Source organism: Cibotium barometz, chromosome 43, assembly GCF_041138505.1.
Source record: "Cibotium barometz isolate CiBa-2024 chromosome 43, ASM4113850v1, whole genome shotgun sequence".
Classification (NCBI taxonomy): Eukaryota; Viridiplantae; Streptophyta; class Polypodiopsida; order Cyatheales; family Cibotiaceae; genus Cibotium; species Cibotium barometz.
This window is the reverse complement of record NC_141088.1, coordinates 10,963,493-11,107,671: the sequence shown is the minus strand read 5'-3', so window position 1 is coordinate 11,107,671 and position 144,179 is coordinate 10,963,493. Positions and strand designations below refer to the sequence as shown.

Genomic DNA, 144,179 nt, shown 5'->3' with positions numbered 1-144,179 from the left:
AAAAACCATTGCAACCTTGCAAAAGATACTAGGATAGGAGATCACATTCCCCTAAAATTATATCATAACACTCTTCAAATGCCAACATATGGGGGTTTCACTTCAAGATCAGCTCTTAGCCACTTTTAAATGATTGTGTAAAAGTGGACTTTGTACAAATTCAGTCGATGAAGTGTCCATTTAAAATGCCTTCTAGGTGTGCAAATACGTTGTGAAAAATAGTATTGGTGTTGTAACCTTAGATGATTGTGAAAAGTAGTAAGGGTGTATGAAACCTCAAAAGTAAAGATTTTAGTTGTTTGAGTGGTAGATGAGTGTGAGATAACTTAGAAACATTGGAAGGATTCCAGGACTTAAATCTAGGGATGCCTTTGTGAAAGCTAAACAATTGCAACCCTTTGTGAAGAAAATTGAGCAATCAATTTTGGCAATCTTTCAACTTGTTTCACTGTAGTTTTTTGTGAACTTTTTCCTTAGTGGCTTCTACCTTGGTATTACAGCTTAGTTTTAGGCTTATGTACTTACCTTCTTCTTTGTAGGTAAGGACATTGATCAAGGTGTTGATTGTAGAAGCATTGGTTCTCCTAATCTTCAAAACTTATTGAAAGAACCTTGGTTATACTAAGAATAAGCAAATTTCCACATCTTAGTCCAAAATTCTTTTCCGAGTCTTAAGAGAGCTTGGACAATGGGATATAGTAATTCAAGGCATTTGAATATTGGCCACCAAAGAAGGGCTTTGTCTTGTCAAAAGATGTAAAACCTTGCAGTAATCTGTTCTGCATATTGGAAATGATATTTGAAGAGTGTAACTATCTCATAACTTAACAACCAATGATTCGTTGCATAGTTGGGTGCATTCTTCACACTTTTACTGTTAGCCACACCCCTATAATTCATGAGGCTATTTCCTTGCAGTTGTGTGTGTGTGTGTGAGTGTGAGTGTGTGTGTGTGTGTGTGTGTTGCTCTTTTACAAAGTGTTTTCTTTCTTGCATTTCTGAAGATGTCACGAATGTATATTCGGTGGTCACATGTTCCAAAGCCATCCGTAAGAACTCGTTTTTTATCCCTCCCACTGTGTTTTGGAAACTTAATCCATGTTACATACAAAATGCTCCCTTTTTCAAATACCTGAACTCCAACGAATTGATGTTTTGAAACCCTTTCATAGAGTTTTACACACATCATCAAGGCTCTTAAAAGACCTCCCTTCAACTAAACTTGTTGACTCCTACCTACTTAGTGCATGACCTTTAAAAGATATCATGTACACCCCTTGCAGGTGTACAGAACTTCCCATCAGTGGGCTCGAAACTTTAAGCATCCCCCTTGAAGATCAAAACTTTCAAAACTCATTTGAAACCCACACTCTCCCTGCATGTTGGGAGTTTCATACAATACTAGTTTGCCGTGTAAGTTGGCCAATTTATGCTAGAAGTTGGGCAGCCAGTTAAAGTTCAAGAATAGCTGCTTCTCCACCCCCCCCCCCCCCCCCCCCCGAAAAAAGGCACCTTGGCATAATTCTGTTTTTACATTCTAGGTCGATTGGGCAGTGTTTAAGCATCACATGGCACAAAAACACATAGAGCCTTCAGTATATACTTGTTTCATGATGCAGGAAAAACTTTGCTCTACTCTTTCCAACAGGTTGACAACACCCTGCAGTCTAAATACATACATAAGTCACAAAAGAACAAATAATATTTGCTTACCTCTTTAGTTTTAGAAAAGGGGTTGTGCATACAAGCTTGCACAAGCCGATGCTTTCCATGTGACAATGGCATCTATTCTACACATGACTTTACAGTAACCACCCATTCGCGGAAGGATCGGTAAAGCATAGATTTGATTCTTATTGATAACAAAGTGCTGATCTTCAGGAGCCGGGAACCAGCTTTGATAGTCACCATAGCCAAATGTGAGTTCATAGTCATCAATATTCTTGAACAATGCTAATGTATGAACAAGGAATCCTCTATCCTTGCCACTGTAGACACATTTCTTGGCTTTATCACCATAAGACCATCTCTCACTAAAGAGAGAAAAGAGCAAATAAAGCCAAGTCCTCTTCTTGAAGATGTGAAGCTTTATCATGAGAGACATGTACTCAAAGGCACCATCATAGAGCTTATAGAAGGGGGTGCTGCAGATGTCCATGATCAATATGGCCAAACTCATCCACACCGACTGTGTCGCGAGGCCTTTCGCCTGTGCAAACAGGGGGAAAGTTGCAATGAATCCTGCAAGCTTTGTATTCAGACTGATGCCATGTTCATGGCTGTAGATGCAAGTTGTCTTGATTTCAGTAGTTTTGAATGTGCCAGCTATTTTCAAAATAGCCTCCCTTGTGCTCACTTTCTTTGCAATAGAGAGATTGTCAGTGATATCAACTTTATTGATGACAAAGTCATGGTTGAAATCCGTGAGCCAGATTTTGGCAAGATGATTCTGGTGGACTATGATATACTCTTTGTCATAAAACCTGGCCTTCACCCAATAACCCTCCCGGGCAATAATTTTGATGCCATTCTTCTCATCACCCACCCGGAAGGAACTCACATCATGGTCTTGCCTCAAATCCTCATAGATTTCGTTCAAAAGAAAAACCTTCTTCTTTCTCCACCTGTAAAAGACAAGCCAAATGGGCAGCTTGAAAAGGAGGCAGATAAAGGAGTTATCCCGAATGAACTGCCAGATGACATAAGCCCATTGGAGATACAAAAACCATGGCGAGGTTGCTAGAATCATGATTGGATTTACAAATACTTGTGGTCTTGTTGCTACACAAAAGGGCTCAAAATAACCTCCAGGCACAGCAACCCTCTTGGGTTCACAAAAAGACATAACTAAGATAATGATCCACTAAAGGGTTGCGTTTTCCAAACTATTTTGAGCATAAGGCTGACCATTTCGGCTTCCTAATGAATGAAACCCATAGATCTATGGAAGTATACACACGGAGAACCATTCTTGAATCCCAGATGGGCAGAATGATGCGTCATTCTACAGCTAATTACGCAAAGCACACATCCGAACAAACCACTAACATGAGTTTTTTGACAATGAGTGGAAAGCATAAGGCTAACCATGTAAGTGACATTCAATTGACAAGCAACTGGTTAAACACAACTGCCGGTGCTTTGCATCTGTAAGGGATGCATAGTAGATTTATGGATGAGAGTTAAGACATCCAGACTAAGCTTATACAAAGTAGATACATGGGTGTGGGTTAGACATCCAGACTAAACGTATGATATCATTCTAATGGTTATGATGTGAATGGCCAAGAAACGATTTGCATTAGAAATGATTTTTACATGCCAAGCAACCAAACTGGTGAGTGCACAGAAAAGGGGGATACTCGGTAAAGTTGCCAGTAGACGTTCTTGATAGGGGTTAAAAAGAAAATCTATGACTGGCAAACAGTAACACGAAAAGAAAAGCATGCTGATCTGTAGGTTCTACTGAATCCTCATTAACAACTCTCTAATCTGTCCCAATTAAGGCTTGTGAATCTGACCCATTTGTCCTAATTAGGGTATGTGAAGGATGACCCATTGATTCTAATTAGGGCTTGTGATGATGACCCGCTTGTACTGATTTGGGTTTGTAAAAATGCCCCTGTTGAGCAAATTAGGGTTTGAACAGGCCTCATTAATACTTAATTAGGGTTTAGGGTTTACGAAGACGGCCTATTAGCACTCAATCGGGTTTTAGCTTGTGGGCAAGCCAACTCCTACACGCATTTCTGCGTTAAGGAAACGCAGATGGGTTGGGCCTGACTGCTCTCCAAAAAGTAGAAAAGCTTGCAAAAGAAAGGCTGCTGCTGAAGGAAACACAACAGATCAAGGGGGGGTGGGTCACCCACCTGTGGAGAAGAAGCCCACGGGCTGTTGTTGCCAAAAGAAGACGCAATCTTGTCCGCTGCATCCATGCTCATACACAGTGGCCTCCTTCCAAGTTTGTTGAGTTCTGGTAGGTACAAGGTATTCATTGTTTCCACTTCCAAAGCTGCAAGATGCTTTTAAGTCCTTTTCCTCCTCCTCATGTTCACTAAAAGCCCTTCATACATGTACATTTGTTTCCACGCAAGATGCTTTTCAGTTCTTTTTCTCCTCATGTTGTCATACATGGATATACAAACTCGCGATTTTTATCTCCAAACTCGTGATTTTAAGGGCCCTCTACTCATCCTTTGCTCACTATGCATATGCCTCAATCTCTGCGCTCTAGCTCATTCACATGCACCCCTCCTCGCTTATCCTTTTGCTGAGGGGAGGGACAAAGATCTATTGAAAGGAAGGTGCGAGACGGAGGGGGGAGGGGGTGTGTTTGGAGCTTTCAAGGCTTAGATTTCATTGCATTGAATCAAGAAATAGCTTAGCAATTGGGATTAGGAGTGGAATCCACTCCAAACACATAAGCATTGAACTCCATTAGGTGTGTATTATAATGGGATAATAAATTTTGTTCATTCATTTCATATTTCATGCATTTTTTGAATTGGTAGCTTGGAAGCATGCAAAATTAACAAAAAAAAAATTATAAAACACTTAATCACTTCTATAACTACCATTAATTAGAATTTGTAAGGATATACCTACTCATGTCCTTTAAGGATTTTCATGTCATACAATCTGTATCATCTACAATTTTCAAAAAAAATTCTTGTCCTTTTTACAATTATTGGTCCCCAATAATTGCACGCCAACCATGTCATATTTCATGAAAGTTCGTGCCCAAGCCCAAGGCAGGCCTAGTTCATAAAAATAACGTCCATGAGCCTAGTTCATACAAAAAAAGTGTAAGTCTACAGACATGAATTTACAGGCATGAGCCTATATACGTGAGCCCAACCAACCCTATTATAGGCCTAGTTTATAAAATTTCATGCCCAAGGTTAGTATATTTCATAAAAGTAATATCCATGACCTAAGTTCATACACAAAAAAAGCGTGAGCTTACTGACAGGAGTCAACAGGTGTGAGCCTAGAGACATGAGGAACCTAGAGATGTGAGTTTATAGGCATGAGCCCACTAAACATGACGTGAGTTTAGCTCACCAGATTTGTAGGAGCCTCACAAAAAACGTGTGAGCCTACACATATGGATCTAGATGCGTGATCCTGTATACGTGAACTTAGAGATGCAGGTCGATAGGTATGAACCTACAGATGTGAGCCTGGTAAAGAAAAAACAAAACAAAAACCCTCGCTTGCTGCCACTTATGCTAGCTGTGTCGCGTGCCCTGTGGGTGTGTCCATCAGGTTTGTCTCCAGAAATTTTTTGAAGGCCTTTGTGGTAGTTATCTCCTGATCCAGCCTTTGCTTCTTGGTTGGGGAGGGAGCTATGGGGGCTTACTGTAGAAGAGGCTGGCTGAACCTTGGTGATTGTATAGTTACGGAGGTCTTTCCACCCTATAGCATGATAAAGGACCTTGGTAAGGACCATGGCTGCATCGAACTTGCTGACCATGTTTGCGCTGATGTTGTGGAGTTCATGATGGAAATGATTGACCCAGGTCATTAGCGAACTGTGTTTGAGACAGACTAAGAGGGAGAGTTACACCTATTGTACCTACCTGTCCATTGAGCATGGTGAGGACTTGGGCTGGGGTAAGCAAGTCAGGTCAAGAAATGTCCTCCCATGTGATTCCGTCCTTGTTGACTGGGCCTCTAATGATTTCCTTGACCATGCCTTTTTCTCCACTAAGTTTTTGGCTTTGTAGCATGGGGTAGGTGCAAGGCTTCACAGACAAATCCATTGTGAGAGAGCCAAGGTCAAAAGGTCAAGTCAGCTCACCACCTGTAGAATCGTGGATGATGCTAGTACTGAGGTGGGTGTCATAAGAGAAAATGAATCTAAAGGAGGTGCTGAGGTCTAGTCCCCAAGGCTAAAGAGTGGCTCTTACCTACCAAGTCTAAGTCTATCGAGGTGTCCTATGACTTCTAGTCTTTTGGCAATCTGGTAGCACTATTGTGTGTGATAGGTGAGCTTTTGCTCATAAAATCCTGTATAAAAGGAATAAGATGGCCTTATCCTAGACTTTCATATACTAAAACCTGTCTCTATATTCCTGAGACCACATCAAGGAATAACTCTTTTCGAGTACATCATTAGAAATGAATTTTGAATTATTGGCGCCTTTCTAATGATAACTACCCAATAAATACAATAAAGTTGGGGTAGAAAAATAACTCACCTAGATACATAAACAACTAGGTATCCGAGTTGGAATATGTACAAGAATACAAGCAATATACTCCAAAATTATGTGCAAAAAACGAAGGCAAATGCTACCTTCAAAGCACATAAAATTATCCAAAAGATCAAAAGATCCTTATAAAACCATGGATAAAAGCATAGAAGCTTCTCGAATCCATGAAAACCATAGTTGATCATAACAATCAATGCATACCATCTAATGGACATTAATCATGCCAAAAGAAGCAATAAAATTGGTGGCTAACTCATCAATCCAGAGTATATGAACGTGGTGTCGTTCAAACTAAACTCCAAACTAAGGAAGTGAAACACATACGTGTAGCACTCGTTAAAAACCCCTAGACACAAGTGATCATGAGTCCATATAAAACTTGGAAAACATCCAATAAAATCCACCAAAACAAACCGATCAACTGACCCATGATAGAATTTGTCTTAGGCTTAAGAAATTAAGCATAGACCACACTTAAATAAGTGTAAAATAAATTATCATGGAAAAGTGACAAAGATGAAACACACTCTGAACGCAATTTATAGCCATCAAAAGAAATTAAGAAACATATCCAAAAAGAATGGCTAAACAATGGTAAAAAATCATGAAGACATCGTTTAGATTTAATCCAAACAAAAATATCTACTAATACAAGGTACAATCGTATTAATAATATGCGAATAACCCGCATCTATCTAATGTCAGCACGAGAAAACGTACTTCAACATTAAATAACCCTCGAAAATATTAGATTCTTGAGAAAAAAAATCATCATGATTATTTCCTAATTTTTCCTAATTTTATAGGGCCTCAAAATATGATAATTTTGAATTCCACCAAACCTATCTTATGGCATTCCAAACCTATATTTTTTCAAAAAAAAATTAGCAATTAAATTTGCCAAAATACCATTGATATTTTAAAAATACCAATTTTTAAGATTTTTAAAAATAATTTTTAGAATATTTCTAATTTTTCCTGAGAATCCCATCGTTCACGAAATTTCTAATTCCGCTTAACAATTCTCAAATCCAATGAAAATTTACAATTTTAATGGATTTTTAAAATTTTTGGGTCAAAAAATATATTTTTAAAAGAAATTTGAATGGTCACGGGCGCTTGAATGGACACACCACATGCCAAACACCAACCCCACATTTTTCCAAAATTTAAAATAACCTTTGTCTAATTTTTCACTAATTTTTAGGAATTTTTTAAAAATTTTAATTTACCCCAAACGCATTTAGAATACGAACGGTCAAAAAATTTCAGAATCTGAATGGTTTTTCTGTAATACGGAAAGCCAAAATTTTTGGGAAAATGAAAAGACAAAAAAAAACAGAATGTGAAAGGTCAAAAGTTTCCGAAATATGGAAAAGTTTTTTTGGAATTCAGAAAGCCAAAAGGTTTCGAGAAAGTGGAAATCCAATAGGTATCTCGGAAGATGAAAAGCCAAAAGGCACCAAGAAAAAAAAATTAGAAATTTTCAGAGAATATTTTTTCTTAGATTTCAAAATTTCTCTAATTTTTAGGCTTTTTCCAAGCTTTTTTTGAAACAATTTCAAAAGTTTTTTTTGGTAAATAACAAAACTCATTTAAAAATTTAAAAAAAACAACATTAACAAGCTTTGATTCAAAGCGTGTGGAATTGATTTTTTAGGGGGGGGGATGTTTTTTCCGCCGGGGGGCTGCAGTGTAGCTCCCCCCCCTCCCCACGCGCTTGTGCGTAGAATTGAGAGAGAGGAATCTCTCTCTTCCCTCTCCACTCTCCTCTCTCCTTCACACCATTTCAATGGCTCCTCTCCACCCCCTCCTTCTCTGTAATCAGAGGGGTTGATTAACATTTGATTAATTTTTAATTAACCTTTTAATCATAATTAAATTATAATTATGATTAATATTAATAAAAATATGTTTTTTTAAGAGAGGTTTATACACGCGAGAGGAAAATTCGGAATTGAGAGACGAAGAGGATCCCACACACACAGGAGAGCATTCCATGCATCAACATGCTGCCCCCTACTACTGAATTTCAGCAGAAAATCGGCAAAAATTTGATCGCATACCGCGGAAAAACCCGCAAAAATGTATAAAAAATACATTTTTAACCATAAAAATGCTCAAAAAAATTCTAAAAAATTAGGAAAAAATTCCTGAAAATTCTAGAAATTTAGGGAATGCATTCTACCAAAAATATCCACAATAAAATATGTGGTATTTTTTGTAAAAGTTTCCATTAATGCTTATTTTAAACCACAAAAAACAGGGAAAAATAGCATTAAACTCACGGAATTCCCCCGCAACGTCGATTCGTGAATAGTAGTAGCACGTGTTCTAATCGCCATATCGACAATCCACGTGTAAATCATCAACACAAATCAACAAAATAACATTTTTATTAGTAAATATTAAAATTTACCTCAAAAAAATACCAAAATTTGCAATAAAAAAGAAGAATCAACAATTAACTAGAGATTGCTCTGATACCACTGTTAAAACCCTAAGATCTCTCTAGATAATTGTTATGCATAAACATGTATAAATCAAGCATAAACATGTATAAATCAGGCATAAACTCATCCACCCAACCACCCCCGAGCCCAAGGGATGCACACATGAATTATAAATAAAATACATCATACCTCTACCTTGATGTCCCATACCATCAAGAGGTATAACTCCAATCCAATAGCATGTAGCTATAGTGTGAAATGGTAGGTGAGTAGATATGATCCTCTATATAAGAGAGCATAACATAGCCTTGGCCTCACAAGCCCAAGCCTCCAAGCCTCCCTTGAGTGTGCCCCATGCCCCCTCACTTTGAGGGCCCTCCTATTATATAGGAGGCCCCTCAAGTGACTCTTGACTCCATTTCCCATGTGTGACCCTTGGATGCCTGACCCTAACCTTAACCTTTAAGATTAGTCCTAACCCATGCTCCACTAGAGCTTGTTCCCATGCTCCCATGCTCACAAGCCTAATGTGGGTTAGCCTTCTAGTATATGCACACATAATATGTATATAACACTTAGGTCCACCACGACCTCATTCACAAGATGGTCAAAATGTTTCCCTAGCATTCTTGACATAAAACAATCATTTAAAAACAAGTCATAAATACAGTTCCTAACGAACTCTCATCTTTCCTCATTGTTCCACATCATTTCTCGTTATTCCACATTCTTCTACATCAATTCACATTGCTTATTTCACATCCAGTCATATGTATTCCACATCCAGTCATATGTATTCCCATCGTCCTTCATCCATTCTCATCCAATCACATCATATTACATCTCATCACATCTATCCTCATCACATCACGTCACAACATATTCACATCACATCTCATCCATTCATATCACATCACATCACGTTCACATCTATTTACATCACTTCACATCCATTCACATCTACCCAAGTCCACATCATATCACATCTCATCTATCCACATCATATCTCATCCATTCAAATCTAATCGGATCCACATCACATCACATCCATTCAAATCTAATCGGATCCACATCACATCACATCTCATCTATCCACATCATATCTCATCCATTCAAATCTAATCGGATCCACATCACATCACATCCATTCACATCACATTCACATCTCACCACATCCACTCACATCTCATCACATCCATCACACCCATTCACATCCTACATTCATTCACATCTCATCACATCCATCCTCATCTTATCACATCTCATTCACATCCATCCACATCACATCACATTCATTCCATCCACATTACATCACATTCATTCCATCCACATTACATCACATCCACATCTATCCCTATATCACATCTCATTCATTCCATCCACATTCCATCACATCCACATCTATCTATATCACACCACATCCATTCACAGCTCATTACATTCATCCACATCCATTCATTCATTCACAACTCATTACATTCATCCACATCCATTCATTCATCCACATCCGTTCATTCATTCACATTCACATCTATCCACATCCATCTCATTCACATCCACATCCACATCCATTTACATCACATCTCATCTCATCACATTCACATCCACATCCACATCCATTTACATCACATCACATCTCATCACATTCATATCCACGTCCATTTACATCACATCTCATTCATTCCATCTACATTACATCACATCCACATCTATCCATATCTCATCACATCCATTCACATCTCATCACATTCATCCACATCCATCCATTCATTCACATTCACATCTATCCACATCCATCCATTCATTCACATGCACATCTATCACTTCACATCTCATTCTTATCCATTTACGTCACATCACCCATTCACATATCATCACATCTCATCACATTCACATACACATCCATTTACATCACATCACATCTCATCACATTCACATCCACATCCATTTATATCACATCACATTCACATCCACATCTCATCACATTCACATCCACATCCATTTATATCACATCACATTCACATCCACATCCATTTACATCACATCACATCTCATCCACATCTCATCACATCCACTCACATCTTATCACATCATATTCACATCTTATCACACCGCATTCACATCTTATCACATCACATTTACATCTTATCACATCATGTTTACATCTCCTCTTATCACATTCACATCTCATCTAATCACATTGCATCCATTTACATCCCTTCACATTCATTTACATTCGTTCGGCTCTACATCACATCTTATCACATCCACTTTTATTTAGTATTGTTTTCTACTTTCGATACCGATGGAACTTTTCTAAGTTTCTGCCAATTGCTTGGCCTAGTTAAAGGTACTTTTTCTCGATGGATATTTTCATATTCTTTCTCAAATTTCTCAAGTGAAATATATTCAATATTCTTTTGAGTAAAAGATTCATCGGATTTACACAAAAATCAATTCTACCCATATTTTCTAATAAAATTAATAATTCTCAAAATTTCACTTTTGATAAATACTTATAATTTGAATTATGTTAAAAATTTCTCTTTTACCATTTAATTACTTGGATCTCAAATATTATGGGAATTCCTCTTTTTGCATAAAAATAAATTTACCAAAATTTACACTTTTTCTCATAATCAATTAATTATGCATAATTACAAATAAATTATTTCTCATGAATATGATGAAAATCATTCTTTTGCATAGGATGTCCAATCCTAGAATATGGTAGGAAGTCCCCTTTTAGCATTATGCATAAAAATAAGATATGTTGCCATATATATAGGCAGTGATGTGTGTGAACACACTTAGGACCGCCGGGGCACTTTTTTCCTCTTTAGGAGGTTTTTTCCCCCGGCTTGTATATACGCCCATCATTCTAGGGCTAACTTATCTTTTGTACATTGACACAATCTAATACATCGTGTGTTGTGTGCATTCTTGCTTCTTCTTCTCCAAGCTTTGTGTGCTTTCTTGCAACCCTAATTCCAACAATTGGTATCAAAGCATGCATCGGCTCCCAGGGCTACGCCGCAAGCACCCTCCGACTCACGTTCTCTGATTGAGGTGAGCTTTCACGAGCGCTTGCAGGTCCCTATACTCTGCAGATAGGTCTGTAGGGCTTTGCGTTCTCGAAAATTTCATTTGAGGTCGTTTCGGGCTCCGTTTTTGCATTACAAGTTCTGTACAGGTGTTTTCGTCACTTTGTGCAGAAATTTTGACAGTGCAGTTTTCTGCAAAACAGGCATACGTATTCTATTGTGGACCGTGCTACATAGCACGAGTTGTTTTCTGTTCAGTCTTTGCTTCATTACAGGTAGCTTTTGCATCAATTTCAGTCAATGGCCATGGCTGATAATAGCAATGATGTATTTTGCATGTTGTCTACTGATGACAAATTGGATGGAGACAACAACTACCCACTTTGGGCATACATGATGCAGCATGTTTTGGTTGCAAAAGGAGTGTAGAACATTATGCAGGATATGGATGTACGTCCACGTTCTGTGGATGTAGGTTCTGTTGAGGATGTTGCAGGTTCTAGCAGCTCTACTGTTGCTGCTGTTTTACCTACTGCTGAACAAGCTCGTTGGGATGGTAAAGATGCGCACGCTCATGCCTTGATTGCACTTTCTATCAAACGTAACATCACTCCACATATTCGTTCAGCTAAAACAGCAAAACAGGCTTGGGATATTCTAGCTGGTTTGTATGCAGGTCGTAAGGCAAAAATCTCTTACCTGCGTAAAGAGCTAGAATCGAAGATTATGCAAGAAGATGATGACATGAATGTTTTTCTTGCTGAGATTAAAGATCTCAAGGAACAGTTGATTTCTACAGGTGAGATTATTCCTGATCATTCTCTTGTGCAGACTGTTCTTGATGCTTTACCTTAGTCATATCAGACTTTTGCTTCCACGTGGAGACTTGTTTACTGAGGACAGACCTGATGTTGTCAAGTATGATACTTTAGTCAACAAGCTCTTGCAAGAAGCGCAATCCAGGCAAAACAGGGCTAGGCAGTGTGTAGTTGATCAGGCATTTGTTGCTGCCCAGCAGAGAAGAAGTGGTAAGGCAGCCCCTTCCACTGTTTCTTTCCCTATTACTAGGTCTGCAACTTCTTCTTCTTCCACAGGCAACAATAGGTCTGAGAAGGCTCTTGATAAAGGCAAGAAAAAGATCATGTGCAACTATTGTAAAGCAACTGATCATGTCATTAAGAATTGCCCTAAGCTAAAGGCTAAAGAGGCAAAGAAGAAAGAGTCAAATGCAGCCACAATAGCGGATGCTTCTACAAATGCAGATTCTGCAAATGTTGCGCATGATACTACAGAATGGGCGTTTAGCGTGTATTGCCAGTTTGACCCATCTGTACACATGATGCTACAGAATGGGCGTGTATTGCCAGTTTGACCCATCTGTACATATGATGCATGTTTGGTAGTTTTTGTTAACTCTGATGTATGGTATTTTGACAGTGGTGCTACAAAGCACATTACCTCGCATCGTGATATGTTCACTTGTCTTGAGACTATCCCTAATGGGAATACTGTCACATGTGCCAATAATGCTTCTTACCCAGTGAAGGGCATTGGTAAAATTATGCTCACTGTTGCAAATGGCAGCGCTTTCACACTTTTAGATGCTTTGTATGTGCCAGGGATAAAGAAGAATCTATTGTCCGTCTCTGCGCTTGCTAGACTTGGACGTCTAGTCAAATTTGTGGATGACAAATGTACTGTTCTCATGATTTGACTTCTGGTGATACGATTATTACATCTGGCACCTTGTTTTGTGGGCTGTATAGGCTCAATTCTTATGACAAGTGTGTGGAAGATTCAGCAAATGCAGTTTCTGATGAAAAGACAGTTTCAGATGCAAAACTATGGCATGCTCGTTTTGGTCATCTAAACTTTGCTAGTTTGCTGCGTTTATAGAAATTTGATATGGTTGCTTCATTACCCCCTCTTGAGGCACCATTGAAACATTTTTATGAGGCTGTATTTTGGGCAAAATGCAGCGTTCTGCGTTTCCAAAGGATGGTTCTGTGCGGGCCACTCGCAAATTGCAACTTGTACATAGTGATGTATGTGGGCCTATGCAAATCCGTCATTTGGTAAACACTTGTACTTTGTGACTTTCATTGATGATTACTCAAGGCATTCATGGGTATATCCACTGAAGGCAAAGTCCAAAGTGTTTTTGTGCTTCAAACAGTTTTTGCTTATGGTTGAAAATGTATCCAATTGTACTGTGGGCACCCTCCATTCTGATCGAGGGGGAGACTAGTACATGTCTATAGAGTTTGATGCATTTCTGGCTAGTCGTGGGATAAAACACCAATGTACAGTGCTGTATACCCCTCAGCAAAATGGTGTTGCTGAGAGGAAAAACAGGTCACTTATGGAGATGGCATGATGTATGGTCAAGAGCCAAGCTTTGCCACATGCATTTTGGCTTGAGGCTGTCATGTGTGCTGCATATGTACTCAACAGGTGTTCCACTAAGGCCTTGCAGTCTGTTACTCCATACGAAGCTTAGCATGGTAGGAAACCTTCTATTGGTCACTTGCGTGTCTTTGGTTGCTTGGCCTATGCTTTAGTGCCTGTGTAGCAACGTAGAAAATGGATGATAAGGCTGTCAAATGCATTTTTGTTGGTTACAGTGCTGAGAGCAAGGGTTACAGATTGTATTATCCACAGTCAAAGCGTATCTTGATTAGTCGAGATGTTTTTGTGGAAGATGCTGTGCAGCCTTTGTTATCATGTACCAAAGAGACAGGTGTGAGCTCACGGGATGTATTTGATACGTTGTTGCCTCTGTTTACAGGTGGGAATTCAAATGTAAGTCCTAATGAGGCAAATATTCAGCCTATGCAGATTTCAAATGACATCATAGATCAGCCTATTTCTGATGCAGATTTACAGGATGTAATTTATGAGGATAGGGCTGAAAATGAGCAGGCTAGAGGTATGCCTAAATGGCTGGTGCAAACCTTGCGTGATAGTAAAATTGATGCACCTATGTCTAGTCGTACTCGTTCAGGTTTTCAACATGCCTCTTATGCATCAGATTGTTATGCTTTGGCTGTGTCTAGCATGTGTGAAGAGGAAGAACCTCTTTCATTTGATGAGGCACAAAAATCAAAAAATTGGTTGGCTACAATGCAAAGTGAATATGATGCTATAATGAAGAATGGTACAGTCTTTATGTGATTTGCCTATTGGTAAAAAGGTCATTGGATGTAAGTGGGGTTTTAAGTTGAAACGAAAGCCAGATGGCAGTGTTGATCGCTATAAGGCATGCCACACTCTATCAGACAGCTGTTGGTTGCCTCATTTATGTATGCATTACGAGGCCGGACATTTAGTTTGCAGTCTCACAGGTAAGTAGGTTTATGCATAGCCCAGGGTCTCAGCATTGGAAGGCAGTTAAACGCATCTTTTGCTACTTGAGTGGCACCATACATCTTGGGTTGTTTTATCCCAAGGGGGGATCATTGCCGCCAGATTTACATGCTTTTTCGGACTCAGATTGGGCTGGTTGCTATGACACAAGAGTGTCCACAAGTGGTTTTTGTTTCATGCTCGGTAGCTCATGCATATCTTGGTTGAGCAAGAAGCAACCTACTATGGCCACTTCTAGTTGTGAAGCTGGGTACAGGGCAGCTTTCATAGCTACGGTTGAGTGTGTGTGGCTCAGACGGCTTATGGCTGACTTGGGTGTTGGACTGCCACCTCTATCTACACTGACAGTCAAAGCACATTGGCAGTTGCGAGAAACCCAGTTTTTCATGCTCGCACAAAGCACATTGAGGTGCATTATCACTATGTCAGGGAGAGACTCTCAGCAGGAGAGATCAGCTTGGCCTATGTGCCAACACAGGACAACCTCGCCAATCTTTTCACAAAGGCGCTTCCTCGTGAGAAGTTCGAAGCTTTTCGCAAAGCTTTGGGCTTGCTCCCCTTTGTGGACTGATCTACTTCGGGCATGGCACTTCCCTATACATAAGTGCCAACTCTTGTTCACACCATCACTCCCAGGGGAGATTTGTTGCCATATATATAGGCAGTGGTGTGTGAACACACTTAGGACCGTTGGGGTACTTTTTTCCTCTTTAGGAGGTTTTTTCCCCGGCTTGTATATACGCCTATCATTCTAGGGCTAACTTATCTTTTGTACATTGACACAATCTAATACATCGTGTGTTGTGTGCATTCTTGCTACTCCTTCTCCAAGCTTTGTGTGCTTTCCTGCAACCCTAATTCCAACAAGATATGTATTATTTTTTAAAAATTTTACCATAGCTTCGTGCTATTACTGATAATTCTTAATTTTTTCTAAAGAATAAAAGCTTGTAATGAAAATATGATAGTAGTTCCTCTTTTATGCTTAAAATCAAACTATGAGTTTAAATCATAATTTTAACAATAATTATAATCATAACTATGATTATCTCACTAGATTAAGCTAATTTTAACATTCCTCTTTTTCCAAATTATTAGGATAATTAATTTCTCATTTAGAATGAATTAGAACAGTTATTAACTACTCATAAATAATCTAAAAGAATTTACCATTATTTTAATAGCACAAAATCATGAAAATATCATTTTCTTAATCTCTAGCTTATCAAGCCCAGAGTTTAGCTTTGAATTAAGAGACTATCATTGAGAAGCATCCTTTTCCAATGGGATTTAACCATAAAGATGGCTATTCTTTTAGAGAGAGAGATTTACTTAAAGAAAGCATTACAATTAAGCATAATAATGTTGCTCAATGAATTTCATGTTGTTTTCAGCTGCTAGAAATACACTGACATGAAGGGAATTCCTATAGAAGTGGCAAAACACACTATCCCTCTCCGTCCAAACAGAGAGCCTACCACATGAACCCTAAGTATGAAAAATGGTTAAAGAAGAGCTAGACAAGCTCATTGATGCGTGACTTATGTATGAAATTGAGCACACCGAGTGATACTAACCGTTTCCAAAAAACGGTAAGCTTAGGGTACATGTAGCTTAGGATGTGTGTTAATCTCAAAAAGGTTAATTTTGCCATAATTCGTGATCATCACCCCTTACGCCGACCACATGCTAAAAAGTTGCCAAAGGCAAAGCTTATAGCTTCTTGTATTGCTTCTCAGGCTCCAACCAAGTGATAATTGATCCAGACCATCAATAAGATAACATTTGATGAAATGATTTTTCGTGTCACTTATCATGTCATGCCATTTGGCTTGACCAATTCCCCGGCCTTGATGTGTATAGCCTTCAAGGATCTATTCTTGAGAGGTGAAGACTTTAATGCATCTCATTAAACCCACTCAAATGTCAATTTTGGGTTAAACATTGTGTTATCCTTGGACACATTGTCTCCAAGAATGGCATCTCAAAAGATGAGAACAAGCTCCATGTGATCTTGGAATTTCCACCACCCATCAACTACAAGGGGGATAGAGATTTCATGGGGCACATAGGGCATTGTAGAAGATTCATCTTCTTGTATGCCATATACGCCAGGCCCTTGTATAAGTTGTTGATTGTATTTGAATGGATAGAAAAATGCCAATGGACATACAAAAAACTAAAGAAGGCATTAGCAACAAGAACACCCATCTTGAGATCCCTCGAACTTTCCAGAATTCCAAATGGAGGAACCCCTCTAGGAGTGAAAGAGTATCTTCCTGGTCTCCATTATTCCACATTGACCACTGTTCACCGGTTCGAAACACTTGAGCCTTACAATATAGAGAGAAGGAGAGGAGAATGCAAGGGTATTATTAGTTTTACACCTCAAGCCACTCGTGTGGCAGTAACCCTCTCTTGTGGAGAGCAAGGGTCCTCAACCTTGCTTTGTAAATGGGTGGGAAGAAGAGAGAGAGAGAGAGAGAGAGAGAGAGAGAGAGAGAGAGAGAGAGAGAGCTATGTAAAGCTCAACCTCTTCTTTGTTGCTCTACTTTGATGCCAGGATGAGTGAGGGCATGAGATAGTAGACAAGAGAAGGAGAGAGAGAGAAGATAACACCATCACTCACCCACACAACATGTAGCAAGAAGAAGAGAAAGCATACAAGCTACTTCAATCACAAGAGCAAGAAGACTCAAACTCAATTATGAGAATGGGATTATGTGTTTTCTCATTAGTCAAAATGTCTTATATACAAGACTTACTTATATAATGCTCAACCACCCAGATGATGTTCAAGGGCCCAATAAGTTAGTCTAGGCTAATTTTCTAGTTTATATGTACATTATTGGTATTACACAAGTCATAAGCTTGATGCTTGAGTATCTTCTGGCATTACATGCCATAAGCTCAGAGATTTCTCATAATCATTTTACATAAAGCATATTACATGGTACAAAAAATATGACTTAAGGAAGTTGATGTACGTTTTGGAGTAATGTTAGCTAATGTGGTTAACATAGTCCCTCCCTAATCAAGATTCCATTCTTGGAATTAGCAATGAAGCTCTATGGGAGGCTAGCGAGGTAGAACCCGTTGAAGTTTTAGTAGAACTTAAAGCAGGACTTTGTGTACTGGGTGGTTCAATGGAAGGCTTTGTCACAGGGTAAAAAATAAGATGCTTCCATGAATATATAAGTGTAGAGGGTTGGCGATTATTCCTCCTATACAAATCTAAAATTATAGAAAATGGGGTGAATGTTTCCAAAAAATGCCCTAAAATGTCCAAAATTGGGTGAATATTTTTTTAAATCCTTCAAAATGGCCAAAATTTGGGCGAATGTTTTAAGATGGGCAAATTTTTTTTGTAAAAATCCAAAAAATAGCAAATTGGCAGATTAGCCCTTATTTTTTTCCCTTGCTTTGTAGGATGTCTAGAATGCGACGCATGTCTGGAGAACTGTTTGGAGCCCGCTTTGTGGAGCTCCGTGGTGTATCCAACACCCCCTTTCAGGAGCATGTGTGGTATCTGATTGTGTCATCCTCCGCGTGTGTGTCCCCACTTTGCTTTTGCTGGTATCCGGTTTGCTAATGTTTTCTGCGTTTTCTTTCTTTTTGAGAGAGAGAGAGAGAGAGAGAGAGAGAGAGAGAGAGAGAGAGAGAGAGAGAGAGAGAGAGAGAGAGAGACTGAAAGAGAAATTTGTTGCACATCATAACAATAATTATATTATGATAATACTTCCACCGTGTACAATGCTTTATATAGGCACCAAGGCTCTATTTTATGTTCTCTTAATAAGAGGGTGTTCACACTTAAAGTGTTCACACACCACACCCCCCTTTGGAGTGAAGATGTGTCATCTAAGAAGAGATAGACCTTCAGTATGATGATTTGGGCTCTTAGACTATAATCATATGATATAAAAGAACACAATGATGCCAACACTTGAAACTCTCATGTCAGGCATGATACAAGAGCTTGACCATACATAATGCCTATTTTAGTCTATCCATAGATAACCCCCCTAGCTCTAACCAGGGAAAGTAAGATAAAAAGGAGCCGAGCCTTTTATAGAAAGAAGGCTTACAAAAAAGACATCCAAAATACTCAGATTTTGGGGTACTTCCCGAGCAAAGAACCCATGACTAGTCAATATCCAAAATTTGGGGGAGATTTTGAAGGACATCATGGGTAGAGAACCCTTGACTAAGATTTTAGGGAAACATCCCAGGTAGAGAACCCATGGCTTATACATAACTAGAAGATGATTTTAGAAGTTTGAAAAACTCCCAACATTGATGCAATGTCAATGATGATCTTCTTTTGATGCCGTTGCTAAGGGATTGACACTTGGGCCATCGTTTTAGGCTCAAAAGTGAAGGCAGAGTACCCCGTTAATGCATGATTTGGAATCTATAATGAAGAATCCCCAAATTTGTGTTGATGTAGCATGATTAATTTGATGCAAAAGGCTTTCTTGTGAAAAAGCCCCAAAAGATTGTCGGTGCAAGGTCTTCAATTTGATTATTTTCTCAACATTTGAGAAAAGGCCCAAATGCTTGATGGGGTAGAAGCTGTAATTAAGCCAACTTTGTCCTAATTTAAAAAAAACCGCAATTCCTTATGGCTCTGAGAGCATCAATTTATTGATTTTCCCATATTTGAAAAAAAGCCCCAAATTTTGACCAAGGCAATACCTATGATTTGATAATTTAATCAACATTTATGTGTAATCCCCGAATTCCATTTCTTGAAAAAGAAGGTCTGCAAACTTGATGAAATGAGAGCTTTGATTTTACTATGTGTGTGGTAAACTCTGAATCTAATGAAGCTCATGTGCATCTACAAGTCTATTGATGGTGAGGATGATGAAGAGCATGTTAGGGTGGCGTTTGTATGCCAGATGTTGGCCCTCTGATGTAGCATCTACTAGATACCTTTGTGATGTGTGTTTATGCTTTTACAGGCTAGTTAGATGTGCATTTTGCTTCATAGTCACTATGGATTGCACATAGGCATCACCATAGCCAGCTGAGGGCTACCTCATGAAGAGAGATAGCTACACTGATGGGAAATGCACAACTCAAGAGAAAAACAAAGATGATGGCAGTAAAAAAACATAGAGAGGATATGTGAAGCATGGAAGCACAGCTCAGAGAAAAACATAACAAAGATGATGGTGACGGCAGCAAGAAAAACACACTTCAGGAAAAAAAATACAGAGCAAGTAGAGGTTATGGCAACATAGGTGGTGACCAACAATGGATGGTAGGCTGCATTATCTCACTATGAGGGTTTGTTGAAAGGGATGAACCAACCACCCTTAGGAGCTGCTTCTTATCTCAAGAGCAGGCCCAATTCAGGTGAAAGCCAAAAGAATCTTCCATCAAGCAATGCAAAGAGCCACAAGTGCTTGGCACCATTGGGTTTAGGGTTTAACTAGTCACCCCTCAAAAGCCGCTTCTTGTTTCAGGAAAGGATCCAAATCGAACATTGTTCATTTGCATGAAATCTCCTTCCATCAAGCAAGGTAGTGTGCCACTAAAGCTTGGTAGGAGCAACCTATCGCTCCTCACGATCTGCTTCTTATCTTAGGAGAGGAATCAAATAAAACATTGCTTGATTTGGGTGAAAGCCAAAAGCACCTTCTTGTTTAAGGAGAGGACCCAAAAAAACATTGTTTCATTTGGAAGAAAGCCATAAGCACCTTTCATCAAGCAAGGGCCAATAGAGCTTGCCCCCCACCATTGGGTGTGATGAACCAACCACTCTCCAGAGCTTCTCTTCTTGTCTCAATAAAGGATCCAAATCAAGCATTGTTTGATTTGGGCATTCCATCAAGCAAGGTAGAGGGCCACAATGCTTTCCACTACTAGTAGGTTTAGCGTGAAAACCATGAGCACCTTCCATCATAGGACACACCAGTGCTTGCCACCATTGGGTTTAAGGTAAAATCCAAAAGCACCTTTCCATCAAGCAAGGCAAAGGGCAGTGTGGCATATAAGAACACACGTCATCGCTACCATGTGTGCAACCATATCATATTATCGAGCACATCGGCAATATGACATGGCATACGACTCACACACATCATCAAGGTGTGTGTGTGTGTGTGTGTGTGTGTGTGTGTGTGTGTGTGTGTGTGTGTGAGAGAGAGAGAGAGAGAGAGAGAGAGAGAGAGAGAGACAGAGGTGAGGTGTGTGTGTGTGTGTGTGTGTGTATGCGCGCACATGCATGTGTGTGTGTGTGTGTGTGTTTGAGAGATTGATAGAGAGAGAGGGAGGTAAGTGTGTGTGTCTGTGTGTTTGATGCGCATATTTAGCAGGTGACATGGGAGTTAATTGCCACATCATATTGTCGAGCGTCGACAATATGATATGGCAGTTGACTCCCATGTAAGCATGATGGTTGTCATGAGTCAGTGAGATAGGAGTGGAGCATGATCATCACCATACTCTCCACGTTGGTGGAGGCCCATGCTATCACGTATGTGCTTGTCAAGTACCAAACCATCAAGATGGGGGTTGTTTGCGATGGCTCATGGCCCATGTTGGTGGCAAGTACCCGCGCTCATTGTCAAGGTATCGATGCCCATTGATGATCTCTACTAGGACCATGCCATAGCTTATATCTTTACACATCACTCTTGATTGAACTTATCATCCCATTCACATCGCAATGCACGATGCACTGCGCACACTAGTGGTATAGATACTCATAGCACTGGCAATATCCAGTGCTATCTAGCACCTCATCTGCCAATCAAGCATGATTTTTTTGGCCACCCCTTCAGCCTCATCTAATCTAGCTACCAAAAACAAGCATCTATCCAAGGATTGCCTCACCCACCATGAACTTATAGACGAGCAAGCATGAAGCCCCCTCCATGCAGAATCCTTTGAGAGCAACCAAGTTCACATGTGACACTATCGATAGGTGGCCACCTCTGCTCTAAATTAATTAGAGCTGTACTCGCGAGACCTACGTGATCTAGTCTCACAGCCACATCCACTCTAGTGGAGCTAAGGATACCTTGAGACACTGTCACAAATGCACCAGCATCGTGTTTGGTTGAGAAATATCTAGTGGCAAGTTGAAGATCCATGTATGAGAATCTAGGAGGCAATCTGGGAAACTCCTACTATGGGAAGAGTTCATCCTGGTCAGAACTACTGTAGTGCCATCTACGTTTGGCTAGGAAGAGAACTAGCACCACAGGACATGTAAGAGAAGCACTAAGAGTATGCCAATAACAATTCCTGTAAGGGTGCCTTTGGATAACCTCATGATAGTAGCTGGCATGAATTTTGAGAAACATAACTTGGTTGTTGTCCTCACCTTGCCTTATGGTGTAGAGCACTGGGAATAGAGAACAAGAAGTAGTATTTGCATCATAGAGTGTTGTATTGCAAAAGTAATGTTGTGTTCACACAAGTGCATTAATCATCCTAGGACGTAACTGGAATTGTTGAAAGTTGGGGATGAAATATAGCGCTAATTGGAATTATATTATACTTGGGATTCACTGCTGGCCTACACAATGGCATGAATACCCTATCAGCCGGCTCCATCTCAAACCCTACTGTGCACAGCTACATGTCGGGCTCTTCGAAGAATTACAGAGACTAAACTCACCACTGAGGTGTTTCTTATTGAACCTTACCCCAGCCATGCACATGTCCCCTCCATTATCTATCCAATTAAAAAAATTTAATTGAAAGACTCCGCGGTAGGATTCCATCACCACATTAGAATCTAGGGTAAAAGTTTTATCCAGGATTAACTTGTGCTTTGCAGGGGCTAGAGGGGGTGCTTGAAACGGTATAAGAACAAGGGTCAAGATGACCCAGCTAGACATGGTGGGTATTAGATATGCTACCTTAAAACTTTGAAGCAAGTAGATATGCTAGAGATGGGCTATGTATGTAAGGACCATGATGGCAGGTAAGATTCCAGGCATTGCGGCACAAAAATCCGCCAATGCCAATACGGCTCTTTATTGGTCATGCCTTAGTGGTCCAAGGGGTTAGAATTTTATAATATGTTATTTGCAAAAATTATCTCAATTAGCCTCTTGATATATTATAGGATTGGATATTATTTATGATAAGAGTTAAAAGTGTCTTTTCTAAAGAGACGTTATGATATTTATCTTTGACCATATTTAATCATGCAAGTGTAGCAATTGTGTGAATGAATGATAAAAGTGAATTGCAAATGAATAATTTGTAGCTTATTTTGATTTTTAAAGTGATAAGTTTAATGATGTGTATATTTTTAAAAGGAAAATTGGCCAAGACCATAACATCTCCTTACTTTGACTTGTTGGGAAAACTATTTTGACAAAAATACCTCCACCAAGCAATCTTGGTGGAAGGAGAAACAAGGAAAAAGAAATTCCAATAGATATAGCCTTAATACTTATTTTCAAAATTATAAAAATATTTAAATTTGATAGAATATGTAAAGTAGGTGAGGAAACCAAAGCAAGGCTAAAAGAATGGAAATATTACTTTGAATTTTAGGAGTTTCGTGAGATGGAGGGTAAATGTAGCAAATACTATTACAAATTGAATGGGTAATTAAAATGGTTTTCCTTTTAAAAATTCCTTAAAAGTACCCTAAAAAAGGAATAATTTTAAATTTCAAATTCAAAACTAAAAATTAAAAAAATTCATACTATTATATATATATCAAGTAAGACTTTACAAGTGAAGATTTTTTTTGGAGTGGGAATCACAATGCAAATCCTTATGTGTTTCAAAATAGCATGTCGCGAGTGTGCACGTAATAATGTTGATTATTAGGGTTTTTGTTCGGCACCCCACCAAGCATTCGAACTCCAACATATATGAGAGTGAATGGCAATGAGCTACAGACTATAGGTTTACATACTTCACTGACCTTTTGAGTGAGACACTCTACCTAAAAGAGAAGCGTGCCACTCATATTAAGAGGATAGATAACCATCCTGTATGGGGTGCAGTCGAGCAAGACCCATTGTTACTTTAAGATTAAGAATGAACACTAATAGCTTTTTGTTGTTAATGATTCAATACAATCATGGACATTAATCTTAAGTTCTTCTTCATTTTGGTAGGTGGCTCCTTGTTTGGTACTTTCACAATGGAGGAGGAACTAGTCCTTGATTACTTTACAGGGACTAGTGTCATGACTAAGGCATGCAAGGAGTTTTGTTGGCATTGTATAAGCATAGAAAATAATTAGTTGTGCTATAATCAGGAGCCAGCTCATTTGGAAGAACTACTCGTAGACCTTGTTCCAATTTATTTGAAGGAAAAGAATCTAAAAAGATTATTCAAGCAAGCACACTGCCTTCTTCTTCATTGGAGGCACCTTGGCATGGTGGACAACACCAATGGTTGCTAGGGCATGGTTCATATGTACCACTTGGTGGTACTTCTATAGCTTGGTAAACTTTCTTATTATCCACTACCACCTAGAGCTACCAATATAGCCCGATAACTTTCTTATCATCCATTATACCACCTAGAGTATAAATGGAAGGTAATGGAAGGTAATGATGCCATACCCTTATTTTATGGCATAACCTAACATGGCCAACCCATTTTAGCATCTGAATGGGGGGGGAACACTAACCAGCAAGATCATACAACTTCAAGTAGTGTTGGCGCCCCACATGGAACATGAGTCATGGAGATGGCCATGTCATTGGTTGCCAAAAGACTTATTGAGATTTTCCATGGATTTTGTATTCAATATCTCATGTATGAAAGTGACTTTTATCAATATCTCATGTGTGATTGCAATGTGTTGGTGTGTGCATGTGTCAATAACCACACACACACACACACACACAAAGTAATGCTAGAGCGAGAGAGAGAGAGATGTGTCAGTAACCACAGAAAGAGAGAGAGAGAGAGAGAGAGAGAGAGAGAGAGAGAGAGAGAGATGTTAGAGCAAGAGAGAGTTTAAGAGAGTAATGCTAGAGCAAGAGAGAGTTTAAGAGAGTAATGTTAGAGCTATCTATGTGGTATGATTTCAACCGCTTTGCCAATTCCACAAAACCGCTCACACGAAATTGCTCGCCAAAAAAATGTGTCCGAGAGCTACATACACACTCCCTTGGCACCGCTAATCGTCCCCCCAGGCTAAAGGGGATCACCGCAGTCCCACAACAAACTACATGCCAAATCAACTTGCTAGCTAGAAAGCCAAAGTTCAGAGACAAGCCTGAGTGAAGCCAATGATAGTGGCATCCAAGCTTTTATGGATGGGTAAGCAGTTTTCCACCTTCGCTCATTATTGAGCTCAAATGCTAAGCCATAAACCTTTAACCCCAATTGCACATAAGTAATATAATACTGCCAATAGTTGTACATATGCAACATAATGCCCTGACTTGTACATATGTAATATAATAGCCCCACTCAAGTGTATAGCTACATCTACTAGGTATGATTAGAAGCTAAGAAATCTAAAAATGGTAGTAAACTAAATCACGTGCATGTGTACCTCCTACACACATGTGCACCCAACACATACACACACTTTTTTTTTGTGAAACCAACACACACACACACACACACACACATGATAGCATATGTAACCACACTTACACTCAGACACACGAAAAACACAATCCCTTGCATGTGCACCCCCGATCCGTGTGCTCACTTTCCTCATCCGACTATATCAAATAATCTACACTTACCTTGAGCAAGCCCTCACCACCAGAGATGCCACCATTCACACCATGCATGTAGCTTTCCTGTAATACATTTGCATAAGCTAAACAAGGCATAGGAGGCCTATGCCTTTGTCCAAAGCAACAAGCTTACGAAAGAGGTTAACCTTGAAGATTCCTGTAGAAGAGGTTGACCTTGAAGATTCCTCAAAAGGAAAACAAGGCAGGAGAGCCAACCTTCTTGAGAAAAAGATCTACAAGCCAAGGATGCACATTCTTCTAGCAATTTAGGCGACAAAATCAAATATCCAGGAGTTAAACCCAACCCTAGCCATGAGTGATCCTGAAGCCACCCACCACTGCTCCACTCAGCCCAATTCTACACCCCCACTCATAATGCTGTTATCAATCCACTGCATCATCCTCCATGGGATTATTTCCTTCATCCAAAGTTCAAGCCCCAATCTTAGAGCTTGTCCCCTAACTCAACCATCTCATTAACCGTATACCCATGAGCTCCCATCATCGAATCATTCCATGAGGGGCCAGATCTCAATGATGCTAGTGAGGATGCTAGGAAAGAAGGACCTAAGGATGTTCTTGCATGTCCATAAACAACAACTCACATAACCTACCCAATGTGCGGGATCTTAAATTCCAATGCAACTTTTATAATAGCCTTGATACACCCTTTGACATTACCAAAATATGTATGGTGAACCAATATATGGATCACCTACTATTTGCTTAAGTGGAAAATTGACCACCCAAAACACACTAAAAGAGGCTAGCACTTTATTGATCCCAAGGACTAGCCAATTGCCCAATGGAAAATCGACCACTCATCACAACACACAAGAGGAGGCTGGCACTTTATTGATCCCAGGAACTACCCAATTGCCCAGTGGAAAATCGACCACTCATCACGGCACACCAAAGGAGGTTGGCACTTTATTGATCCTAGAGACTACCTAATTACAGGTCATATAGGAGTCCAACCGAGTGGCACACACCCTGTCTCCTCAATGACCAACAAGTGTAGCAAGAATACGTGGCCTCGAGAAGAAGTCAACATCAACCCTAAGGTTGGTACTTTATTGATTCTAGGGACTATCTGAATGATTCCTACTTAAGTATCTCTAAAATTTTTATGGTGGGGCAAAATAGCAGTGTGTGAAAACAAGAGATTGTATATAGGACTTCTATGAAGTGTTTTTTGAATGATTCCTAATTGAGTATCTTGGAGATTTTAATGAGATTATTAGTATGTGGAACCATGCAAGTATAAGAAGCTATAATGAAGACCTATAAAAAAGAGTGGATTTATGGCTATGACAAAACAACCTAGATATTGAAGCAATCTGTCTTGAATTGCATAACCTCTTTATCATAAAAAATTAGGTAGATAAATAACTTGAGTGCCCTCATCTTATATCTCAATATTAATCTTTGAACCTTTGATATGTTTGTGATCTTCGATATCAAATTTGGCAAACTTGTAGACTTCCTGCACTACAATGGCTATAGCATATTCCAGCTATAATATCTTATAACAAAGCTATAATATCTTGAGAAAAAGTATTAACAATATATGGCGTAAATGAAGAATGAAAAAGAGTAAACCACCTCAAATGCAACCCTAAGCACTATTAATTAACTAAGAATGGGTGACTTAATGAGGCTTACATTTTAACCACAATTCAGAAAAGACTCAGCGAAATGGTAATACTACCCCAATACTAAGATTAACAAGGGTTACCAAAGCTTAGCTTCCTAGAGGAGAGCCTCAAGATGTACCACAAAATTGTCACACAGCAAAGATGTGGAACTTGTGGTTGAAGGTTTAGAAGAATTTTGGACTATGTCAAAGGATACATGTAAATGATTTACCTTTTCTCATAACATTGGACCAATTATTGTAAGATAGTAATAGATTTATAATATGAACATTTGGATACAATTTAACATGGCTATTGTGGTCCTACAAAATGTAAGGCCAAGGGAAAAGACATATAGCAATAACAAATATGATGATATGAAAACATATGACTAGATGGACTAAGTATAATAAAGGAGTTATATCAAATCTGAGGTAGGAATTTTGCTATAAAGTATTAATGTAAAGATATTGAGCTCAACTAGTGCAGACATGCTAAGAGGATGATAGCATCTTGTTGGAAGAAAATCCTTTGACTCAAGATTATATGAACGGAATTATACGGGGAGTGTTGGTATGTTTATCCTTGCAAATTGGGAGATTGGAAGGGAATATTTTAGAGCAAAAGAAGGTAGTAAGGACACATATATGGATAAGATGCATGGTGTTTGCAATTTTACAAAGACATTCAGAGAAAATAATCATCATTAAAGGAAATAATGGTTTAAAAAATACAAAAAACATAGAGCATGATAATTTATTATACATATGGCTACACTAAAATTAAATTACATAAATGCATAGATCTTGAAGAGAGCTTCGTGTCTATATAAAAACTTTTCAAAATGGATAACCCAGCAAGTTATGAGCATTTTGTTATAGGGGGTTAAACTAGCCAAAACCTGTAAAAAAAATATAAATAAACATAATTATACATATGGCTACACTAAAAATGAACTACATAGCTAACGTAGAGCTTGAAGAGAGGTTCATGAAAAAGTTAATACTACAAGGGTATAAAATTATCCAAAAATGTCTTTTTTGTTCCCTTGGGTTTCTTCAACTTTGGGTTAGGTGTTTGTGCAAGGGTTACAACAAAATCAAGGTGCCTAATGCATGTGTGCATAACATAGGCACACCTAAGGATGTAATATCAGTCTCTCAATGAAGGTCTAAAGGTAGATGTCGAGGTTTTTTACCTTGGAGATTTCATCATGGTGGGAGAGAGGATTTTATCATGGAATTCTTAGTGATGGGTTGTACACTAGGCCAACCAAAGAAAGGGGTAGATGATGACGAAGGGGATGAGGAGCTGTTAAAAGAACACTAAGCACTCCAAAGAAATCTTGGATAAAAGAGAAGCTTCCTTGAGGGGATTAATATTAAGTAGATGTGATTAATATTCAATAGATGTGATTAATATTAAGTAGATGTGATTAATATTAATATTAAGTAGATGTGATTAATATTAATATCCTATCCATTAAGCATAATCCACCATGATAATCCTTGTATTTAATCCACCATAGCCTTTTCACATGTGGTATCAGAGCTTAGGTTTGAGCATAGGCATTGTCTCTTAGTTAAACATACTATTAAGATTATTAACTAGCATAATCACTACTAGTGATATTTTAGACCCTGCCTACACCTCTATCCAATGGAGGACTCACAACCATCTACTTAGGGCACTAATGTCAAAATCAAACACTTGATAGCATTACCTATTCAAAGGTGCTCAACCTAGGTGAAGCAACACCTCAAACCGCTCTCTGATTCACGTGGAATTGTGTCTATAGAGCTGGAGCATCTTTTTTCTGCAAATTTGAAGAATTTCACCCATTCACTTTGAATTGAGGTGGTGCAAGGAGTTGACCCGAAGGGTTTTCAAGGGTGCTAAAAATGCTCGTGATGGTGCTTTTGCTCGAAATCACTGCTAGACTGTGATAGTAGTGCAACACTTTCTGGTAAATTCAGTTGCTAAATGGGTTTTTCCCTCACATTTCATTACTTGTAGCATTCAACTCTACCCAGGGGAAGAGGTTTATGCGATTAGTTTTATTGATTTTACCTCTTAAATCTTGACATTGCATTTTTCCCAAAATTTGTAATTTTTTTGCTAATCCTTGATTAACCTAGTAATTAACATCACTAATCTCAATACTTGGCTACTAAGAGCTGTGTTTCCACACCCTAACTCATTTGCTACTCAAGGATAAAAACTCTTTGTAAGATTATCATAAGCTTGCTTGAAGCATTTGAGGCTCCAAGAAAGGCTTCTTTTATACAAAAGGGAGGCCCAAGCAAAGAGCTCTAAGATTAGTCTCCTCGTCAAGTTCTTCAAACTCAAAATGAACTAGGGAGATTCTCTTCCTCCACATTTAAACTATATGAAAAGCTTAACTACCTGTTGTTTGACCTAGCAATAGGAGAATGCCATCAGGTAAGGATCTGATTCTAAATCAAGTTGTCAGAGGCCAAAATGCACCAATGGCATAAGAGTTCAAAACTCAAATCATCAGAGGCCAATATGCACCAATAGCATAAGACTTCAAAAGCTAAGTTGCCAATAACCAAAACAAGCCTAAGGCATAAGAGTCAAGAGTCAGGTTGCAGATGGCTAAAACGAGCCCATGCATAATTCCTTGGGGAGTATTATCACTAGCACATTGGCACAAAATTCCTTTTTTCACAAGTCGAGCTGCTTGTGCTAGAGAGACAAGCATAAAGGTTTAATTGAGTCACCTATGTGGGATGTAGTAAGGTATGAGAGTCAAGTCCAAATGAATCAGGAGAAGCGATGGAGCTACACCTTTAAAATACACAAAGGGATCACACATGAACCTCACCCCATCAAAAACCCATAGACCTCTAGTGTGTGTGTACTTGCACAGCATGTTTCATGCATTCAAATCATAAGTAGGGGTGTCCATAGTAAAGGACATATGCATCTAGTCACTAATCATCTGTTGGGACCCATGCATAGGGAAGAAGCATCTTTTTTTTTCTTTTTTTAGGAGGTCAAATCGTCGATCAAAAGGTCTAATCAAACGATCCAACACTCCAATCAGCATCCTCCTCTTAAATCACCAATTCTATCACCAATTGCTAAACTAGATTGCAAGACCTCCAATCATCAACACAGTCCAATCATCGACAAGACCAATCGATGGCCACTTCAATCGTCAAATATTTAATCACCCAATTGATATTTTTAATCAACTTAAGTCCAATTGTTTGTTTTCCAACATGCAATCATGTGATTGCTAGTCAAGCCAAGCCATCTGATCACCTGAATAGAGGGTCTAATGTCGATATTATCTTCCAATCATTCGATTGCACCATCACTTATGCCACATCATCAGTCGAGTATAAATATCCAAGCCTTGATTACACAATCATTTTTGCAATCAGAGTGATCGGAGAGAGTAGAGAAGAGCTTCTAATCAACTGTAACCCGTCTCGTCGCCCTTCACATCTACCGTGCGATGACAGGCATTTTTTGATTTTGTACACATTGAATCAACTCAAACCAGTGGGGTCAGATTTGTGTAAGATTGTGGCCATTGTCAAACATGGGGGCACACAAAGCCAACCCATTTAGAGAGTCCGTTTATAGAGGTTCTACTGGTGGATACATAGAGAGACAACTTACCCTCTAGTGTTAGACTATGTGGTAGTTTAGGCCTTGTAATAGAGGGAGTTTTTCATTGTCCCTTATTCGCCATATAGTTTGCCAGTGCATAGCATGCAAGCACGTATTGCAATCGAGAGTTGTAGAAAAGCCTAATACAATTACATCATAGAAGGGGGATTATTACATTGTATTACCATGATTGAATGCCTAGCAGTGGTATTGTGCTTCCAAAATTTTTTTATCTACAGAGTAGTAAGATAAGTGTGTAGGATTAGGCAAGTGTATTTTCCTTAAAATAGCAAAAGGAGTTGTAGGTTGTATACTTGGGCAATTACTAATGCACTAGTTGTTTGTAGAAGCATACATTACATTAGTTAAGGGCTACAAAAGTCTCAAAAAACACAAGTTATGGCCTTAGGATACAACCCACACCCTAAGGGGAAAAAGAAGGTCCAAGAAACCAATGTAAAACCATATGCCATTATGGACCTCGGTGAAGTCAAGAAGAGCTACATAGATAAAGAGAGCTTATAAGTGGTGGGTGGCAGCATCCTCAGACTCCACTCCTAGGATCCCCTCACCTAGGTCAACTATGTCTACTATGTGCCCACATTAGCGTGTAGTAGGAAGCTTGCACTTGAGAACGAGCAGACCAAGCAAGTTTTGGATAACATAGGGATGCTTCCCATCTTGGAGTTGCCACCATGGGGCATGGATGCTATAAGGCCATTGCCGCTTTACAACCAAAAGACAGTGTGTGGCCATAAGCTCATTTGAGAAAGAGGCAGAAAAGTATGTCATCAAAATCACCCCAAATGATCTGGCAGAGTGTGTGGCCATAAGCTCATTTGAGAAAGAGGCAAAAAATTATGTCATCAAAATCACCCCAAATGATCTGGCAGGCACTAAATCTGCCCACAGTGACCAAGGACTAGGACAAGAAAATCAGTACCCCGACTAAGATGAGTGTGGTTCAAGACCATTCAGCTAAAGCCCTACTAGAGTGATATTATCTTGCCCCAATTAGTGATGTCATTCAAGATCTATTATGCATATTTATCATTTTACAAACCATACAGGACCACTCAAGTAGATGTGAGCATCCTCACTAGGTTCAAGAAAGCTTTTAAGTGCCAAAACCATCAGAAGACAAATGAGAACTTTGCATAGATATGCAAATTGAAGAACCCCAAAGAGCCATATCTGGGGATTATGCCTCTACTCACCCGGATCACGGCATGCAAGCCATAAACAAGTTGCCCCCACCATTGTAAAGGCTAACTAGCTCAACTCTAATAAAGGACCAACAGCCCTAGCAAACCCCCATAGGTGAATAGGAGCCTAGCTAGAAAAGAGAACCCAAAGGCACACAAGAATCAGAGAGGCCAAAGAAAAGAAGGAGGAAGTTATTTGTCACCATCAATGAATGGGACCAAATGATGAAACAATCATGCTCATAAATAGACACTGACATAGAAGAGGCAAAGACAGATAAGAAGGGGGAGGACTCCAAGGAAGAGACAATTAAATTATAGCCCACGAACATTATCAAGAGGCTAAGGAGCCAAAAGAAGAAGATAACCATGCAAGGATAGAGCTATGATCCCAACTCAATGGTTTGGCTAGTTCAGAAGGCTTTCAAAGGACGCAAAACTAGCCTTTACATAGGAGGTAGCCCCCTCCACTTTGGAGCCAAAAAGTGGCAAAAGCCTATGCTAAATCTATCATATTTAGCACTCTCAAATTTTTATACAAGCCCACCCTCCAAAATAGAGAAATATCCAATGGTCTTCAGATAACCGCCCTTTGCAGATAAAAGCTAGCCTAGGTAAAATCTACATTTAAGCTCCTTCATTCTTGCTTATCTTAATCTCTTATTAATTCTTGCATGCTTTCATTTTTATGTTAGTCTCATGAGCTATGGAGTCTTGTTCGGTTGCTTACATGTGTGAGTGCTTGAGTGTTTTGTGTGGTTGGGATGAGCTTGCTTGTGATTAGCTAGATATGGAATGTGATTGAGAAAGAGAGAAATAGAGAGATTAAGTAAGAAGAGAGGAAGCTTGCTAGCTTCTCCCTCATAAGTTATTAGGTTACAAAGGTCTAAGCATTGGATTGGTAGAGCTTGAGGGCTTGACCATCCTTAAGGTATTCATTCCCAAGTTCAATGTGCTTTTGCACTCTAGATGAGTTGTACACCTTGTGAAGACAATGCTTGTTGTGAAGCTACAACTTCTTTGAAAAGTGGAGGGGTGTGTGTGTGTGTGTGTGTGTGTGTGAGAGAGAGAGAGAGAGTTCTGTTAACGTGCATGTGTGTGTGTGTGTGTGAGAGAGAGAGAGAGAGAGAGAGAGAGAGAAAGAGAAAGAGTTCCATGAACACCTATGGAAGGCCCACACATGCATGTGTGTGTGTGTGTGTGTGTGTGTGTGTGTGTGTGTGTGTGTGAGAGAGAGAGAGAGAGAGAGAGAGAGAGAGAGAGAGAGTTTTATTAACGTCTATGAAGGCCAAAATGACCTATGAAACCAAAATGTAAATACATGGATGTCTTATGCTAGATTGAATATCAATTTAAAAACTTTAAACCAAATGAAAAACTTAAAAAATATGTCCTAATGCTTATGTCTTATCTGACGAGAGGACTAGGAGATGCAACATCTACATGTTGGGATTTTGCTGGTGAGGCTATGTGGGCAACATCTTTTGGTGAAGCAAATGGTTTTGGGTTTCGAAAAAATCGGGATCAAGTCTTCTTCACCAAAAATGGCCCATTTGTATTATCTACATGCCTCTCAAACTTTAGTGAGTTGAAATATTTCTCTAATTTGAGGTTGATTGAAAGAAATCCCTACTTTTTGGAGCTTAAGTAATATTAGTGAACATGTAATGCTTCCATGTAGCCTACTTTACAAGTAATTATCTCCTATCTATCATATTTCATAATCTCCTTCTCTTACATATCTACTCCATCTCTTCTCTACTTTTTGTAAAGAACCAGCTCTATCGGAATTATAGCACCAATAGCTATAACCACAATCTATTCCCTCCTCTCCTATGCTTGTAAATGTTGTCTTTACATCTAGCTTTAGCTACACAACTATTTCACTATTATGCACACCCTTGTGCTTATGCCTTACTATGCTCTCTATCTTGCTATCTACTCTATGCCATGTTTTTAACCTAGTAATTTACTTGTTAGGTGGTGAAAGTTATGCTTTAAACCCTTTAGCTTTACACTACTAAGATTCTAAACCTTTATGCTTTAAAGCCTTTAGCTTTACACTACTAAGATTCTAAACCTTTGTTTTAAGCTACTAAGGTTACTAACCTTTTTCAAGCATTTATATTAGCTATGCTTAATATTACCAACAAGAGCATTATTTTACACCTATTTTCTCATCGAAGGGAATTGAAAGCAAGAAGAAAAGTTTTAACAAATCTAATAGTCTATAATAGAAAAAGCTTTGAGAAGGTTGTCTAAAATCAAATTTTGACCCAAATCTATACCTCAAACTTTGAAATTGAGGAAGTATATTCACCTATTTCAGTAGTTTCTTTTTATTTAATTGAAAACTATAATGGAAATTTTATAAGTCCACTAAAGTAGAAAGGGTAAAGAAATAATGAACCAAGAACAAGGAATTAAACTAAGGGAAATGGGGAATGGAGATCAAGAAATGGACATTTCTTAGATATCGGTCCATGTGAAGTAAGAAGAGGGAAATGATGAAAATTATGCAGATCATAGTAATTATAAGTTTGACATAGTGGAAATTCATCTATGAGAAATCAATGCTTTTTAAAGTCATTGACTAAATCATTTAATAAGTTTTTAAGAAGGGTTGTTCACACACGGACATAGGCAGGTATACCAATAGAGGCTTGAGTGCCCAACAGTTTTTTGCCCAAACTCCTAAACCTTCAACCTCAATTCAAAGACTTGGTGAATGATCTCTACAACCTATAGAGGCACCTAGTGGTGCTTATAAGTTGTTAGGATTTCATAGTGTAGCTCAATTAACTTCTCAAACTCCTAAACCTTCAACCTCAATTCAGAGACTTGGTGAAAGATCTCTACAACCTATATAGCAGCACCTAGTAGTGTTTATAAGTTGTTAGGATTTCATAGTGTACCTCAATTAACTTCCAAAACTCCTAAACCGTCAAGCTCAATTCAGGGACTTGGTGAAAGATCTCTACAACTTGTAGCAGCACGTAGTGGTGTTTATAATGGTCTAGAACCTCCAAACTTTAATGACAAAGAAAAAAACAAAGATTCCTTTAATGGTAAAGGTCTAGAACCTCCAAACTTTAATGGTGAAGAAAAAAACAAAGATTCCATTAATACCTTCCTACAAAGGTGCTAGGACCTCTATAGGCAAACTAGAATCCCACCAGAGAATCAAGTGATAGAAACTAGTCTATCATTAGGTTTTTTTATTTAATGTCTGAACTTAACTTTAAATATATTTAAACTTAAGTTTAAATATATTTAATGTCTACACTTAGGTCTAAATATATTTAAACTTATCTAGAAAAGATTGAAAGTTATTTTGTGGAAATTTTTTGATTTCATGTTTGCATTTAAGGAAATTATCTTGAAATTTTGCCTAATGGTTTGCCTCCTACATGTGAAGTAGATCATTGTATAGATCTCAGTGCACCTGTATGTGAAAATATTTATAAATTAAGGAAGGCATACACGAAAGTGGAAAGATAGCTGATTAATAGATGACTATTTCCTAGTGGTGAAGAAGAGAAGGATAGTATTATGCATCTATGTGCATAGTTATCAAGCCTTAAATAAAATTACAATAAAGAAAAAAATGCCTCACATGAGCTAGATAGTTTTCTAAAATAGGTTACGACTTTTGAATGATAGTTTTGGGCTTACCAAAAATACATTGAGGACTCAATATAGACATTTTGAGTTAAGGTTATGTCTTTTGAATTAAGCAAAGAATTAGTCACTTTTATGATACCTATAGTATCTTTAGACCATTTTTATGAAAGATTATAATAGTTTTTTTAAATGATGTTTTGACTATAGTAGATCAAAGAAAGAGCATATTCAACATCTAAAGAAGTTGTTCCAATTGCTTAAATGTACTTATCTCTATGAAAAGGAATCAAAATGTGATATCTTTTGTGCATCCTAATAATGTAGAATAAAGGCATGCATTTTTTTGGTATTTCATGATTGTATCACTAGATTTATCAAAGATTATGTGAGGTTAGTTGTCCCTACTATTATAACCAGCTTTAAGGGAAAGGGAAAACCTTTTAGTGGGGGAAAAGACCTACATAAGTTTTTTTCAATAATCAAAGCTTTTGATAGCTAAAACTCCACACCAGAATTCTCCATGGCTATGGAGGTGGAGGACCTATCTTTGCCTAGATGGAGGAAAGTAAAAAATGGCCTTCACAGTGGTCCTGTCTCACAAAAGGTGGATGATGAAGAAGAAGCTAATGAGAAGGAACAATCTACAAGCAAACCTATTTAAGTAGGCAAACCATCTAGCAAGAATCTAATAGAATAGAAATAACCAAGAGTAGAGAAGAGAATAGCTCACGAGTATTCTATTACAAGGGAATGAGTGTGTATTTCTTATTATGAAATTTGACTTATGTACAAGTGACTAGTTTTCATACCGAGCAGACCAAAACTTAAAAATGGACAAGCCACATTACTAGTCTTAAGTAAATATACATGTGAAGTTCTTAGACTTCCCCTATTCAATATTAAGCTCATGGTAAGGCCACTTTATATCTTCAAGTGCCGTCTTATTAAGAAAAAAGGTGTACGTTCAAGTGGGTAAGATGGAAAAGTGCCTTACGATAGGATGAGCAAGACAAAATAAAATGAGTAGCTTGGGTGATGATTTAAGGCCCTTCTCAAAGAATGGCTTTCTCAATTCCATGTGTCTCTCTTGAAAACCACTATCTTGGTTTTTAACTATAACTTTAAAAGCATGATATTGTCTCAATGAAATCTAGGATTTCTTGCTAAATATAAGCTAATAATCATATAAATACCCATAACAATAAGTAGGAGATACTAGTTATTCTTGAAACGAGTGAAATAATTGTTTATTTATATTTTAGGCATAAAAGATTGATTTTTAAATTCAATGTTCATAAGAGAAATATGGTGAGTACTTGGAAAAAGTGTTTTTTCATACAAATCAAAACAAAGAAATGCTCCAAAGTAACCAAGATTCGGCACTAAAACTTTAGAAAAATATTTGGATTATAAATAAAACATATGACTTTTTATCCCTTAAAAATAAGGATAATAGATTTAACCATGATTTTCCAATTTCAACCAAGGAAAAAACACCAACGATGTAGACATTGACAAAGAGTAATTGAACCCAATGGGTCACAATGAATTTTTTTGCCACAATTTGAATTTATATGGACCTTTTTCTCTAGTGTAAGGTTTTTTAAATTTTACCATGATTGAATTACAACTTGAATCATTGAATTATTGTCAGACTTCCAAAAACATATGTTTTCTATTTTGTTAAGTAAGTCCTCATACTTCAAATTTTGGGCCATTTTTAAGATTATTATGCTCTTTTTATAAAATCATATTATTATGACATAAACAAAAAAAAAACCTTTACTTGCAAATAGATAGTTTTTTTAATTAAAACACCTCTTTGTCTTTTAAAGATGCCAAATGTTTCTCCTTAGCAAACAGGTAATCTTACCCATTCAATCCGCAACAATGTTTTTATACTTTCAAGCATGCTTTATTGATAAATCTTTAAATGTGAACGTTATAGTTAATTGATACATAAGGTGTAAGTTCTTGGGGACAAAAGTGTTGTAATGTTTGCTAAAAGAGCAACACATAATTTTGTAATGTTGGCTTAGAGAGCAACACACGATTTTTTGAAAATAATTCTTCTTAACAAAAATATCCACCCAAATTGATGGTCTATCTAATGTCTCTTTCTTCTATAGAACACTCTCAAACACTCTTTGTTACTTTTGTAATAGTAAATATAAATGTTCCTTGATTGTTTGCCACACTCAAGAAACTTATTAGTTTTTCGAGTGTGGCTAACAAAAATATTAATAGTTTTTTAAAAAAATATGCATGATCAATCTTATTTAGTATTCATGATTTCTTGTCATGTTAAAGGAACTTATTAGTATTAGCCATACAAGTGTTATAGAGAGGGTACATGCTATCTCTCATAAAACTATAAAATCCGAGAGGCCATTCCTTTTATCCTGGTCAATGGTTTATGGTCATGATCAATGGTTAATGCTCATTCGCCGATGTGGTGGTAGTTGGCATGCTTATTCTCTATAAAAATTTATGGTCATGATCGATGGTTAATGCTCATTCGCCGATGTGGTGGTAGTTGGCATGCTTATTCTCTATAAAAATTTACAAAATCTAAGAATGGGTCCTTCTGGTTTGGCAAAGTCCACAACAGAATGTGGATTCAAATGAGAGACAATGATTAATGTAGTGGAAAAATTTGTGATGCTGGAGTTGAAATGCTATATACGAGTTATGGAGTTTATAGATTTACGGAGGATGTGCAATTGGTGTAGATTTGTCCACTCACCTATTATTAGATAAACCTTTGCTGGGGTAAAGTATGACGATGGCACATCTTATTAGATAAACATTGTAAGTTAGAGGAAGGAGTTTAGTGGTTCATCTCCCCATCAAGGTGACTATAAAAGGGAGAAAGATCATTGGGTGATTCATGAGGAACATTTGTTGAATATGCTGATGGAATCATATTTAATATTCCTTTAGAAATTTGATGACACTCACAAAAATTGATGTCTATGAAGTGGGGGTTAAACACTTCTAAAATGGACACACCAAGGTGATACACCCAACCCTTTTTAATGATAGAAATATGGGTTTCCTTAGAGGGCAAGCATAGCTCCTAGGGGAGAATGTGTTAATCTCCTTATGCTAAGTCTTCCTATTCTAGTTAGGAAAGGGATGGCACACCCCTTGACTCCCCACAAGGAATTAAAACATTGCAATGCTTTAGCCTCAAGGTGAAGGTTTGCCTTAGCAGAGAAGAGATTGAGGGTTTTTATTAGTAACTGAATTCGATAGAGGGTCTAAAATAGCACTACATATCAGTGAGAAGAAGCTAAAATAAGGTTTTAAAAGCACTAGCCCATGTTTTAAGATTCAAAGCCACAAGGGTCGAATTGCAAGTCTTTCAAGTGTCTCTAAAGGTTTTTTACCATTATACACTAAAGGAAAAAAACTAAAGAGAATAAAGGCGGTGTAGAGAAATACTCACACACGTTAGGTTGTGGAGGTTAGCATGTCATGCACCTTGAAAAGGTATGACATAAATTAGGGCACAGAGGTTAGCATGTCATGCACTACGGTTAGGTTATTGGGTAGCTCCCTTACAATTAGGTATTATGGCTACTATAGTCTCTTGATTATAGTCTCATCGATTCCTTTGGTTCATGATCATCAAGAAGTGCATGAATTACAATCCATCACATAACAAGCACAAGGTTTGCATAAACTCCAATCCATCACATAACAAGCAAATTTATTATTTTCTTGTTTTTTGGGGAAAATATATCAAGACAACAAGATACAAAGTTCCATCATGAAACCAAAACACCAAACACTCTAGCTAAAGGAACACTTCAAATGTTTACCCTTCTTCTTCTTAATGTTAACCTCGCTTGCATAAAAAAAGTTACAAAGTTCCATTATGAAACCACCTCGATCATGTAAAAAAGATGAGATTGTTGCCGACCAAAAAACACATATTCAAACATCATCGTCCTATCATAAAAAAGAAGAGACTTCACCCCTTCTTTGTCCACAAACTTGGTTGAAATCATTAGCTTTCACATGATTGCATTAAAGTGGACTCCAATCCTTAAAGAAGAAGCCATCCCATCATCCACTTTCTCCTCCCAATCCTCAAGATGCTGGACCCATAAGCATGCCCTCGTGCTCCTCCGACACTGTCTACTGTTAAGAAGGTGTGATGCCTTCCTTCTCTCCATGTTGTTAAGGCTGCACCATGTTCTAAAGAGGCACTGATAGATCATCATTATTGGCCCCTTGGGTGCTAATTTTTGCTTCCTAAGTTAACTCTTTACACCTCAATTCAATAATGGTACTTCGAGTCTCTCTTAGTAAGGTTTCACCATGTGTAGAGCATCTTTTATTAAAGTCCAGCAACAATGGGTGTAGGTTGTTAGTAATATTTAGACCCTCCTAAGCTTAGATGGCTCCAAAGATAATACTTGCAATAGTTCTTATCTCTATGTGATGCATTCTTTGGTGGAGATGATGACAAGTGCCTTTTTGTTGGTTTTTGAAATTGAGGGCTTGAGATGATGGAACCCTTCTTTGGGTATTGCTTACTTGGTGGCCATGATTGCACGTGCATATAGGATCTTTACATGTGCCTCTAGAGCACGCTTTATCAAAGTTCTTCGATGAGTGTGGGTTGTTTAGCAGTATCAAACTTTCAAGCATGTACGTATATATATATATATATATATTGCCCCTTAGAATAATACTTGTGATACTTCTTATTTGTGTGTGATGCATTCTTTGCTTGAATATAACGACAAGTGCCTCTTTACAGGTGCTCAAAACTAAGGGCTTGAGGCAAGCGAGCTATGTAATAATGCTAACTTGATGGTAAGGGAAGGCTTTTCGGGTGTTTACATGTAGAACCCCCACCCGTGAAAAGGGATCTCTCTCCATCATCGGTCATAGGAGCGGGTCGTCTGGTGGGGGGATCTCCACCCTTAGAGACCGAGTACAATAGGGGCAAACACAAGATAGTGAAATGCTTTTAGAACCCCTCTTCCTTTAGCGTTAAGGCATGACGTGCTCTTCGGTCTGCCCAACATTAGTGCAATCAATAACACTAGAAATCGAGCTCATCACAACCGTGTATTTGGCATACGTTACACATGGACAAAAGCGATATTACAGGTCATTTGGGAGCCACGTCAGAGTTACTTCGCATCTCGTCTTGTTTCAATAGGGATCTCCTCACGCTGCCTTTCGTGAATCTCTCTCCACCCATGGCGGCCTCTACCCTCTGCTCCGACTTCATGACGGCCTCAGGTAAACTCCTTTTGCTCTATACTGCATGTCCCCTTTTTCCATTTGAATCTCAGGTTTTTCCTGTTTTTTCTTGATTTGAAATATGCTTCTCCACTTCAAGCTTCCAGCTCATGCGTGATTTGTCTTTCGAGTTATGTTTTCAAGCAGCCCCGTGCAAGGTTAGCTTTGGATATGATGATGTTTTGCATCTCTAAACTTACAGGTTATGTCATTTAGAACTGTAACCGTTTGGTTGGTTCTGCACTGTGACACACCACTCTCCAGATATGGCCTATGCTAGAAGATTTGCTCTGAAGGGCTGATGTGCATCCTCTTTCAGGGACGGGGTGCTCTGGGACAGCAGCGTTATGTATTACACGAAGATAGGGCGTGTCGTTTAGGCAGTAGACAGGCAGGTTAGACAGGCTGCCCACGGATTGGGCAAAGCATTAAGGTTTAAATGCTGTAAGCATGTTCTGAGCAGCCTGACCAGTTCCCATGCAGTCAACTTGCAAACAAGTGCCTAAAAGGCGTCTTTGCCAGAACCCCCCTTCCTCGCATTGTGGTTCTGCTTCACTTTTATTTTTGGGAGAGGATTTACTTGATTTGGTGAAATAGTTGTTCGACCAGTTGGCTGCCCTTTCTCACCTGGAGTCATCCTTTCTGCAACAACTTAAGCCTCAAAAGGATGAGGACTTGGATAGTACTGACAGCCATTATCAAGAGGATGAGCAAAAGGTGGATGAATAGCAGACAAGCGTTCCAAGAACCATTTCTGGGCTTGTGGGAGCTTCCCACAAGAGTTGTCTGGTTGAGATGAGCAACAAAGCTCTCATGCCCCCCCGTGGGTTCCTTCTTACTCCAGCTGTTCTCTACCTTTTCTATTCCCCAATTAGTTGCATCTCGACATCTAGATCTTGCATTCGGATTGTCATGCACACTAGGATGATGAAGATGCGCAGGTTTAGGGGGAAGATGGATGGAATCCTTCAATCATTGAAAGGACACCAGTGAAGGGTCACACCCTCTTATATGTGTCATCACCAAAGGACACGTCTATTCAAAGGGACACATCTATTGATCAAAGGACACATCTCTACGTCCAAAGGACATAACTATTCATTCAAGAGTCACACCCTTTTGTCAGGGATGTGCCTCGTCATTTGTACCTATTCAAGCCCTATTTGACAAGGCCTTGTGTAACATAGCACATCTTTTTGCTCTTTGCCTCATGTTTACTCAAGTATTCAAGCATTAAGATCTTTTAATCACGTTTAATTAAGCTAAAAGCTTAACAGTGGTATTAGAGCAAACAAACTCCAACTTGTAGGATGCTCACAGCCAAACCCTAAACCCTAACCCTAAAAATCAGCCATCCCTAACCCTAAAATCAGCCTTAGCAAGGGTTGTATGAGAGAATGCCTCTTTCAATTTTGTCCAAAATGCCTAATTTTTCTTTCCCCCCAATTATGCACTAGCTTCTTCTACACATAAGAAAAAAAACGATGGAATGCTCTCAGGTCATACGGGTACCCATTGCATTGCCAGGAAGACAACCGGCTCCCTCTGGACCCCTCCCAGACATCGTCTTGTACAAATCGCTCTCTCCATGTTGAATTGTCATCATCCTGGAGGCGCCACCTTTTAGTTTGGAAAAGCCACGACTCTTGAAGTAATCAAATTATGAGTGAATGTTTTAAAACATTAAGGCTTTTAACCTTATAATATTAAACAAAAGGCTAGTTACGTGGCAACTGGCTGAGAAAAAAAAGTAGGGAATTGGCCAACCCTCTTTGATGTAGGTCCGCTTACGATGCCCCCCGCACAAGTTAGAGAAATAAAAAAAATAAAAAATGCCATGTTTTGACGATAAGCTTTTTCGAAGCCCCGTTGGCCAGCCCGTACACAAAGTATAAAAAAAATAATTCAACGGATAGCAAAAAAAGAAAGAAAAAAGTGTGCCTGTCACTTGTCACATACACAGCATGATAGAATGTGTAGCGGAAGAAGGGAAAGTGGAAACACAAGAGAGAGTGAGAGAGAGAGATGGAGAGGAAACACAGGTGAGGACCTGCACTCAATATCATCATCAAAAGGAATACATGTCCCGAGCAAGAGGGGAGAAAACCTCGTATGTGAGGGACTGTATCAAACAATGCTAAGCAAGCAGTGAAGAATGAGGGAGGCAAGCCAGCTATATATATTACATATGCCCAAATGAAGGTAGCCGACTAGGGAAAAAATCCTCCACGACTAGGGAAAAAATGCCCAAGACTCCATAAAATGGGAAATAATATGGGAAAACATATGTGGGGTGACCAGTCCCCCTAGCTAACATGTCAGCCCTAGAGGCCAAAACAGGACACCAAACAGGAAGCCAGCAAGAAGGTGATGATGTCTAACACCCCCTCTCAGCACCGGATGCTGAGTGAACTCCAAGAATCTAGAGACGCGGTCCTCGATCAAAGATGAAAGACTGTAGAAATAGGTACCAAGAAAGCTCAACAAGCAATCTCCTCAGCAACTCAGCTACAAAAGCAACAGAACAAGCTGCCAGGTGCACCGCTTCTTTGGAAGAAAACAACCAAGTAGGTTACGACGCGTTGCTCCAATTAATGGTTCCAAACCCAAGTGTAAGAACACTCCCCGAAGTCGAATGTCTTGTATCCAGCCTGGAGAAGGTATGAAAAACCTCATAACCAACCAAGATCAAATCTTGTAGATAATCAATCGTGGGAGAAGTAAACTACTCCTCACTAGAACCCTCAAAAGAAAGAGTCAATTTGCTCCAACTCTGTACCAAGAGTAGCCAAATGCTACACAAAAGCATCCTCTGAAAAGGTCGGCATTGCAAGATGTAAAGATTTTGTAGGAAAAGATGGGGTCCATCAGCTCAAACTTCGTACTTATGTCCAATGTTGTACATAAGTACATGCCACTGATGTGGGCATCGCAAGATAAAAGGACTCCACATCTCCCTCTGAAAAAAGATGTCGTCAAACTGATACAAGCCCAACTTGATTCTGATCCAAATCCAAAAAACTTTGGAAGTACCACTGTGGCAACCACAGATCCAAAGCATCCCACTGGGTCCAAAAAACCATCTTCCAAAACAACAAACCTGCAGCACTGGTAGGGGGAGGGGCATCCTCAGAAGCATCACAAAGAGACGCAGTTTCAGACTCCTCACAATGAGGAAGGGAAGTAGGAATATAAACTGCAGTGGTAACAAAGTCCTCAAAAGCATCACTGATAGAAGAAGATTGTTCCATAAGTAGAATTAGATCCCAAGAATCAACAACAAATAAATGAGCCATGTGAGAGGATTACACTTCAAGGGCAAAACACCCTCCTTGTTCTGCAAACACTGCAAAGAACACAGGCTCGGACAAAACTCTGCTCAAGATCTCTAAAAAGATCACTGCTCTCCTCCAAAATCTGTAAACTCATGTCATCACAGAGGAAAGTCTTTATAGAAACAAAGTAGCTCCCGAAACTGATCCTCAAGTGAAGTAGCTGGAGATAGGCCCCCCTCAGAGTGTAGAAAACTCCTTTGGTAAAACATAGCCAAAACACTGCTGTCTAGCAAAAAACAGCACTCCACCGCCAACAGAAGGCAAGGAACATGAGGAAACCGTGTAGGCCATGAACAAAACATAGGTATAGATGCTCCAAAATCAGCAAAACGCTGATTGAAATCAGAAATTCAGTATCCTCAACTGCCTCCAAAGCCACAATCCAAACAAGAAACCCCTGTTGCAAGTGATCTGGGTTCACTGGAGAAGAAAACGCAGCCAAACAAGGGCTACAAACCTGAAAATTCAGGCCAACTAGTGTCCACACCTCCTATGAGGAAAAACGTTGAAGAGAAGGTATCTTTGGGTCCAACAGATGAAGCCCAAGTGAAGGTAGACCTACTAGCAAGATCTATTCAGAAAAGCACAGCAACTATGGCTGCAAATCTGAAAAGGCAGAGGTATTTGGGGCAATAGATAGGGCTCAATCTGGAAAATATATGGTACCATCAAGTCCTCAGATCAGCAAACAGCATCAGAAACCTGTAGAAGAAAAAAATGCAGCAAATATGCTGCTGCTGGCCTGTACAAAACAGGTGGCCAGCACTAAGAGGGGGGGGGGGGGTAATGAATACTGAACTGCTGCAATTTGCTAATGACAACCACCTGTAGAAAAACGCAGCAAACTAGGTGCTGCTGCCTTGAAAATAGTGCAGAAAATAGGTGTGAAAGGGGTTCTCAGAGGTCAAACTGACGAAGAAAGACCACGGGCTGCTGAGAAGAAACGCTTGGAAGAGGCAGGCGACTAGCAACAATTTTGATAAAAAAAACGCAAGATCCGTCCACCTTGCTGAAAACGCAAAAACGCAAGAGGGAGCATCCAACACTGAAGATCACCGGCGCTCTGAACCATGATAGAATGTGCAGCGGAAGAAGGGAAAGTGGAAACACAAGACAGAGAGTGAGAGAGAGAGATGGAGAGGAAACACAGGTGAGGACGTGCTCTCAATATCATCATCAAAAGGAATACATGTCCCGAGCAAGAGGGGAGAAAACCTCGTATGTGAGGGACTACAACAAACAATGCTAAGCAAGCAGTGAAGAATGAGGGAGCCAAGCCAGCTATATATATGCCCATATGAAGGCAGCCGACTAGGAAAAAAGTCCTCCATGACTAGGGAAAAAATGCCCAAGACTCCATAAAATGGGGAATAATATGGGAAAACATATGAGGGGTCACCAGCCCCTCTAGCTAACATGGTCAGCCCTAGAGGCCAAAATAGGACACCAAACAGGAAGCCAGCAAGAAGGGGATGATATCTAACACAGCATAGATCTTCATTATTTGTAGCTTCTGCTTAGTCTATGAGTCGTGCAGTACTTGCATTTAGCCGGGCTTCTTCAAGCACACACATCTCAAGTGTGACAACTGCCAACCCATATATATACCTTGTTGTTTTCATCATTTTAAAAAAAAAGCGCAAAATACAGCACAAACAACAGCCAAAACAATGTGGCACTTTGATATTCAAAAAACCCACAATTCATCATCATATGGGTACCACACACTTCAGGTGTGCAAATCGGGATCAATGGTAAAATAAAAATAAAAACCCCCTTTGCTCCCTCTTCATCGGCAACAACTAGTCCTAGTGCTCTTTGTTCCAGGTGATCTTCCTACCTATATAGGATGGTCTCTAGTATCCTCTCCACCATGCAACGTACCCTTTCCGGTTCACAATATACTTTTGCTTCATCCACCTGTTGATGGTTCTCACTAGGGCTGAAAGGCATCAACATACACAACCCCTAGAGCTTCAACTTGCAGAGTCTTCACAGTGTTCAGGGACAAGGTAGGAATGGAAAGGGGATTGGATGGAACAGATGCATAGATCTTTATCAGAGCTAGAGTGGATTTGGAGACTGGGCCGGGTTTTCAGTGAAAAGGTTGCCAGAGAGGGAAGGATGACAAGGGGACTCCGTGATGAATAGATAATGGGATGATGACAATCATCCAAGAACATAGATATTTCATCAAGTTTAGCAGAGGGGATGTCATTTGCAATTCATGCACTGACTAATCCTAGAGAGGCAACAAGATAAAGATAGATCAGAACTTGACTTTGGAGCAGTGGTTGTTGCTGATATGGGCAGGGAATGTGAAACTCGTGGCGGGTGCCCGGGGGACTAGGGCCTTTGACACACTTGTTGATAGTAACTTGATACCATCAATGCATATTAAAACATTTAAACATGGCCACAGCCTTAACACATATCCATCATCACTTTGCATAAAACATAAAAGTTGGACAAAACATCCACAAATGCTGAAAATGGAGCTTGCACGTGTGACTGCATAGAGGCCGGAATGGGCCGACCCTCCCCTTGGAGTATTTTATTACCCAAGGAGAATAATATCATGTAAGTACAAATGTTGGTATAGTGGCTGGTAGTACATCAAGTACAAGGGTTGGTATAGCATGTACAAGAAGTACAATGGCTAGAAATCATAATAAATGATTAAATATCCTTGCGTTTAGTATTTCTTCGCAATGGAAGCCTCCAAAACAGTCCCCAACAGCCGCTATTCTTCATGGGCAGCCTTCAAGAGGGAGAGAGAAAGAGAGAGTAGCCATCATTAGGGCAGCTTGTAACGGTGGTAGAGGCTAGTGTGCAACAAGAGAGCCTCCATTAATGAAGAGAGGGGGCTCCAATTTATAGATTTGGGCCTCCCATGAGCTAAAATGGCAAGAGAAGGTTACAATGACAAGTGGAGAGCCACACAATAGCTGGAGTGACAAGTGTGAGGCTACTTGTCTCACTTTGATCCACTTTCTTGCCACATGTCCCAATCTAAGAGATGGGTTCTCCCATAATCTTCACCTCTAAAAATATCCCAACTAGTAGACATTCTGTCATAGGCACTTTGCTAACTCTTGGTATCTGCTCAAATATAGATGTAATGACGCGAACAGAATTTCCATCGGAGTCGCGCCAAAAATAGCAACTCTCCTAAATTTTAGGAGTGTGGTCCTTTGTATTCTAAGATAATCCCCCATTCCTAAAGCTTGTACTTTCCAAATATTCAGACATCCTGGAGTCCACCAAACCCCTTTCATACCGGAAAATGTCCAGGCTGGTGACATCCTCCCCAGCTTCTTAAAAGTTGTCCGCAACTTTAAGCTTCAAGCCATATATTCAATATATAATCATGTCCCATCGAGTGGGCGAGACGAGATAGTCTCAAAAATCCAATATAATTGAAGAATCCATGTCCCAAAGAAATGGGTGAGACTAAATAAGTCTCCATAATAGCAATATTAAAATCATGTCCCAAAATAAATGGGCGAGAATTCCGTGGAAGATATGCTAGACACAAGCACAAGAGCCAATTATGTCTCAATCACCAATATCAATGAGATAATCATATGCCAATGAAAATCACCAACCAAGTGCTAAGACACTTAAATAAGTGCCATGCACAAGAAACTAGTGTCTCGCACAGAAAAATGTGCTATGCACACAAACTGGTGCCATTCAAGAGCACAAACCATGGTGATAGAAAAGCTAGTTCTCCATAGTTCTAGCAATCCTTTCTCCCAATCCCAACAGTTCCCATGTTCTCCCATACAATCCCAACTTTGATCAAGCACCACTGTCTAGAACCCGTCCCGAGTATCTGTAGCGGAGAGTCCTCCAACCTCCTCCTTGCCCGAAGAAAATGAAACATCGGTGTCCATCACCTCCAGCTTGCACAAAAGCTGGAGTCTTCACGGTTGCTGCTGAGGATTCTGCACCCTTCTCGGTGCTCCGCTTGGGACACTGCCTCCAATAGTGGCCTTTCTCGCCACAATCATTACAGGTCCTCTCTGCCTTCAGTTTCTTGCGGTCTGAGTTGGACTCTTCTCAGAAGACTTCTCCGGTGAAGCCTTCCCTTTGCCCTTGTTGTTACGGCCTTTCGACCATTGGCCAGTTAAGGCCTCCGAACCTCCGCCCTATTGAGGGTTCAAGAATCTTTCCTCCTGGTCCAAGACCATGGGAACAAGCTCCTCCCATGTGATGGTGCTGAGCCTGTCTCACTGGTAATCAAAGAAGAGTAAAATGCTGAGTACTGAGAGGGCAAATGCGACAGCAACGTGATGGCCATATCCTCCGATGATATCTCTTTCCCAGCCTGGAGAACTTCCTGCTGAAGAGCCTGCAGCTTGTTGATGTGCTCCCGCATCGTTGACGACTTTGCAGGATTCATCACCCACATATGTACTTCCAAGGAGATCCTCTTCATGGGCGATACCCTGTTATAGAGAGAAGCCAAATGCTCCCATATACCTTTGGCCAGCGTCATATGCTTGATATGATTGATTACCTGCGGTGTCCCAGTTGAGGAAAATGAAAGAATGGACCCTGGCATTGACACGATCCCACAACTGTACTTGTGCCTTGCGTTTCTTCCGAATCGAGAGTAACTCCCCTTCCTCGGCCGTGGAACCCCAACGACAATGAAATCAACAAGTTCGTAAGACTCCAAAACAGATTTCATCATTACCTTCCATAACTGACGGTCCATTGGGAACGTGGGGACTGTCGGGATCTTCACATGCTTCTCCGCCATCTCAAGTAAATCTGCCATTGCGGGGGTGTAATTGAAAAGGGTGGGTGGGTGGGAAAAAAGAACTTCTTAAACCTGCAAGTGGCTGTCGAGCAAATCACCCCGCCTTTCTCTTGCTTCTTCTCTTCCTGAACAGTCCAAAACAGTCCACCAATCAACAACAAAACAGCCCCGTGACCAAAACTCAAGAGCAAGTGCACTGCAGAAAAACACAGCAATAGAGAAGGAGAGAGAGAGGCGTGTAACTCTGCTATATATACACAAGAAAATCCCGGAAACTGAATACATGTGTGGGGTCAAGGGGCCATATTATATGGCCCCTACGATCCAGTCGGCTTGTAGCAAGACAGCCGACAGCACCTGAAGGACACACGACCTGAAGAAATCCCAGTCGGCTTGCACACGTGTGAAGTTGGCCAGCTACAGAGAGAGACAGGGAGCAGCAGGACTAGTCGGCTATCACCTGGATCAATCCCAGAAGCACAGGACTGCCTCCCACACCTGGTAAAAATAGGGAAAAAATATGGAGAGAGGGGAAAAATGAGAAAACACCTAAATCGGGCGGGCACACCCACAACAGAGGCCCTGGTGTAAATATACAGGTAGGAGATGACTGCTTACAAAATGACTGGTGGAGGACAATGGGTTGCTGTTGGCCAACGCATGATTGCATGCAGCAAGAAAACATGGAATTTTTCTTGGACCTGGTCCATTAGTTCACTCCAATGCCTATAAAAGGCAATATTTCTCATCGTTTTCATTCATTCAGTCGAGCATTGGGTTGGATCACTAGACTAGGATTTAGATTAGGTTTTACACCTTTTCAAGAAGGCATCCTATGGCTACAAGATTGTATGTACCTTTTTGTACTATAGAATATATTGAATACTCAGCTATCTCTCTATCTCCTCTCTCTCTTCTTTATGCGGTTTGCATCAGCATGTTCCAAGAAGGTGTTTAGGGTTGAAAGAAGACTTCTAGAGCTTTCGCATGTGACAAATATTTCCCATAAGGTGGAAGATGCTTTATTGTCTTTTGCAAGCTAGTAATACAAAGAAACCGGAAATTAAACCCCCTGAGTCCTATGGAGGACAACGTAATAAGCGTACACTTGAACACTGGCTTTACAAACCACGCTTGTATTTTGACTCCATGGTCCTTACCGATGTCAAGAAAATTACATTTGCCGCGTCCTTACTCAAGGATACTACCTTACTTTGGTGGCAACGGCGACATGGGAAAAATATGAGCGGGTCATTCGTAAGCAATTCATTCTTCCCAATCCGGATTTTCAAGCCCGAACTCGTTTACACCACTTGGACCAAACTGGTTATTTGGCTTCTTATATCTCGCAATTTACTAATCTGATACTGGGGATCGATTCTTTGTCCCCAACAGACGAGCTTCATGCCTTCATGGAATACAAATGTTCTGAATGTTTATGGTACATCATGTACATCCATATGTTTCAAGGTACTAGCCCCATCTGGTGATCTTGTGCATACGGTCTTTCCTCATATATGTGGTGACTTATGCTCATCTAGCAACATCTCTATGCCTTTTCTTTGACCGATGTCCTTATTCTTGATGGTACATCTTCATGGCCTGTCACATGTGTTAGATATAATAGATGCATACTTACCTTTTGCAAAAACTAGACACAAGCTAGTCAACAAACAAGTATGCATCATTCGCGTCTATTGGGTAATCCAAGTATTGACCAGGAAGTGTGGAGCCTAGTGGACTATCACATGCCATAATCCAAGCATTGTCCACACATCAAAAACATCACACAAAGTCAAAAAAATTCAAACATACATTGGTATGCAATGCACAAGTAATGATTCTCTTGTTCATGGATTGTCCTGTCTGGTTTCATCGAAAACCGTGTTGAGCTATTTGGCTCCCGAGGGAAATCGCGCAGACTCACTCAAGGCCATTTAGTCACTAGGACCGCCGAGAATTCATCAATAGTCATCTAGGCCATCTGGTCGTAATGACCGCCCGATTGTGAGATCCAATATATGTGGCATCATTGCCGTTCAATGGGTCATCTCGCATCGTTGCCTCCCATATACAAATCTTGCTCCTTGGGCTATCGGGCATCGTTGCCACCCAAAACTAGAGCATGTCCAATTAACCATTACATAAGCAAGATAATGATCAATTCCATTTCAATATAAATATATACAATGAAGAGGGCTAGAGGTACAATCTCTCCCTCTTAAATCTATCTTGTTTGCAAGATGTTTATGCTTGTACTTCAAATACATCTGGACCAACCGCTTCATCATAAGCATGAAGTATCTCTGGATAGTCCTTGACTCTTTTGGCATCCATTTCACATCCAAAGGCGAGTAATTTCCTCTTTTTCTCACAGAATGGAATACAATTTGTTCCGGTTGCAAAATTTCTTCTTGTTCTTCCATCTCTGGTGGATCCTCCAATATAGGCTTCTTTGGGAGTAGTCCTGTATATGGTTTCAATAGGCTGGCATGGATGAAAGAAAGAGAAAACACAGGTTGTAGGCACAAGTACAAACTGTAGAAGGTTGTAGACAGTAGATTATTGCTGAAAATGAGCATGAGGGAAGCTTGTCGGTGCTTAAAGGTATAAGAGACTGTTGCAACAGTCAATGACCTCTAGCAAATATGCAAGAATGAGATGGGAAATGAAAGAGCCTTCTTTAGAAGATGCACATGTGTGTCTTGTCCCTGAATCACAAAACCAAGAGGCTGCTTAACATAAACTTCATCCTCTAAATCTCCATTCAGAAAAGCAGATTTTACATCCATCTGGAATACGGGCCATCAGAAGTGTGCAGCCAGAGCCAAGACAATCCTGATGGTGGTATAGCTGGCTGTAGGAGCAATGTCTCATCAAAGTCTTCACCTGCCTTCTGAGTATATCCTCGAGCAACAAGGTGGACTTTGTACTTGTCCAAAGTACCATCTGTATGAAACTTGACTTTGAAAATCCATTTCACACCAATCACAGGGCAATGTAAGAGCTGTGGTACCAAAGACCAAGTGTGATTCCTCTCAATAGAGGATATCTCTGCTTCCATGGCTTGCTGCCACTTCAACTGTGAAAGAGCCTCCTCTGGACTCTCAGGCTCATCGATCTCCTGGAGAGAACTCATGAGAGGATAATTCATTGTGTGATGAGATGTGGAAGCCTGAGATGAACGGCAAGGTCTAGGGATGGTGTTAGAGATTTGATTATGGAGCTGTGCATCACTGAGACGAGAATCTCGAAAGATTGCTGAACCTGCCGAGGTGGGCCAGCCTTCCTCTCAAAGTGTGAAGAAGAAGATCCAGTTGTAGTAGAGGACTCATCTGATGCTGGGAGAGGTGATGAAGTAAGCAATGGTGGGGTAATCTTGGAGTCAAAAGTAGGACTCGTAGAGGGATTGGGAGCTGTAGAAGCTCGTGCAATCCTGCTCTTTCCTAGTGGATAGTGAAAGCTCCTCCTCCTCCAACTCTGGCCTTGGAACTCCTACCACAATGAAATCAACCAAATCATAAGACTCCAAGACAGATTACATCATTACCTTCTAGATGTCATAGTTGTTCCCGTCCAACTGTTGGTCCACCGGGAATGTTGGGAGGGTGGGGATCTTCACATGTTTCTCTGCCATCTCGAGCAAATCTACCATCTTGGGGGTTTACTTGGTCTTGTGAAGGGAGGGTGGGTGGAAAAAAATATATGAAGAATAGGCTGCAAAGAAATGCAAGGTGGCTGTCCAATAGTTATGCTGCCTTCTACCTTCTTCTCTACATCCCGTACAGCCCAACAATACTCCAATCAGCACCAAAACACAGCAATCCCTAACGCTTCCACCGTTTCCAAAGCCTAGGGCTCTGATACCATGTCAAAATGGGGAGCGGAAATGAGAGAGCACTGAGAGTAGAAAGTACATACCACCTAGGGCTGCTGGTCGGCCACTGCAAAACAGGCTGGCAGCAACAAGAGAAGCACACAACTGGAAAAAATACCAGTCGGCTAGCAAAAAATGAGTCGGCCAACAGAAAACACCAATCAACCAAGAGAATACAAGTCGGCCAGCTCATACGGCCTTCTCACGACTAGCAAAACTGGGAAAAAAACATGGACGATGGGAAAAATGGAGAGAGCTCACACGTGGGCGGGCACACCCACAACAATGGCCCTCACTTCCTACTGAGTAAATATGTACAGATAGGAGATGACTGCCAACAGGTTTATCCCCACTCCTGGTCTTCTTCTCTTGTGGCTCATTCCTTGATTGAGATGCGGCTTTGAATCTCTTCTTTTGGGATGGATCTTGATTATCATTATTTGTTTTACCCACCATCCAAGGCATGTGTAGGGCCTCGGCTTGTAGAGCTTTGTCTTGTGCTTCCTCCAAAGTTTTTGGTCCTGTCATGTAAATTGCTTGCTTAAGCTTAGGTTGCAATCCATTGACAAACTTACGCATTTCGATTAGTGATGCAATGGGAGTATAGGAAGTAAATTTTAATGAAACTGTTGAAAAGTTATTAAGGTAAGTTGCCACATTCTCACCAACTTTTTGCTTTACCTCATCCCATTCTTTCTGCACATGTGCCTCAAAGTTTGTGAGAAGGAACTTATTAAACATGGTCTTGAAATCGGTCCATGACTTTGGGTCTTGCACCACCTTTAGCCACCAATTCAAGGCGGCATCCTTTAAATGCATATGAACCTTGTGGAATTTGGAATTTTCGGAGATGTCCTCGCCTCCAAAGGTGGCATCAAACTGTTTGATGAAGGATAAGGCTTTTTGGGTGTCCCGCTTTGGGCCTAGGGGTAGCCTTTCTATTTATCTTTGATGAAATCTTTAAACATCTGAGCCCTTCTACGATCCCGTTCCTTCTTGGCTCTCCAAGCTAAGAACTCTTCATCTTGGTGAAACTGTCTGAACTGCTGAAAATCTTGGTACTGTGCCGGTGTCATGGTTGCTGTCTCATGCGAGAGACTGTCGGTCTTGGTTCCCATCTTGAAGTCTTGGGTTGGCCATAATTGTCCCTTTCAATAGGCCCTTGGTATCCCTCTACACTTGCCATGGTTCTGTCACCCCAAGAAAGATTTCTTCAAAAGAAATCCTTGCTTTGATACCACTCTAAGCCCAGCGGGGTGTGCAGTGATGACAGACAGACTCAACCACGTGTCCAAGAGTTATATAGAGAGAGAGGGAAGAGAAAAAAGTGTAAAGGGATCTTGCATAGTACACCACACTAGTGGGGAACAGGCCCCGCCTCCTTTCAGGAATTTATTCAGGAACAATACACGGGCTTTTCCAAGCCAAGACCAATATAGTCAATGAATACAATATCAAACAAATATGTCGATGTAGAAGTCTGGGTCGAAGTTGGTGTCGAGGCACGAGATCTATGATGCCGAGCACACCACAAGGATGATCCACAAGAGTCTCACCAGGCTAGTACCAAACCCAAAATCCAAGTTCAAGTCCAAATCCAAGTCTAGATCAAAAGATCTCCAATCTTGTAAATAAGATTCACAAAGGATGTGTGGCGAAGTATTTGTTGCCTTGATGTAGGCTAGATGCCAAATACTGGAGAGGAAAAATCAGCAACTTCCCACGACACGTTAAGGTAGCGTTTCCTTAACACAAACCTTACACTTCTTTTACCACTTGTAATTTCTAGTGGCACTTCTGTAAGATAACTTAATAACACTAAAAGTGCATCACCCTTTCATGCATACACTCTAATATAATCCTGTTCAACCATGCTCAAGGTGCGTGCTTAAAGCCATACAAGGCTTTGCATAACCTGCAAACAAAATCTAGATGTATATCGCTCTCATAACCTAGTGGTTGCATCATGTAAACTTCTTTCTGCAAATTACCATGCAAGAACACATTCTTTACATACATCTAAGGTAAAGACCAACCCTTAAATTGCAATAATAGCAATGACATCTCTCATGGTTGCCATTCTCGCAACTGGGATGAATGTCTCCTCATTCAATCCCATATGTATGTGTATAACACGTTGCCAATCTTACCTTATACCTTTTTACATATCCATCTGAGTAGTGCTTGAACTTGTACACATTGCGTACATCCAATTACCTTCTTATCCTTAGGTAAAGGCACTAAATCCCATGTTGCATTTGTATGCAATGCTACTATGTGGCATCTTTCCATTTATGATTTTTAAGTTCCTGCTTAAAACAAGCGGGCTCTACTTCTTATATTTCTTTGACCATGTAAGCATAGTGATAGGCTATTTACATCCATCATATATTAGCATGTCAACAGGGTAGCTATGTACGCAAGGATCACTGTTGGATGTCTAGTTATCCACTAATGGAATGCTATTATATGGTCATGCTGATTTTCCCTCACTTGTGGACATAAAACAGGCCGACAGCCTTTCATCTGGCCAACCAGCTCTCCCAAGGCCTATATAAGCATTTGACATCATTTGTAGAAAGCATCTCTTCTTCTTTGGGATTAGGTAATCATGTAGTTAGTAGAAGGGCCAAAGGCTTAATGAAGTTGTAAAGTCATACATCTTTTTGTAACATAGTAATATACTGAATACCAACAGCCATCTCTCTCTCCCTCTCTCTCTCCACTTTGTCTAATCATTTTCATTAAGCATCTACAAGTGTTCCATAATCAGGCTTAGGGCTGGATCATAGAAGAAGGCTTCTGTGCATGCAACAAGGGCACCAGCTTGTCAAAATGTTGTTTTGAAGGTGTACTTGGCTGATCCAAATGTTGTGTTTGCATGCCCTTGGTTTTGGCTCTCTTGCCCTTGGTCTTGGCTCTGCAACGTCTATGCCTTTATATGGATTTTGATAGCAAATTGTATTCAGGTTGGCCAACCATATTTTGGACATGAAAAGTCATAAAAAATGTCATAAAATGTGTTGATAGTGTGCCCAATACTTGTCCCAACCATTGATGCATGTCATGGGCACCTATAGCGATGTCAAAATTGACATGCTTGTGATGCGCTTCCAGAGTCCCACGACAAGTTGGGAACTGATGGAGCATGTTTAGACAGCAATGGAGCATGTTTAGACAACATAGAATGGGATAAACTAAATGAAAAGATGTAGCATCACATGCGATGATGAAAGTGCCTTCGGTCTAGCATACAACTTAGAGTCGATAGGTCAAAAGTGGTTCTAACTTCTTAGGGAAGAGAATTTATGTATATTAATATGACTTAAATGACATAATGCAACAAAATTTGTTCATTCTTTTGGAGGGATGCTTATTATCCTTTATTTTTTGCTTGGATGTAGGGGTTTTGTCTTCAAGTTTCTCCAAGGTTGGACAAGTAAGCTCAGTGTGTTTGCCAACCGTATCTACGAGGTCAAAAAAATTAGGAGCAGAGCACTTTAATGGACAAGCTCTACATAGCAGTCGCAATTACAGCATATTTGCACAATACGAGTAATCTTTTCAGCCCTTTTTCACTAGCAAGACAATTAGGAGGTGTTTCTTACTTAGTTTTTACTTTTTTCTTCATTTGGAAAATTAATTAAGTTTATTTTCTAGGTATAAACACTTTCTTAGCCATCTATTTTTATCAGATTTAAAACATATTTGTTTTTATGAAGGTATTTGTAGTTTAAAATGTTCCCCTATCATTTGTCACAATATATAATAGTGCAGAGTTGATGCACCAAGGTCTGTTAGCAGTCATCTCCTGTCTGTACACTATGTCAGGGCCTCTATTGTGGGTGTGCCCGCCCAGCTTCCCCATTTTTCCTCACTTCCATGTACTTTTCCCATTTTTTGCTTGGTGTGGGAGGCTGTTTTGTTCCTGTCAGCTGTATCAGATGCTGGCTGACTGGACACTGCTGACCCGACCTGATGTGCTGACCTAGCCGACTGTAGATACACTGGCCGACAGCCCACTTGCTGGCCGACTGGCTGGGACAGGTCGTGGGCTGTTGTCGGCCTGTTTTGTGCTGGCTGACCAGCAGCTTGGGGCCATATAAAATGGCCCCTTGCCCCCCCACATTGTTCATTGTGTATCCCGGGATTTCTTTGGTGTATATAGCAGAGTTACACTAGCTTCCCACTCTCCCTAGTTGTTGCTTCTGGATGCTCCCTACTGATGTATTGTAGGGCTAGATACTTACCTTCAGTTCTTTCTTTTCTTTTCCAGACAGCGTATCAGATGTCACATGGTTGTAACTTTGGTCTCATAGGTCACTTTGGCCTTTTGAAGACGTTAATATTTCATTTCATTTTCTTGCATCTGTGTATTGCTCTCTATAGCAGTTGTCTTCATTTTCGCTGTGTATCCTGACATGGTATCAGAGCCCCAGGTGGCTTGAAGCTTGAAGATAGTGGGACGTCGAGGGTTTGCTAATTTAGGTGCTGATTGGAGATTGTTTTGGGCTGTACGGGACTTGGAGATCGGGTAGAAGGCGGCCATCATCGTTGGACAGCCACCTTGCATTCTATTTATAGCCTCTTCTTCTTCTTTTTTCCCACCCACCCTCCCTTCACAAGACCTTGTGAACCCTTGAGATGGCAGATTTGCTTGAGATGGTTGAGAAGCACGTGAAGATCCCGACACTCTCCACGTTCCCGGTTGACTGCCAGTTGGACGGGAACAACTACGTCATATGGAAGGTAATGATGGAATTTGTTTTGGAGTCTTATGACTTGGCTGATTTCATTGTTGTTGGGGTTCCATGGTCGGAGTTAGAGGACGGGGAGTTACCCTCTATTCGGAAGGAACGGGAGACACAGGCACAGTTATGGGATCGTGTCAATGCTAGAGTTCGTTCTTTCATCTTCCTCGATTGCACACCATAGGTGATCAATCATATAAAGCATATGACGTTGGCCAGAGGTATTTGGCAGCATTTGGCTTCTCTCTACAACAGGGTATCACCCATGAAGAGAATCTCCTTGGAAGTTCAGATGCGAGTGATGAATCTTGCAAAGTCGTCGACAATGCGGGAGCACATCAACAAGCTGCAGGCTCTTCAGCAGGAAGTTCTCCAGGTAGGGAAAGAGATATCATCAGAAGATATGGCCATAACGTTGTTGCCACATTTTCCCTCTCAGTACTCGGCCTTTTACTCTTTGTTGATCACCAGTGGTGGCAGGCTTAGCACCATCACATGGGAGGAGCTTGTGCCCATGGTCTTGGACTAGGAAGAGCGATTCACGAACGGTCGAAAGGCCGTAGTAACAACAAGAAGGGCAAAGGGAAGGCTTCATTGGAGAAGTCTTCTGAGAAGAAGCCCGACTCAGACCGAGAGAAACTGAAGGCCGAGAGGACCTGTCATGATTGTGGTGAGAAAGGCCACTATTGGAGGAAGTATCCTAAGCGGACCGGGGAAGAGTGCTGATTCTTCAGCTTCATGGATCCTGCAAAGATTGATGCAATTCAGAATTGGCCCGAATTGAGTTCGGTGCATGAGATCCGTAGTTTTCTTGGATTATGCTCTTACTACCGCAGGTTCATTGGCACTTGCATGGATTGCTTCTCCTTTGCATGATTTAACAAAGAAGAAGGCCGTGTTCAAATGGACTAATGTAGAGAGGGATGCATTCCTCAAATTGAAAGATGCAACTACTCATGGTCCAGTGTTGGATCATTCCGGATTTGCAAAAGCCTTTTAGTGTGGAATGTGATGCATCTGGAAATTGCATAGAAGTTGTCCTTAATCAAGAGGGATATGTCGTGGCTTATGAGAGCCGTAGATTGCATGATGCAGAGCTATCTCTTGGCATTTATGAGAAAGAGATCTTGGTTGTAATTCATGCACTTACTATATGGAAACATTACCTTCTTGGGGCTGATTTCACTGTGAAGACAGATCACCAGAGTTTGAGGTATTTTCTTACCCAAACTAAGATGTCAGAGAAGCATATGAGGATGGCCAATTTCTTCTCTATGTTTTATTTTCAGATCTTGCACACCCTAGGAAAGAAGAATGTACCGATGCATAGTCACGAAAGCCGTATGTAGCAGCTATCTCGGTTGCCTCTCATGGGGACTTGTCTGTCATACGTGATTTGTATCATACGGATGCTGATTTTGCCACTATTTGGGCTGATTTGATGGTTGGTCATGCACATCCCTCATATGTGATCAAAGAGGGTTATCTCATGAAAGATAATTGCCTATGTGTGGTGTCTGACACGAGGCAAAAGATTTTGGATGAGTGCCATGCTCCTCCATATGCTGAGGCACATGTATGTGCATGTATAACCTGTCAAAAGGTGAAATTTGATAGGTAAAAGGTTTCATACGTATGACCCTTTTGTTCTAGCAATCAGAGATTACAATGACAAAAGGTAAGCCTCTCCAATTGTGCTGAGGAGAGTCTATTTCTCATTTTCGTGTGAAAAAGAGCCCATGTACTCCAGTTTCTCTCACAAGGCCCTGAACTGCAATCCTGGGAGAGAACTCTCAATGCAATCCGTCTCTACATTGTACACAAAAAATAATAATAAAAAATAAAAAAAATAAAAATAAAAAATAAAAAAAAATAAAAAAAATAAAAAAATAAAAAAATAAAAAAAAATTGGATGATGAAAAAAACGCGTTTCATACAAGACGAAACGTTTCGAAACGTTTCGTACGTTTCGAACCTGTATGAAACGCGTTTCTATGCAACTGTGGCCTATTCCCACGCAGCCATGGGAAAGTATTACAATGGATTTCATTATTAATGGAGCAGAGAATTAGGGTTTCATGTGGGAGACATACACAGAGAAGAAGGGAGAGAGTACTAAGTGTACTATGTACTATAACTTATGGGCTTGTACACACTATAAGGGTGGGTATAATGCCTTTACCCCAACAACCTCCCACTTAAAGGCAAAGTGCCCTTAAATGAAGGAAAGAAAAATCAGCATGTACATGATAATATACAAGGCCATATCAAGGCTGAAACTGGCCTCATCCAATGCCCATCAAGTGTCTGCAATGAGCAAACCGCTCCGGAGGCAAACTCTTTGTCAACAGATCAGTCGGGTTGTCATCCGTATGAATCTTAACAAGCTGAATTTGCTTGTTCTCTATCACCTCTCTGATGAAGTGATACTTCACATCCACATGCTTCGTCTTTGCATGAAAGATAGGGTTCTTTGCCAACTGGATGGCACTCTGACTGTCACAATGCAACAATGGAATATCCCCTGTATAGCCCAAATCAACCACTAACCGAGATAGCCATAATGCCTCCTTGCAAGCCTCTGTGGCTGCAATATACTCGGCCTCTGTAGTAGATAAGGCTGTGCACTTCTGCATCCTGGATATCCATGACACAGCACCTCCTGTGAATGTAAACACATAACCGGTAGTAGACTTCCGGTTATCTGGATGACCGGCATAATCCGAATCCGTGTAACCATGCACTAATGCATCCTGTTTGCCAAAGCAAATGCACATATCTTGTGTGCCCTTCAGGTATCTCATGACACCTTTCACTGCTTCCCAATGCTTCTTGCCAGGTTTGGCCATGTATCTAGAAACCACTCCCACTGCAAATGCAATGTCCGGCCTAGTAGCAACCATGGCATACATGAGACTGCCACAAGCTGAAGCATATGGAATCTTGGCCGTATCAGCCCTGTCACTATCCGACTGTGGGCTGTCCATAGCACTGAGTTTCACATATGGAGGCAAAGGAGTACTAGTCTTCTTCCCCCCATCCATATTGAACCTTTGCAAAACTTTGCCAATGTATTCCTTCTGAGACAAATACAACACATGCTGATTTCTGTCCCGAAGTATCCGCATACCCAAAATGTGATTTGCATCACCCAAATCCTTCATATCAAAGGTTTGATGCAGCCTCTTCTTCAAGGCATCCATCTCTTTACGAGATTTCCCGGCAATCAACATATCATCAACATACAAGATGAGGATCAATAGACTGCCATCCAAAGCTTTCTTGGTGTATAAGCAATGATCTATGTCACTTCTCCTGAAATCCTGGGATTTCATGAATGTATCAAATTTATGATACCATTCCCTTGGTGCCTGTTTGAGCCCTTAAAGACTCTTTTTCAGCTTGCATACAAGCTTCTCCTTTCCATTCACTGCATAACCCTCTGGCTGTTGCATATATATCTCCTCATGGAGATCACCATGAAGAAAAGCAGTCTTCACATCCATCTGAATCAAATCCTGATCATCATGAGCAACCAAAGCTAATACAGCTCTAAGTGTGGTCATTTTGACCATTGGAGAGAAGATCTCATCAAAGTCAAACCATATTCTTTCTTGAAGCCCTTAGCCACTAACCTGGCTTTGTATCTTGGCTTTGCATCTGGTGCAACTTTGAGCTTGTAAACCAACTTGCATGGCAAAACCTTCTTGCCTGTAGGCAAATGCACCAACTTCCATGTTCCATTTTTGTGCAGAGAATCCATCTCTGACTTCATAGCACGCTCCCATAGAGCCTTGTCTGCCCTCTGTAAAGCCTCCTTATAACATGAGGGCTCCCCACAGTCAGTAAGCATCAAGTAGTCAACCCCTGGAACAAACCTGTCAGGGGCTCTAGAGGGTCTTGTGGACCTCCGTACCCAATGACCATCATTTGCAGGTTGCTGTCCAGCCTGCATATCACCTATTGGTGGCTCTTGTTCCATGCCATAAGGTTGAAATATCATGCCCGGTATCTCCTCTAACTGTGGTATATCCATAGGGATATCTTCTGCCATCTCTGGCTGTCCATTTGGACCATTTTCAGCACCATTTAAGGGCTGGTTTTGCTGCTGTAATGGCTGATTTACAGCCCTTGGTTGTTGTCCATGATGTCCATCATCATCAAAGATGACTCTGCCAGGCTTCTGTTGCCTTGCAGGCTCCTTATACATGCATGTTTCATCAAAAATGACATCATTGCTGCGTATAATCTTTCTATTCACTGGATCCCAAAGTCTATACCCCATTTCACCTCTGTCACCATATCCTAGGAATATGCATTTGTGAGACTTAGGATCAAGTTTGGTGCGCATTTCCCTGCGTATGTGCACGTACGCAACGCAACCAAACACTCTCAAGTGCTTGTAGGACGGAGGCTTCCCTGTCCATACTTCCTCTGGCACTTTCCCACCAAGCCTCGTGTTAGGTGACCTGTTTATAAGATGAACGGCTGTCATAACAGCTTCAGCCCAAAAACCATGAGGTAACGCAGCATGTGACAACATAGAACGGACCTTCTCCTGAATGGTCCTGTTCATCCTCTCTGCTGTCCCGTTTTGTAGAGGATCATAAGGAGTAGAGAGCTCCCTCTTGATGCCTTTAGCATCACAAAAGTCCTGAAACTGTTTGGACATATACTCTCCACCATTGTCGGAACGCAAAGCCTTTAGTGTTTTGCCAGTTTGATTCTCAACAAGAGCAACAAACTTCTCAAACACTGAGAATGTATCACTCTTCAAACGAAGAGGATAAACCCACACCTTGCGTGTGGCATCATCAATAAATGACACAAAATATTTTGCCCCTCCCAAAGAAAGCTAAGGCATCTCACATACATCTGTATGCACAAGCTCTAACTGAGCATCTTTCTGTCCAAGAGCTTTCTTGTGGGGGCACGGGAGTTGCCTACCATATATACAATGCTCACAAAACTGAAAACTTGAGAACTTTAGAGAAGGCAAGTAACCAAAACGAGACAATTGCTCCATTCATTTGACACTCATGTGTTTCAACAGTACTAAGTGCTCACCAATGATGTACCAAACTTGTACCGACAAGTACAGCAGCTGAAAATGAGTCTTTTCCTCACTCAAATCAATGTACAGCCATGCCAAAACTTGCACAAAGTTGTACCAAATCTGTACCAGCAAGTACAGCAACAATAAATGCTCTCCTGGCTGTCCAAATGAGTGAAAATCAAACTTTTACAGTCCCCACCACTGCATACAACAGTCCCGAACAGAAATTGGGCAAAAGCCCCTTGACTGCAAGTGGATTTCTAAGGATTCAAGGCATAAAAGTCTTGCCTGCTGCTTTGCCAAGCTCAACAAGCATAAAATCTTGAAAAGCCCCTTGATTTAAGATCAATTTCTGATCATACATGGTACATTAACGCACATGAAGGCATCCAGAGTCTTCACAATGCTTCCCCCTGGCCACATATACATCCAATACATAAAAGCCCCTTGATTTACAGGCACATTGGGTGCTTGACAGGCATCAACACATTGCCCAAAGCATCAAATGCACTCGCTTGCATGCAAATCAACCCAATCGGCACAAAAGCCCTTTGATCTGCACTGCAATTTTGCCCGAATGTGAGATTTCTCACATCATACAGCATGTATGAATGCCCAATTGCACAATTACATCAAAAGCCCCAAATTTTGACATCCAATTTCCTGCAAATTGACGCGGAATGTGACCAATGTCACCTAATTGTTGCCAATTTTGCTCAAAATTTGAGCAATTTGGACCTGTACCTGCTCAATTGATGATTGTACCTGCTTAATTGATGATTGGACATGCAAAATCCCAAAAAATTGAAGCAAAATACCTCTTACAAATTTTTGATTTCTGTTGGGCAGCACTCAGGGAAACTCGTTAGTCTGAAGCCTTGTTTCTCTCTCTCTTGAAGGGAGAGAATGGAAGAGAGTAATGGAAGCAATGGAAACCTTCGTCTACAGCAGCACTTACCACATACACAGTTGTATGGCCAAAACAAGAGCAAACAGAGGTTGGCGGTGGAAGCTCACGCTAGAGTTGTGAGCGAATCTCATTGCAGCATAAGTAAAATGTGCCTCCCCTGCTGGTACCTTTGCATCGCTAAGTGCAGCACTTGTTGCCGCCTTTGCAGAACCAAGGGTGCCGCCCGTGTGTGCAACGCTAAGCAGTTTCGATGGCTGTGGCTGCTCTGTGTTGTGTCGATCAGCAGCATTGCTTGTACCTGCTACCGTCTTTTCAGCACTTGCCACCTGTCGTGCGCTGTTTTGCGCTGCTTTGCTGCGTCTGGTTCGCTACCTGCTGTGCGCTGACTCAATGCCTGCTGTGCAGCGCTTTGCAGCACCTGTGCCTACTGTGCTTGCTTTGCTGTGCTGCCTGTCATGGCAGCTGCTGACACCTGCAACACCCAAGCCAGCCACCTGTTGCTGCCAGTCACTTGCTTCGCTTGTGTGCACCTTGTGTCACCTCAACAGCATTGTCAAGTCGCCTCAAGAGCCACGAGATACAGAGTGTCGCCTGGCTGCAACATTACTGCAGTCGGACGGTTGAAAGACAGCTTCGCAATAGGCAGGGTCGCCAACTTGGCTCTGATACCAGTTGATGGAGCAGAGAATTAGGGTTTCATGTGGGAGACATACACAGAGAAGAAGGGGGAGAGAGAGAGAGACATATGTGGGGATAAGTCAACTCAATGTATTGAGTGTGTGACTCCCCTATCACACATGTATATTTGCACTAGTACACATAGTGCACTTAGTACATTAAAAGTACTAAGTGTACTATGTACTATAACTTATGAGCTTGTACACACTATAAAGGTGGGCATAATGCCTTTACCCCAACAATTATGGACTTGCCACGCACCCACAGGGTAATGATGCAATTTGGACAATTGAACCCTCAAACGGATAGGCAAAGTGAGGCTGCAAATTCAGCCGTGTTGGATCTCTTGAATGTTGTGGCGGATCAGAAGTCTTCTTGGGAGAAGTACTCACCGCTTGTGGAATTTGCATACAACAACACGGTGCATGCATCTACGGAAAAGGCTCCGTTTGAGATTGTTTATGGTAAGGTGGTTTTGCCACCCATCCTTCGCACAAAGGATGAGATATTTGCAACTGATGAGTATGTAAGAGACTTGGATATTGCTTTTGCTCAAGTGCGGACAGCCATTGCAAGGTCACAAGACAAGCATAAAAAGGCTGCCGACAAGCATAGAAGGCAATTGGATGTTAAAGAGAATGATTGGGTATTGCTGAAATTTGAGAAAGCAAGACTTGCAAAGAGGCTTGGCAAAGAGGGTGCATATCCTAAGCTTGCAACTAGCTACTATGGGTCTTTTCGAGTGATCGAGAAGATCAATGAAGTGACTTTCAGATTGGCATTACCTAGTCATTGGCACATACACAATGCTTTTCATGTCAGTCTCCTTAGCAAGTATGTAGGACCGGAGCCGATGCCATACGATATGCCGAGCGCGTTGCAGACATTAATTCTCGAAATCCGGCCTCTTCTGATCGAGCTAATGACTTTCAGAAAGCCAATGTATCTTGTATGAGCCGAGATAGTCGCACAGAGTCATCTGGCTCTTCTACCTCCCAGCCTAATCCCCAATGGAATAATGCTCAACACCCTCGCCGATCAGAAGGATCGTCCTCTTTTTGGTTCCGACGTTCTCACTCCTTCCAACCACGCAGTTCGGATCGTGGACGAGACCAAAGACGTGACCAATCTCGCAATCCTCGTCCTGACGGGATCAACAAAAGACGGGATTGTGCACAATTTGTAATGGACCTCATCGTTGGTTTGAGTGCCCCAAAAGACCAAGTGGATGAGCTTGAGGAGATCTTGCAGCCAGAGCAGATTGTGTATCACAAGGAACGCAAGCTTGCTTCTGCAGGCAAAGTTGTCAGGTGTTACCTTGTGAAGTTTGAGAACTATCTTCCCATTGATGCTAAATGGGTAGATGGTGAGTTCTTCAGAGATTGCCCGCATGTGCTTCAGACATATTTGGATGCTTTTCAGTTGCGGATAACTGTTTAGAAGCCGGGGGGGATGTCACCATTTGGACACCCAATTGGTCCACCCGTGCTTTCTCATCATGTATGTACATTGGACTGGTGTCCATGGCAGTTGTATATGCCGGGGATTGATGCCACTCATGTGATATTGTGGACTTGGCTTTCCGTTGGGACTTGTGTCTCTGTGTACATGTCCGGAAATGCCTGGTGGATTGGTGTTCCATTGGGTCTGGTACTTCGTATACTTGCCTGGAGAACATCTATTTTGGTATAGTCTCATGAACGGGGATTGTCCATACCAATGTTGCATTGCATAGCATCTTTATGTGCTTGCTTGCAATTGAAATTGCATGCTGTTTTCATACTTGCTTGACCAATGTGTAGTTCCGGGTAAGGGGACATCCGCCCGTGAACCGTGCGTGTGAAACTGTGTGCTGACATGGTTATGTGGCATGTGACAGGAAGTTGTTGTTAGCACGGATGTGGTCTTTGATGAGCATGTTCAGGTTTCCATTGTTGATGAGCCGCCACTTCTTGGAGATCCAGAAGATTCTGATGATTATTCCGAGTCTATTGTTCCAGCTGGACAGTCTCAGTCAGTTGAGGAGGTTGTTAGCAGCAGCTGGAGATAAGCCCCCGCAGCAGCAGGAGGCTCTGTGTTCTGTTCGAGTACCCAGGTGGTTGGTGGACACCCTTCGGGAGTCAGGTGTCATGGAGCTCCCCTCTGAATGGACCACACACGACGGACCTCGAAGATTGCACAGAGTTCGTGGTGATAAAAGTCATTCAGCGGAGCTTTTACAGGTAAACTATGATTTGATGTCTCGTATCATGCGGGACAAAGAGTCCACTTCCGTCAAGGAAGCCCTTGCACAAGATACTTGGAGGAAAGCCATGCAGGTGGAACTTGATGCCATTGAGAAGAATAACGCTTGGGAGTTGGTACCGAGGCCGTCGAAACGGTCTGTCATTGGTGTCAAGTGGGTCTTTAAGACCAAGTATACGTCAGATGGGCCGGTGGACAAACACAAAGCCAGACTTGTGGCTAAGGGTTATGCTCAGCGGCCTGGCATCGACTATGAGGATACCTTTACATCGACAGCGAGGATGACCACGATTCGGACCGTTCTTGCCCTTGCTTCTTCTCAGCGGTGGCCCGTATATCAGATGGATGTTAAATCTGCGTTCCTTAATGGTGACCTGCAGGAGGAGGTGTATGTTGAGCAGCCTCCAGGCTTTGAGGTTCCAGGATCAAAGGGGATGGTTTACAGGTTGCAGAAAGCCTTGTATGGTCTTAAGCAGGCTCCCAGGGCTTGGAATTAGAAGATTGATTCTACGGACTGGATTTCAGAGATCGGTTGTAGATTTCAGAGATCGGTTGTAGATCCCAACCTATATCTCTTTCGGGAATGCAGTATGGTCACCTTGATCATCCTTTATGTGGATGTCGTCATTCTCACTGGCGGTCATATGGAGCACATTGCAGTGACGAAGGCTGCCTTATCAAAGGAGTTTGAGATGACCGATTTAGGCTTACTCCACCTGCACTTCTTCTTGGGATTGGAGATCTGGGAGACCCAGAGGGGGTTCTTTGTCTCTCAGCAGCAGTATGTTCATGAGTTGCTTGAGGCCTTTGGGATGGAGAACTGCAAGCCTATCACGTCGCCGATGGACCCGTACACGAAGCTTACCATGAATGAGCCAGTTGATGCCTCTCTGTACCGGAAGCTGGTTGGTTCATTGATCTGGTTGTTGAACACTAGGTTGGACTTGAGCTTTCCTGTGGGGCTGTTGAGCTCATTTATGCAGACGCCGTTGAAGTCTCATTGGGACACAGGATTGCGGATCTTGCGGAATCTGCAGGGTACGAAGGATCTTGGATTCTTCTACACTGCTGGAGGTGACACGAAGGAATGAGTTCGACTCCAAGGTTGGAGTGACTCAGATTGGGGAGGAGATCCAGACACAAGGAGATCCACATCAGGCTACAGTTTTTCCCTCGGCTCAGGAGTGGTTTCATGGAGCAGCAAGAGGCAGCCAACTATTGCCTTATCGTCTACAGTGGCAGAGTACCGGGTTGCTTGTGGTGCTGCTTGCGAGGTTGTGTGGTTGCAGAGGTTGCTTGGCGAGATTGGGTTTCCACAGAAGGAGCCCATGGTCACCCAGTGCGATAACCAGAGCTGTATCGCTATCGCTTGGAACCCGGTCTTCCATGCCCGGACCAAGCACATAGAGATACAATATCACTTTGTTCGTGAGAAGATCCTGGCTGGTGACATCTTACTTCTTTATTGTTCAACGGAGGACAATGCGGCGGACCTCTTCACGAAGTCTCCACCTTAGGCTATGCTCTGGCGGCACTCCAGCTCACTGGGGTTGGTTCCACATCCAAGAGCTGAGGGGGGGTGTTAGCAGTCATCTCGTGTCTGTACACTATGTTAGGGCCTCTGTTGTGGGTGTGCCCGCCCAGCTTTGGTGTGTCCCCATTTTTCCTCACTTCCATGTATTTTTCCCATTTTTTGCTTGGTGTGGGAGGCTATTTTGTGCCTGTCGGCTGTATCAGATGCTGGCCGACTGGACACTGCTTACCCGACCTGATGTGCTGACCTGGCCGACTGTAGATACACTGGCCGACAGCCCATTTGCTGGCCGACTGGCTGGGACAGGTCGTGGGCTGCTGTCGGCCTGTTTTGTGCTGGCCGACCAGCAGCCTGGGGCCATATAAAATGGCCCCTTGCCCCCCCACATTGTTCATTGTGTATTCTGGGATTTCTTGGTGTATATAGTAGAGTTACACTAGCTTCTCTCTCTCTCTCTCTCTCTTGCATCTGTGTATTGCTCTCTACAGCAGTTGTCTTCATTTCCGCTGTGCATTCTGACAAGGTCATCATGGATCTATAAAAAAGGTATTGGCAAGAGCTGTGTGAGGAGTTTTTAAATCAAAAGTTGTTTCTGGCAAGCTTTAACAGGGGCAGGAGAGGCAGTAGAGCTGGTGAATTTGTTGCTGGATTTGTGCTGGGAGGTGTAGTATTTGGAGCATTGGGCTATTTGTTTGCACCTCAGGTAGTGTCTTTTATAGCAGTGGTGAAGTTTAGAAATATGTGTGTGTGTGTGTGAGGGCTCGTTCTTGATATGAGTTCCCTCTTGTGAAAAGATGTTACCTTATGGAACAAATCTGTAAAAAAAAAAAGTAGAAATAGAAAATTACTCCTTAGTTCTGACAAAAAGTGTGCGCGCGCGGGCGCTTGTGGACATCTATTAAAAAAGAATCGTTTGTTATACGGAAATGACAGGTCACCAAGACATTCTTTGGGGCAAAAGACCGGGAATCCGAGAATGTGCCCACTATTATTGATGATGACGAAGGCATTGAGGTACATAAAGCCTCTTCAGTATTCTTGTTTGTGAAGGTCTTTGATAGGTATGAAACTTGTTGGAACATGATGGAGTAACAATTTCTAAGTGAGTCAGTGACTGCATCTTGCTCATGAATGTAAGGCTGTTAACAGATTATTGTCCACCCATGGATTGGGCGGGGGGAAGATCATCTGCCCATTCTTGACAGGTGGCCATGATGGGCCCCTACTGACAGGTGGGCAAGGTTTGGATTTGGATCCCCTTTGAAGGATGAAGGATTGAAGTATGCTTTGGAAATTTTGAGGGTAATAAAGAACCTGAGAAATAATGGAGAGGATTTGCCTTGTTTATTTCAAACAAGAGGAAAGCTTTATAAATTGAAAACGAGTAAGGCTAGAACCTTTAAACTGTTTGGCATGACACCATTTTAGACAGTATCTTTTACTTGTAGTAGTACAGTTCTCTAACAAAGATTACACTTAGTTTCTATGTAGGTCAATATCTATTGGTAAACAATTAAAAACACAATTTTTGTAGGTAACCCAAAAGTACACGATTTTGATGCTGATGAATCCATTTGATGATAAGTACTCCTCAATAACAAGGTTTGTGAAAAATTTACTCTGATAAATTTGAGATTCATTCACACAATTTTGAAGACTTACGAAGCCTCTAAAGAATAATACGATTCAAAATCAGCACCCTCCAATGGGTGTCCCTCAACTTGCCTGGATGGGTTCTGTTTCTTCCAGCGAGTGGAGTTTTTGGGGCTATGTAACTGGATCTAAGCACTACTTTAATCACAGCCATAAATCAAAGCTACAAAATTGTAAATGAGATATGTGCAGGTGACACCACATTGGGGCTGGAGTGGCTGAAAAACCACCCCCAGAATATTTCATTAACCAAGGAGTATTTCAATCTGTACAAGAGTGATGGCCTTTCTCTTCTACACATGGAGACTGCGAGATCACCTGGATACAAATTCCCATACAAAGGGCTTTAACATAGGCCCAAAATACCATGAAAATATGTAAATCCTCCATTTGCTGTGGGTATTGATCTTCCCCATACAAACAAGCCTTTAATCCAACATCCAATACAATATGGTTCTATACCCTCAAGTACATGTGTGTACAGCCGGGTTCACTTGCACAAACAGGTTCATATGCAGCCCACAGTAGAAATAGGGGAACAAGAACTGGTTGTAAGTGCCCTACATCTGGTACATCAATTAGATCACCCAGTACAGTCGGTACATCAAGTAAATCAGGTGGTACATTGATTAGATCAACCTGTACAGCCGGTTCATCAAGTAACTTAGCTGGTACAGAGGCTGAATAGGTCATACAACTGCAATACAGGGCGTAGAGCAGTACGGACTGTACGAATGTGGTCGTACAGCCTAAAATTCAAGCATATATTGCTCAGGTGCTGGAGAAAGAGTGTCCCTAAGGTGTAAATCTGCCTTTTTCAGCCTAGAAAGGGTCCAAACATAGAGAAAGAATATAGACAAAGATGCCAAAAAATTCCAAAGTGCCAAAGATATTCATTCTCGTGAGTAACCTTGTTCACAACACATTAAAATATAGGGTGCCCATTGTGAGAGAGATGCACGTTTAGTAACCTTGCTTACAACACATTAAAACATAGTGTGCCCGTTGTGAGAAAGAAAGAAAGATATATTAAGCGTCTACTAAGACCCAATGGGCCTATGAGACCAAAGTGATACAATAATGTTCATGGCATATCTCATCATAGAGGAAAATAAAACAGAAAGAAAACATAAACATAGCTATCTCACTTGGGTGATACAAAACTGTCCATGGACACTCATCATGGAAATACTAAGAACATAGAAACATGAGTGTAGCATCAGCTCCAAGTAGATGGTATACCACTCTCCAAAATATCAAGCATGGGGCTAATGAGTATGGCCGAGAGGTCTCCCTCAGCTATGTCACGTGGAAAGGTAGCTCGATGGCGGTGGAGCATGTCCTGGATCTGGAGCTGATGAGCTGATCGTGGCCGACGGGGGGGGCAGGGGCATTGGGCACACTGGAGTGCGGAGGCTCGGTTTGAGGTAACTCCTCTCGGGCGAGGTAGGTCCAGAGCAACTAGTAAAGGGTCCACAAGATCCACTATATCAGTGTCCTCCACCTCTGTTGGGTCCGGAAGAAACTGGTGATGGTAGATATGCACATTGAGTAGTGGTAAATGTGTTAGGGGGCTAGGAAAAAGTGCTTGGGGCACACATACTCATAGTGTTAGCAATAAAGGGTTTAAAAACCTTAGTACTCACTTATATAGTACTCGTGACACTTGGCATAAGTTAGGGACTTTCTATTATGCTCTTAGCAAAGGTTTGTATTAGGCACTTATAGTGTTAGCAATAAAGGGTTTAAAAACCTTAGTACTCACTTATATAGTGGGGTAAGTGTAGGGACTTTCTATTATGCTCTTATTAAGGGTTTGTATTAGACAAAAAATTATCGAAGGCTAATACAATGCAATTACGTGAGCTTCTCCTCGACTCTCTCTCTCTCTCTCTCTCTCTCTCTCTCTCCCTTGGGCGATTCCGTCCTGTTGTGGGTTTCCGTATAGTGGATTTTTATCTGTCAAGCATTCCGTTCGTCGCCTTCTGTATGCAGATTTCTGTCGGTGGAGAGATTTTGTCAACTTTTGTTTGCATATTTCCACTGTCGACATTCCGTTGATCGACAATTCCATCGTTGTCCGTTCGTCGAGAGTTCATCGTCCCATTCTGTCTGTTCGTCAACAGTTCCGTTGTCCCATTCTGTCCGTCTATAGTTCCATTCCGTCCATTGGTAGTTTTATGAACCTTTCTCACTAAAGGAAGGATTCCTTTTGCATGGTTCATGATTATGTGTAACCAAGGAACTTCGTGATGAGAAAGTAATGTATGAGTCTCATGCTCCTCCATATGCAGGGCATCGTGGCATTCAAGCCAATACTCAAGCAATAAAAGCCTATTTCTATTGGCCCTTCATGCGCAAGGACATCCATGATTTTGTAGAGCAATGCATGGTATCTCAAAAGGTCAAATATGATAGAGAAAGAGCCCTTGATTGTTCCAACCATGGCCAATTCCATAAGCTCCATGGAAGAGTATTTCAATGGACTTCATTTTTGAATTCCAACCGCAGCGTTGCCAAGGAGGAGATTCAACTGTCGTCATAGTGGAAGGAACCTTTGTCACCGCCTGGTGAAGGAGAAGCTGTTGGAAGAGAAGAGCCATGTGAGCAAACCATAAGTTTAGTCTGAAGCGGGTCTTCTTCTTGTGATCTGTGCATTCAAGAGGCACATCACCTTGCTCATTCTCATAGATGGGCCAATGCCTCAGGGCACTGATTTCCCCATCACTGGTGTGTGTGCACCTACACTACCGTAGTGCATCCCTGCCTGACTCTGCACTCACGGCCCACCATGTCCCTTGTTACACGTAGGATTCACACTGCGTGTCACTGTCGTGATCACCCTGTCAGCTTGCTCATTCACATAGATAGGCCAATGCCTCAGGGCACTGATTTCCCCATCGCAGGGTGCATCGCTTGCTAATTGTGCACTCATGGCTGCCTTGTCCCTTATTACCCTTAGGGTTCACATTGGGTGTGACTCGTAATCACCCTGTGTTAAGTATGGTTGGAATCAGGAAACACGGATCCCAAGAACGCGTGCTTGAGATGGAGACCCCCCTTGCCTGCCCTTCCCATCCCCTTGCTTCAGCCAGCAACCCCCTCCTCCTCTCACCATCCATCCCCCGCTTCCGTCAGTTGCCCCTTGCCGCCATAGCCTGTGCCCCTTCTTTGTCTCTTGCCTTCCCTCCCCTGCTGTCGTCTGGCCTTTGCCGTCTGCTTGCGCCTCTCTGCCCCCCCTGCTTCCGTTAGTCTTTGCTCCCTTGTTTCTTCCTACCACCGCCGCCTCTTTCCCTTGCTCCCCCCCCTTCTTTCCGCCGCCGCCGCCTCCTTTTTGTACCTTGGCCTGGAGCTGCCCCTTCCTTGTCCTTTCGTCCTCTCCTTTTCCTCACGATTCAAAAGTCCTGCTTCATCTCTTGGGTCCAGTTTGCGCACCCCCCATGAAGGCGAGGGCTTGGTTTTTTCCTTTTGTGGCATGGTGTCGCCACCTTTGGTCTTTTCCCTTAGGAGGACTCCTTGGTTGTTTTCGTCAACCCCAACCGAGGCCGCCCCTCCCTGCCAATCTTTTTATGAAGCAGACTTCCGGCTCCTCGCATCGATAGTCGCCTCCCTTGAGGCCTGCACATTGGTATGCAAGCTAGTTGGTAGCCACACGATGCGTGGACAACTCAGGGGTCTTCTGTACGCTAGCCTCATCGGCGAGCCCGGAAGGATCATTGATATTCATCCTCTGGGGTGTGGATACTACCAAGCCAAGTTTGGTTGTGTGCAACATCGGACAGAGACATGCAGTTGAGCCCCATCGCTCTGCATACGGCCCAAGCCTTCTTTGTGAGGTGGTAGCCCAGCTACAACCTAGCACCGACCCCCTGGTTGGCATCTCAGGCTTTTCTATTATAGTTTGCTTTCTTGGTGTCAAGAAGGAATATCTTCCCCTTCTCCCGGTGATAGGTGGAGTTATTGGGAGTGTGATGTAATAATCCCCCATTGACCCCCCCCCCCCCCCCCCCCCCTCTTTTTGAGGAAGTCGTGAGTTATCTCCATGACAAGTGCATGCTTCGCGGAAAAGGCAAGTTGGAGTCTGCTTTTGTTGCCTATGACAAGGGCAAAGGCAAAGGCGGAAAAGGAAACTCCAACGACAAAAACAAAGGCAAAGGCAAGGGTAAACAGGATTCAAGGGAGTCCAAGGATGTCACCACTTCTCTGGCAGATGTCTAGAATGATGTCATGATTGAATACATGTGGAAGGGCTCCATGGAAGGATTGGTATCTTGGTGTGAGTTCTTGGCATGATTTATGAACTCATGGAAGGGTGGTAAACCTGGTTAGTGACTTTGGACTCATGGAAGGGTGGTTACCCTCGTGAGTACTTTTTGGTCCTGTGTGGACGCGCCTGGAACGGGCTAGTTGGATGTACAAGATGTAAGTTGGGAGATTTCATCCACTATGTTTGTGCACCAGCATATGTATGTGAGTTGCACATGCATGGATGACTTGTTTTTGATGCCTGGACATTGCTTGGTATTTTGCATGTGAATGTCCACGGGCACCGGGGACGCCTGGACAACCCATGGATACGCGTGTGCACTCCTGTTGGGGACTCATATGGTTTCCTTATGTGTTTTGTAGGTGGTAAGTGTGCACACTTAACCCAATTTATTCATTTTTTCATGTTACTAAGGTTTATTGGGTATGGGGTTCACATTCACTTAAAGTGTGGGCGGACACACTTATAATTTTATAAGTGAGTTCACATTAGGCTGGACTATTTTTGATGCACCAAGGCCAATTATGAGAGATGGGCACCCGGGCACTCCCAAATAGCTCCACGAGTTGCTATTCTGCTTGTGGGAGGGCCAAAGTGGGCAAGCCTTGACTTGTAGAGCACTCATTTGAAAAACGTGGGCTGTTAGGAGGTGTTTGGATAGGAAAAAACAGCATGTTTACTCATTTACATGAGCTATAGGTGGAGTACATGCCAAGAGCAAGTCCCAGAGATAGAGACAGGCAGATTTAGAGGCATACCTCCAGGGGACATGATATGTTAGATTTGTTGGATAGAACCACAGACGGAGGAGCAATACATCTGTCGCTGCACAACATATTATGAGATTCGAGGGCGCTACCATTGCCTTTTCAGAGAGGGATTTGGACCACTGGCTAGAGTCATGGACTATTGTGATCAGCGATGCTTGGGTTTTTATCTCCTGGAGATCCGTAGGCTCAGAGAGTCCATTATGAGGAGCAGACGCCCGACTGGCAGGGAGTCCACACAGAGACAGATTACTCACTTCTTTAGAGGGACTACCCGGGAGGACACACAGCCGACAGCCCAACAGTGGGCACCCCGTGGGACTCTAGTTGAGAGAGCTATCCAGTTGGGCAGATCTAGACGCGTGAGGGTTCGCGGATCCTTACATCAGAGACGGTGCCTACACCGGAGGATTCAGAGCATCATTGCGAGGCATCGGGCTCGTCCGACCAGGCATCTCACTATGGTAGATATCCTGGCCATCCGGCAGAGACCCATGCTAGAGCTCCTAGGATGATTACCACTCCAGCCATATACCTAGTCACACCACTTACACACCCAATATGAAATTGCCTTTTTCACAGATTCAACCAGTTTTAAAACAATCCTTTAATGAACCATAGTATCACTGATCACAATCTTCCAAATTATCCGGTCGATTCTTAACTTCCCATCATTCCTTCATCAGAGTATCTATGGCATCATTAGCAACCAGAACGCTCAACCACTTGTCCACTCAGGGGCCTTTTCAATAGTTCCTAGCCCATAATACTCGGCAATATAGTCACTTATCAAGATGTACTCTCCGTTGAAGATTAGCAAGATCAATCAACAGATCCATATAAAGAGCCATGGACTCATCCATTGAAGACCAACAAGGTCAATCAATCAGATCCATGCCCGGTTTCAGAAAACAACTCTTACTCCTTGTTCCAATATCTTCCTCGACGCACGTGTGGGTATCCTAGGTGAGCACCCTCCAGGATCCTGACCTAGCGCTTCACTCATAGGCAGCTTCCTTGGTCCCTCATCCACCATACCGAAAGCTCACCATTTAAATCAAACCGAGGCCAATAATGGCCCTTATAACAATCGGCCAGCTCCTGTTGAGGCTCTGTTCACTCTGTCCAAGCCCTGTTCTCAGCAGAGTAGCACAAAAAAGTCCCAACAGCCATGCGCTAACTTCTGGAAACAAATTTAACAGCCTGCAACCTTGTAGATGCAGTCGGCCAGCCCTGGAGAGAAATGAAATGTTATATTAACGTCTTCAAAAGGCCAAAGTGACCTATGAGACCAAAGTTACAACCATGTGACATCTGATACACTATCTGGAAAAGAAAAGAAAGGACTGAAGATAAGTATCTAGCCCTACAATACATTAGTAGGGAGCATCCGGAAGCAGCAACTAGGGAGAGTGGGAAGCTAATGCTACTAGTCAGAATGGGGTGCATGAGTACATGGATACATGAATACATGAATATGGGAGAGTACGAAAGTGATAGTGACCAGGAGGTTTCTCGCGACGAAACTTAAGCAAACATGTCTCTAGACAAGTACCAGGCCTGGGGATGTGATCTAGTGGAACCTGTGGGTGGCCAATGAGCCAAAACCATGGCTGGTTACTGTTTTGCAGGTTTGGGGCAGCACTTTGTTAGAGGGTTCGTGACCGCTCTATCAAAGTATAGGAGTGGTTGGTGACCACTCTACCCTGGTTGGTGACCGAGGGTATTTCTACAGGAGCGGTTGGTGATCGCTCAACCTTGGTTGGTGACCGAGGGTGTTGCTACAGGAGTGGTTGGTGACCGAGGAGTTGCAGGTAATGTGTTTACCTATGTTTTTTAGAGTTGGATAAATCTGGTGTCGGCTGGATGAGTGTGTACTCTGCGGGCACCCGCATCTTGTACATATAAATACTTCTGTTGGTAATAAAGATACCTCGGGGGGGGGGGGGGGGTTGGCCCAACTTCAGCCCCTAGTGCTGTGTCATGTGCAAGTTGGTTAATGTTTGCAGGATGTATATGCTCATGTAATGTTTCACAATGATGGTAATCATGTATATGCCGGGAATGGTTGATGTATGTATGCTGTTTTGGTAGTGAATTGGTTCTGTATACACATGCCCGATTGTGACAGTGGTATCAGAGCATTGGTTTCTTTCTTTGCTTGAGAAAGATGATTTTTGGTCATACGAAAAGCTTTTTGTTGAGCATACAAATTGTGAAACATGAGCATGCAAGCAGGGTCTGGTGAGCATTCAGATGCATAGCGGTCTGCTAAATCCGCATATTCTGACCAGGCCGATGTACTTTTAGAGCTAGAGGCTCTCAAGCGTCAAGTTAGACGCTATCGTGAGGAGACAACTGAATTGCGGTCTCTCAAGAATGACCCTGATGTGCAAAGGGTTTTGAATGAAAACAAAAAGAAGGGTTCAGGTGACGATGCAACCTTTGAGGCCATAGCAGCAGAGATGGGATATGAAGATCCTAAAGAGCTGGCCATATCTTATTTGAAAGGCAAAAAGGATGTATTGGGTGATGCAGGTACAAAAAGGACTCCCCGTGTGGAAGCACATGCAGATTCCAGTACAATAGGAGATGTAGATCCTCGTCACCGTTATGCATCTTCACGCCGAGAGCATTCTTCAAGTGAAGATTCTCACCACTCCAATAGCGTGTCTAGTGTACGTGGGAAGAGACCCAGGCATGAGTCTCCTAAGCCTAGACATGAGGCTAGAGACAGGTCTCGTTCTAAAAAGAAAAGCCGAGAGTTCAAGTCAGGAGACAAAGATGTGAAGTTTGAGAACTTCTATGGCAAGATGGATACTACGAAGGCGCTTGCTTTTGTGAGACAGTTTGAAATTGCTTTTTGCAATGAAGATTTCTTTGAGAAGTCTAAACTCAGGCATGTGGGTATGCATCTCAAAGAGACAGCTAGTGATTGGTGGATGGCCAAGCTTTTGGATGCAAGTGCTGGCCGCACATGCGATAACTTTAAAATTCAGTTTTATGCTCAATTCTGGCCTCCAAACTTTGCCAAGAATGTATGCAAAGAGTGGGATTGGTTGAAGCAGGATGAAGGCGAGATAGTGCAGACATATATAGCTAAGTACTGGAAGGTACTGCTGAAAGTTACTCCCTTTATGTCTCTTTCTAATGGGGAGAAGAAATGGAAGTTGGAATCAGGTTTGCACCCCATCATTCAAGAGAGCTTACAGGTGTACCTAAATCAGACTCTTCAGCAGTTGATAAACTCGGCACTCATAGCTGAAAATTTGCATATGAAGTGGGTTAAAAACAAGTCAAATTCAGATTCATTTAAGGGCAAGAGACGGGCTGGTTATGACCAGAAAAAGGGTGGACAGCCCTATAAAAGTGAGCAGAAAGATGCCTTAGATACAAAGGGAAACTCGTCTAAGAAGTCGGGGGGTAAATGCAATGATTTTGGGCTGTCAAAACAATAGAGGCTTGATTATGTACGTGATGGGAAATGTTTTGGTTGTGGCAGTAAGGATCACATATTTACTAAATGTCCGCAGAATCCCAAGAATGGAGATTCTAATGCAGAAAAGCCTCATGTGAATGTTGTGTCCAATGTGCAGGGAAACACGGGGCAACTCCCAGATCATAGAACAATATGTAAAGCATGGGGACAGTTGAGGGATCAGCCCGCATGCTTTTTGTTTGATGATGCATCCACAGATAATTTCATTTTGGTATAGATGGCTGCTGCCATAGGCTTGGATGTATCAAATTTTGGGACTCAAATGAATGCAAATGCCGCCTTTGAGGGTAAAGGACTTGATGTAACGCCGATCATTGGCAAACTCCGAATTCATATACGGGGATATCTTGATCATGAGAGTTTTTTAGTTGCTCCTCTCACAGGATGTGATGTTTTGTTAGGGATGCCTTGGCATGCTCGTATGGAGCCTAAGGACTATAAGTCCAAGAAAATCAGCTTTTTTCAGAGGTAGAGAGCTTGTTATAGAAGTTGGTACTCCAGGTAGTACCATACCTATTGTAAGTCATGTTCAGGTTTCCAAAATAATGAAGAAGTCAGCTTGTTCTTACTTGGTTTTTGTATGAGAACAATTTGAACATGAGAATGTAAATGTAGATCATCTAACCCGAGAGCGCATAGACTTTTTGCGTGGTTATGGTGATTGTCAGGGATGCATTACCAGGAGAGTTGCCACCTGAGCGTCCCGAGGATCATCGTATTGATGTGATACGTGGGAGTGCGCCCCCGAAGAGATTATGGCGTAGGTTAATGACTTTCTTGAGAAACGGTTGATACGCCCTAGTTCATCTCCTCATTGCTCACCTGTGTTGCTGGTGCAAAAGAAAGATGGGACGTAAAGGATGTGTGTGGATTATCGTGCCCTTAACAAGGTGACGATAAAGAACAGGTTTCCGATACCACGTATCGATGATATTTTGGATAGGTTGGAGGGTGCAGCATGTTTTAGCCGCATCAATCTTAAGAGTGGATATCATCAGATACGGGTGGCTCCTCAGGATATTCATAAAACTGCTTTTCGTACGCAGTTTGGGCTTTATGAGTTCTTGGTGGTCCCGTTTGGACGTACCAATGCTCCTGCCACCTTTAATCGTATGATGGATCGTATCTTCAGAGCACACAGAAAGTTCATAGGTACTTTCTTTGATGACATCATTGTGTTCTCTAAAGATGAAGAGTAGCATAAGGAGCTTTTGGCCATAGTGTTTGAAGAGCTTCGTCACCGTAAGCTCTACAGCAAGAAGAGTGAATTTTTCTTGGTTGAAATTCTTTACCTTGGTCATATTGTATCCAAGGATGGAGTACGTATGGATCTCGTCAAGTTACAGGCTATAAAAGATTGGCCCAAATTGAAGAATGTACATTGAGATTAGGAGTTTTCTAGGATTATGCTCATATTATCGCCGGTTTATTAAGCTCTTCGCTGAGATTGCTTCACCTTTGCATGATGTAACAAAGAAGAAAGCTACTTTTCACTGGGGTGACAAGCAAAGGAATGCCTTTCTTAAGTTAAAGACAGTTGTTACGAGGCGCGCCTCTAACATATCGAGGCATACGAGGCGTACGACTGCCCGATTGAGGCGTCCACATTTTTTTTTTGGGCTGGTGTGAGTCTTTAGACGGAGGCTTTAAGGGCCCAAGGCAACCCCTCTCACACACACTCTCTCTCGCTCATTCTCTCCCTCCCTTCCTTAAGCCTTTCTCAAGACCCAAAGTTCAAAGTTCAAACTTCAAACACACTAGGATGATGATGTTTTTTATACCGGCTTTGGGAGCTCTCTCTATACTCTATCGGTTCATTTCATTTTACTTTGTACCATTGAATCTTGATGATGTTCTAGATGATGAGGATGGACTATTTTGGTCTCATAGGTCATTTTGGCATTTTACAGATGTTTAATACAGCTTTCTTTCTTTCACACACACACTCTCTCCCTCTCTCATACACACCCTCTCTCCCTCCCTCAAGGCTCATACATACACACTCTAGTCTCTCTCTCTCTCTCTCTCTCTCTCTCTCTCTCAACTTTCACTATATATATTATATCTATCTATCACTATATATATATATATATATATATATATATATATATACGCCTCTAACACGCCTCTAACGTCTCTAAAAAATACGAGTATTTCGAGGCGCGTACCATATCCGCCTCGTACCAAACGCCTGTCACGCCTCTAACAACCTTGGTTAAAGGAAGCAATCATGACTGGACCGGTGTTGATCATTCCAGATTTGCATAAACCCTTCTCGGTGGAATGTGGTGCATGTGGGAGTTGTATTGGTGCAGTGTTGAACCAAGAAGGCCATGCAGTGGCATATGAGAGCCGTCGGTTTTAACATGCCGAACTCCACTTGCAGGTTTACGAGAGAGGTATTGGAAGTGATTCATGCTCTCACGATGTGGAAGCATTATCTTTTGGGAACTGAATTTACTGTTAAGACTGATCATCAGAGTCTACGGTATTTTCTTACACAGACTAAGCTATCTGAGAAACATACGAGATGGGCAAACTTCCTATCTATGTTTCATTTTCAGATTTTGCATACTCCTGGTAAGAAGAATGTAGTGGCTGATGCACCATCCCGAAGGCCTCAAGTAACTGCTATTACAGTAGTCTATCATCAGGACTTATCAAATATGCGAAATTCTTATCATACAGATGATGATTTTCAGCATATATGGGCTGGTTTTCAGCAGGGTATAACAGCCCCGAATTACTCCATACGTGATGGGTATTTGATGTTTCATAATCGCTTATGTGTACATAAGGATTTGAGGGAGAAAGTGATGGATGAATGCCATGCACCGCCTTATGCAGGGCATAGAGGAATCCTTGCCACTACACAGGCTTTGGAGAGAGACTTTTTCTGGCCAGGAATGCGTAAAGGCATAGATGACTATGTGCACCAATGCATGGTTTGCCAGAAAGTTAAGTTTGACAGGCATAAGACACTGGGGTTGCTTCAACCGTTGCCGATTCCGAATCAGCCTTGGGAGAGTATTGCCATGGATTTTATCACAGGTCTTCCTAAGTCGCAGCAAGGGAATGATGCCATCTGGAGTATTGTGGATAAGTTCAGTAAGCAGGCACATTTTATTCCGGTACGGAAGACCATAAAGCCATAGCATATAGCAAAGATATTTATGGCACAGGTTTTCAAGCATCATGGTATGCCAAAAATGATTGTGGGGGATCGTGATCCTCACACCACAAGTCTCTTTTGGCAACTATTGTTTGATAACATGAACCAAGCTGAATTTCTCTTCTGCATATCATCCAGAGACAGATGGGCAGAGTGAGATTGCAAATTCAGCAGTGCTTGATCTTTTGAAGTGCTATGTGGCTGATCACAAATCAGATTGGGAGAAGTATTTGTCACTGGTAGAGTTTGCTTACAACAATACAGTGCATACTTCCACGGGCAAGGTACCCTTTGAGATTGTTTATGGCAAGATTATCTTGCCACCTATCCTTCGCACAAAGGATGAGATATGTGCAGCAGATGAGTATGCAAGGGATTTGGGTACGGCCTTTTACAGGTCCGAACAGCCATACAGAGATCCTAGGATAAGCATAAGAAAGCTGCAGATAAGCATAGAAAGTAACTGGATTTGAAGGATGGAGATTTGGTTTTATTAAAATTCCAAAAGGCTCGCCTTCGCAAGCAGACTGGGAAATATGGTAACTATCCGAAGCTATGTTGCAGGTATTATGGACCATTTCAGATCTTGGAAAAGATCAATGAGGTAGCTTACAGGCTGGTGTTGCCAGATCATTGGCGGATTCATAATGCTTTCCATGTCAGTCTCTTGAAGAGATATATTGGTCCTGAGCCGGTGGAGCCGGTTATGAAAGATCAACCCGAGGTTGATGAGCTGGAAGAGGTATTGCAGCTTGAGCAGATTGTTTTTCAGAAGGAACGGAAAGCTGCTAGAGGCAGGCTTGTCTGTAAGTACCTTGTGAAGTTCAGGAACTATCCAGCACTTGATACAAGGTGGATGGACGAGGCATATTTTAAAGATTATCCAGATCTCCTTGTTGCCTACTTGGAAGCTTTTCAGTTGCGGGCAACTGATTAGAAGCCGTGGGAATGTCACCACTTCTCTGGTAGACTGGTAGACGTATGGAATGATGTCATGATTGAATACATGTGGAAGGGCTCCATGGAAGGATTGGTATCTTGGTGTGAGTTCTTGGCATGATTTATGAACTCATGGAAGGGTGGTAACCCTGGTGAGCGACTCTGGACTCATGGAAGGGTGGTTACCCTCGTGAGTACTTTTTGGTCTTGTGTGGACGACGCCTGCGAATGGGCTAGTTGGATGTACACGATGTAAGTTGGGAGATTTCATCCACTATGTTTGTGCACCAGCATATGTATGTGAGTTGCACATGCATGGATGACTTGTTTTTGATGCCTGGACATTGCTTGGTATTTTGCCTGTGAATGTCCACGGGTACTGGGGACGCCTGGACAACCCGTGGATACGCGTGTGCACACCTGTTGGGGACTCATATGGTTTCCTTATGTGTTTTACAGGTGGTAAGTGTGCACACTTAACCCAATTTATTCATTATTTCATATTACTAAGGTTTATTGGGTATAGGGTTCACATTCACTTAAAGTGTGGGCGGACACACTTATAATTTTATAAGTGAGTTCACATAAGGTTGGACTATTTTTACTGAACCAAGGCCAATTATGAGAGATGGGCACCCGGGCACTCCCAAATAGCTCCATGCGTTGGTATTCTGGGTGTGGGAGGGCCAAAGTGGGCAAGCCCCGACTTGTAGAGCACTCATCTGAAAAACGTGGGCTGTTAGGAGCTGTTTGGACAGGAAAAAACAGCATGTTTACTCATTTGCATGAGCTATAGGTGGAGTACATGCCAAGAGCAAGAGTCCCAGGGTTGGCTGGCTGCTATTTCTCTCTCTCTCTCTCTCTCTCTCTCTCTCTCTCTCTCCAGGGCTGGCCGTCTGCATCTACAGGGCTGCAGGCTGTTAAATTTGTTTCGAGAAGCTGGCGCATCGCTTTTTGGACTGTTTTTGTGCTACTCTGCGTAGAACAGGGCTTGGACGGAGTGAACAGAGCCTCAATAGGAGCTGGCCGACTGTTATAAGGGCCATTATTGGCTGTTTTTACAGGTTTGCAGGAGGTTTCTCGCGACGAAACTTGAGCAAACATGTCCCTAGACAAGTACCAGGCCTGGGGATGTGATCTGGTGGAACCTGTGGGTGGCCAGTGAGCCAAAACCATGGCTGGTTACTGTTTTGCAGGTTTGGGACAGCACTTTGTTAGAGGGTTGGTGACCGCTCTATCAAAGTATAGGAGTGGTTGGTGATCACTCTACCCTGGTTGGTGACTGAGAGTATTTTTACAAGAGCGGTTGGTGATCGCTCAACCTTGGTTGGTGACCGAGGGTGTTGCAATAGGAGTGGTTGGTGATCGAGGAGTTGCAGGTAATGTGTTTACCTATGTTTTTCAGAGTTGGATAAATCTGGTGTCGGCTGGATGAGTGTGTACTCTGCGGGCACCCGCATCTTGTACATATAAATACTTATGTTGGCAATAAAGATACCTCGGGGGGGGGGGTGCGCTGGCCCAACTTCAGCCCCTAGTGTTGTGTCATGTGGAAGTTGGTTAATGTTTGCAGGATGTATATGCTCATGTAATGTTTCACAATGATGGTAATCATGTATATGCCAGGAATGGTTGATGTATGTATGCTGTTTTGGTAGTGATTTGGTTGCGTATACATGTGCCCGGCCCGATTGTGACAAAGGACAAAAGCAATGAATGCGATTACTGTGGCAGGATAGATCATACTGACGCTCGTTGCTTTACTCGTCGCGATAGTTCTCAAGCATCCAAAGCCGAGTATAAAGCCCAGGATGCTTCCAGAGCATCTGACGAGAACAACAGCAAAGACAAGGGTAAGGAGTCGGGACAAAGTTTCAGAGGAGGGATCTGCAAAGGTTTCATACATGGCGGTCACAGATTCATCCACTTATGAACAGGATTCACTCCTCGTGATCACAGAGATGACTTCTCCAGAAGAGGTCAGTGACACACCTGAAGCGGTGGAATGGGTTGGTGATAGTGGTGCTTCTGCCCACATGACCAATCAAGCCGATATCCTGGAGGACTACTAGTCTCTCTTTTCTTCAGTTCGAATCGGTGACAACTCCTCTCTTCCTGTTACTAGTGTTGGTCATGTTTCTTTGGGTTCCTCTTGCCACCTTACATGATGTTTTATATGTACCTTGGATTTCCAAAAATCTGTTTTCAGTGTACAAAGCTTCTCAGAAGGGACTTGGTGTGTACTTTGATGATGAGCTCATGGAAGTGATCGACTCAAAGACTCTCTCAGTTGTTGCCAATGAAGTCCATGATGGGGGGTCTCTACAAGATCACTAACTTTACTTCCCAGCTCACTCGCTCTGACTCCCATATTCATCAGCTTTGCGCTGTTGGGTAGGAGTGCAGCTAGCTTGCACACACACATACACAAGCTCAAGCACAAGGAGAAATGTGAGGGAGCTGGAAAGATGTACTCAATGAATGAATAATAAAAGTACAATGCATGAGTACTCAAGTACTCTAGGGCAAAGTGCCCACACACTAAAGTGTGTTCCCATGGGGAAAAAACGCCTCCCCAGTCAGGGTAAAAAGTGCTCGGGGATAGAGAGAGTTCACACCATAAACGGTGGGGCGGGCATGGACTAACATGACCAACAAACCCCCTCAAGTGAACGGTGTGAACAAGTATAGGGTGTGTAAGTTGTGAAAGCAGCCCTATACTGTGCTCCACAATAAGAGTGATCAAGAGAGATCACGATGGTAAACAAAGATGAACTGCAGTGCCAATGGGAAAAGCAAGCACTATATGACGGGGAAGATGAGAAACCCCAATGTCATAGTGCTAAAGCTAGAGCATAGTAGTACATAAACGCATCACTTGAAATGCATGTCAAGGATTGTGTGGACATCAATTGCATCAAATCAAAAGGCATCGCATGGCCCAACTTCAGCCCCTAGTGTTGTGTCATGTGGAAGTTGGTTAATGTTTGCAGGATGTATATGCTCATGTAATGTTTCACAATGATGGTAATCATGTATATGCCAGGAATGGTTGATGTATGTATGCTGTTTTGGTAGTGATTTGGTTGCGTATACATGTGCCCGGCCCGATTGTGACAAAGGACAAAAGCAATGAATGCGATTACTATGGCAGGACACATCATACTGACACTCGTTGCTTTACTCGTCGCGATAGTTCTCAAGCATCCAAAGCTGAGTATAAAGCCCAGGATGCTTCCAGAGCATCTGACAAGAACAACAGCAAAGACAAGGGTAAGGAGTCGGGACAAAGTTTCAGAGGAGGGATCTGCAAAGGTAGCATACATGGCGGTCACAGATTCATCCACTTATGCACAGGATTCACTCCTCGTGATCACAGAGATGACTTCTCCAGAAGAGGTCAGTGACACACCTGAAGCGGTGGAATGGGTTGGTGATAGTGGTGCTTCTGCCCACATGACCAATCAAGCCGATATCCTGGAGGACTTCTAGTCTCTCTTTTCTTCAGTTCGAATCGGTGACAACTCCTCTCTTCCTGTTACCGGTGTTGGTAATGTTTCTTTGGGTTCCTCTTGCCACCTTACATGATGTTTTATATGTACCTTGGATTTCCAAAAATCTATTTTCAATGTACAAAGCTTCTCAGAAGGGACTTGGTGTGTACTTTGATGATGAGCTCATGGAAGTGATCGACTCAAAGACTCTCTCAGTTGTTGCCAATGAAGTCCATGATGGGGGGTCTCTACAAGATCACTAACTTTACTTCCCAGCTCACTCGCTCTGACTCCCATATTCATCAGCTTTGCGCTGTTGGGTAGGAGTGCAGCTAGCTTGCACACACACATACACAAGCTCAAGCACAAGGAGAAATGTGAGGGAGCTGGAAAGATGTACTCAATGAATGAATAATAAAAGTACAATGCATGAGTACTCAAGTACTCTAGGGCAAAGTGCCCACACACTAAAGTGTGTTCCCATGGGGAAAAAACGCCTCCCCAGTCAGGGTAAAAAGTGCTCGGGGATAGAGAGAGTTCACACCATAAACGGTGGGGCGGGCATGGACTAACATGACCAACAAACCCCCCTCAAGTGAAAGGTGTGAACAAGTATAGGGTGTGTAAGTTGTGAAAGCAGCCCTATACTGTGCTCCACAATAAGAGTGATCAAGAGCGATCACGATGGTAAACAAAGATGAACTGCAGTGCCAATGGGAAAAGCAAGCACTATATGACGGGGAAGATGAGAAACCCCAATGTCATAGTGCTAAAGCTAGAGCATAGTAGTACATAAACGCATCACTTGAAATGCATGTCAAGGATTGTGTGGACATCAACTGCATCAAATCAAAAGGCATCGCATAATACCTCCCTAAAGGCAAGCATCCAAATGCCAGACTGCATGTAATCCACATCAATGATAACAGGAAGCATAGCTCTGTAACTGCACTAGTGATGAGCATAAGAAGATGTAGCAGTATACGCATGTGTAAAGGCAACAGGATCCAGAAGCCATGCTTGTGAGACATGCAATGTAAGCTGCAAGAGAGAAACTCAGCAATGGAGGGCCCGATGAGGAAAAATCAGCGATGGTAGGGCTGATGAAAGTAAAAATTCAGCAATGGGTAAAGCTGAAAATCCGGAGAAAAAGTGGGGGATCAGGGTGGTTATCAGCCAATGCTATGAGAGGATGGGTAAACTCTCAGCGATGCCATGATCAGTGGCATGTTTGGCAAGTGTAAAGATGCATAATCCCACATTGAGTAATATACATGTGACATGTCAAAACCATGAGGGCAAGCCAACACTGGCCAAGTGTATAGAAGGCACTCCCAGTAAACATCACATGTGAGAAAGTGACAAGATCAACACTGTAGAAACAATCCCGTTGCAAGGGAAAGCAGCATAAAAGGCATCTCCAGTAGACATCACATGAGAGAAAGCATCTAACATAGACAAGCATAAGGGTCAACAATCATAAGTGACCATGAGGCATCGCCAACTGCATGTGGGCAAGTAAAATCCCCCCCTGAAATGCATCTGCCAGACAATGCATACCAAGAAGTACTGACTATAGAGCATAGTCATTAAAAGCAACGGCATCAGAAGACATCTCTGCAGGTGATGAAGATGTAATGGTCAAGGTTGATACATGTGTAGCCAAATTGGCCTGATCTGCACCTGTGGAAGAAAATGCCAGCTTCTTCTTTTTTTCACTCTCAATACGCTTCCTGCATTCCTCCATGGTGTGCCCTATTTTCTTGCAATAATTAAAGCGCTTTTTATTTTCAGGCTTGTCCTCTGATTTGGGAGAATCCGGGCTAGGTCTAGGCCCAGATCGATTCCCACAAAAGGGAGCAGTCATTGCTGACTCAGCAGACATCATGTTGTTTCTGTTGGAACGGGATTGCTCTTCACTGAGCAAGAGAGTCACAAGGTTGTCAAAAGTGACCGCATTAGGTGCATTGCCAGCCAACAACCGCAAAGTGGTGCCAAGTGTTTGATATAAGTCGGGCAAATTACGCAAGATTGTCTGAACAAGATAGCCATCTGTCAAGACCTCATCAATGTTAATGAGCTGCTCTCGAAGGTCTTTCACATGCGTAAGGTACTGATCGATAGAGTCACCTTTGAGCATGCGGTCAGTCTCAAGCTTGCCCCGAAGGTAAGCTACACGAGCCTCATTGCGACTTGAATACAACACCGCCAAGGTATCCCAAGCACCCTTTGCAGTTGTGCAGGAACGAATGTGTGGAATGATATGCCTGCGGCACGAGAGAGCAATCAATGCATGGGCCTGAGCATCCCTAGCATCCCAAGTACGCTGCTACTGGGTAGGAGGACGAGGAGGTGGACCTGCGGGAGAGTGAGCAGGAATCACTTCACCTTCCACTGGAGCAGGTGTGAGAGGACGTTCCTCAGTGCCATCCACATATAGCCATACATTCTTGGCAACCAATACATGACGCATCATATAAGCCCACATAGGGTAGTTATCCCCATTGAGTTTGTCCTCTTGAGACAGCATGCCAAAGAGGTCATTGTTATTGTTGGCCAGGACAACACAACAAATCTGTCTCACAGGTCACCACAAGAGTAGGCAATGCCCAGCAAAACTATAAGAATGTGGGAGATAAATAGCATGATAATCAATGAACTGAAAGGGAACTCCTTCACCGCAAGAAATACATATGCATGTCCCAAATCTGCAAGGCACCTATAAATCTGCTAAAGTGTCCAAATGTGCAATTGTCACTTGTGCCAAATGTTGTAATGCCCAAAAAATTGGGGGAAATGCCTCAATGCCAAGTAAATGTGCGTGTAACACCCAAAATGCTTGCAAATGTCTATAATAGACCTGCAAATAATGTCAATTTTTGCAAAATTCCCAAATTTCTAGTGCAATTACGCACCAAATGTGCTGAAATCAATGCCAATGTGTGCCAATGTTGCAATTGTAGGGTCAATGGTGAAAAGCCCCAAATTTTAGTAGACAAAATGTGCAATTTTAGGTTAAATCATTCAAATCCCACAAAGTTGCATACAACCTGTAACTTGCGTAGGACGAATAGTAGCAGCAGGTACAGTCGGCAGCACACAACAGGTATAGTCAACGACGCACAGTAGGTACAATTAGCACGTGGCAACAGCTGCGTAGGTAGGCGTAGATTTGCCAGGTACAGCTGGGTGGGTGCAAAGGGGTGCAGGGTGGCAGTTGCAAGAAGTTGATGGTGCAGGTCGACAGCTTCAAGGGGGGGGCGGCGCACAATAGCTGGTCGGGCAACAGGTACGGTCGCAGGTCGCAGCTTCAAGGGGGGCGGCGCATAGCAGTGGTCGGGCAGTGTTTAGTGCAGTAGGCTCAAGCTTGAGCAAGAAGGGCAAACCCTAGCTCTGATGTGTAACCTGAACCCTAACCCTAACCAAGCTCTTATACCAATGTTGGGTAGGAGGGAAGCTAGCCTGTACACACACACACACATGCTCAAGCACAAGGAGAAACGTGAGGGAGTTGGAAAGATGTACTCGATGAATGAATAATAAAAGTACAATGCATGAGTACTGAAGTACTCTAGGGCAAAGTGCCCACACACTAAAGTGTGTTCCCACGCGGAAAAACCCCCTGTCCAGTCACGGTAAAAAGTGCCCGGGGATAGAGAGAGTTCACACCATAAACGGCCAGGCGGCCGTGGTCTAACATGACCAACATTCGCCCCCTTGATGGCTTTGGTTTCTGAGGCAGATACATCTCTGTGGCATTCACGCTTCGGTCATGTACCCATTGATGCCTTACAAAAGTTCCATTCTCAGCAGGTTGTTAGTGGACTACCTCAGCTCAGGTCTCTTTCACACATTTGCTCATACTGCATGATGGGCAAGCATCATCGAGATGCGTTTCTAGAGGAGGCCACTCATCGAGCAACCCGCAGACTGGAGCTTATACATGCAGATCTTGCTGGACGTATGGTGTGGATGATTTCACTCGCAAAGTCTGGGTATGTTTTTTGGCTAGCAAGCTAGATGCTTTTGTCAGTTTTAGGACTTGGATGGCGATGGTGGAAAATGAGTCTGGGGGTACTGTTTCTTTTCTCTAGATTGATAATGGTGGCGAGTTTGTACCATTTGATGACTTCCTTACATCAATGGGCATTCACCGACAGACAACAGTCTCTTACACTCCTCAATAGAATGGAGTTGTAGAATGGAAGAACTGGACCGTAAAAGAGATGGCTCGCGCTTTGTTGCATCATGCAAGTCTCCCTCCTACTTTTTGGGGTGAAGCTATGGCTACCTCAGTTTATCTCATTAATTGCTCTCTCACAAATGCGGTTGAGGGGATGACTCCGGAGGAAGCTTTTATAGGACAAGAGCCTTTTGTTTCTCACCTACGTGTTTTTGGTTGTGTTGCTTATGTGAATGTCCTAGATCACAAGAGGACCACACTCGTATACCGAAGTCAAAGAAGATGATCGTCATAGGCTACAGTCTTAGATCCAAAGCGTACCGCTTCTGGGATCTGGAGGTTGATGACATCATCATATCTCGTGATGCTCGGTTTGATGAGAGCTTGTTTGACATGGACTCCTCTCCACCCAATGGATGATCCATTCCCGACAGATGTTTATGATCTTAAGCTCCTCCTCCTCTTGCTGCTACAACTCCGGTGCCAGTTGCTACTTTACAGCCACGAGTTCTTGTTGCACCAGCTTCTGCAGCTCCCAATCCCTCTTCGAGTCTTGCTTTGACTCCGGGATTACCCCCACTAGTGCTTACCGCATCACCTCTCCCAGTAGCATCGGATGAGTCCTCTACTGCAGCTGGATCTTCTTCTTCATGCTTTGAGAGGAAGGCTGGTCTACCTCGGTGGGTTCAACAACTCTTTCGAGATTCTGGTCTCACTGATGCACTGCTCCATAACCAGATCTCTACCGCCATTCTTGGGCCTCACCATTCATCTTGGACTTCCACATCTCATCACATAGTGAATTATGCTCTCGTGAGTTCTCTCCAAGAGATTGATGAGCGCGAGAGTCCAAAGGAGGCTCTTACACAGCCACAGTGGCGGCAAGCCATGGAAAAAGAGATTTCCTCTATTGAGAGGAATCACACTTGGTCTTTGGTGCCACGGCCTTTACATCGTCGTGTGATTGGTGTGACATTGATTTTCAAAGTCAAGTGTCATGCTGATGGTACTTTGGACAAGTACAAAGCCCGCCTTGCTACTCGAGGATATGCTCAGAAGGCAAGCGAAGAATTTGATGAGACATTTGCTCCTACAGCAAGGTATACCACCATCAGGATTGTTTTGGCTCTGGCTGCACACTTCAGATGGCCTGCGTTTCAGATGGATGTAAAATCCGCTTTTTGGAATGGAGATTTAGAGGAGGAAGTTTATGTTGAGTAGCCTCCTGGTTTTGTGATTCAGGGACAGGACACACATGTGTATCTTCTGAAGAATGCTCTCTATGGTCTCAAAGAGGCACCCTGTGCTTGGTATCAGAAGGTTGATGCCTTCTTGTTATCTCTTGGCTTTGAGAGATCATATGCTGACAACTACGTCTATGTGCTTCTTTCTGATAGGATATTTGTATCATTGTTTTGTATGTGGACAACCTCATCCTTTTTGGCTCAGTTACTAAGTTGGTCACACAGGTTTAGTCCAAGCTTTTAGAGACATTTGAGATGACCGATTTTGGCCTTTTTCATTATTTTCTTGGGCTGGAGGTTTGACAAAGAGATGATTGTATCTTCATTTCTCAGAAGAAGTATGTGCAGAAGCTGCTCTCACTTTATGGGTTGTCAGATTGTACACCTCTCTCTTGTCCCATGGATTCCAATGCCAAGTTATCCAAGGAGGATGATACACTCTTGGTGGATTCCATAAAGTACCGGCAAATTGTTGGCTCATTGCTTTACCTTGCCAACACCCATCCAGATATCTCCTATGCTTTGAGTGTTCTCAGCCAGTTCTCATTAGTCGCTCGAAGGTCTCATTGGTAGGCAGTGTTAGACATCATCCCCATCTTGCTGGCTTCCTATTTGGTGTCCTATTTTAGCCTCTAGGGCTGACCATGTTAGTCAGAGGGGCTGGTCACCCCTCACATATATTTTACCCATATTTATTCCCCATTTTATGGTCTTGGGTATTTTCCAGTCGTGGAGGCACTTTATCACTAGTCGGCTGCCTTCATGTAGGCATATATATAGCCGGCATGCCTCCCTCATATCTCACTGCTTGCCTAGCTTTGTTTGCTGCAGTCCTCACATACGAGGTTCTCCCCTCTTGCTCGAGACATGTATTCCTTTTGGTGATGATATTGAGAGAAGGTTCTCACCTGTGTTTCCTGTGTTTCCACTTTCCCTTCTTCCGTTATCAGAGTGCCGGCGGCCGTCAGCGTTGGATGCTCCCTCCTCTACCTCTTGATTTCTGCGTTTTTTCTACTTGTGGACAGATCTGCGTTTTTCATGCGTTGAAGCTTGCATTTCAGGTCAATCAAGGGCTGACTCATCCCCAATTCAGTGGGCTGCGGTCTCTCTTCATCAAGGCGTCAGTTGGCAGCCTCTAGGCGACTTGCCAGGGGCGTTTTTTTTCAGGCCAGCATACGTTCTCTTCTGGCGGCACCTTCCAGGGTTCTCAAGTGACTATTTTCCACGCCCTGTTCTTGGAGCTCTCTGGGCTCCCCTTTTGGCCTCTTCAAAGGGCCTTCTACTAGGCGCTAGGCCAGCGCGTGTCCCTTTTGGTTATTTTATGCCATCCCCCCCCGGATTGTACTTGTTCTCTGCAGCAGTTCTTGATCTGAGGCTTTAGCGTTTCCATATTCAGCCTGTTCTACAGCCCCTTTTACCTTTGGTTTTCAGATTTGCAGCCTTGGTTGCTGCGTTTTTCTGAACTGATCTTGCCAGTAGCTTTACCTTCACTTGGGCTTCATCCGTTGGACCCGAAGGTACCTTCTCTTCAGCGTTTTTCCTCACAGGAGGTGTGGACACTGGTTGGCCTGAATTTTCAGGTTCGTAGCCCCTTGTTTGGCTGTGTTATCTTCTCCAGTGGACACAGATCACTTGCAGAGGGGGTTTCTTGTTTGGATTGTGGCTTTGGAGGCAGTTTGGTTAAAACCGGCCTTTAGAAATTTTACGGGTGGTGGAACAAACAGTCGCACACTTCATCACCCATGAGAACCTGGAAAAGGAAAACAAACAGGGGAGCTAGAATGCTCCTGCAAATAGTACAAGGACACCGGTTGGCCCCAAAACGCAGTGGCGCCCCTTGCGGTATTTCTTTACTTGATAAAAAATGAGTACATAGTACAACTTGTCGAATCCTTTACCAATAGGATCCCTTTTATCTTTTCACTTAGGACTTTTCCCAATAAGAACTCTCGCTTAGTACAGCAAAGCATTCTATAGAGAAGGCACACCTGTACGACACCTCCTTGCTTGAAAAGGTTTTCTCCATCTCACCATGGATCCCATGAACCCTTTCCCAAACAGCAGTAGGTATGTACCAAACCATATGTCCTTCCTACAGTCACAGCCTGCATGTAACCTCGAGAAAACTATAACCTGTTCACATGAATCCAAAGATATGCTTTCCTCACGAAACCAAAGACCTGTATCCGATAAACCATAGACCCTTATCCATAAACCATAGGCCTGTATCCTCGATACCAAAGTCTTGTTTCTTCTCGAAAGACCAATGTCCTGTTTCCATGACAGATAATTCCCCATATACACCATCCAATCACGGTGCCAAACACCTAGAGAGAGAAAGATAGAGGACGTGTCAGGCAAACCCTGAATACATATAAGTCCAAGATGAAGAGCAACACACATCTCTTCCAAGAACATCATCCTGTGCATCTTAACTTGATCCTTTGCATCCTAATCTCGTAAACAAACCTTGCTTGCGAAGAGAGAGAGAGAGAGAGAGAGAGAGAGAGAGAGAGAGAGAACCCTTGGCTGTTAGCTCAATTTTCCAAAAATGTACCCTGATCTTTGGATACAACAGCGCTTGTTAATTTCAAGCATTCGAAGCCCTTCTTTGTGTGGTAAAAGCCTGTACATGATTTGAGCCCTTGGTCAGCCCAAAGGGGTTGACCTCTGGCCCTACATGTCTACTATTGACTCAGGAGAATGATGGACTGATGAATGACTTCTATATGCTGAATATGAGGACTTTTGCTTATATAGTCTGCTGAGGTACATGCCGGCCAGCACCAGTAGTTGTCGACCTGCTGCTTGGACCTAAAATAGGCATTTAATTGCCATAAATGCTGCGCTTATTGCTCTGAATTGCCGTGCCTTCTTTAATCCTGCCCCAAACTAAAGCTGTTGCCTGCCGCCTGTTGCTTGGACATCTCTGCTAGCTGCCGATAGCAACCTGCTGGCTGGTGACAGAGTGCCAAGCCCTCCTATGGTGTAGATGGTGATAATGTTGATGCTGCTAATGCTAATGGTTCTGCTGCTGCTGCTGATGATGCTGATAATGCTGATGATGGTCTGATATTGATGCTTATGCTGATGCTAATGATGATGAGGATGATTCTACTGCTGTAGATGACCTAAATGCTGTCGTAACTGATTATCCTAGTAAGGGATTATGCTCTTCATGCTGAAGATTAGCCATGGCACGGGCGTGCACGTGACATCTTTGGTGTGTGCTCTCCTTCTAGAGTTGCCAGGCGGTCCCCCTCGAGTTTTGGGGCAGCCAGTAAACCATAGCTTGTTACAATGCCTCCCTGTCAAGGGAGCAGGCATCTTCGAGAAGACGGTGGTCCCCATCCGTATACCTGCGTGGTTTTGCAGCACTCTAGGCCTTCCACCCCTGAGAGTGGTGTCATGATCTTCTCCTTCTGTCTAAGTGCCGCGTTGGGGACGGACTGGAGCATGGAGTCTGTGTTTGCCACCATTCATGTGCAGGCTATAGAGCTCTCACATCATTTGTAGGATCTGCACATCACGGACGTGCTTACTTACTTTTGACCCTTGGCATGGATGGAGATGGGTGGCTCTAGCCACAAGGACCCGGGAAGGGAGTTGGAGGTGCTTGTCTTTGTATTCCTTCATGTTTTGGTGGCATTACCCCTTCCTCCCTCCTACAGATACCAGATGGAGCCCAGAGTATGCATATTCTAGGGCCAGACAGAGGGGCTCCACATGGAGGGTAGGATTCGTGCCAACTTGGCAAGGCTTCATCCCAGGACGGATTGTGATTACTCTCCATTCAAACCCATGCCCAAGGCTCTTGGAGTGGAGGGTAGTTCCGACAGTTCTGCCTCCCATCGTTCTTAGTTATGCGGATTGTCTCATGGAACATTCATGGTTTGGGAGAGCTGCAGTGTTTGCAGAGACACAGGATCCTCTGAGAGGAGCTTCACAAAGCCGTAGTTCGCAGACCTATTGACATTTTCTTCCTCAAGGAGCATATTTATTCGAGGGTCGTACCCGTTGTCGTGGGAAGAATCTTCTGGGCAAGAGTCACACCTTCTGGTTCCATGCTTTTGGTCCCTCTGGGATCCAGGGCGTGGTATGCATTTCTATCTGTGAGTAGTTCTTACCCGTAGTGATCGATTCAAGCACCATTGTCACTAGGAGAGCTCGGTATGTGATTATTAGGATTGGAGAGGACAGAGTGGGCTTCCTCAACCTCTATGCACTGAACACTGGAGCATGTGGAGTCACTTTTTGGAGCACGGTTCATCACTCCCTCCTACAGGTTGACTTCTGGTGCATGGGTGGTAATTTTAACATGTTAGAGACAGCGGAGGATAGATTGGGAGGTGGTGCGGTCACAGTTTCAGGCACGGAGTACTTGGCCTGAGAGGAGTTGAGCCTGGCTTTGAGGGGACAAGATCCTGATCCTGGGAATCTGTGCTTCTTGAGATCCGACAAGAGGAGTAGATGTCCCAACCTTTCTAGATGAGACCGATTTTATGTGGATGAATGGGCCTTGTAGACGAGGTGGCATTGTTGGTATTTTGGTGGGCACTACTTTTTCCAATCATGCACCTATCATTCTCTCCCTAGAGGACCCATGGAGGCAAGACATACATTTGAGCACTCAGATCCCAGATAGCCCCATATAGGATTCCGAGATTTGCAACAGGATTGTGGAGATTTTGGAGAGTCTGGATTTCCTCACTAGTTTAGTTGTAGGGGCTTTGGACATGGGCCTTAGAGAAGAGCTTCCTTTTGGACCTAGGCGGAAGATAGGGTCAGTGGAGATTTCTTCAAGATTATAGGCCCACACAGGCGGAGGGATGGTATCCACAGATTGTGAGGCCAACTTGGATCCATGGTTGCTGATCCTCCCCAAGTGCGAGCCATTGCCACAAATTTCTTCCATTCCCTATAGGTAATGGATGCACATGAGCAGGTTTGGTAGCATATGAGAGAGGTGCCCCCCCCCCCGCGGCGGGGTCCGGACTTTCCTTTTCATACCCTTAACTTTAGAGGAGCTGGTGGAGGCTCTGCTAGCCCTCCCCAAGGGCAAATGCCTTGGAGAGGATGGGTTTCCTATTTCCTTATTTCTTCGTCATTAGGTTCACATGGAAGGCGGCTTCAAAGCTGCCTTCAATGAGATTTTGACCACGGGCTCCATGCCGGAGAGACTATCAGAGGGATTGATTCCCAAGGGGGGTGGTGACAGATTGGAGATTCGGCAGTCGAGGGACCGCATACAAAATCTTAGGTGAATCCATCAGCTTGCGACTGCGGTCTTTCCTCCGCGATCCGATTCATGGCACGCAGATACGGTTTGTTCAGGATTGGAGCATTTTGGACATCATCTTCACTTTTTGAGAGGCGATCGCTTCGGCTAGGTTGAGGCAACAGGATTTGATAGTTCTTCGTCTTGATTTTGAGAAAGCCTATGATAGGGTGGACTGGGGCTTTCTAGAGGGGGTGATGTGCTGGATGGGATTTCCAAAGGAGTGGGTTGAAGATGTTTCTGGGACCTATTTGGCTTCGCACAATAGGTGCTCATTTAGGGGCTAGACTCTAGAGGTGACAGATTTCCGCTTTCTCACTTGGTTTGGCAGGGCTTCCCACCGGCACCTTTTTTCGTCTTGTTTGTTGTCAAGCCCATGAGTAGTTTTCTCTCCGCAAAGGAGACAGGACTTCAAGGGTTGCATCTTCCCATCCGGTGTCTGCTCGTAGGAGGAGCTGCTTGACTTACCCAGAGATGAGGGGAATCTCTAGAGATTCGCTGATGTGATTGAGATCTTCTACTGCACATCCGACGCACAGATCAACTGGCACACAAGTTGTGTGGATTCTGGGTTGGTTCATTGCCCACCCTGACTTGTAGGCTAGTTGAGGCTTTTCAATGGACCCCGAGCGGTACTCCAATTCGCTATCTTGGATGCTATTTTGGTATCGATATTTCCCTGGAGCAGTATTTAGCCCCTCTTCTTTTGAGCATTTGGAAGAAGTTGCTATACTGGAGTTTAGCTAGGCTTTCCTTAGCTGGTTGGCTATGGTGGTGAACTAGGTTCTTCTCACCACTGTGGTACATCACCTCTTGTTGGGCCTTTTCTTGGGCTTGCATTGGTCAGGTTCAGCGGTTGATCCGCAACTTTCTTTGGGCTGGTAGCGATGGGACTGCACGGGACAAGATGTGCTAGAGAGTGATCATCCAACCTCGACACAAGGGGGGTTGGGCATCATCGATCCTTCTATTCAAAGTCGTGCCCTTTTGGGCAAGTTGATAGTTCGTGGACTTCTTTTGGGTGGCAAGCCCTGGAAGGACTTTCTCCTAGCTCGGATCTCCGCCCGCACCTCCATTTTGGGAGGTCCTTGGCCCCTAGAGTACGAGATGGATTTTCACTGAGATGAGGGCTCGTTGCTTTAGCCCAGCATTTGAGGACAGATTTGCAGCCAGCCTCCTGCGAGCTTGGGACCATCTCAAGCCAGCCCTTTAGCAATCCTCTCTAGTTTTATCAGAGGAGCGCCTCCGTCAGCCCTTGATATTGAACCCCCTTGTCCATCTACCTAGTGGGCATATGTTGGGGGCCTGCCCGCACTACGTATCGTGGGTAGTTTGAGTATGGGCCCATCATGGTTAGTAGGAGATTGGCTTCTTTTCAGACTGCTTCCCCCAAAGGCCCAGGAGAGGAGCCTCATTGCCATATGGGACATGGACAGATTTAGCCTCGACATCGACTCTTCCCCCCCACCCCCCGCGGGCCACCACACGGTGTGGTTGGGTGTGTTCACCAGACACGACATACCCTTGGCTGACCATGGCGCTGATGAGAGCTCCACCTTCCTCACCTTCTCTATAGGACCACATGGCAGACTTGATAGAGCAGAGCCCCCTTTGGAGGAAGGTAGTGGATGCACCTTGCAGAGGGTGAGGGTGATAGGTTTCCATGAGCATAGTTGGCACATTGACCCTCCACCAGCCAAGGTGGCCAAAGAGGGATTTTGGTGGTTATGGCTATGGGAGGGTCTTCCTTTCACCCGCCTTGAGTGGGATCCAGGGAGTGGACGTGGCTCGATTCCTTTGATAGAGAGGAGGCTCCTGACGCCCCTTTCTTTGCTTACACAGCGCACGGCCAGGTCGGAGGATTCAGATGCCCGCAATCAAGGGCACTCCTCCAGTAGTCGTGGGCAGTCTTAGGCCTCCCTCCACAGAGATTTCTGGAAGAGGCTGTGGGAGACAGTTTTCGGCCATGAAAGATCACTCTTTTTGTGGTGGTTGGCACATCTGAGCCTGGCAGTTGGCACTTGGCTGGCCATCGGAAATGGCTAGTAGTTTGTTCAAGGTGTGCGCCAATTGCCTTTGGGACTGCCCAAAGGCTTAGTAGGTCTAGCAGAGGATTCTCCACATTTTCACTCTGGATTGCTTGGGGCACAGTTGCTTGGGCCACTAAGGCTGAGGCTGAGGCTGCCATGGCACACGAGGAGGATGAGAAGAGGAGGGAGGGAAGAAGGCAAGGGGGGGGGGGGGGGGGGGGTGCATCGCCGTATCTCTGTAGTTCTAGATCCAGCTCCCATTTTTGATCAATGGACTCCTGGTTTCTACCAGAGATGGGAGATTTGTAGCAGTATTTCTGCATGGCATATTTGGAGAGCTTGCTATAGGGAGGCCATTGAGAGTACCCTCACCCTGCAAGCGGAGTTCATGCGGAGCATCTGGCTCAATATCATTCATACCCTCCATGGCCGTTGGGGGGAGCTTCTATATTGGAGTTTAGCGAGGCTTTCCTTAGCCGACTGAGTGGTGGTGGTGAATGTGGTATATTACTTCTTGTTGGACCTCTCACAGGCCTGCATTGGTGAGGTTGAGTGGTTGATCCACAACTTTCTGTGGGCTGGCAGTGATGGGGGCCTGCCCGGGCGAAGGTGGCATGGAGAGTGATCATATAGCCACACCACAAAGGGGGCTTGGGCATCATCAACCCCGCCATTCAGAGAGGACTTCTTCCAAGTGGCAAACCATGGAAGGATTTCCTCCTGGCCAAGATATCCGCCCGTACACCAAGTTTGGGGGGCCCTTGGCTGTATATAGAGCACTAGATGGATCTTCATGGAGATGCGGGCCCTGTGGCTTTAGCCCAACTTTTGAGGACAGATGTGTATGTAGCTGGTCTATTACGATCTCGGGATCACCTCAGGCCAGCCTCTGATCCGTTTACCTAGTGGTCACATGCTAGGGACTTGGCGTCATGTATCGTGGGGAGGTTTGAGCACGGGCCCTGCTAGGTTCCTTTGGAGGTTGGCTTACATTCAGACAGCTCCCCCCTAGTGGGTCAGGAGAGGGGCTTGACTAGGATCCGGGGCAAAGACAAACTCATCCTCGACATGGACCCTGTGGAGTGGCTGACCCTGATACCTAACCCTTTTCCCCTTGTATTGGTTGGGAGTGTTTATCAGGCATGATATTCTCTTCGCAGTTCATGGCACGGATGAGAGCTCCGCCTTGCTCACTTTTTCGATATTGAACTTGATGGCAGATTAATGAGACGAGGGCCCTCCTTGGAGAACTTCAGGGGAAGCACACTTCAGAGGGTGAGGGTTATCGGGTTCCATGCACATGAGTGGCACATTGACCCACTACTCCTCGGCCAAGGTGGCCGAGGAGAGACTTTGGCGTTTATGGATTTGGGAGAGCCAGCCCATCACTCGCCTCCAGTGGGATCCGGGAGAGTGGACTTGGTGTGATCCTGCAGACAAGGAGGAGACTCCGGGTACCCCATTTTTTGCATACACCACATGGCTTCTAGATGCCCGAGGTCGAGGGCACTCCGGCAGCAACAGGACACTGGCAATCTTAGGGCCTCTCACTGTGCTCTCTCTCGGATTTATGGAATGGGACAGTTCTTGACCTCGGAAGATCACTCTTTTTGTGGTTGCTAGCACATAGGAGTTTGACATTGTCTTTGGGATTGCCTGATGGCTCAGTGGTTTTGGTAGTAGATTCTCCGCATCTTCACTACGGGCAGGGCATCTTCTTGTACTAGCACTGTTGCTTGGGCCACTGAGGCCGAGGTTGTCATGGCTTATGAGGAGGAAGGTGGGGGGCTAGCCGTTTAGGTCTCACCTTCGCATCTCGATAGTGCCAGTCCCAACCCCATCTACTGGTCACTAGACTCCTGGTTCGAGCCCGAGATGGGAGATTTGTAGTAGCATTGCCGCATGGCACATCTGGAGAGCTCGATGCAGCGAAGCCATCGAAGGCACCCACACTCCACTTGCGGAGTCCATTAGGAGTATCTGGTTCGACATTATTCATACCCTTTGTGGCCAGTGGGGTAAGCTTCAGGGTGGTTCCGACTGTATGCGGAAGCGTTGGGAAGTCTTCTCGAGGCTTTGGCAACCTGGTCCTTTTCTCACAGATAGTGGTGGTGAGCCCACTCGGCACTATAGACCACCTGTGTGGTTATTCCCTCCCCCACCCCTTGTATGAGATAGCCTTCTTCTCATAGAGCAGCCAGCTGGAGGAGAAGTGCCTCCCTCCCTCCTTTCTTCTCGTTCTTTGATCCTCGCTCCGTACATGGAGGCAAGTTTGTATCTAGCCTTTTGAGGCTATTTTCTGTCAACTAATAGGAGGATCTTGTTTCCGGGAAAAAAAAGATAGTGCTCTTTGATGCTAGATATCCAAGTGGAAAAACCACATGGGAAAAAGTGCCCTTGGTTAGGTTTTGTTCACACGTAGCACTACCCCCCCCTCCCTGCGGTCCCCGGGAAAAAAAAAACAATTGTATGAGGTAGCCTTCTCTAGAGCGGCCAGCCACGGGAGAAGAGCACCCTTCCCCCCTTTTCTTGATTATCTCTCCTCTCTTGTACTTTGCCAGTATGGCTGTTTTGCTTGGTAACTGATGGAAGGATCTCTTTCCGAGAGAGAGAGAGAGAGAGAGAGAGAGAGAGAGAGAGAGAGAGGGGGGGTGGGGTGGGGGGGGGGGGGGGGGGGGGGGGGGGGGGGGGGAAGAAACATGGATCCCAGGCCTGATGCATGTAATCGTATGTCGCAAAGTTTGATGTGCCTTTCACCTGTGCCTTGGCCTCTCAAACAAGCAGTTGACGTGATAAAAAGCAAAGAAAAACCAGTCTCATCAAAAAGGCGTATGGGCAGTCTCATCAAAAGTCTTGGATCAAGCTAAGTGGCTTACATATATAAAAAAGAACGGTATACTGTGTATTGATTCATGACTTAATTAGTTAGCAGTACTTTACAGCATTCAACTAATTTGGAAACAAAGGTTAGATTGTGCTTGGCCTTTGTTAACATACGGCATTGTTTGCAGAAAACAAGAAGGAACCTCAATGAAAAGATAGCGAAGTTGAATGCTGCTATTGATAATGTTTCTGCTCAACTGAAAGCAGACAATGGCTTCGCCTTTTCTGATGACAGTATAGCTGAATTGGAATCTGCAGCATAAATAAATGGTAGCAGGAGAAAAAATAAGCCAATTTTGAATCCCTTTTTTGACAAGTTTTTGTACCACAAGGCCTCTGTTCAAAGTTTTTAATCTTTGTTTAGACCTCATTTTTCATGAAGTCGAGGTGATGTGGGCTTGGTGGAAGGCAATGTCACCTTTTGTAATACCCGAATATGGAGGTCAACTTGCAAACACAGAAAACTTGTCAATTTTCATATCAACACTAGTCCTTGTGATTTACTTGGTGGGTATGAATAAGAAGCAAAAAACCTTAGTTTAAAGTGATGGCATGCTACAGTTTCAGCTCTCACCAGGTTATTTAAAAAAAGCTATAGAAAGGTTTTGAGGGACTAGCTACAAACCACTTCTCTTTTTTTCATGGGCTGATATGCATTGCTTTAATATTGCATTCACATATATTATGGAATAAACTCTGGCTTTAATTTTCACACGGGCCTGCCTTGTATAAGGTAAGCCTTCGAGGTATGCATTGGCAAGAAAATGCCAAAGTTGGGATCTTTGCTCCCTCATCAACCCACGTGTATTGATCGGGGCCTTTAGATCAAAAGCGAAAAAAAACTTGTATTTGTTCTTTTGTTTTGTACAACTTTTATTATTTGTATTCTATACAACTTTTAACCTTGACCAGGACTCTCCCTTTTCAACAGAGCTGAGTGCTCGGTCAATCTCCGTAGCCACATCTGCATCGTTGAAGTTTGTGCTTAGGCATCCTTTGCTCAAATTGGAAGACCATTGATAGAACAGCAGACACTGACAGATATGCTCAATTTGGGTATTTGCTGGTGATTCATTGGTTGAAGTGACCATAACTGCTATGGAGGTATTAAGAAGAGAATGAGGCTCCCATGGCCACTTTATGGACATCCTGGTGCATGAGCTTTATAGGGTTATCCTCTAACCCTAAAGTTTTCAGAAACCTTCACAGTCTTTGAGGAGCATGACAATGGTCATAGTTAGCAAGGAAAGGGCGTCTTTGCACAAGATCCAGTGATCAAATTTGGTGCAATTTATCCTTTTTGGTGCTATTGTGCGCTCATGCTTGCATAGTGCCTCCCTGTTGATTGTTGAAATTTAGACATGCTGGGTCTGAATGGTCAGCCCAGATAGTTTCTACTGTCACTTGATGTTTCCTTTCTATAATAACCCAACATCGTTGCCATAGATGATGTCATCTCTAGGGAGAGACTTATTTCAAATGCAACATTTCCCTTTTCAAATATTAAGATTGGATTATTCTGCCTCTCAAAGAATTGCTACCTTTGTCAATGTTGAAGTTATCAACACACCATGCTTAACATCTCATATAAGATCGTTACTTGGCTTCTTAAATGGATTCTCATATGACACCTTGTCAATCACCCTCTGTAGAGAAGAGTTGAAGGCTGCAGATTTGCTCCTGGGTACACTTGGATATATTGCGCGTGGTGTTAAAGTAGGAATCATGTTTAGGGTATTCAGCACTATCGGAAAGGATAGGCTAATTAACTTCGTAATATGTTTTTTCTTTTGATGATATCTAAGATTGTATCTTAGATGCTTTCCAAGACTTATATTTGTTATTACTTTGATAATATAGAAATTTTTGATCTGGATTGAGAGCGATTGCTTCTTTCAAAGCATTACCCATTTTCCTAGCTTACAAAGCTACTGTGACTTTTGGTAATTTGGCTACTTTGTTTTTGTGTTATATAGGTGTGAGGGAAAGGGCCTCTCTCACAGGATGCTAGCATAAACTCAAGGGAATGCATATTGTTGAAGCCCCTCCATCTGCATTTTTCAGAGATGAAGATCCACATGGGGGAGGGGACAAGGGAGTAAGAAAGGGCTCCAACAATGAATGAAAGGAAGATAGAAAACAAGTCTATGGCTAGTATACCTCTAAACAAAGGAGAAATCTATGGGATTAGCTTGATAGTGTTGACTCACATAAACCTTGGATACTACTTCAACATGATTGAGAAGCATAGAAATAGAACAGTTGGGAAAAGTCATTGGGGGACCTTGTGTTCTCAACAAGGATAGGTGGATGGTTGGGACTTCGGGGATTGGAGGTCAACATGGGTTCACACATATTTCAGCCTTCATAATAGCTTATCTAGGTTTGATAGAGTGGCAAAGAAGTGGGTTGGTCACCTCATAGATTGAATGCCTAGGTGGATACTTGGTCCACCCTCTTTGATGATTGTATGGAGAGAGGTGGGACAAGGTAGGGAAGAAAGTAAGGGGATTCACTACTAGGAGAAACATGATTGTAAACTTATTCTTTTTGAAGGACCAACAATTGTTCAGAGAAGAGACCTGTAAGGAGATGATGTTTGTCAACACATTGTTGATGGAGGTTGCAGGTGGCAATGCTTAGCAGATCGTGGCGGTCTTGATGTACAAGTGGTTCACCGACGCACGTTGACTGGGTTGGCTGGCGATGGGCACAGTAGCCAGGCGGCACTGATGAGATGGGGATTAGATGGCAAGCGACGACTGGCTCTTAGATGGCAGCATCAGTAGGCGGTGTACTGGCGCACAGAAGGCAACAACAACTGGCGGCGCTAGCTGTTGGTGGCACGGATGGGCAGCAGCACTGGCGGCCATACACTACGGCAAGGCAGCAGCTCCAATCAATGCTATGGATCCCCATGCTTGGGTGAAGCTTGAAGATCATGAGTTTCACACTTAGATGGAGATGGTGATGATGATGAAGAAGACGATCAGCTCCACACACTTCAATAATGATGGCCACGCCCTTGATGATGAGCAAGAGAGCTTCATGGTTCCTTCATGGTTCTTTTATACCCAAGGGAGGTCCTTTTTTTTGCCTAAAGCTAGTAAGGCTTTGGCTTTTGCTTTTCTTTACTTTGCTTTTCCTCTTTTAGCTTTTTATAATAAATTATTACTTGAATCTGGGCAACTTTTCCCAAAGTTATTGTTGTTTGCTTTTCTAGCTTCAAGGCCTTGCTTTTTGGCCTTAGAGATGCTTTTTGAAAAAGCAGCTTTTAGCTTTTTGATCCACCTCAATCTCCTCTTGCCCCAGTGGTGCTTCTGGCTCACAGTTAACCTAGTTTGACTTTTGGCTTTTCTTTGTTTTTTGACCAAGGTTGGCGCTTTTCCATGTGCAAACTTCATGGTCCATGTTCCAATGCTTTTATCTACTTGTCTGGTGTCCGGGCAAGGGTTCCATCATGTAAAATAGAGCTAGGAGGGCCAAATAGTTACATTCCCTCCCTCTTATATCGCAGTTATCCTCAACTGCAAAATGTAAGGGTTCCAAGCATATCCATATAGTCCAAGTACATTGATATGTTCGAAGTACATCGATATGTTCCAACTACATCGCTATGTTCCAAGGACATCCATATGTTCCAAGTACTAGCCCTGTCTGGTGAGCTTGTGCATCTGGTCTTTTCCATATCTATGGTGTCATGTGCTCATATGGCAATATCTCTATATCTTATCTTTGGTCAATATCTTTGTTCTTGATGGTAGTTCTTCATGGCCTATCACATGTGTTAGATAAAATAAATGCATACTTACCTCCTGAAAAAACTAGACACAAGCTAGTCAACAAATAGGTATGCATCATTCATGTCTACTGGGTATTCCAAGTACTGGCCAGGTAGTTTGGATCCCAGTAGACTATCACATGCCATAAATCCAAGCATTTTTCACACATCAAAAACATCTCACAAAGTCAAAGAATTTCAAACATACATCAATATGTAGTGCACAAGCTAGTCAACAAATAGGTATGCATTATTCGTGTCTACTGGGTATTCCAGTTACTGGCCAGGTAATCTAGAGCCTAGTGGACTATTACATGCCATAAATCCAAGAATTGTCCACATATCAAAAATAGCACACAAAGTCAAAGAATTTCAACATACATCAGTATGCAATGTGCAAGTAATGATCCTCCTATTCGTGGATTGTGCTATCTGGTTTCATCGAAAATCGTGCTGGGCTATCTGGCTCCCAAGGGAAACCACTCAGACTATCCTCAAGGCCATCTAGTCACTAGGACCACTTGAGAGTTCATCAATAATCATTTGGGCCATCTGGTCACATTGACCGCATGACTATGAAATCCAATATAGTCATTGTGGCTATCTGGTCGCAAATGACCGCCCGATTGTTCATCAGTAGAGTCAATTGGGCTATCTAGTCGCAATGACTGCTTGACTCTAAAGCCCAAAATGTTTGGCATCGTTGCTGTCTAATGGGTCATCTGGTCGCAATGACCGTCTGATTGTTCATTAGTAGTCAACTGGGTTATCAGGTCGCAATGACCGCCCGACTAACGGGTCCAAAGTATTTGGCATCGTTGCCATCTAACGGGTCATTTCACATCGTTTTGCCACCTAAATGTAAATTTTGCTCCTTGGGCTATCTGGCATCGTTTGCCACCCAAACTAGAGCATGTCCAAATAACCATTATATAAGCAAAATAATGATCAATTCCATTCCAATTTATATAGAATGAATAGGGCAAAAGGTACAATCCCTCCCTCTTGAATTTGTCTTGTTCGCAAGACATCTATGCCTGTACTTCAAAATACATCTGAAATAATCTTAATGCTTTAAAGATTTTTTTAAAAGCTTTGTTTCACAAAAAATTCCATGACTTTCTTTTTCAAAACTTGCAATGGAATAGCATCCGCTTCCTAGAATGATGTCGGACAAGTGTCAAAGGCAAGACACACTTGGAACTCAGATTCCAGCCATCATCGAAGCAAGCAAGGAACATGATCTTCCAATCTCTCTGGCTTCTTGCATTGGCCTCTCGGGACAATTTGCAGCCATATGTCCCTTCTTTCCACATTGGAAACACTTCCCTTCTTTGGCGTATTCCTCACGTTGCTTGAGGGACAATCTTCTTGGAAAGAGTGGAGGTTTGTCCTCACTCCCCTTCTTCTTCTCTTGAGACTCCACTCCCCTCCTTCTCTTGATGGAGATCAGTCTTTAAGCTTCTTCCTTTGAGGTGGATCTCGATTGTCGTTCTTTGTCTTGCCGTCCATCCAAGGCATGTACAAGGCCTCGGCTTGCAAGGCTTTGTCTTGAGCTTCTTCCAAGTTTTTGGACCAGCCATATACACTGCTTGCATAAGCTTAGCTTGCAACACAAACTTATGCATTTCCATTAGCGGTGGAATAGGAGTATACGAAGTAAAATTCAAAGAAACTAATGAAAAGTTGTTAAGGTAAGATTCTACATTCTTACCAACTTTCTGCTTTACCTCATTCCACTCTTTCTGCAAATCCGCTTCGAAGTTTGTGGGTAGAAACTTCTTGTTGAATATATTCTTGAAGTCGATCGTCCATGTCTTTGGCTCGGTCCTTTCTTGTATCACTTTTAGCCACCATTCAAGATGGCATCCTTTTAAGGCATGTGAACCATTCGAAGTTTGGACTTTTCGGAGAAGTCCTCTCCTCCAAAAGCGGCATCGAATTGCTTGATAAAGGATAAAGTATTTTGTGAATCCCTTTTTCCATAGAAAGCATCGAACTTGACACTCCTCCCCCCTGGCTTGATGTCCATTTTGCCAATCGATGTAGGCTCCTTTGCCTTTCTTACTCTTGCTTGTCTAGATGAAGTGGCATCTGAGATAGCAGGCCTATGAGTAGCCTCCGTGTGTCCTCCATGAGTAATAGAACGGGGTAGCTCTAGATCCTTCTGCAATAGTGACTCCTTTGGCATGGAGATAAGCTTTGACAATTTCAACTCCTTCGGCTTCGGTGGCTTTGTCTTTGATGAATTCTTAAAGCATTTAAGCCCTTCTTTGGTCCTGTTCCTTCTTGGCTCTCCAAGCAAGGAATTCTCGTCCTTGAGAAATTGTCTAAACTATTGAAAGTCTTGGTACTCTGCTAAAGACATGGCCGCGGTCTCATGAGTAATGGATCGACGGCCCTTGTTTCCATAGAAAGCATCGAACTTGACACTCCTCCCCCCTGGCTTGATGTCCATTTTGCCAATCGATGTAGGCTCCTTTGCCTTTCTTACTCTTGCTTGTCTAGATGAAGTGGCATCTGAGATAGCAGGCCTATGAGTAGCCTTCGTGTGTCCTCCATGAGTAATAGAACGGGGTAGCTCTAGATCCTTCTGCAATAGTGACTCCTTTGGCATGGAGATAAGCTTTGACAATTTCAACTCCTTCGGCTTCGGTGGCTTTGTCTTTGATGAATTCTTAAAGCATTTGAGCCCTTCTTTGGTCCTGTTCCTTCTTGGCTCTCCAAGCAAGGAATTCTCGTCCTTGAGAAATTGTCTAAACTATTGAAAGTCTTGGTACTCTGCTAAAGACATGGCCGCGGTCTCATGAGTAATGGATCGACGGCCCTTGTTTCCATCCTGAAGTGCGGGATCAGCCTCATAGTGTTCCCTTCAAATAGGCCCTTGGTTTCCCTCTACTCTCGACATGGTTCTCTCACCCCAAGAAAGATTCCTCGAAAGGAAATTTCATGCTCTGATACCATTGTAAGCCCAGCGGGGCATGCCGTGACAGATTCAACCACGTGTCCAAGAGATAGAAATAGAGAGATAAGGTAGAGGGAGGGAGAGAGAGAGAAGGGGTTCAGGGAACTTACACAATACACACACTGAGTGGGGAACAAGCCTTGCTTCCTTTCAAGAATCTATATCAAGCTAGGATCTATACAACCAATGAATACAAAATCAAACGAATATGTCGATGTAGAAGTCCAAGTTGAAGTAGATGTCGAGGCACGAGATCTCTGATGTCGACCACACCGCGAGGATGCCCACAAGAATCTCTCATCGGGCTAGTACCAGATCAAATATCCAAATCCAAGCAAACTTGATATACAAGTGGCCAGAAAATATGACGAAGCTCAGGATAGTCAACTTGTAGAGTTGGTGCTCAATCATGAAAGGACAAACCCAAATAACTTCTGTAACTGAGTATATACTGGACTAAATAGCAGCACGACGTACAACAGCAGATGAATCAGCTCTTGTTGGCGATGATGTTTGTCAATACCCTATTTATGGAGGCTGCAGGCGGCAGGCAGTGCGCAATAGATGGTGGCGGTCCTGAGAAGCACTGCCAGTTGTACAGGTGGTTCACCGGTTGCGCTGGCAGCACTGGTGGTTGAGTCCAACTATTTGGCGATGCAACCGGTGCTGAAGGTGGTGCAGGTGTCTGTGCCAGGGCCGTGCAGGACGCTTTGAACAGGGCGGCGCAGGAAGCTGTGACCACGCTAGCTGGGCTGACTAGCGGCTGGCTGGCGATGGGTGCAGCAGCCAGGGGGCACTGATGAGATGAGGCTTAGATGGCAAGTGACGGCTGGCGCTTAGAAGGCAGCAACAGGCAGGCGGTGTACGGGTGCACAGAAGGTAGCAACAGCTGGCGGCGCTTGCTGACTGCAGGTGGCATGGAGGGGCAGCAGCACCGGCGGCTGTACAGTACGGCACGGCGGCACAAAAGACAGCAGCTCCAATCGATGCTATGGATCCCCACGCTTGGGTGAAGCTTGAAGATGATGAGTTTCACACTTCCGCGAAGATGGTAATGATGATGAAGAAGATGATCAGTTCCACACACTTCAATAATGACTGCCACACCCTTGATGATCAGCAAGAGATCTTCATGGTTCTTTTATACCAGGTCCTCCTTTTCTGCCAAAAGCTAGTAAGGCTTTGGCTTTTGCTTTGCTTTTCTTTTCTTTTCTTTTCCTCTTTTAGCTTTTTATAATAAATTATTACTTAAATATGGTTAGCTTTTCCCAAAGTTATTGTCCTTTGCTTTTCTAGCTTAAGGCCTTAAAGTTTCTTTTTGAAAAAATAGTTTTTAGCTTTTTGATCCGGTTCAGTCTCCTCTTGCTAGTGGTGCTCCTGGCTCATGGTCAACCTAGTTTGACTTTTTGTTTTTCTCTGCTTTTTGACCAAGATTGTTGTTTTTCTAGTGCAAACTTTATGGTCCTTGTTCCCATGCTTTCATCTACCTGTTTGGTGACCGGGCAAGGGTTCCATCATGTGAAATAGAGCTAGGAGGGCCAAATAGTTACAACTAAGGTGATAGATGAGCTGGCAAGGGAAGTGAGAAAGGACCAGCATGCTTGGTGTTAGTTTGCTAGCAAGATGAAAAAGATCATTAGAGAGGGGCGCAAAGACAGGGCCAAGGAGAAGAGGGACCAATAGATGATCATTGAGGAGGAGTGGTATATACTTTTGAATAAGAGATAGAGTTTTGGAAAGATTTAACTAGTGTAAAAATTAGATGGATATCCTTGAGTTTAGGAGGGCCCAAACATGTAGAATTATTTTTAGAAACTACTTACTATTCAAAACTATCCAAGCACCCTTTTAGAGCTCTTAGTTGTAAAAGAACTTCATTGCACATGTAAAAGACAATACGGGTAATTTGATTGATGACCCTCAAGAAATGGCCAAGAAGTGGGTTGACTATTTGGGATGCACACTTTGCTCTCAAAAGTATCGTTTCCTTTAAGATATTTCATGCTGAAAAACCATCTCTTAGGACCAAACTACATGGGTGGAAAGACAGATTCATCAAGATGAATGCTTGCTGACTCTTAAACATATGGGCAAGGAAAAAACTACTGGCTCGGATGGGTTGATAGTTGAGTTCTTCATTGAATACTCTCAAGAGGTTGCCTCCTTTGAGAGATTTTAGGCTAAGAGTTTGCTTTGATGTTATCCTCAAAACCATCTCTCAAGACCAACTACATGGAGATGTAGCTCTTAACATATGAGCAATGAAAAAACTTATGGGTGGGATGGGTTGACAGTTGAGTGATTGAATACTCTCAAGAGGTTGCCTCCTTTGAGAGATTTTAGGCTAATAGTAGTACTGGCTTTGATTTTATCCTCAAAACCATCTCCCAAGACCAACTACATGGACATGAATGCTCGTTGAACTCTTAAAACATATGGGCAAGGAAAAAACTCATGGATGGGATGGATTGATAGTTGAGTTCTTCATTGAATACTAGAATGAAATTAAAGAGCATGTAACTTTCATGATCTATCGAGCCTTTTAATAGGGATGACACATTGGAGAACATAATAAAAGAGGGACTTATAAAATTGGTCCCCAAATAAACTACTTGTATGACCCTTGCACACCTTTGTACATTGCGTGTGATTTATAAGGTGTTGGCTAAAGTCATTGCTACTAGAATCACTACCCTCTTTGCAAAAGGTGATTGCCAAAAGCCAACATGGCATGGCATATCTATATTGGATATAAAATAAGAAACTAGTGCAAGAAGAAATGTATAATGCTCCACTTGGATCTAAAGAAAGATTATGATAGAGTGCAATTGCCCTTTTTCCTAGCCAAGATGGGTTTTAGGGAAGCTACAGCTTCAATCATTTATGTGCTTTGCTTTAGTGCATAGTCCATCCTTTCCTTAATGGTGTGGTAGTTGAAAATGTTACTATTCAAAGTTCAATCAAGCATGTTTGCCTTTTAGCCTCTTTATTATTTGTTGTGATTACACACCCCTTGATAAGGGAATTCAAACTTGCTTCATCTCGATAGGGAAAAAAACTGGTAATCTAGTGTTTTGCTATGACGATTCTATTGTTTTTCTATAGGCTAATAATGAAAATGAGGGTGCTCGTTATAATTCATGGTTTTATAGATGCTTCAAGGTGTATATGTAATCTAAAAAAATCTAGGATTATAACTGTTTTGACATCTCCAAATGGAGTTGTCAAGTTGTGAATAAAGGAAAACTTCTTTTGACACCTAGGATGTCATGTAGGAGTTGATGTCACCAATAAGTGACTAGTGGTGGGTTGGAGCACAGCTAACGAAATGGAATGACACTTTTTTGCCCTTTCATGCTAGGATATTGATTATCAGACATATATTGCAAGACTATATTCAGGTCTACACACCCTTTCTAGACCTTAGATAATGTCATTAGTTACAAATCCACAAACCCATCAAAGGCTTGCTATCGAGGAGTAACGTGGGAAAAATACCTTCACATTGGACTTCTTAGAAGAGAATTAGGTTACCTAAAGATTAGGGTTGTCTAGGCATTCTAGGTATGTAGGTACATGCAAAAGCAAGGGTCGCCTCTACATTGAGAAACTTCATACTACAATGTCAACCTTGGTCTCTGTTATGAGTAGTTGGCTGCTGATTGCTTCCAAGTGAAACTTAAAGGTAATTGGAAATGGATCTCATGAATTGATAAAATTTGAAAATCTCCTTGGCCCCCTTATGGACTTCAAAGGTACCCTTTTCGTAAGTTCGTGGTCAATACTTGGAAAGCAACTATTTCACCTTAGTAGAGTGGAAAGGGGGTACTAGAGTAACTCGGAACTCCCTCTTCAACTTAAATATTTGGTAGTCTTTGATTTTTCATCCACCATTAACCCTGCATGATTGAGCAAGGAGTAGACGAGGTGACACGTCACTTTGGATGGAGGGTGTTAGGGTTATGTTCAATGTTTAAAGGAAAGACTCAAATCTGCTTATTGAAAAGGTTGAAGTGTTGGAGATTGATACATCAAGGAGAGATGTGAACTAGTTCAAGGACTCTGGTCTTGTTGGCCTAATGGGGGTGTTTCTCTTTATCTGAACTTAATCAATGGGGATGATGTGGAAACATATCTTAACTTGAATCTGGAAGCTTGAAGTGGGAAGGGATTGCTTGGCTTACCAGATGGATAACTCAAACACTAGAGCTTGAGCTATACATCTAGGAAGAGATTTCTTGGCTTACCAGATGTATAACTCAAGCATTAGAACTTGAAGTGGGAATGGATTGCTTGGCTTACCAAATGTATAACTCAAGTACTATAGATTTTTCTCACACTAAGTGTAAAATAATCAAAACTCTTCTAACACATATGCTAGTGATATAGCAACGCCACGAACAACCGTGCATAAATAATATGTACAATCATTAGGCAAATGGCCAACAAAATAACTCATACGAAGTAATAATAATCCGAGATGATATTGTCAAAATCCTCCATGTGCGAAACACGCATTGCTCATCACCTATCTTACAAACATAAACACATTAGTTGTTCCAATTAATTACTATCACAACAATTAATCCCAATATAAAACGTTGATAGTCACAAACACAACATACGCTCACCACTTGTTACACTCTAATGAGAGTATCATTATACACATCATCTAGCATGGCGCGTCTTACCACTTGTTACACTTCAATGTGAGGATGTTACTATACACATCATCTAGCATGGCATGTCATTTGCAAAAACCACGTGTTACACTTCGATCGTGTATAGTTGTCTAGCCAATCCACTTATTTCACTTTGACAACACACATCCATCAAAAGCATGGCACTACTTGTTACACTTTAATACATACATCCGTCAAGCATGGTCTCAAGCCATACTAATAACACTAGGTATCTCGTCAAGCATGGTCTCAAGCTATACTAATAACACTAGGCTAGTATTTAATGCGGGGTCACCCATGATACCAATTCACTAGTATGGCACACTAGCATCCGAGCGTCCCTGTTTAGTCCAAATGATGGACATTATGTAACATCCCTCCTACCTAGATAAGAAATTGACCTCAAGTACGTGTTTGCTTATTGCAACATACAATTGATCTCAATTGCGTGTTTTCTTATTGCAAGAAAAGGAGATCAATGTCTTACAATATACAAATTGTAGTATCTTCTCTAATTACAAAAAGACACTCTATCAAGGGATTTCATGTTTAATAAATTATAGTGTCCCATACCACCAGAAATTATTCCACATAAATCTAGAGATAAGTATCTATCAGAATCTTTCACATAGGATTAATCTTGTTTCACATACCACAAGACTAATATATAGTGAAAATTTCGTGAAGCAAAGTTCATGATGGAAAGGCCAGTTCCTCCAAGAAGTTCCACTTTTGATGCATAAAAACTCTCCTTGAAATTTACAAAAACTCTTGAATAAAATTTATTTGTAAAAATAATCCAATGAAGTGAGTATGTTACCTTAGGAGTCGGAATACTCGTCATTGTAGTAGGGGTATTTGTCTTCTCCATTATCGATCATATTCCAAGTGAAATATTCTTTGACTTTCATGGACAATTTTCGATGCAATATGTCCAATCTTGTTGCACCTAAAATACTTCTTTGAATCATCTTTATTAGCTTGTTGAGAATAATTAACCTTGGTGTCAATACATATGTTATTACCATTGAGAGGTTTATCAAATGGTTTTGAAAAGGTTTTAGGCTTCAAGAACTTTGATGCCGAGGTTTGAGGTGTCATTGCTTCCTTAGGAATGCCATTTTTCTTTTCATAATTCAAGGCTAAGGAAATAGCTGAGCTAAGAGAGTGTGGTTGAAACATGTTAACTTCTAACCGAATTATGGGTTTCAAACTTGCTATAAACTTCCTTCTTTAATCCTTGGTGTGAACTTTCTCAATTACTTGTATTTGTCATAACGTTTGCCAAAATCTATTCACCTGAAGATTGACCCATTATTGTCTAGCCCTAGCTTTATATTGTGAGGGTAAGAAATCTGTCTTGATGAGCTTCTGAAATCTCTTCCAAGATTGAGGGTTATGCTTACTGGTTCTAGTCACGTTCCACCATAAGGCTGCATTGTCCACTAGATGATTGGTAGCACACTAGATTTTATTATTCTCAGAGAATTTCTCCCTGAAAAGTAATCATCCAGTTGACTAAGTCAAGCAAGTATTATGTGAGCATCTTTCTTGCCTTCAAAATTTTGAAAGGTAAAATCTTTGCGACTATTTTTCTTCTCTTTCCTAGACTCGTGAGCTCTAAGAGTAGCTTACATGGTTCTCTGAATTGGGTCACCATCGGAGTATGAAGATTCACCATTACTAGCATGTCTACGACTCTTCTTGTAGCATAACCTATCCTCTAGATTCATTCTCAACTCCTTCTTAACTAGAATTTGGCTTTGGAGTGATTGAATTTTCTCTTGAATGGTTGGGGGTAGAGGGCTCATGATGAAGGAGAGATGTGGATAGATAAAAGGTACAAATGTAGAATAGATGAAAGGTGCAGATAATAATAATACTTATTAGCATATATGATGTGTGGTTTAGTAACAAAATGTCATAGATGTGCTTGAATTTGAGAAGGTAAAATATTTGAGGTAGAGCTTGTATGTTGAAAGATAAGTGGCAGAAATAATCTTGTTGATGTTGAATAATAAACAAAAAGCCATAATTTCAGAAGTCTTCAAAAGTTTGAAAAGATTGACCAAGAAACGCATCCGACATAGAAGGTAAGTAGCAAAATAACTCCTTGGCACCCAAATAATCCAAGTAATAATGCACTGAAGAAGTCTTGAAAAGGTTCATAAAATTTCATAGAAGAATCACTGTCAAATTTTTGTCCACTTTGCTGAAGAAGAGCTCCCTCTCTTTTCTTTTGTTTTCTTTTTTATAGCCAATGAAGGCTTAGAGCTTGTAGCAATATGACCTTTTAAAGCTTATGTAATAGGTAAGCTTTAAAATTTATAAGATTTTTAAAAATCTTACAATAAAATTAAGCTTTAGAGCTTTTAAAGCTTAAGAGCTTAAACTTTTTAATAAAGCTTACGGATGTGAACCACAGGCGTCACAAAATGTGAGGAGAGAAAAAGAACCCACCAACGCTCAAATTTTTTTCCGTCGTCTCCGTTTGGGTGGAGGGAAATAGAAGAAGAAAAAAAAGAAATTAAAGCTTCAATAGCCTTGAATTTCTTCTTTATTAAGCTTTAATCAAGGATTTATCTACTATAAAAAGCTAATAAGCAATTTCTTCTCAAATTGATTTATAGGCAAACTTTCACCATCCATTATAGATTTCCTATCATGAGCAAGGATTTAGTAATCTGAAAGTGGAGCCAATTCCTCCCTTGTATGTTGATTTCATCTACACAGATGGATCAACAAGAGGTTAAGAGATGAGGAAAACCATTTTTCATCAAGAAGGGTGGTTTTTGGCTTCTTAGAACTGGTTTTGGGAGTAAAGGTGACATGAATTGCTGGCCTTTGATCTAGTTTTTCATCCCATGTCTTAGAAAATTCCCATAAACCTTCCAGGCTTTATCCAAGAGTCCTTAAGCTTTTGTGTTCTTTATCCTTTGGATTTTCGTGAGCTTCTTCCTATTCTTCAAGTGCAATTGCCCATAGCTTTAATACCATTGTGTAACCTCATGTACTTGAAGAATTAATCAAACTCACATAAACCTCAATGAATAAAGCATATAATTGAATCAAATTGACAAGATTAAAGCATAACATAAAAATATGAGATAGAGTAAATATTACCATCAACACTATTGGGTGCAATCTCCCTCTCCTTATGCGTGTAGCTCCTCCTTTCATGACATGAGTATTTTGAGAATTGTATTCAAAATATAGCCCAAGGAGCTAATAATAGTTGTGTGTAAAAAATAGGGCTTACTTTTCCTCTTTTACAACAATAACTCAAGCACTAGAGCTTTTCACACACTACGTGTAAAATAACTAGAGCTCTTCTAATGCATATGCTAGTAATATAGCAACGCCATGCACAACTGTGCATAAATAATATGTAAAATAATTTGGAACATGACCAACAAAATAACTCATACGAAGTAATAATATGGAGATGATATTGTCAAAATCCTCTATGTGCGACACACTCACTACTCATCACCTATCTCACAAACGTAAACACATTGGTTGTTCCAATAAATTGGTATCACAACAATTAATCCCAATATGAAAAATTGACAGGCACAAACACAACATACACTCACTACTTGTTACAATTCGATGAGAGTGTTATTATACACATCATCTAGCATGGCATGTCTTACCACTTGTTACACTTCAATGTGAGGATGTTACTATACACATCATCTAGCATGGCATGTCATTTGCATAAACCACTTGTTACACTTCGACCATGTGCAATTGTCTAGCGTAGTCCACTTGTTTCACTTTTACTTGTTACACTTCAACAACATACACCCATCAAGCATGGTCTCAAGCTATACCAATAACACTAGGTAACTTAATGCAGGGTCACCCATGATACCAATTCACTAGCATGGCACACTAGTGTCTGGGCATCCTCATTTAGCCAAAGGGTAGACATTACATAACAATAGTAGTATCAAGATGTAATTCATATTAGTCCTAAACATGAGAATGAAAGAAGTGAAATCTTCTAGGGTGACATTAATCAGTGCCTCCAAAGGTTTGTAAGGATGGAAGCATCTTTGTTAACATATAGGTCTAACAAACAAGAGCCAAGTCTAATGAAATTATACCCTTGAGATGCCATAGAAAAAGGTGCTAAAGAATAGGAATCTTAGAGATGCCATGGAAAAGGTACATATTAACATAGTTTCACCCGCTTGTCCTACCATAAGAGGCACTTCGCCATCTTACCCATTTGTAATGGAAGCCTCATAAAGTTTGAATATATGCTTTCTTAGGGCTGGACATAGACTATTTTTAAGTTATGGTTGGCCAAGTGTGAAAACATGCCATTTGTATATAAGGTAATTTAGATATTAAAAGCAGTACACGTAATCATTCTCCTTGCAAATAGAATACTTGAGATCTCTCCATATTCTCCCTACTCTTTTGCTTGCTTACATTCATGCTTGCTAGATGGATGCTTTCTTCGATAGGTTTATTTATAGGATTCTATCTTACATGAAATATTTTCCCTCTTCTATCTACCTCTTGTGAGTGAGAACCACCATGAAGAAACCCTTTTCTTGCCGTCCCTCCAATAAGGTTGTTGAAGCTCTTCCTCCACCACCCAAAACTATGGATGCTCTCCAAAGTGACAACAATGGAAGAGTGAGGATGCAGATGACGGGTTAGCACACCCATAATCAGGGAGGAGTTGCACTTCGTGGCTCTAAGGCAAAGCTCCCAATGATACTTGTTTTTGGCAAAAGTCAAGGTAATCTCTTGACGAACATATTTGGCACATCGCTGTCAGGGAGTAGCCTAAGGACTAGCATTGCCGTCACCACAGAGTAGCCTAAGGACTAGCACTGCCGTCACCACAGAGTAGCCTAAGAACTAGTACCAAGTCCCATATCCATTCCAAGCTATTGTTGGGACTACCCAATATCGCCGAGGGTGGTGGTGTTTAGGAGGTCACACTTCAACATATATACAATTTTAAAGTCTTGGATGTGTTAACCAATCATGTTTTGGATCTTGTTTACATTCGGATTAGGACATTGGATTTGCATGTTCTGGAAGGAGAAAACCCTAATTTCCTTGGATAGCTACATTAGGTTTAGGTCCAAAAAGGATTTTATTACATTAAGCCAAGGGGTTGCTTAGCCTTAGTGATTAGGAGTGAGACCTACTCCAAAAACATTAGCTAGAGACTTCAATTTTATAGGTGTGGAAAGTTTTTTTCTTTCTTATTCATGCATTGCATATATTTGGTAGCAAAGAACACACAAAATTTTAAAAAAAATAAACATTAGGCATTTAATTAATTGCAGAGCCCTTTAATTAGTATTAGGAACATCAAACACCCTCAAAATAAGTCCAAGCGACCAAGGAAACTAGGCCCATGGGTCAGCCACGTGAGCCCACAATCTCGTGGAAGAAATGAAACGTGACGCGAGCCTCAGAGCCCAACCATATGTAATGTGAGCTTGGTCTCTGGGACATGGTGTGAGCCTAATATTATACTAGGCAATTAAGCGTGCCTTCTTGAAGACTTCTAGTTGTTTTTCCATAAGAAAATTTGTACCATTGTCAAATTCCAAAAGGAAAACTCTTGTTCTCAATTATGAGAATTTGTGCTCAATAATTACTTACCAACCCTATCATAAGCATGGGCCCCACTTTCCACCTAGGAACCAAAAGTAATGTGAGTCCCCAAGCACATGAGAGCCGTCCAAACATGGTGTGAGCTCACCAAATTCATGTGATCCTTGCTCACTAGACTCGTGTGAGTGAGCCTATTTCATCTAAAAATGTTATTTCATTAAAAAATGCATGAGCCTAAAGTTCATCCAAACCGTGTGAGCCTATTTCATCCAAACTACATGAGCCAAGCTCACTAGGCTTGTGTGAGCCAAACTAGACGTGACATGAGCCTGTGATACATGGCATGAACCAAGCTCACCAAACCCATGTGTGAGCCTACATCACTCTATTTATGTAAGCCTAGCACGTCTATTAGTTCTTCATTATGTTTACCCATGCGACAAGATTGAATTTTCTTTTGGGTTTTTGTATCCTGTGTCGCACATATGGGTGTCAAGGTTTGTGTGGTGGTCTTTGAGGTGGATGCTTTTGCATCTTGTATAGCTTTTAGCTCTTTTGTGTTTATGTCCCCTTTTGGGTTTATGTCCTCTACCGGCTCCTTTTCCCTATCTTTTAATTCGACCTTGGTTTCGATAGTTTTTTGTCCCTTGTCTTTCTTGGGTTTAGAAGGTTTTGTTTTCTATTTTGGGTTCTGTTTTAAAGCATGTTCTTCTACCCATGTTGAGGTGTTGTCATTTACATTCTTTTTGACTGTTTGTCGTGCCTTGGCTTGTAAACGTTTAAACACATTCAATGGCACTGTGGCCAATTGCTCGTTTTGGACACTTAAGATGTTAAGAGTTGTATTTTGTGAGACAAGTTGCGTTGAAGCAACTCCTCTTGGGCAATCTTGGAACATGTGATCAATGCCACATCATTCACACATGGGTCGCAAGGTGTTGGTGACTATGGGCATGGAAGTATTCCAAACTATGCAGTTTGCCACCTTGTGGTCCACGACAATAGAAACACTGAAGTGTTCGATTAACTGCTTCTTGAGCAGCTTCTACCCCTTGGATTGTTTCTGTTTGGTGCACGAGAGATGGAGGTTTTGAGTACATTGTGGATGAAGCGGGACATTTTTTAGTAACATGGTCAAAGGTTTTACAATATGTGCAATATAGAAGAACATGTGCTTTGTATGCACAATGAGGATTGGGATGGTTGTAGTGATTGCATTCAACACAAGGCATTTCATTCCTCACTTTTAGGCATTAAGGATGTTTGGTTTTGAAGGTTTTCATCTTCTCTTAGAGATGTTGGCTGTAAGGTTTTAGGTAAGGTTGCATAAAATTCTGGGAATGTCAATTCCAAGATCGATCTTTCTTTTACCGTTGCTTCACTTGGTTTAGAGATGAGGAACACCTCGTAGCATGATCATCTACTAGCATGTTGTCATCTAAACATATTACTTCTTTACAACATTGATCAAATGTTTCTGGATTGGATACACTGATCAAGTTGTGTAAGTTATTATTCTTCAAGCCCATCATGAAACATCTCTTCAATTGAATATCGTTTAATTTTTCCCATGACTCATAACGTGAGTCCAAGAGTTTTATCCTAAGGATAAAATCTCTAATAGATTCATTTGGTGGACACTCAATTGAATAGAGTTCTGTCACACTGCACTCCACCGATCACCATGTATAAAGGTTGATTTCAAAGTTTTGAAGTTGGCCTTGATCGTCGGCATCAATGTGATGAACCATCGACTAGCTTTTCCCTCTAAGCATAAGTTCAACGCATGTACCTTAGTGGAGTAGTTGGGATTTCCAAAGGCTTCACATCTTTGTTCTGTTATATTTGCTCATAATTTTGAAAATTTATACGATCGTATTTCTGTATGAGTCACTAAGGCCGTATGTGAGTGCTCTTGTTGGAAGAGACTCCATGAGTCCTTGGGCCACCCCCCTTCCTAGACTAGTCAATATGTCCAAGGTGTGGGCATCTAGGAAAGGGTTGGTACTTATACGATTTGCAGGATTGTTAGGCAAGGGGCCAAAGCCCGGTGGAATCGAAGTGATAGGGGGGTGTAAAACCCGATGACACGCTTGTTATAGGCATGGCCAATGGTATTGGGAGGTGAATTTGCAGCACAGATCTCAATGGCTCGAAGATGTCAGCCAATTGGATTTAGTCCTTGTGTGATCCCTGGCACTCCCTCTATCGTGGCCATGTCGGAGTGCCTAAATGCTCCTTAATGAGTAATCATAGTTTTTTTTAAATTGTATTCTCCCACAACCCGTTTAGAGCCTCAAGAGCTAGCATCCCTTCGTTGGGTCAAACGGGTGTCTGTTCGCCCTAATTAGCTTAGGCGCTATATACGCACGTGAACGACCTCTAGGAGCTTCCTAGATGGAAGAAGAGGTCCTAAAACCTATTTTCCTCACTGTCTCAAGACGGAAAAAATTCCTGAGAATTTTTTCTCTGTTTCGCAACACTTTTTTGAGGGTGTTCCAAAAGGAATTTTAAAAAACTCTATATGAGGAAGTTGTAGTATTTTTGGAGTACTACAACTTTGTTTCCTTGAGTCATCTATGATTTTGTCATTTGGACCCTCATTAAGTAGCCTGAATATGGCTCGTCGGCGCTGTTTTTCGTGATTTTTCGTGGGTTTTGGGCTGTTTTTTGCCTCGATTTTCAGGTCGAATTTTGAGGCTGCTGGTCGAAGACCAAAATGGTTGATTTTGACTTTGGACGGCCAAGTCCAAAGTCGAAGAGCTCAATGTCAGCTTTTCGATGAGCCCTATAGCGCCCTCATCGGATATATAGTTTAGGAGATACGGGCCTCCAAACAGGGGTGCTTTCTAGAGTCTTTTTTTTGGGCCGATGGACCTTTTTTCACGTCGATGGACTTCACCAGTTTTATAAATTTTGATTTTTTTAATTTATTTTTTCGCGTGAACTCTAGTTTCGTAAAATTGTAGAAACTGGTTCATGCCATGAATCGGACTTCACAGAATATTAAATTTATTTTTTTTAAAACATCATGAAACCTTAACTTTTTACGTCGTGAAACTAGACTTCACGGACTATTAAATTCATTAAAAAAAATTACGTCTGAACTTTCACGGTTGAAACTTTCGTGGCCTGGCTTTTCATGGCTTGAATTTTCACGGCCTGGCTTTTCATGGTCGTGATTTTTTTTTTCAAGGCCAAAATTGTCACGTTGGATTTTTTTTCACGGCCATAATCTTTTTTTCACGGCCATATTTTTTTTTCACGGCTGGAATTTTCACGCCAGAATTTTTTCACGGTCGGACTTTTCAACTTTTCACGGCCGGATTTAAAAAAAAAATGGGAGTCTAGCAAAAAATATGAATTTTCCTTTTTTAGGGGGAAATATTTTTTAATTTAAAATGAAAGGGGTATGGACATTTTTCCAAAAAAGTAAGTGGAAATCAAAAAAGTCATTAATGATCTTAGTTCTATGTTTAACACTAAAGAGAGCTAACATTCACTAAAAATTACATTCTATTGCATTGTTTGATGCAATGGATGAAAACTAAGCCTAATACAAACTATGTGCAAGCCCTAAGAACATGAAAAACCACAAAAACAACAACAAAAACAACAAATTAATCTAAAATTAAGCAAAAAAACATTCTTTTCAAAAATAAAAAAGAGAGCTATTCTACACCAAATCTCACACAAATCATCATCAAATCCACATCTTTTTCATGGGAAACCATTAATCAAGATAATGGGCACTGGTTATGTGTAGATGAGAGGCAAAACAATGGAAAAAGCCAAGGAATGGCTCCCCGGAAGCGGCGCCAAAAATGTTATGGCTCACCCTAACCCTCCTTGAAACACATCCAAAAAGAGATTACCTGGTGAACCGCAACTGTCACATGAGGATCTTTCCAATGGCCGAGCTCGTAACCCTTGAGGTTTCCAAGCTCTACAACTTCTTGAGAAGCAATTCCACTGCATCTCCCCCGCGAGCGTTGTCACACCCCCGCGTTGCACTATGGGTCCTTGTCCTTTCTCTCATCTCACTTCACTCACACCCACTCACTAGCATGCATTAGGGAGAGAGATTAGCAAGAGGATTAGCAAGGGCAAGACTCAATTGCACAATGGGAGAGTATGTTGTATTATGAGAGAAATTCACTTATATACATGGCCATAAGTGTTCACACTCACTTAAACTGTGGCTGACCGGGCACTTTAGGCTCATAAGAGGCCTAATGCTATTACAATGACTACTCTCATAATATATCCGTGAAGCACATCACTTAGAACTTCATCCTAACTTGCTACCACATGCTCTTGAAGTGGGAATCGCCATAAATACTCTGTCACACCATCATGGGCTCTCGTCCAAGTTGTAGCTTTGGACACTATTGCTTCATATCTTGGATGTATGACCCTTTGGTGTATTTACCATGACTCCTTGATGTAAGATAATCGTGGTAGCTCTTGTTAATCCTAGAATTGAATGTTAATCCTAGAATCCTACACATTCAATTCTAGGATTAACACGCATAAAATGCCTCAACAGACCACTTTTAACCTTAAGGGTGCAAGTGAGCTAAAACTCCTATTTCGTGCTTGCGTGTGCATCGTTGAAGCTTTTTTAAGCTTCCCCACATACACCATGGGCACCTTTCAGTCTCACAGTTGCATGCCCCCAATGCCCCCATTCCACTTAGCAGCACCCCGACCCTAATTGCATATTCAGATGTGGTCGCCATGCCACACATGCTTGGTCGAGAGGGCAAAATGATCTTTGAAGAGCCCCCATCTAGTGGGGGCCCTCCATACATGCATCCCAGCATGGATAGATGCCTTGAGCATATTCACATGCCCTCTTCTCTATCCACCACGAATCTATTCCCACTCCCCACCCTTGCACCACCTCCCCTTATGCCACAACTTGACATTCCAAGCTTAGCACAAGTTCTAGGAAGGGGAGTGTCACAACACTTGCACCCATAAACACCACATCCAAAACCTGTGTGGGTGAAAATTTTTAAACTTCTGTCGAAATTCCACGGAGTTGCAGACCCCTTATTCCACATCGAGGTCTTTAACCAAATCTGTTAAGCATTTGAAATTTTCAATGATGTAACCAAAGTCCATCTCCTTGGACTCAGCCTTGAAGACAAGGCCATGCAATAGTTCCAATCCTTGGACCCTCGGCACAAAAGCGCTTTCAAAGCGGTGAGAGAGGCCTTTATACTTGGCTTTGCACCCTATGGGCCCAAATGGAGCCCCATCATCCAACTGTTCCAATTGAAAAAAAAACCAGAGGAAACAAAGTGCCACCACGACCTTCTCTTGTGCCCATCTTTCCACTCCAAACAGGCAAACCCCATTGCTTATGGAAAGATCCCAACTAGGCTAAACCTGTGGAGCCCATGCACTCGGCCATCCCTGAGGCACCCCTAACACCTCATCTACTATAGGTGCCCCCGCAGGGATACTTCTTACCTCATCCCATACACATCTTATCACATCCTAACTCATCCCATATACATCTTATCACATCCTATCACATCTCATACACCCCTTATCACATCCTATCACATCTCATACACATCTTATCACATCCTATTGCATCTCATACACGCATCTTATCACTTCTTATCACATCTCATACGCATCTTATCACATCCTATCACATCTCATACGCATCTTATCACATCCTATCACTTCCCATACGCATCTTATCACATCCTATCATATCTCATACACATCTTATCACCTCCTATCACATCTCATATACATTTTATCACATCCTATCACATCTCATACACATCTTTTCTTATCCTATCACATCTCATATGCATCTTATCACATCCTATCACTTCCCATACACATCTTATCAGGCATAAAGATAACTTTAGTAGAAATAACACTTTTATAATAATTCTTTTATTCATTTTACTATGCATAAATTCCATTTTGATGAGAATAATACTTTCGAAATAAAAATAAATCTTTTATACATCTTTCTATGCATAAATTTGCATCTTAATGAAATTAATACTTTTAAAATAAAAATAAATCTTTTATGCATCTATCTATGCATAAAATCAAAATTGATAAGAATAACTCTTTTGAATTAAAAATAAAAATTTTTATGCATCTTTCTATGCATAAAATCAAAATTGATAAGAATATCTCTTTTGAATTAAAAATAAAATTCTTTATGCATCTTTCTATGCAAAAAGTCAAATTTTTTATGAAAGTCACACTTTTATAATAAAAATTTTCTTTTATGCATCTACTTATGCATAGAAATCAATTATGATGAAAATCACACTTTATATATATATATATATATATATATATATATATATATATATATAATTTTTTATGCATCTACTTATGCATAAAAATCAATTATGATGAAAATCACACTTTTATAATAAAATATTTCTAGTATACATTTTTCTATGCCTAGAATGAAAATAACCCTTTAAGAATACTCATACGATGGGGATTACTCTTTTTAACATAAAATTTAATTATTAGAAATCCTCTTTTTCTTAATTCATCAATTACACATAACATAAAAAATCAATTTCTCCATGATTACAATGAAATTCTTTCAATTAATCTAGGATGATGATTTCTAGAATATGGTAGGAAGTCCTCTTTTCATGCTTTGAATGAAATTGTTTTATGTGTAATTTTTACAGAAATTTTACCATAGCTCTGCTACTATGACTGATAAATCTCAATTATTTTAAAGGATAAAGCTTAACATTAAGAGAATGATTAGAATGATCCCTAATTGGATCATTAACCCATAATGGATTGAATCATCAATATTCATAAAATACATAAACTAAAAGTATAAAAAAAACCATTAATTTGGCCTCTAATTAAATAAGCATAGATTAATCTTAGATTAAGAAAAGCTTTATGAGAGAAGCTTCATTTGGATTGTTTTATGTTTCCTCTGCCATGAACCCCATAGAGTGACTGAATGCCCTCAAAATAAATGTCTGCCAATGCAACCACAATGTCACGGCTATGGAATTGACCATTACTATAAGAATTGCCATTTGCAAATTGGTTTCTCATTCCATACTCAAAAGCATGCCATCTCTCAACGTGTTGAGCGTTCAACATGGGAAGATATCCATTGTCCCATTGAATGTCATCACACGGGTAGGCCAAGCTAAAGAAAGCCACATACCAAAAGAAACAATGCCCTAAGAACATTGGCCACAGAGATGATTGGGTTAGCATCTGCACTGGCTTAACAAAGACCACATCCTCCTCCTCCACGAGCGATGATCGTACCGAATAGCCACTCCCCCATGCAGCCCAGTAAAAACTCACCAAAAGAGAGAAATGGCTGGCCAAATATCCCAATTCCATCCTTGAGAAGCAATGTCTTCAGGAAGCCCAAGCACTAGTAGAGTAATACCAGGCTCAACTTGACCCACCACCCATTTTCGTAACCTTTGACCCCATATCTGAGTGCACGCTATCCCCCATTGAACGTGAAATTCTGCACCAGGTCAGGCAGGAGCCCCTGCAAACCACTCTAGGATGAGCAAGATCCGTTCGCCACCCAACATGATGTTGACAAATGGCGATTTTGCCCCTCATGCGCCTCCTCATCCTCTTATGCCTATTCCACAAATGGCGAAGCCCAAATCCCATGTTCACATTGAACAACTCGATGCGAACATTGACACAGAGTCCAATAGAGACTCACGAGGTCCGCACACCAAATTTGCTGAGGCATTTTATCCTCCTACTGCAACCACCTCTCTACCTCCACACCTGTTAAATAAGGACCAAATTGAAATTCCATATACGATTGGCTGGTCCACCCTATGATCAAGGCCCCACCCCTCAAGATGCCCTTACTCATCAACGTGACCTGGCCGGCCTCTTTGACTTCCTTCCCTCCCAAATCCACATGCCCATAGGAACCTTGTTAAAAGGTAGTCCAAATTTATGCAATGACCTTCCGGATTGGATGGAACACAAACTACATGCTTATGTGGAGGAGGATGCTCCTGATTCCTTGGATGAATCTGAGCCCCATCATCCAGATTACTCCATCACCACCACCCACAACCCAAAGGCGCACCCACAATTCACGTTAATGCACTGGGACAATACTTTGAAGGTGATGACACAAACACAATATTGCCTATTTCCTATAATGGACATGTGGTCAAAGGCATCCTGGATGGAGGTGCTGGTGTAAGCATCCTCACACAAACATGTTGGGAAAAGTGGGGCCAACCATGCCTTGATCCCACCAAATTGGTGATTAAGCTTGCAGACAGGAACTCTGCAAAACCCTTGGGCCTAGTGCATGACCTCAAAGTCAAAGTCTATGACATGACATTCCACCTCACATTTGTGGTCATGGACTTTCGTAATGCCGCCTATGATGCCATCTTGGGTTGGCCCTTCATGAGACAAACCCGACTAATCCATGACTGGGATCTGCATCATGTCTACCTCTGCAAACAATCTCACATGCTTAAGGTCATTTCATATACCTGACACTCACATCCCATGGCCAATTCTCCCTTTGTTGAAGACTCTGTGGGGCCACCGCCAAGACCAATGATCTCTTGGTTTGTGAGGCTTGTCACATCAAGCCCTCAATGATGTGCGGGTGCCATCCACAGCCGCTTTTGTCAATAGTGACAAAGTCAACTACGATTGGCTTAAACTCCTTGCTACACTTGACACCCTCCTAGTTTGCAAACTCGACACACAATTCATGCTGCTCCCAAAAACGGCCAGACCCTTCATGAACCCTACAAAGCCATTGCCTCGCTTAACACCGTGAGTGTAAGTGTAGCTCCACAACATGAAAAAACCACCCTTCGAGTTTGGATAGATTTTTCCTTTGGTAGAAACATGCAAAGAAAACATGCATTGCTGTCTCCCACAACTAGCCATAATCTTTTGCCATGGGAAACATGGGTCTCTGCTGTGGGCAATCTGCTCTGCTCTGCTGCTGCAGGCAAAACCCTGTCTTAAAACTGCCCATGCTAAAGTTCAATTTCCTGGTGGACAACGCATACAAAGCCTTGGGTCTTTTACACAAACTGTACATATTGTACCTAATCCATTGGTGTGTAAGTTTTATGTGGTTCCCATAGGTGAGATAAAAGAAGCAGTTGTCCTTGTTGGCAGAAGGTGGGTCCAGAATGCTACAAGTACAATCAACCCAGCTGATAACACAACTACCCTCAAGCTTCCACAGGAATAATCCTCTAGGACGGGGAGTGCATAGACTCTGATCTTCTGTCCCCACTAACAGCTTCCACAAAGGGTACTCCCTCACCCCCCATAATAACTGATAAGTTTTTCACTACCCTTGAACTACCACCATAGAACTCAACCCACCACGGATATGGATTGGACTTCTGACCAAAAATGGTCTACAATGGTGGCAAGCCCATATCTATCCTATGGTCCGCACTAATCTCATATTCTTGGAGGCGTGGAAAACCCTTGGAAAACCCACACTAACAAAAGAAAACACTTACATTCAAATCTCACATGAAATGCATCTCATGAGTGTTGGGTATTTCATTCCTAAAATTTCTATTGGAAATAACTAGTTGGAGTGCAGATTTCATGTCATAGATGCAAGTGCACTCCAAGGCTAGATTATCATTGGAAAAGATTGGATTGATGCCACTCACTGCCAAATCAATTGGCATGAAGAAACGGCCACCATGGAAATCAACGGCGGCAAACAGGCCACTGTCCTCTTGTGTTCCTAAGAGGAAATCATCCACACACCCTCACCCTCGATTGCCCTTCCAACTCACTCCCCCTCCTCATCACCGGGCGGTCTCTCCTATTTCCCTACCCCATGCCTCACCAAAGCCGATCAATCAACCACTATCGACACCACCCAGCAATGACAAACAAGCCTTGTCATCGGCATTGCTCCTCAACCTACATCCTCGACCACCCACACTGCAAGCACCTCGATCTCATATCTTTATCATGACAATCACTGGTGGGTGCCCAAGAATCTTCTAGCTGCTCAAGGATTCTACAATGGCACAAAACTATGGATCCCCAGACGGCCATCTCTAAAACCCAAGCGCAAAAAGCTAACTAAGCCAACAAACACCAACCCTAAGACAAAGCTTCAACGTTGGCTAGTCCCCGACCACCTGTTAAAATGAGCACAAGGCTACTATGAAGGCAACATTCACCTCTGGCTACCCAAGCATGTTGCTTGTGCCATCCACCACAGCTACTCCCTAGGAAACCGTGATAAAAGGTATTATAGCCATGGGTCCGGCAACCCCAAGCACAGTGAAGCCAACAATGCTGGGTGCCTACCAATGTGCTCAAAGCATAAGGCTTCCATAAAGGTAACACACACTTGTGGCTCCCCAAAAGCTTCTCCTCCACATCGAAAACCACTTCATATCTCAAAGCCTTGTCAACAAGAAAGCCGAAAACCTCACTAAGCAACAGACCTTCATCACTCGGCAGCGTTGGGTGCCCAAATGTCTCTTAAAAGCCCAAGGCTTCCATGATGGCAATTCCATCATTTGGCTCCCAAGGCATACCTCTCCAGTAGTTCACCCCCAAACCATACCCACCACACCAGTACCTGTCCAATCGACATAGATGGTTTGGCAACCAGTGGTGGGCAGGCAAGTTCCCTCCTCGAAAAAATCCTCCGGACTTTCCCACACCCAACCCATGGGCACTTAAAAGCTCAATTCACCCAACCCTTTCAACCCACAGAGCCTCATCCATGATGCTCCACCCCGCCCCTCAACTTTGTCACCAAACCAAGGGGTAGTGATACACATGGCTAAGCTTATCCAACCACTCAAAGATAAACTCAAAGGTAAGCTCCCAACTCTAGCCACATGGGCCACTTAGTACAAACCCTTTTTAGGGGTACTGAACAATAAACACATGTAAAAAAAAAGAAGAGTCTCTTGGTGATTAGGACCATAGGCACACCTTTGCCCTCGCCCATGCACAACACCTACAAATCTCACTAGGCTCTGTCCTATGTGCACACACTGCATAAAGCTTCATTATCGACTGCCATTTAGGTACATCTTTGGATGGGGGGACTGTGGTGACCACAAGCCTGGTCCATGGTATGACCCATTGCTTGGATCTTCTTAATCACCCTTACTGCACCCAAATAACTACGCTTCATGTCTAATCAATCCTACCCAAAACTTCTTCTTCGGCTCAAAACCTATGGATCCTCGACATCGACTACCATTCCTATCAACACAGGATCCCAGAGTTCCAATGACAGAAGAAGACAAAGCATAAGAAGAGCAACCTGATGACTCAACATCCACAGGAGCCAGGATACCTATCACGGTGTCTTGAGAAAGATGCTAGAGCTTCATTAACATCTCCATCGACATATAGCATCACAGAGCACAAGCAATCTCCATGTGTGTTGCCTCCTTGCCCCTCCGAAATTCCCCCCTTGCCACTTGCTTACTAACCCCATTGTTTTACTAACTCCTCTTTAATCATACCACCTACCATTGGGATACTGGTCATTAAGTATTCCATGCTAGTCTACTCATTCAAGTACTCTGACTCCTCTAATGAGGATGTTCCACTGCAGAGGTAACAAAAACAAAAACAAAACCAAAAATAAAATAAAGAGTACTATTGGGAACATACACAAAAGCAAACTCATAAAAGCCCATATGACTAGTTGGATACTTAACCACCAGTACTCTACTAACTTCTTTACATCTGACTAACTCTCCCACCTCCTCTCATTTCCGGAGAGACAGAATAACCAACCAAGTGCGATACTTCCCCGTGTGCCTCGACAACCCCTCATTGATCATCACGAGGACGCGATTGACTTTAGGAAGGGGAGTATGTTAACTACATACTGGTTAACACATTCCTATGACAACTATGTACGCATACTTATGTAATGGGCGCCCGTGCTATATTATAAATCCTATTATTTGATGAGGGAAATTCCCTAAAGATGCTCCCAAGTATTGAGCTTCAAAGGACAGACAAGAGGATCTTGGTCAGTTGGCCAAACCATAGAGAAAAGCCTTATAACTATGTTTGGGCACCCCGAGTCACTTACTCCTGGGTGGCCTAGTGAGAAAAGGCTTGGAACTATGAAAGCCAATTTCTATTGTTTGTAACTCATTCTCCCATTTGTGCAATAGAAGTGGAGTGTTCTCTCTCTCCCTCTCTCTTGCAACTCTAATCTAGCATGTGTGGTGTGCTTAAGGTTAGGGAGTGATTAGTGCTAAATCACTTGTTGCCTCCTCTCTCTCTCTCTCTCTCTCTCTCTCTCTCTCTTAAGTGAATAGGCAAACCAACGTGATCCTTTCCGTGGAGATCCCACACAATCTTCGCAAGAGAGCTTCTATCACCCGTTGGGATTAGAGCAACTGCCTTGGCATGACAACGAGTGCGGGAGGACGATGGTTACAAGAAGCAGCTACAATGGAGCTCTTGAGCCATGCTCGAGCTTGGCAGATAGGCAACCACATATTGATTAACACATTCCTATGACAACTATTTTTGCACACTTATGTAATGGACGCCCATGCTATATTGTGAATCTCGTCATTTGATGAGGGAAACACCCTAAAGACGCTCCTAGGTATTGAGCTTCAAAGGACAGACAAGAGGATCTTGGTTAGTTTGCCAAACCATAGAGAAAAGCATTGTAACTATGTTTTGAGTGGCCCCGGTCACTTACTCCTGGGTGGCCTAGTGGGAAAAGACTTAGAACTATAAAAGCCAATTTCTCTTGTTTATAACTCATTCTCCCATTTGTGCAATAGAAGTGGAGTTTGGTCTCTCTCCCTCTCTCTTACAACTAATCTACTATGTGGTGTGCTTAGGGTTAGGATTTGGGAGTGATAATCACTTGTTCCCTCATGCTTCCTCTCTCTCTCTCTCTCTCTCTCTCTCTCTCTCTCTCTCTCTCTCTCTCTCTTTCTCGATTAGGCTAACTAACGTAATCCTCTTCCGTGGAGATCCCACACGATCTTCACGAGAGAGCTTGCATCACCCATTGAATTAGAGCAAACACCTCAGTGTGTGACAATGAGTGTGGGAGGATGGCGATGATGAACAGCTACGGTGGAGCTCTTGAGCCATGCTCGAGCTTGGCGGATAGGCAACCTCCCATGACAAATTAGGGTAGGGTTTCCTTAACTATGGCTAGGTCCCATAACCTTAGGAACATGTGTGGGTAAGTGTCCCTGGACTTATGAATGTGCATTCATAAGTGAGAACATGTGTTTTCACTTTGGCATGTGCGTACATAATTCTAACAACAGAGGTCTGCCACTTGTAGTGGTGGAAGTCAAAGCCACGTGATGGTAACCATTTTTATCATTATGGGCATTTATGGGAAGAATACAAATGTCAAGAGAAGAAGAAAGCGGAGTTTGAAGGCATGCCACAAAGAGGAGCACACACATAGGTACACCTTTTGCTCACATGACCCATGCATGACACTTGTAATAATGACAAAAAGTGCTTTGTAATTCAAAAGCATATCTTGCAAGAATAGGCACTCACAATAGCTACCATATGCACCAAGCCTCATGAATGATCGCCATCCATGTATATCTCTGATCAGGGAGACCATGGCAACCAAAAGCTTAGTCCATGGTACAACCCATTGCCTGGATCCCACTTTGAATATATTAGAAGCTCCAAAGATCTTTAAAGATTACTGCCTCCTCCTTGATTATAACCAACACAATAGAAACCTTGCCACCAAAGATGTAATAAGCAAGAACGAATCCCAATCTCTAGTACCATCATGAGATTTGGGAACCGTACATTGTCGTGCCAAAGAATTTTGCACCACCAATAGTAATAGCCAAACATGTAAGGGTCCTCCTAATGTAAGAACCCACAACACACTTACAACCTTGGATATAAGGCCTTGCATCATAAAGCATTTCTACACTAACACTACACCACATGTGCAGCCACGAAAAGCTTCTTACCTCTCAAGGGCCAAAAGAGATTATCTTTGATAAGCACATAGATTGGTCTCTTGCTTACCACCACTAAAACTCGCAAGATAACTTCATCGACTACATCAACCATCCACACCTCTTCAATTTTTTGAAGGCTATCTCCTCTTCTTATGTAGCAGCTTTTGTGCTAAGATTTATGCAAAAGCTCTTATGCTCTTATGTACTTAAGACATTATAACATACATGATGTAAAAAGATCATATTGTGTAAGAGATCTATTCATTGAAAACATCATAAAATCTGACAATGATCAACTTCCTTTGGAAGTCTTATTTGGCGCATTGTCTAACGAGGACTAAACTATTGAAAAGGAATCTAAATTCTTGCAAGTGCATGAGATGTAGGAGTAAATTAGAACATACATGACATCTATTTTTGGGGTTTCTTTTTCCATTTGGAGCTTCTAAATGCAAGTAAATAGATGGATCTTGATGGTGTTGGGATAGTGCTGGGACATAAAGCAACATGGTCTCATTGACTCCTAGCGAAAGAGCTAGGTCCTTTAGTGGAATGCAATCTCATTTTTGGTGGTGTTAAGTTTAATTGAAAAGATATGGGCTTCTAAAAATGACTTAGTTTTTGTTGGGGAGTCTAGTAATCAAGGGTTAGACTTTCAATCTATAGAAAGAAATGCATACTTAATATATTTGTTCTTTAGCTAAAGTTAAGTGTTATACATCTTCTAGTTTTGATATTCTGATCAGTAAAATGTGAAATTTGTGGATACCTTGTTGATACTATAGTTGTTATTTTTTATACGCTCGTCTCTTCACTCTTGTTGGAAGGAGGGCGAGACTTGGGAGCGGTTGGCATTTTAGTGGAGTCCTTTACAATTCCACTAGAATCATGGCACTTTTTGTTGGGAGCTTTGCCGTAGAGCCATGAAATGAAACTCTCCAGTTGTGGGTGTGCTAGCATGTCATCCACATCCTCAATCTGAGCCACACTAGAGAGCTTCCATAGCCATGGGGTGTTGTTAACACATTGGCTAACGCTACTCCAAAACGCATGGCAACATCTTTAAGCCATATTTTTGTACCACACAATGCGCTTTATGTAAAATGATTATGGAAAATCTCCAAGCTTACAACTTGTGCAATGCTGAAAGATAGTTAAACATTGAGCTTACGACTTGTGTAATGCCAATAATGTACTCTTAGAATAGAAAATTAGCCAAGACTAACTTATTGGGCTACTAGACATTATTTGGGTGGTCGGGTATTGTATAAATGAGTCTTGTGTATAAGAAATTTTGACTAATGAGAAAACACATAATCCCATTCTCACAATTGAGTTTAAGTCTTCTTGTTGTTGTAGTTGAAGTACCTTATATGCTTTCTCTTCTTCTTGTTGCATACATGCTTAGGGATTTTCTGGGTGAGTGATGCTAATGATATATGTTTTCTTTCCTCTCTCTCTCCTTCTCTTGTCTACTCTCTCATGCTCTCACTCATCATGGAATCAAAGTGGAGGTTGAGCTTTCCATATCTCTCTCTTTATCTTTAATATGCACCTATTTACAATGCTCCTTTGTGGTGATAAATGAAGGAGGCAAGGTTGAGGAGCTTATCTCTCCACAAGAGAGAATTACTCTACCAAGAGTGTCTGAATATGTAAACTAGTAAGACCCTTGCATTATCCTCCCCTTTCCTCTATCTTGTAAGACTCAACCATTCTCAATCGGTGAACATCTTTGGCGTTGTTGCTAGGGGAGCGCCTTTGCTTAGGATTCCCTTGCTATACTTTGCATTTGGAGTATTGACATAGCCCAGTTAGAGTCCAAAGCCATCAGTTTAGCTTTTTTTGGTTGTTTTATGGTTTATTTTGCCCACCTTGATGCAATGGAGCATGGAGCAATCCTTTCAGATCGAGTTGCATGATTACAAATAAGTGTTCGATTCAATTTCCATTGATTTTGCCTAGTTCTTTCTTGTATTCGCAATTTTCTCAGTTTTTGTTCATTTTAGGGATTAATTCCATTAATCTTTCTAGAAAAACCATTAGGTTGCATTGTGCACATCATTAGGTAGGTTAGGGAAAGCTAAAGCACGCTATCAAATAAAAAATTAAAAAACATACACCATTAAGAAAAAATTAGAAGGCAAAATATAGATTTTTAGACCAAAACACAAAAAACTACCGTCTAGATTACCTGGTTTACTTGTGTACATGCTCGACTGGTTCACTTTGCTTGAGAGAAGATTGAGGGGCTTATGCTTGAAGAGTTTAATATTGAAGGGGTTGGTTATTTTCGGTGAGGTTAGGTTGTTAATTAGAATGGGAATAGAAATATTAAGGACAACCCATTGTGCTTGCACTTTTTAAAGGAATCCAGGTGATGGGTCTTAACATGGACCATGCTTTCACTTGCCATGTCTCCCATCCAGAAATGTACTTGGAAAGATGTCAATGGCAAGGGTATGGTGTATGCACACTTTGTAGTCTTGTAGAAGAACCATGAGCTACTTTCTTCTTCCTCTGCTCCTCCTCTCTTTTTCCTTGTCTTCTTCTTCTGTGTGCAAGTGTGGCTTAGTTTGATTGCTTGAGGCTGGGCTGCAGGCTTGCGCATGCATTATGTGAGGGGGTTTCAAGTGGATTCATGGGTGGCGCGACAGTGTGAGGTCAGGTGCCTTTGCAACATGGGGTAGGAGTGGTCGGTAGTTCTTTACCATACAAGCACGTGGGCAGGTGCTTCCGCACACAGGTGCAAGTGATCCTTTGTTTTTTTTTTGAGAAATAGTTAGTAGTAATAATATATATATAAGGTTATAGGGTTATATAATATTAAATTAAAAAAGAAAGGGGAGAGGGGAGGGGATTTAATATTAAATAATTTAAATAAATAATAAAATAAAACTAAAAAAGAAAAGAAGAGGGGAGGGAGGATTTAATATAGATTATATATATATATATATATATGTAAGATTTTAAATTTAACATATAAATTTAAAAAAAAGAAAAAAGTAAAGAAATGGAGGGGATAAAAGTTACATTTTTAAATTAAAATTAGAAAAAAAAACTAGAAAGAAAAAATAGAAAAGGAAGAGGGGGTATTTAAGGCGGGGGTGTGTGTGAAGGGGAGGGATTTTTTAGTAGGGAGATATCCGGGTGAAGGTAGAAGGAGAAGGGTTTTTTAATAGGGGGATCTCCGGGTGAAGGTAGAAGGGGTGGGATTTTTAAATAGGGGAATCTCCGAGTGTGGGATGTGGGCAGTGATGAGGAGCATTTGTTGGTGTGGGCTGGTAGAGTTAGTTGTTTTGGTGTTGGTGGGAGCATGGGCTATGGTGTCAAAGTCTACCCTATTGGGTTTCCTTTTTGATACCAATAATGGATTGTATTGATGTTCTCGTGTGGCACTAGCAATGAGCACATAACTATTTTTGTCAACTAGGCCTTATCAATAGACACTCCATGCTTGTAAAGTTTCAACGAGGCAGATTGTTGTGTAACAAACCATATCTCTTCATAGGAATAAGTTTGGGTGTCCAACTTGTGAGATTGCTAGGCTAGGGTTGGCCTTGCTAATATTAACCTAATTGGTTGAGAAGATTGTCTCAAAACTCATCTATGCTCATGTCCTTGACTAGGACTCTTTTTGGTGTGGTGGTTACAAGGTTCTACACAATGTGGCCATCACCTCATTATCAAAAGCTCGTCATTATCATGGAACCACCAAGAGCACAAAAGAGCACACGATGTCACCAGCAACAGCAGAAGGGCGACCACCAGCACACACCATGGAGGCGCAGCATACAGGCAGCAGCACACCGACAAGAGAGGCACGCGGCACAATAGGTCGACAACAAGGCCAGCATCACGTCACGGCAGGAGTCCATGGCACCACTCATCATCTTCATCACCTGCACATGCTAAGGAAACCCAATAGTAGCAGCTCACTCACGACAGGATCTTCTAAAACGCACAACACCAAGATCATCTCGGTCTTCTCCATCTTCACCTTTGTGCATGGTCGAGATCACAGAGCCTCGAGCTCTGATACCATGTTAGAATTTGAACGCGGAAGCATACAAGAGATAGGGGAGAGAGAGAGAGAGAGAGAGAGAGAGAGAGAGAGAGAGAGAGAGAGAGAGAGAGAGAGAGAGAGAGAGAGAGAGAGAGAGAGAGAGAGAGAGAGAGAATTGATAGGCAAAGTGGCCTTTGATTAATGCAGAATGAGTGAATGTTACAATGGTGGGAAATTCTATATATACCTTCCAAATGAAGTTGGTGGACTCTCAATAGAATAAATGAAATAACACTTATCCAACAAAGAGGCTATTCACATGAGAGATGCACATTTCTAACATGTCATAGGTCCCTAGAGTCGTTCCATTGCATTTAATTTAGCAAATCCAACCCAGAAGCAACTCCAATGGTGGACATCTTGAAAACAAATCACTTCTCACATGCGGACCCTTGTTCCATGGGAACTTGCTTCGTGGAAAAATTCGTAAATGCAATCTCGTTTCAGCTTCAGAAGTGCATCCAAGCCAAATCTCTCCTTAGAAGGCCTGTGCCGCCGGGCTGTAGTTTACTAACCTCTGAAACCTAATAATCAAATTGTTCAGGTTTCACACTTCACTTATCTAGATTTTTATAACTCGTTTACAAAACATAATTGTCCAACCAATTTAATTTACCCCCATTTCGACCTGTTATGCCACATATGTCGCACGTAGCTTCTTTTATGATGCCCTCATCATGGGCACCACGTCCCAAACTTGTGATGCCTCTACTCCATTTAATAGAGTTCCCTATATGTAGCCACCTTCCTTGCCCTTATTATTGATGTATTTCATCTATTGTAATGATAAAAATATATTGAATTACACATTATTGTGATGCACTTTTGTACACTTATATTATATCTATGGCATTGTTTGATGCTTTACCATTTAAATATTTGAATTAACAATTGAGAGAGATGGAGCAAGATGGATAGAGAAGGAGAGGCCATAAGAGAGAGTATGAGTGAAAGAGAGAAAGTTTGAGTAAGAGGGAGACTTTGTTACTGTCTTTGTAAGCCATAGACATTTGATATTTTATTTATGCTTAGAAAAGTTATTTTAATTTTAATTTTGTGAGACCTTATAAATAGAATAGACATTGCCATGTTCCACTACTCTTATTTAAGGGATACACCCCACCCTACCCACCTCTTATATCTTCATATTATCAGCTAGGCATAAACTATATTATCATGGGTTTATCCATCAATTCCTCTAATAATGTGATGTTTGCAAGCATCTTAAATAAATCTCTTCAATCTTTCATGCACCTTAAAGGAAAAGAACCAAGATCAGATGCCCTTATGGAAGTATGGACAACAACATCTAAAGTATAGGAGCTCTATAAGAAGCTCACAATAGAGAAAGTGGTAGACCTTGCAGACAAGAACATGTTAGAGGTGAAGCAGCAACAATAGACATTGGGATATGGAGAGCCTTTGGCATCATTGAAGAGGAAAAAGAGGCTCCTCTACGAGAAGAAGTTTCCACCTTCATTGCAAATTTAGGGTAGACAGAGAAGGCCAAGATGATAGTTGAGGTCACACATGCTTTCATGTATTGTTGCTTGTTTTCAACATCTCATAGAAGTTTGTGATAATATGTTGCAGTATTGTAATTTTGCTTTGAAATATAATGGAACTTTCATCTCTCTATGGTGTCTTTGTGAAGAAGTAGCAATGATAGTGGCCCATGGAAGTAAATAGCAAAGTGTACACACATGCTTTCGTGTATTGTTGCATGTGTTCAACATCTCGTAGGTGTTTTTCATAATATGCTATATAGTCTTGTAATTTTGCTTTGGAATATCGTGTCTTTGTAAAAAAGTTGCAATGATAGTGGCCCATGGTGTCTTGTGCTCAACATCTTGTAGGTGTGTAGAAGACTTGGAATGTGTTTCACAAAAATGGAAGTTTCATCATTGCCCGTTGTCTTTTAAAAAAAACATGCTATGAAATCGGAGAGAGAAAGAGTGAGACAATAGAGAGAGAAAGTGGAGATAGAGACAGAAAGAGTAGAGAGAGAAAATACTCATTCAACATCTCGTAGGTGTTTGTATAGTCTGCTTTGGAATATAATGGAAGTTTTATTTGTCATGGTGTCTCTCTAAAAAAGTTGCAACAATGAGAGTGGCCCATGGTGTCTTGTGCTCAACATCTCGTAGGTGTGCAGAAGCCTTGGAATGTATTTCACAATAATGGAAGTTTCATCATTCATTGCTATCTTTTTAAAAAAACATGATATGAAATCGAGGAGAGAAAGGGCAAGACAGTAGAGAGAGAAAGATTAGATAGAGATAGAAAGAGTAGAGAGAGAAAACACTCGCCTCAAAAATAAAAAGTGCTGCTAGAAAATGCTTGCCAAAAAAATACACCCTGATGACATGAATCTTTGTGGTCGTAGTTGGCACCTTACACTCAAAACAAAATCTTATATGCTGATGGATCATCACTCACAACTATAGGCTTAGACTCTAGAATCTAGATGGTAAAATGGCTAAGGTATTTTTGACTTATCATAGTTACACAGAGTTGTGAAGGATTTCGCTCTCAAAATTGGCAACTAGCGCTGTAAGATACACAGAGTTGTGAAGGATTCCACTCTCAAAATTGGCAACCAGCACTATAAGATGCACAGAGTTGTGAAGGATTCCCACTCTCAAATTGGAAATAAGTACTATAGGTGCACTCAAGTAAAGAATATAAACCTTCACAACAAGAGGATCAAAGGCTTGAACACAAGTGCATTCCAAACCGTGCGATCTTGTTGAAAGATTGGAAGGTTGATACAACATAATCCCCTCATCCTACGAAAACTTAATTTACTATAGTGCTGGGTGTATGGAGTTAAAAGATTGATGTGGATATGATTTGATGAAATGGTGGGTGTATTGAGTTGGAAAATTGATATGGATATATGGCATAATGTAATTTTATGCTTGAAAAAAAACAGACTCAGACAACTCTCTTTTTATGGTGGTAAAGGGGGCCAAACTTGGGCTAAAAACTTATGTAGAACCATGGACACCTAGCCTTGGGGAAGCATTCTGAAGCGACCAAATTCATGTAGGTCACCTAAATATGCACAAGTAGCTAACACATCAAGAGCAGTTACAATCATGATGGGCATGCAAGCAAGGTTAGCTTGTAGTGGGCACATAGTCACTAGTGGATTCATGAAGACTCAAAATCCTTGAGAAAAGTTTTTAGATGGTTTCTAATTCAATCACAATAAGCCAATGAGGTAAATCCATATGGTGCCACAATAAATTTAAGTTTATGTATACCTAGTACAATGGCTTAATGGGTTGGTGCACTTTAAAAGGATAGCAAGCAACAACAATATCTAGTTCCCATTTACAAGTTCAGGGTGGTGATGAATGATGAGCTAACACATGTGCTTGATCCTATTCCTTCTTAAAATTATCAGAAGCATGGAATAGAGAATACAATGGTTTCATTCTACCAACATAAATGCCATTTGGATCAATTGAAGTAAAGGCCTATAAAATTTACCTGAAAACGAATCCCCCTATCCATCAACGTGGAAAGCCATTTTGGCTTGGTTTGTTAATGAGGGAAATTTATGCTCATGGAAGCCCATGAGACGACACTAAGGTATGCTCAATAAGGCATCATAGGCTTGTAGAGCTTAGAGTAGAGAATGATATTAAGGTATAAGTGGGTTGTGGGCACTGTGGACAAGTGAAAGACGGCACTAAGGTATGCTTGATAATGCATTGTAGGCTTATTTATTTTATAGATCTTAGAGTAGAGAATTATATTAAGGTATTAGTGAGTTATGGGCACTATGGACAAATATGAATTTCCCACAATTATCTTCTCCAGTCGATTTCTCTATTTTATAATGGATGACACATTGCATTATCTAAAACTTCTTTTACCCACATGTATATAAGTTAACTTCTCTACTTTATATAATGAACGAATACCCACACTGATCTTATCTACATGTATCTAAGTTAGTTTATCTAGATAACACATTTGCATTATAAATAAATTTGCACTATTTTCTAGCATTCCCTCTTGCTACTGCTTCTTATTATGCTTCCCCCTAAAGGTGCATTATTTCCCTCAAATATTATGGGTTCCATTACATTATATTATGTCTTGGCATCAATTTAAGATCTTACTTATGTAATTTGTATGAGATTAAGTGTGATTATCTTAAGCCTTTAGCTCTAGGTTAAGGGTATGTGAGAGTAGGTTGCTTATTGAGCTTCTTGCATGAATGTACATTCTCTCTTGTTTGAATCTACAATCTTGAGTGGAGTGTGTTGAGAAATGTGGTGCCACTGAGCACAAGAAAGGTAGGGAGTGAGTATGAGTAAGCCTAAAAATGTACCAAATTACCTAGCAAGAATCCACATAAGCAAGCTAGAATTATGCCATAAAGTGAGGCCAAGGTAGCCCATGTACCACCTCATATAAAAGGACCATTTTTTAGCAGTGAAATATGAAGAAAGCTCTCAAGCCTCTTTATAAGTCTCAATCTTGTAACCTAATTGTGCTTGAGTCTAAAGCTTAATTAGTTTAGTTTATTCATCATTATGATTGCACTTAGTATCACCCACCTTAGCTTAGCACTAATCACATTGTAATTAGTGTAGGATTAATTCACCCTCATCATATCCATGCACATGTCTGGGATACCCATGTTTCTTAACATGGTATCAGAGCCATCTCATTCCCCATAGCATCTCCATTTTAAGCCTAGGTCATTTACTTCAAGTTCATTAGCTCAGCTTACCCATTCACTCTGCTAGTGGCTCAAATTTGTGGACTTTGGCATTGCTAGTTCCCTTAACCATTTCCAAAATCCCTTTAAGAGAAGATAATTCCTTAGCTCATTGCTAAGTCATTCAGTAGAGGAATTAGACGAACGCACTTTCTACTGCCCAATTTTTATATTGCAATGCATGCTGTTGTTTTTTTCACTCATTCTCCCTCTTCACTTGCAATTGTGCCAAGCCCACTTAGGAGCTTGGTAATCATCATTCAAGGGACCCACAATCCAAATCTGAGCAAATTTGAGCCATCGTAGTAGCTATGAGGAGCAAAATATTAGTTAATAAAATTTCACCTTAAATCTGTATTTTGGTATCGTGGAGCTGGTATCTTTTGGTTTGGGGCTTTGCTCATCAAGGGTAATCTAGCCATCCTAAAAGCATTATCAAATTTGCTACTTGTAAGCTGAATTCCATCCTCCAATTTTTTACTCTCTTAATCACCCATAATTAAGAACTAATACTATCATTAATTGTGGTCTAAAAAATTGGGGCTGATTTAAATCTTGAGGAGTCGTTATTGGTATTCAAACCATTCTCAATCTCTTTCATTGCATGGTTTTCATCATTTTTTGGCTCATCAAGCATTTTAGTTTCATCATTGTAGGCACTCTTTGCATTGAATTTGACCTAAAATCATTACAAAGATTTGGACCATTAATTTGTAAGAGAATAAACACTACCATTGAGACTTAAAAAAAAAAAGCTCATTCATAAGACCTTCTCAAATGGCAAGGATTTTGCATCTCATGACATTATCTGGGGAAGGGGTGCATTCTTGGGAAAGCATACATGGGCATTAGCATCATAAGCATATCAAAGATGTACTAAATATTCTCCTAAGCATGCCAAAAGTACACAAGCATGAGGTGACCACATTGCCATGCATGACACCGCACATGAAGATGTAAAGGCACTTAGAGAAGAAGAAGCAAGGCACCTAGGGGAAGTGATGCAAATGTAAACACTCCTAACCACTTGAGAGTAGCTGGTCAAGCACCTAGGGGGGAGATATCCCATGTCCAAGTTCAAATTTCTATCCACCTACCACTTACATTAATGAGAGGTGAACTATTTATAAACCTCACATCAAACCACCTTGCAGTAGCCTAAGAATATGGCACCAAGGGGGGGTGTTGAGAAATGTGGTGCCACTGAGCAAGAAAGGTAGGGTGTGAGTATGAGTAAGCCCAAACATGTACTAAACCTAGCAAGAAGATACATAAGCAAGCTAGAATTATCCCATAAAGTGAGGCCAAGGCAACCCATGTACCACCTCATATAAAAGGGGTTATTTTCAAGCAATGAAATATGAAGCAAGCTCTCAAGCCTCTTTATGAGTACAAGTCTCAATATTGTAATCTAATTGTGCTTGAGTCTAAAGCCTAATTAGTTTAGTTTATTCATCATTATGATTACACTTAGGTATCACCCACCTTAGCTTAGCACTAATCATACAGGATTAATTCACCCTCACCATATCCATGCACATGCCTGGGATACCCATGTTTCTTAACATAGTCAAGTAGAGACGTGAAAAGGGGGTGGATTTTGTGAGAACACCTTGAGTAAGCAGTGAAGCATGGTGAGGTTGAGAAGTAGAAGAGTTATGGGAGTTAGGAAAAGCTATATGAGACCAAATGAGACACGAACCCCTCCCATTATGATGATCTTAAAGAGCTTGGATAAGAATAGATGCAAGGCAACACCATCACTGCAAAACGAATGGGAAGAGGAGATTAAGGCTCACTTAAAATATACATAAATAGATTGGACTAAAGGGGGATCAGGAGTGATAACAAGGGTAATTACAAAAGGGAAGAGGAGATTAAGGCTCACTTGAAAATTACAGAGCATATTGGACTAAAGTGTGATTAGAAGCAATTACAAGGGCAATTATAAAAGGGATTACAAGAGAAATTATAGATCACAGGGCCATCACACTCAGTTGTGTCAGTTTCCAGTGGAAGGTGGTGGGCACAACCATCAAAATCTCCAAGGTGGGTTAGGAAGAGCAAGAAAGAGTGTGAATGGGTAGGAGTAGGATTAAGTATCTTCTTTGTGTTGTTAGCAAACCATAACTTGGAACTAGCTCTTCTAAGTGATAACTAGAAGAGGGAGGAATAGGTCACTGTCTAGGACCCATTCCCAGTGCCCCCACCAATGGGACACCTTAGGCATGTCCATAATCGTGTAGTCACTTGGTAGTGATCGTAAGACATTTGTGCACCTATCGAGACCAAGTTAATACTACATATAATATATATACGTTCCCAAAATCATAAATTATATGAGATTTTTTAAGGAGACAATTGACACCAAGATGAATTAGCTTGGATACATTAAGATCAACTAATCCTACACTTGGTGTCACCTAAAGATCAACTAATCCTACACTAATCACAATGCTAAACTAAGGTGGATGGAAATGAAAAGAACTCATAATGAGAGTGTGCTAATTAAGATGTACTCAAGTACAATTGACACCAAGATGAATTAGCTTGGATACATAAAGAGACTTAAGATAAGTGCAAGTGATATATTTGCATTGTGTGAAATATCCTCCTTTTATATGAGGAGAATACAACTTGGCCTTTCT

General features: G+C 41.9%; 2 protein-coding genes across 4 annotated transcripts; one reads left to right on the top strand and one right to left on the bottom strand.

The window, feature by feature from the left end:
• Positions 1-1,686: 1,686 nt before the first annotated feature.
• Positions 1,687-4,114, bottom strand: LOC147613517 (uncharacterized). The gene is made up of 2 exons (XM_086781489.1): positions 3,870-4,114; positions 1,687-2,624 (listed from the first exon to the last, which is right to left on the bottom strand). Exons 1-2 carry the CDS (start codon positions 3,929-3,931, stop codon positions 1,724-1,726), a joined length of 963 nt encoding a protein of 320 aa, XP_086637615.1. The 5' UTR covers positions 3,932-4,114; the 3' UTR covers positions 1,687-1,723.
• Positions 4,115-40,978: 36,864 nt separating this feature from the next.
• On the top strand, positions 40,979-102,257 carry LOC147613516 (uncharacterized). 3 transcript variants are annotated; one of them, XM_086781487.1, is made up of 6 exons: positions 40,995-41,148; positions 56,536-56,686; positions 68,914-69,007; positions 69,238-69,318; positions 69,454-69,536; positions 101,842-102,257. In XM_086781487.1, the coding sequence occupies exons 1-5, from the start codon at positions 41,106-41,108 to the stop codon at positions 69,517-69,519; spliced, it is 435 nt and encodes a 144-aa protein (XP_086637613.1). In that variant the 5' UTR covers positions 40,995-41,105; the 3' UTR covers positions 69,520-69,536; positions 101,842-102,257. The 3 variants fall into 3 exon arrangements, with proteins under 3 accessions (XP_086637614.1, XP_086637613.1, XP_086637612.1); XM_086781488.1 differs by lacking the exon at positions 68,914-69,007 and having other exon boundaries at positions 40,979-41,148; XM_086781486.1 differs by lacking the exon at positions 69,454-69,536.
• Positions 102,258-144,179: the final 41,922 nt, after the last annotated feature.

Coding starts and splice junctions, on each gene's coding strand:
- LOC147613517 (XM_086781489.1), bottom strand. CDS start 3,931: ATGCAGCGGACAAGATTGCGTCTTCTTTTGGCAACAACAGCCCGTGGG. Junction 2,625..3,869: donor CGTGGGCTTCTTCTCCACAG/GTGGGTGACCCA, acceptor TGTCTTTTACAG/GTGGAGAAAGAAGAAGGTTT.
- LOC147613516 (XM_086781486.1), top strand. CDS start 41,106: ATGGCGGCCTCTACCCTCTGCTCCGACTTCATGACGGCCTCAG. Junction 56,687..68,913: donor AGCATATTTGCACAATACGA/GTAATCTTTTCA, acceptor AAGCTTTAACAG/GGGCAGGAGAGGCAGTAGAG. Junction 69,319..101,841: donor ATGATGACGAAGGCATTGAG/GTACATAAAGCC, acceptor CATTGTTTGCAG/AAAACAAGAAGGAACCTCAA.